General features: G+C 38.4%; 2 protein-coding genes and 1 non-coding gene across 7 annotated transcripts in view; all 3 read right to left on the bottom strand.

The window, feature by feature from the left end:
* Positions 1 to 384: 384 nt before the first annotated feature.
* Positions 385 to 75671, bottom strand: UBN2 (ubinuclein 2). Its single transcript, XM_045864202.3, has 17 exons — positions 74948 to 75671; positions 70013 to 70105; positions 53154 to 53255; positions 49058 to 49195; positions 48056 to 48159; positions 44906 to 45395; positions 39330 to 39400; positions 33415 to 33544; positions 30591 to 30709; positions 29747 to 29860; positions 29026 to 29169; positions 28235 to 28285; positions 25767 to 25809; positions 20044 to 21588; positions 13781 to 14012; positions 13250 to 13339; positions 385 to 10660 (listed from the first exon to the last, which is right to left on the bottom strand). The coding sequence occupies exons 1-17, from the start codon at positions 75425 to 75427 to the stop codon at positions 10611 to 10613; spliced, it is 3996 nt and encodes a 1331-aa protein (XP_045720158.1). The 5' UTR covers positions 75428 to 75671; the 3' UTR covers positions 385 to 10610.
* LOC123836190 (U7 small nuclear RNA) lies at positions 60671 to 60723 on the bottom strand. Its single transcript, XR_006788887.1, has one exon. It is a non-coding gene; the product is annotated as a U7 small nuclear RNA (small nuclear RNA).
* Positions 75672 to 94480: 18809 nt separating the features above from the next.
* Positions 94481 to 144179, bottom strand: part of IFT56 (intraflagellar transport 56) — a 56926-nt gene continuing 7227 nt past the window's right edge. For 4 of the 5 annotated variants that reach the window (XM_064574906.1, XM_064574908.1, XM_064574909.1 and 1 more), the window contains 14 exons: positions 142561 to 142610; positions 135806 to 135951; positions 134695 to 134866; positions 128043 to 128117; positions 122489 to 122591; positions 121172 to 121227; positions 119837 to 119890; positions 118834 to 118897; positions 115093 to 115181; positions 114599 to 114682; positions 105954 to 106023; positions 105023 to 105129; positions 98593 to 98726; positions 94481 to 96759 (listed from right to left, as the gene is read on the bottom strand). In XM_064574906.1, the coding sequence (XP_064430976.1) occupies positions 96648 to 96759; positions 98593 to 98726; positions 105023 to 105129; positions 105954 to 106023; positions 114599 to 114682; positions 115093 to 115181; positions 118834 to 118897; positions 119837 to 119890; positions 121172 to 121227; positions 122489 to 122591; positions 128043 to 128117; positions 134695 to 134866; positions 135806 to 135951; positions 142561 to 142610 (1316 nt within the window). In that variant the 3' untranslated portion in view covers positions 94481 to 96647. The remainder of the gene's footprint in view (positions 96760 to 98592; positions 98727 to 105022; positions 105130 to 105953; positions 106024 to 114598; positions 114683 to 115092; positions 115182 to 118833; positions 118898 to 119836; positions 119891 to 121171; positions 121228 to 122488; positions 122592 to 128042; positions 128118 to 134694; positions 134867 to 135805; positions 135952 to 142560; positions 142611 to 144179) is intronic. The other variant, XM_064574910.1, reaches the window with a different exon arrangement.

Consider the following 144179-nt stretch of genomic DNA (forward strand, 5'->3'; position numbering starts at 1 on the left):
CTCTTTCCTGCTTCTTCCTGACTCTGCTCAGGACATTCCCTGTTCCTTCTTCCTAGCCAAATCCCACTATCCTGAGACCTGGCTCAAGTGCCATCCAATTGAAAGTCTTCCCAGATCTCTCCAGTCCAATTTCTTCCCTGCTCTGAACTCGTATGTCAGGCAGCAATGGACCACACCTTTGTGATAAATTTTGAACTGTTATCTTTTAACATGTCATGAGATTGCAGAGTGTTTGTTAATACACTGAAGGTGGGGACCCTGCCCTTTCCTTCTGTTTCTGATAGCGCTCAGCACAGTACAACACAGACAACAGACACTCAACCACTACTGAAAGAATGAGGTACTAAAACCCAAGTTAGCCAAATAATACAACAGACACGAGAATAATATGTACATTCCTCTTTATTTAATACAACACATAACACATACAAAAAGAAAAAAACACTCATGTAAAAGGTCCTGTCACAGAAGGATAGACAGGAAACATCTACACTGAATCAAATAAGGCTCCTGCTTTAAAACAGGGGTTTGCTAGCTATACCTGGAATATGAGCAAGGCTGTTGCAAAGAAAAAAAAAGAAAAGAAAAGAAAAAAGAAAAAAAATTCCCTGCACTGAAGGAGTATATCCACGGGGGCTAATTTACTAACTTCACAGACCCATATTTAGGAATGTTTAAGCCCTCTCACATATCCAAAATTCATCAGGGTTTTATGAAATGTGTGATTATTTTTTGGTTAAAAAAATTTACCTGTCCTTCTTTCTTCTTAGAAAATAGTGACAAGAGCTCTCTAAAAACTAGAGACCAGCAAACCACCCAGAGTTTGGAAAGCGTTACCATTAAAGTTCACAGGGTGTGCAGAACAGAGAATGCAAAGGCAAGATGGCAGTGGGAAGAAGAATTTCCTGGCAGCCCATATTCAATCAACCACGGGGAAAGACAAAATGGAAATACCTAGGCTCAGTGCAGGGTTCAGTAGCAGCAGTTTGTCCATATTCCTGCTCTAAGTAGAGCCGGAAATTAAACAAGCACCAGTTCGTCTCAAAAGAGCCTTATACAAACACACACACATACATACCCACACCCATCCACATGTCATCACCAACCCCTTTTATTTAAATTTATTATTATTTTTTTTTTTTACTAAAATAATACAAAAAAGGGAGACAGGTATATTTACAAAAATCCATGGCTGGTACAGTACATAATTTTTAAGACACACTAAATGCTACAATCTTTCAGGTCCTGAGATTATTACAAATATCAACTCAAAGCTGTGTTCAGGTCCAGTTTTAAAGGAGGAAAAAAAAAATCCCAAAATATTAAGTCACACCCTTATTTAAAATACAGCATATCCCTTCAAGTTAGCACAAACGCACCTCCCTATAAACAAATGCAAGAGAGTAATCAGTGCCCTTCACCCAGAGGAGCTGCGCTTCTGTAGGCCCCTTTCTTCAAGGTCGGCTGTGGAACATGTTGGCCGCTCTGTCAAGTGTGGAGGCGGCTGAAGTAAGAGGAGGATGTGTACCTGGAGGGAAGTTCCTCTAGAGAGGGAACGTTCACTGTATCAGTAAGTCCTGTTTTTCCTTCTGTTACCAAACAAAAGTCTCTCCCTTATCAGAATTCATACCACAAGTGTTGGAAATATGTGCTTACCCAGACTAAAAATCAAAATCCTTATTCCCAGTTATAGCAAATAATTGGTCTGCAGTCCCACAATAATTTTACAACTGCAAATAAACTTTCTTGCTTGTAATAAAAGAGAGAAAACACCTATCACTTAGTTACCTTGGTAGACTTTGATTAACATAGTATTTGGGGCACAAAATTCTCACCAGCCAGAGATTTCTTTTCCTTTTCTTTTAAGCTTGACAATCATGTTTAGGCAAAACACAAGGGCAAGCCCCAGATTACATACTCTTCTTAAGGACAATTTGGTATTTTTGATACTTTCTATAATTTTTCAATGACAGCCAACAAAAGGACAATACAAAGCTTGAATCTTTTCTGTGGCCGGCCATAGATCAGAGGAAATTATGTGTAGGTTGGAAACCTACCTCTACTGGTGGAAAGGCCCCTTGATTATCGGAAAGTCTCAGATGGTATATGTAATTAATTATGTAGGCATAGCCAGGATTTAAAAAGTCAGCTAAAGACGGCCAACTTTCTAACTAACTATATAAAACAGCAATACTTTTATCAGCTGAGAATAATTTGTCTTTTAGTGTCCCTAGCCAAAATCAGGGTAATCCTTGGTAGTTTTGCAGGCATGGGAAAGAAAAACTCTTATGTGCTGGTCCAGGGCACACTAACCTTGCAAACAGCACAAAATAGCAAACAAATGAGGAAAGGTTATGGCCGCAAGGACAGAAAATACAAGATAGGTAAGGTCTGACAAATTAAAGGCAGGCTGTCACACAGAAAAACATGCTGACTGGCTGGTCTCAGTTACTGCTGACTCTTAAATGTGCTTAGAGGGTAGATGGAGTTGTTACCTTCAAAAACAGAAGTATTTTCCAAGTTATCTTGAGTAATAGTTATCTTTTTTGTATTTCATTTAGGTTTCCATTAGCGCTCTATTATAAAATATTTTAAAACTAGATTTAAGATAAAATAGAATTATATTATCATTAGCAAAATGGGAGCAAATAATGTACAGAGTTTTCTGAGGAACATAAAACTGGTTCTAAGAATTTATATGGCCTGTGTGACACAGACCTTTGCAAAGCAGGTTTATTCCAGGGGAAGTGTATGAAAATAAGCAAGGCAGAGTATTATGAGAAATAAGAACCCTTAACAAAGGTCTGCATCTCTTTTGAATAACCTTGAAAAGTATTAAGAGGAAGCCATGAATTGTAGCAACCACACTGAACAGTAGTAGAGAAATCTAGTTTTTAATAAAAGGTAGAAGAGAAAAAACAATTCCAGTCACCAGTGAACTTGATTCCAAATCCTGGACACACAGACCCCTTTAATTATACTACTGAGATTTCTGAAAGTATCCTTGACCTGTTTGGGAAACAGTTTGGAAAACTGCTAACCCACTATAAATGGCAATATGTAAGAAAGATTGAGAAGTTAAAGAATTATAGTATGAAGAAATTAAATAAAGATCACAAATAGCTACTTTCAAGCAAATGATACTTCGGGAGAATCTGAGAAAAATGTAATTTTTCATTTCAAAGTTGTTCAAAGGCAGTCTGATGATAATCCTCCGAGTCCCTGTCTGAGTCTATGCTAGGATAGGAACACTGTCCTGGACCATGCCTGCAGTCTTCACTTCTGAATGCAGTGAAGACCCAGGAAAGACAGCCAGAGTGAGTGAGAAAAGGAAGTGAAAGTCTAACCTTTTCTCTCAGGACTCTTAACAATATGCAGTGGATATTCTAGTGTAGCAACTGGCTAATGAAATGGTTAATTTAAGAGCTCAAATTAGAGGTAAGAAGGAAGAAAGAAAGAATTCAGCAATAAATATTCAAAGCTATTTTTAATTAAGAGTCTGACCAACTGTTCAGCTCTACATACCTGAACACTGTGCCACAGAATCTAGAATTTGTGATTTGTTCCTCACTCTCTACATTCCAGAACTTTCTCAGAATTAAACACTGGGATGATTTCATCTTAACAACCCAAAGACATTCCATGATTCTCACTACAGTTTTGCACCAGTAAAATTAAGTTTTTTTGAATATAAAGTTCACATTTTAGGATAGATGAACACACAAAATATCTCTATTTTATGTTCCCTAGAGGAACAAACACACATTCAACAAAACCCTTATGCCTTATTTCTTTGGGTAGAAGTCATTTAACAGCTGTATTTGAAGAATGGAAAAAGAGGGAAAGTATGGAAAATAAAGAGTATGTTTATCTGCATAGTTGATATTTAGAGGTTACTAACTAAGGCTTTATCTTGAAAAAAGCAATAAAAAACCAAAAAGGGATTTTTAAGACAAAAACATCCTATCGCTAGAGATTAAACGGGCCTTGGCCGATTGTGGGAATTAACCCGGATGCTTTGTCTGCTTGGGCCTGGTGCTTACTCTTGACTCACTTGAGCTGGGTAATTTGTTCTTCACTCTCTACATTCTCTTTCCTGACCCTGAATATGTGCTATAATTTAAATCTACACACACTCTCTAACAATTGTTGCTTAGCATTTAGCCCTAACTACAAACGCAGCATCCATTTTTTTCCTGTTGCTGTTGTTGTTTGAAACGATAAAGGAAAATTCTAAGTCTTGCTACTTAACATGCCAGGATGAGAGGTGGGATAAAACGATCTTCATTCCTTCCTCAGAGATGGGCAAAACATGTTTCCTTCTATCCCTCCCCTTCCTATCCCACGTCCCAGCTAAGAAGTGAATCCTGCCTCCCCTCTCCCATTGTCCTACAACCTGAGCAGTGGACGGCTCCGACTCTTTCACGGGTGGAAGAAGCCTAAGTTACACACAGGTAGACTGGCTAACGTCTACCCCGCTGACTGTAGTGCTTGCCCCATAGGCACGAAGCCGGACAGACCTGTAGTGACAGGATTAGGACACAATCTCTGATGCACAAGAATGAGGAGACGCCCATTCACTCCTGAAAGGTTAAAAGCTTAGCTATCCATCACCAGACAAGTGGTATAAGGAAATTAGATTGAGAAGATGGGAAAGTGAGGCAGATAAAACTTGCAGGGTCATTTATCAACTCCAATAACCAATCACCCAAACTCTACCTAGCTGTAGCCCCACAACCTTGGCAGAAAGCACAGATGTATTAACATCCTAAAAGGCTAAAAAACCAACTACTTATAATTAAGAAACTTAGTGTTACTCCCCCCCAACCCTTGTTAACCTGAAACTAACCATTTTAATCCCACCACAAATATGTTTAAATAATCTGCATCTAAAGTAGAATTCCAGTGATTATTCTTTAAACTTAAAAATCATATGGTACTTTTTATACCCATCATAGGGAAACATTTTTTAGCCTCTGTGGAAAGATGGTAATACTTTTTTAATTATATAGGATATTTTAGAAAAACTCAAAGTATTTTTGAAATAGTAAAGTCTCTGATATCCCTGGGAGGTAGGTGAATATTATTATACCCAATTTTCTAATGGGTAATCTGAGGCACGAAGGTTAAATGATATTCCCCCTGTTAAATATAGCAATTCAAGAGTAAGACGTCTGAGCTGAGGCAGCCTGATAAGCGCTTCGGTAACACTACCAGGAGCTGCCGCTTTCTGTTAGCCACCAGTCTCCTCTTCCCAATTAAAATGTCTTTAAAGGGGGCACTTATTAGATATATTTGTACTGGGCTCTGAGGATTGGTTCAACTTAGTCTCCCTTTATGTGTCATATCTGTTTTCAACAAGAAACAGATGAATCTTAGATACTGAAGATTACGCTATTCTGCTCAAGGGAGAAATCTAAATAGCTATAAAATCAGATTAAGCCAAATGTAATTATCTGGCAAATGAAAAGAAAACTAAAGCTCTCTCAAGAATGCTATAGGTTATATGAGTGTTTACATGAGTATCTGAAGTCTAAGCTTATTAACCTTTTCACAGATATGCAGCTGTATGAATTCTTCGAAAATCATTTTCCAGAAGAAAATATGCATGCTTAATGTGGACAAAGTTGCTAACTTCCTTCAAAACTTATTCAGATACGATACGGAGCTTCTAACTCTAGCTCCCCCACGTCTTTAGTCTTGCCTACCAAGTGCACCTTATCAACTTGACCCTCAAAAGACTCTTGTTATTCCAATGCTTTCTCCAGTGTTACTCATGCCAAGTTGGAAGGGCAGAGAGCAGTGGGTTACATCCAGGAAGAGTCAATGAGTCCACTAAATTTACTTTAATTGAAATAAATGACTTATTATATTTATGTATTTTTGTTAATGTCTACAAACAGATATTCAAAGGGGGAAGATAGCATCTTGTGTAAAGACAATTTCCCAATCTACCCATTTGAATTGACTAAACGCAATGGAATAAACAAGCCAGAAGTTTTGCAAACATCGAAAGGGGTGTGTTTGGAAAGGATGAAATGGTACAGCAGCTACTAGTTATAAATATATATATATGTGTGTGTGTGTATATATACACATATATATATTACATATGTATACATATATACACACATGTATGTATGTATCTTATACATATATCCTTATACATATAAAGAAAAGGAAGAATATTACAGCATGACATGACGTTGGCAAGTTTGAGATTCTTCCTCCTGAATCCCCTGACTTATTAGCCTGTACTTTAGGATATCCGAGAACACTTTCAAGAGGGGGAAAAAGAAAGAAAAAAAAGGCACTTAACAAAGACAAAGGCCTGAATTGAGCATGTTTTAGAGGAGTAATAGAAGCATTTTACCAGAGCTAAGAAATGATTTACAGAGAGTTAAACTTTTCCCCTTCAATTTTATAAAATAAAACTGCATGTTTGTAATCGGTCATTTACCCACTACTGCATTTCTGCTTCATTATTACAAAAGCAAAAAACAAATCATACATGCACAATAGAAAGTGAAAGTGCCCCTTTTGAGAACATATGGTCAGCAGAAACTACAGTGCTGAAGCACAAGGGAAAGTTCTCAAGTTTGGCCTGATTATAGATTTTTCTCACTCTGCTATTTCTAATTTAAAACAAAGAGAAACAAAACATCAACGAACAAAAAGTAAGCCAACACAAATTCAAAACCTACATGATAATAAAAAGAACTCAGGGACCAGTGTGCTTTTACGGTACACTCCTAAAATAAAGTATCCTAACTCTATATATGGGTCAAGTTATATGACAAAACCTCCTAGAGATAAAGAACTGTAAATCAGATTATAATCAACCAATACAGGCAAAGTTCATTGTACAAGTGTAGCAGCAAACATGATAGACAACTGGAGTTCTAGGAGACAGTCCCAAGGGACAGAGAGTTCTCACAATCAATGGCAGTTTGATTAACAGTAGAGTTTCCATCTCAGAAACTGTCGTGAACCAAGTAGAGGCGGGAAGGGGTGTGGTAAGGGCAACCGGAGAAGAAAGACTAGAGGGGCCTGCCCTTTCCAACCCTGGGTAGTAAACAATTTAGATCTGCTTTGGGAAGGAAAAAAAAAAAAAAAAATCCTGGGTTAAAAATCGTTTCCAGTAAGTTGTTTTCAAACAGGTGTCAAACCCACAGTATCCAGACATGTATGTGCCCGGTTCTTCCCCCTTCCTTGGTGATGCAATAAACCCTATTCAACTTCTGTGATATAAAAAAAAAAGTGTAATTTGGGCTAACAACATCCATCAAAGGGGTGGTAGGCATAAAATAATGTACGAACACAATCCTCTGATTTCCTCAGAATATCAGGATTTTGTGACTTCAGATTAACTTCACTTCTTTTTCCGAAACGTTTTTCTTCAGTTTAAAACCATGATTTATTTTACCCTCTGATCTCAGAAGCATATTAGAAAGAATTATAATTGAGTTACAGTGGAATTATTGCTTGCATTGATTTTGGAGGCTCGGAATGAGCTTGACACTTTGCTCCCAAACAGTCTCCAACTGAGGCTCAGCACTGCTATCTCGGAAGACAACTTTGCTGACCATTATTGCTTGTGAATACTGAGGATTAACTTGTATGTACAGTAACAGCTTATACATCAGCGAAGGCAATTTAAAGTACAAGACCGTTGAAAACAAACAGCTTAATTTTCCTGAATCAAGAATCCCGCTGAGTGGGACAGAATTAAGTGTGCTGATTATTTTTGCATTGGGATGTTGCTAATGCTCTTCAGAAATACACATTGCTCTATAACCTTTCCAATTACTCACCATTTTAAAAAATAACATAATTTGACTTTTAAGTGCAAAAATACAGTATGAGTCACAAGTCTCTGTGCTAAAAAATAACCAATTTATATGTTTGTATTTAGTAAGAAAGACTGTAAAGACAGGTGCCCATAAAGTATGGCCACCATTCTCAATGTTATGATCTAGAAAAGAAATAGTTCTGTATTTACATGTAGGAGCTCTCTGATCATACTTATCTATTAAGAAATAGAAGGATGCCTGTTTCATCTGTACAACACAAAAGGGTAGTCTTGACTGAAACGGACGTAAGTTAGTGAAAATGTGGTATGGGGCTGAGGGCAGGATCTGGCTGCAGTCCTCATGGAATCAAGACTGAAGAAAATAGAATATAATCTCCATATATATGACTTCTCAGAGCCAAGGGCCTCCAGATATTTTTACTGGTTAGTTATAAAATAATACTTGGGGGAAGAATTGATAATCCTGTTCTTCTCTAATGGAGACAAAAGAATCATCAGGGATCTTCCCATGGCATGATTCAGAACTGATGGATTTAAGAAACTGAAAGTATTCCCTGACTTAAACTGGTAATGAATTTTTATATAGAAATAAATTTATGTATACACACAGATGAATACATGCACAACTATCAGCAGGAAGAGAGATTAATATGCACTCTGACTCGGTATGGGAAGTGAAAGCAGGGCTAGCTTCCCAAAGGCAAACTCCTATACAGTATTAGCAAAGACTTCTTTTTTTCCAACTTAGATAAAAGCAACAGGTATACTACATTGTATTAACTCAAGAATTGGGTAAGCTTCCCTAAATTAAATAAGCCAAACAACCTTTAATCAAACATATTCAATTCAAGTCAAACTGCTGGGCAACATCCCAATATCCTTTCAAAGTATCTACTGGGGTTGACACAACATTCTTATTTGTTCTACTGGTAAACTAAATTCTTAGAGGCAAGTAATTATATCAATGATTCCTCTGAAACAATCCTTTGCCCTTACTTTAACAAGTTCTTGGAACTAAAGTTTTCAGTTACTTATTAACTTTTTGCTATGAAGCAAGCCAATGTGACTTTGAAGTCAAAATACAGGTAATACAGATCTCAACAGATCTGTGGTAACTCATTCAGTCCTATAGGCTATTTGGGACTTTTGCTTATAAAAGAAAAAAAGGGGCCACATTAATATACTTCTTTGAATAAATTTAAAGGTATAGGGTGACTTGTAATGAAAACATGCAAATATTGCTACTACCAATCTGATGCTGTTTTTTAGGTTAGTCTGTTATAAATGGATCAAGCTTACACCAATCTTGGGCATGGTTTGAAAACATTCGGAAGTCTAAATAGGGAGAAAAAAAGAGAGAGTGAGAGAGATTGATAGAGACAAGACCAATGATGAGGCAAAAAATAAATAAAAAAAATTAAATGTATCCAAAAGGAACCATAAATTTCTCCCTTAACATCCTTTGTTGAATACGTATTTGCATAAGGAAGCTATAATAACTAAGCAGTCTTATTATTATCTGCAGGTTTACTCACATATCAATATTCTCAGTAAATATTAATAAAGCTTTAAGATCCCAAACGCTCCAAATCCATTTCACTACACTGGATACAGGGAGTAAAAATACATTGTGATTGTTATAAAAAATAATCCCTTGTACACATAATGATCCTAATGTAATTCCTCCCTTTAAAATACTATCTTAAAAATTCCAAAAATATAATATATGCCATTTGAATGACCAATGAAGAGGCATGTGCAGTACACACTTCGACCTGTCTATATCAATAATTAAGAATCACCTGAAGTACCACTAGCTAAAAGACCAGGAGAAGCTGTGAACTGAGGGGAAGCTGGGGAAATTTACAGTTCAGAGTGGTAGGCCTGCAAGGGCTCAGAGCACCAAAGTCGCAGCCCTACATCAAAGATCCCCATTTCTGAAGAGAAAAATGTGAACAGAGCCACGTTTTAACATCAAGAATGGAAATAAGAATTAACCAGTCAATACCAGATGCACAAATCACCTGAAGAAGAGTTAAGTACCTGCTTCTGAATGGAAGATGAAATTGACCCTTTTACAAAAAGGGGACATCTAAGTTTCGTCTGTTAAGAGCAACAGGCTCACTTCCTTGACTTTTAAAAATCTCGATGATTTTATATATCACTGTGCTAAAATTTCTTGAAGCATATTTAGGCCCCTGATTTACATGGGGAGTTGCTACACACTGGAGAAGATTCAAGTTTGTTCAGGATTTGTGAGGGTACAATATTTACTCGGCTACTGTCTGTATCAGACACAGGGTCATTAACTGGTGCGGCAAACTTGCTGCATAGTCCGTTCAAATAGACATGATTGTTACTCCTGACAAACTGGCCTAATTCCAGGTATACTGCCTTTTATTATGCAAGTATGTCTACAAGTGTTCAGATCCAACCCCCAGGATGGATGGAGTATACCCAAATCCTCAGATTCCTTCTTCCTCCCCCGGGGAAAAATCAAATTTGTACTTCTGTGGGTTTGACAACTGAGTCTCTTTCAAGTCAGTTAATGTGGTAACTTTATCTTTCTTTAGAGGAGACCAAAGGTCACTAACTTTGCATGAAAGCATTTCTTCCTCCTGCACCTGGCTTTACTCAAGTAACGTTCTCTTTTCTTTTTTTCCTCCTCACCACAGTGCTTGGGACGAGAGAATGTAAACATCGACAGAACGGCAGCCCTAGGACCACATGAGGACTTTCCCATCAGGTAGATTCCATCCGCCGGCTGAGTGTCTCATCTCCACTGCTTGCTGGGAAGTCACTGAGATTTCCGTGGTAATTTAGTGTCCCCTTTACTTTGGCCTCCATCTGAGAAAAGAGGTGTTTAATTGGCATGGGTTGGCATGTTATAAAAAAAATAGATAAAAACAAAACAAAAAAACCCCCAAAGAGAACAATTAACTTTTAATTTCCATGTGAATGACATTGCTAAAAAGATAACCTTTAATATCTTACATGGTATAGCACAGAGGTTCAGAAACATAAAGGAGATAAATTAACGCAACAAAAACAATCCTCTTATCTCAAGTGACTGTGGTTCAACTGGTTTTCAGTCGAAATACTATTTCAGCAAGTATTTATTATCTATCTCAGAGCCAACTGTGTCAGATGCTGTGAGGATTATAAAGGAATATAAAAGACATAATCCCCATATTTAAGGAACCTACCACATCTCTCAATTCTTTAGACAACAAGGTCAATTCCATTTTCTTGCGAGTGAAATTAAATTTCTTGCCATGACATGGCATTTGATAATCAATTCTCAATTATTTATGTAAATGAATGCAACACACTGGTAAGTGAAAAATCCAGCTGATTTTTTGTTTTGATCCTAACCTGGCAAAAGTTGTAAGTGATAAGGAAAGTCTGCTCCTTGGGAACAATGGTTTCTAGGTTTACATATGGCTTTTTAACTTTTGTTGGGAAAATGTTGGTTACTCTATTTACACTGGGCAAGAGTAGGACTCAGTGAGCTTGAGAACTAACAAAATGTAGAGAAAGTTTAACAGGTTACTGCCTTAGCAAGGACAATGAAGCGTCCCTCTCCTAGGCCTGAGAGAAAAAGTCAGGGGAAGGCATGAATGGTAGAAACACACGGGTGAAAAGGAACAAATTACTGTACTATGAGATCAATCCTAAGGCTGGAGGAGACCATGAAAGTCACATTGCTAGGTTCATTAATGTGATAGCTAAATTACTCCTGTATGACATAAAACAAAAAACTGCCTCTGTTGAAGAAATGATAGATCAATGAGACAGGATATTTGTTTCAAAAGCTGTATAAACAGAACACTATTCAACATCTAAGGCACTGGCTTTTCCATTTATAATGTGATATTATGTACTTGTGTTTGTAGAGACAATGATTTGACCTGAGGTATCATTAAACTCATAAAATGGCAAGGTAGGACTGTGCTCAAAGAGGCGCTGGTAAATAAGCAAAATAAAATACTCGTATTAACTGGACTGTGAGATTCTTTAGACCAAGGTTTGGCCCAGGGCCAAATGTGGCCCACCACTGCTTTCTCGTTTTATTGGAACCCAGCCACACTTACGTTAATGTATTTGTCTATGGCTGTTTTCGCACTAGAGGGGCAGAGTCAAGGAGTTGTGGATAGAAATTACATGACCTGCAAAGCTGAAAATATTTACTCTTCAGGCCTTTTTAGAAGTTTATATTATATATAAAATGACTATATAAAAGTTACAGTCATTCTTTCGAGGGCTGAGTCTGAGGCAGCTTAACACTTAGGTCTTTTGCAGGATTAATTATAACCTGCTGCCTTGAGATTGCCATATAGCTCCGATTTCTGCATGTGGTCAACTGTAAACTTGTTCAAAGATCATTTTAAATGCAGTGGCCAAAAAGAATAGTGAGGTCCCAGTCAACTTCCAAAGTTAAGAGGGCAGCTGAACAGTTACTCCTGTTCAAAAGATCCTGAAAATGGTCTTCAAGAATAGTATCAACAGTCCACCGAGACCAACTGCTAGTGAAAGCAAGAACCTGGAGGCCAGTATGTGATGTCCAGTGTCCACTATCTAATTTCAGATTTCAGGGTGATCTAGCTGGCCTGCAAGTATCTAATGCATACAGTTTGGATCGTATAGATTGAATCACTGCTGAAAGGCAGAAAAGTTTAATGGTTAAGAATACAGCCTATTAAGTCAGACTTCCCAGATTTGAGTTTCAGCTCACTTCCTAGGATTATCCATCTTGGGCAAGTTGCTTCCCTTGAATTCAGTTTCCTGGTCTATAAAAATGGGGATCGTCATTAGCTCACTCACAGGCCTGTTACAAGGATTAAATTAGCTAATACATGTAAGTAGTCACAAGACTACCTGGCACTTAGTAAACCTTCAATACATATGAATTATTACAATCACTGGACATGACTTTTGTACATTGTTTTATGAAACCTCTTCTTTGTCCTCATTTCAATATAACAAACACATGTCTTCAAAAAGGTTTTTTTTTCACATGTAACAAAAGGCCTCATACCTAGTTCCTTTTTCTTTTATAAGGAGTTTGTTGCTGGGGCACCTGGGTGGCTCAGTCATTAAGCGTCTTACCTTCTGCACAGGTCATGATCCCAGTGTCCTGGGATCAAGCCCCGCATCAGGCTCCCTGCTCAGTGGGGAGCCTGCTTCTCCCTCTCAAACTCCCCCTGCTTCTCCCTCTCCCACTCCCCCTGCTTGTGTTTCCTCTCTCGCTGTATCTCTCTGTCAAATAAATAAAAATCTTAAAAAAAAAAAAGTTTGTTGCTAATGAGGATTCAGTCATGAAAATCTGTTTTTCTCCAACCTTTGTCATCCCATTCAGTTTTCAGAAAAGGTTTATAATCCAATCTATAAGTCTATATAAATAGTAAAAGAGGAAAAAATAGGTGGCTTTCTTACCATTGAATGTTTGCTGTAAGTGTGTAGGCAGAGGTGAGTGGGAAAGTGTTGCTGCATGCTGAGCTCCTGGCTGTAAACCCTTTAGTAAATCTGAGAGAAAAACAGACTTGTCAGTGATCTTCCTCAACCTAAGATTTGAGCCCTCTTAGATCAAAAATGAAAATAGTTTAATTTATCTAATATAAGTACAGCCCCTAACTTCAGAGTCCTTCTTAAACTAGAGCACATACATCGAAAAATTTATATGTATAAACGTATGTGTATGCAAATAACCCAGCAAATAGGACTTCCTCTTATTATTACTTTCATTAAGATAGAAATGTGGTATAGATGGTTCCTTTAAGGATTGTAAATAAAATCTGATTCCAGTAATTTGACTACATTTAAATGAAATAAACTGCATTTCTTAAAAAAAAAAAAATTCTGTAATCTTCACTAACTCCAAATGGACTACCCTCAATGAGTATAAATTCATGAGGTTTACTGTTCTGTCAAACTAGGTAGCCAAATGACTAAAGGAGCCGCACTTACTCTGAGTTAGGCTGTGGTGGAAAGCGGCTGAGGTAGATCCCGAGGTGGTTGTCACTCCAGCTGTGTCCGTTCCAAAGCCAAGCAGCTCCAAGGGAAACTGGAAGGGCATGGTCACTGGAACAAGGCCACCCAGCATCCCAAAAGGAGTCACATTTTGATTTGTTACAGACAAAGGTGATGTCATGAGAGTCAGAGGTGAGGCATTAGCCAATAATGATGCTCCTGCTGTGGACTGCAGAAACCAGGGGTCAAAATACATAAGAAATCAAATCTTTAACCTGAATTGATTTATTTTATTTAATATCCTTATGGGCGCAAGACTGTGTCCTATATCTACTCTAACAGAAACGTTATGAGACAGAAAATGAAGACTGAGGTGAAAAATATATTTCTGAGACCTACCCATATTGGTTTTGGAATTAATTCTCTACTCAGCTCTTCATTGCCAGTTTAAACTCCTTATTTTAACGCCTGTATTACCACTCATTCATTCATTCCTCACCTCAGACTTCCACTTTTCTACTTTTGCTCCTAGCTCCTCGATCTGAGCTACTGGTCATTAATTCCATACAATTTCAATTTGGTCTTTGAAAATGTTTGGTAATTTCATTGTTTGTTTTACCATCTTTTCTGATACAATCCATGTGGTTACTGTTCCAGACAAGAACTCTCTCAAAGCCCGTAACACAATACCCTCTGCTTTCATCAGAACGCGTTGAAGAAATGAGGCCATCTGGATGTTCTTCCTCTTCCTTTATTAGCTTTACCTGCCTCTTCTCCAAAACTGACCTATGCCATGAATCTCCCTATGCCAAACTTTCTGGTACAAATATCTAGTATTACATCTTTTTCCAAGTTTCCTCTGTCTTGCCATATACAGATAACTCATCTTTTTTTTTTTAAACAACTACAGTTATTCCTGGCTGCTCCTCAAACCCTAGAAAAACCAAACTTACTTGTATTCCTTTTGTTAACCAAATTTGGTAAATGATACCCTCCATTCCCCACATTATCTAGTTTCTCCTTAACCCCTGGAAGCTGGTTTCCATATTCAATACTTTTCAGAACTTAAAGACTCCTTGCAGTAAAAAGGTGTTTTAATACTCCTCTATCTGGGCTTTGATGCCATGTGTATGAAAAGTACATTTAAATCAGAAAGAAATATGATAACATTAACTTTCCCTAAGAAATTAGTTAAATACACTTCATTAAGCTAATTTAATTCTTTGAACAATTTTCTATTCAGCAATCTTTTCCCATTTTGACTTTCTTTTCTACATGTACTTATCAACAAACATTATAATAAAATTGTCTCAGTATCAGATATTATCTATGATAGTTTGTACAACTATGAATTTTCTTTTGTAGTCTTATCTTACCAATTCTAAGTTTCCCTGGCCAAAAATTTTACAGTTCTAAATTTAGTCAAGAAAACTGAATTCTTCGAATATTTTTAAGTCAATAATCAATGTTAACTATTATCAGGTTTATTTTGTGTGCTCACTCCTTTTCCAGTAAACATTATTAATAAAGGGCTGATCATTTTATTTCTTAGTTAATATATGAGAAAAATTTTAGTGATCTTCCCATACATACACGTCACAGTGGATACATTTCTTACACCTAACAGTCCATGCCACTGCTAAACAAAAAATGAAGAATACTCTCCAGAAGGCTTTGAATCTGGTTTTTCCACTCTTTCTCCAATAGCCTTCCCTTCCCTTATCTCCTTTGTTAGCTCTCAATTTTATATCCTATCTCAGTTTCAATCCTGTAAATCTAAAAGCTCAGGGAGGAATAGCACTTGGATATGGAACACTCATCAACAAATGAACTCATCAATTCCTACACTTGATCTTAGCCAAAAGGCCGAGAAGCGATGAACTCATCAGTTCCTATAATCATGTGACCCCATCCTATATCTCAAATGCTATCATTAGTAGTCTCATTCTTTCCCGACACCAGGGCTTGAAACCTTAGTTTTTAGGCATCATAAAAAAATGGACAAGGTGAACTCACTGTCAACATACCCATTTTTTTTTTTTTTTAAACCACTACTTCCTCCAACACTTAAGTACAAATCTTCATTACTTTATGCTTGGACTTGGCTACTTTTCTTATTTTCTAGTCTTTCCCTTACTGGCCAATCATGATATACAAAATGGATACACTGGAAAGAATTACTAAGCTAGAAATAAGGACACTTTGAAGCAGTTTGGATAGAAGGTATCCTGCATCAATTTAAGAATTAAAAAGAGTTTTTTTAAAATCATAGTTCTCTTGTAATCTCAGGATAATATGAGGCACACACTCCAAGACCAAGTGCCCCAAGTGGAACCCCCTAGAGAGGAACATTAGATACTGCTAATAAGGAGAACTCAAGCTTTTCTGGAGAAGGCTAACTGAAGTATTAAAATAGCTGGAAAACATAAATTAGGGCAACTTCCCAAATTAACTGAGCGATAAAAAATGATACCATGCCATAACTGTGTAATATTTTGTACTTTCAAAAAACTTCCATATCCACTTTTGTCTATAAAACTAAAATGAAACATCAGACTACCTAAATATTACATGGCATTTATAAATTTTTCTCTCCCTGTAAGATGGAGACCTTTCAAAAGTTAGGTATCCTATTGCTGATATCATTCGAAAGCATACAGGAGAAGCGGTCAACCTAAAACAGGCCGATAGTTCAGGATAATGCTCCATAATCAAAAATACTTCCACGACCTCCATATTTCATTCCCAGGGGAAAATATGAAGGAAAACCATGCTCTTCCTGCAGTGGGCATTCTATCTATCGAGAATTTTTTTAAACCACATTTTATCTCGCTGAGTGCATCCACCCCCCCATTCTCTACAACAACCAGAAGGATATTTTGAAATATAAATCAATGAAGACCCTCCAATGGCTTCCCACTGCACAGATTAAAACCCCAAGAAGTTCTTATCGTGACCTGCAAGGTCCTGCATCACATGGTTCTGGTTGATCTCAGACCTTGTCACCTATCCATCTCTCCGTAGTCCAGCCATGCATACCTACACATCAGGCTCCTTCCTATCTCAGTGTCTTCACACCTACCATCTCTCTAGCCTGGACTGTTTGTTCCCCCTATCTCCAAATGACTAGCCTGCTTATTCAGTTCTCAGATCAAATGTTATCTCCTGAAAGAGGCTGTCCCCAACTCCCTTATCTATGTTAGCAGCAATCACACTTTGTCATATTATTGTTTTTTCATAGCACTTAACATGTTTTTTAAAAATTTGTGTTTTATCTTTCTACCTGGAATATATGCTCCATGACCGGAGAGATCCTGAGTATGGTGTTTACCCTATCTCCCCAGCACCTAGAAGAGTGCCTGGCACATATTAAATACCTCAGAAACATTTGCTTAATGAGTTAATTATTTTGGGAATTATAAAGTGGCAAAGAAATGGATTCATAGAACATCAGTAAGTTGAAGGGTAAGAAAGAAGAGGAAAGCCTTGAGCAGGAAGTTATTAAATAGAAAGTAGGTAGAGGTAATAATCTGAACCTGGAAAGATTTTAATTTCTGTTAAACTCAGGGCCTGTCCTTTTCACTCTGCAAATGAACAGATAGCTGAAGATGTCTTTCAGACAGGAGCCGAATGTTTTGCAGGCACAGATAGGGAATCTCCTTTTAGTGTTAAGAGTGCTAGAGAGACAGGATTTAGAGGCCACGAGGTCTCAATGACAGACTACGTTAAAAAAAAAACAAACCAAACCACAGGTTCCCCCAAAGTTATGATCAACTATTCAATTACTGACCTTTTCTTCAGTCAAACCAGTAAGACAGAACAAAAAGGATCAGATCTGAAGGCAGGAACAATAAGGCCTTCAAATCATAAAGTCATATTGGAAAGGATGAAAACTAGAAAAAAGTAGTTAACTTTTTGGAAACACAAATTTTGCCATATGGGTTCCCTGCTGACAAATGAATTGGTATGCTAAGTATCTAGGTTCTCCTGGGATAGATGATCAAATACAAGAAGGACTGGCAGGAGGGGGAGAGCTGAGGGGGTGGCAGCAGGGTGGGGACAGAACTGAGAGACTCTGGAGATGACAAAGGCTAGAGAAAGATTTAACTTTAAATTCAAAGTGAAGGGGGAAAAAAGGCAATTTTTCTTCAGGAAAAAAACCCAAAAACTTAAAGCAAATGAAACCATAGTTTACGATTTAGCTCAAGAGAGACAATATTTTACATAGTCCTGGATTTAACCAAAAGTTGTACTTGTACTCTTTCAGGAGAATGGCAGAGGTATAAAGGCAGCTAAAAGCTTTATCATGGTAAGTTAAGAGATAATAGTAAAATGAATAAATTGTCTTCCATCCATTCTTAGTATTTAAAAACACAGAAAAAGCTATGAGAATTAAAAGTAACTGATACTAGGAAGGGGGACCCACGTGGCAGGGAACTGGCATTTCTGTTATGATTCTGTCCTTTACTCAAATTGAAGATTAACGTCAAACACAGTCAACATTTTAATAAAGGTATCACAAAGAGGAATGTGAACTAACTCCCAGACCTTAGTTATAACTTAAATTTTAACATACAATCCCTAATCAGTGGGTTTTTTTTTTTTTTCATTTTCTGATGAAAGTAAAACTAAACAGATAAAACATCCTAGATTTCAACTAGTAAAGTATCGGTTAATTGAATTTTGTTTTATATTAGAATTCTGGAATAAATGAATTCATTACTAAGCCTACAGTAATGGCAGAGTGATGATCTGGGTTTCGCGTGTTTATGAATACCAATCCTTAGCTTGTACTGAAGAGCAGAAAATATCTATAAACACCAAGGTAAAAATTCTTTCATTAGATGCTCCTATTCCGCATCAACAGGAGGCAGTAAAAAGAACACTTTCTGAGACAACGGAATCCCACAAATCAACAAAAGTCATGTTTTCAAAAAACACTTGGGAACCTAAGAACTAACATCACAAAATGTTACATATTTTTAAAAAGCTTGTTATGAAACAGCATATTATATGACACCCATTTTCTTGACAAGAATCCAAAAAAGTACCAGGAAAATATAAACAGCAGTGGGATAATGGGGGACTTTTCTTTGTTGTGAATTTGCCTACAGTGAATACGTATTACTTTTTGGGATGGGAGACAGGGAAGAAGAATCTTACAGAAATCAAACTGGTCACGTGAAGGACAAATCTGGCAAGTCTCAGAATACAAGGAGTAGCAGAAAGATGAAAACAATGACAGAGAAGATGACATGGAAAGGAGAGAAATGAAATATGAGTAATAAAGAGTTCTCAACAAACCTGGGCCAAATGGATCAGAAATGATAATGAAACACATCATAGAACAAAATATTCTTGAGCTGAAAAAGCCGCCAGGTATAAACTTACAGATAAAACCTAGCTATAATTTGAGGATACTTGAATTTCAAGGAAAAAGAGAAACTCTTACTAGCATTTAGGCAGAGAAAACACATACAAGGGAACAAAATATTGGAATGGCCTCAGACTTCCCTGTAATCCTCAATACTAAGCAAAGGTCAGTGGAACAGTATTTATAACATTGGGAGGAGACCGTTAGTGACCCGAGAAGTCTACATACCTAAGTGTGACAGTACAGAAATGATCAGGTATGCTGGAGCTAAGGTAAAGTAAGTTTTGTGTTAGTCTTCCTGAAAAGACTCCGAGTGAAGCACTCCCACTGTGAGATAAATTTAAATTAAAAACTCACGAATGGGGAAACCGGTGGTATAAAAGGATTATCGACAGTAATTTGACACAGAGAATTACATATGAGTAACTGCAAAATTCATGCCAAATAAAAATTTTATTTGAAAAGACAAATGGCTAAAGGAAAAAAAAAATAACCATGAATGTATAAATTTGATTAAATAAAAAAGTTGACAGGAGAAAGGGGACTAGAGAGAGGGAGAAAGGAGACAAGTGAGGGTATGTTAAACTCGTAAGTTACTACTTTGTTCTGAATTTTGACAACATATTTTAAATATGCATTATGTGTTTTTCAAAAATTGCAAAAGTCGTATGTGCTACTTTACCTGGAAGAAAAAAAAATGACATCCCAACAAAAACCTCATCCACCAAGTATCCCCATTACTGTGATGTGAACATCAGGAACATTCCTTGGCCATAAGCTGTAATAAGCTATTACGAACAACCTATGTACATGGTTATTAAACGGACTCACAGGAAAGACCGCACAATCTTATACTTTATCCCATGAACGTACGTAACATACATACCTGCACACTGGCTGTTACCACTGAAGACCCTGAGGCAGAGGATGGTCTATGTGGAGTAGACGACGGTTTAGTAGCACCCTGTGTTCCACTTCCTGTTCCCCCAGAGAGACTAGTCCTATTCGCTCCGCTTGAGTTTAGGCTGCTACCTCTGCTGGCAGGTACATTCACTGCAATCCCACTCAAGCTATTCTTCCCAACAGTTCCAGCGGATGAGGAATTTGTGAGCTTTGAAGGGGCCTGAAGATTTTTTGTGGGTGGAAGGCCTGAAGTGCGATTAGAGGGCAGCAAATTCAGGGTGGGCGACTGTCTGCTGAGGCTTATTCCACTGGGGTGTTTATGGACTGGGTTGTTACTGCTGGAGTGGCTACTCTGGGCTACTAGTGCATTTGGACTGGAAGCGCTTGGGGGTACAGGAGGCTTGGGAGTGGGGCTGGACTTAGAAATAAGTTTCGTTGATACTGAAGGCTTAGCTGACAGAGAGGGCTTGGGTGAGGCGGAAGGCTTAGGTGAGGGCAAGGGTTTAGGAGATGTGGCAGGTTTTGGAGATGCGGCAAGTTTGGGGGATGCAGCCATTGAGAAGGGAGACTTGAAACCCTGCGTGGACATCTGTGACACCATAGCCTTGGCTAAATAGTTACTGGAGGTAGTGGTGCTGGGTACTGTCCTAGAAACCAGGGGGTGGGACCCTTGAGAACCATTTCCAGGTGAGGGAGTAGATAAGGGAAGGCGGTACATGAGTGGCTTATCCGAAGTCTTAATAAGCGGGGATGAACAGGCAAGTTGGGGATTATTACTCAACTTCACCACTGGGTTGGTCTGTGATTTACTAATGGTTGCTTGTAATGGAGACACATAGTTTTGCTGGACAGCTGAATGCTGGTGCACCTTTGTTACTTGTGTTAACGAAGAAGCATCCTGGGCCTCTGGTGTCCCCAGAGCGTGAGAGGAGGCAGCAACTTGGGCTTGGGAAGAGGACACATGGGTCTGGGAAGAGGAAGAAGCATGAATCTGACTCGACCTCTGTAGTCCTTGCTGAAGCAGCCTGGCTGGCAAAGGTTCCAAGGAAACTTTAGGGTTCTGAATTGAAGAACCAGCAATAAGGCCTGAAGAGATGCCAGTATGAGCTAAATCCTGGGGTTTCTTTGGTACTGGCCCTGTATGACCAGCAATAAGACTTGATGAATGTGCAGTCTGAGGAGAATCTAGTTTTTTAGGAGCAGCCAGCGGCAACTTACTCATGATACTTGCTAATTTTTCTTCTCTCAGTCCTGGACGAGGTTTTGCAGTTGGCATGCTTATCCTTGAGCCAGCTGGAGGGCCTTTGTTCCCATTGTTGATAACAGCTAAAGCTTCAGAAACAAGATCCAGTGCAGGTGGATGGAAAGAAAGGTCTTCATCTAGTGAGTCATCAAGGCAGATCGTCTCCTGGGCTGGTGTGGAGCTAGAGCTGGTGGAGGCCACGGCAGATGTGCTAGAGCTCGTTGAGGGACCACCAACTGAAGCCACCAACGATGCAGTTTTCTGGTCCTTTTTTGGACTACACTCCTAACATAAACAGCATTATATTGGAACAAATTAAATGATTAATAAATAATTACTAAGTATTAGTTTTTTTGATTTTTTTTTAAAGGACTAAGAACATCTCACAATGATTAAAATTCTATTGGAAATCTTTAGACTGAAAAAACCAAAACAGTTCTCAGGATAGAGCTCTTGACTGAACCGTTCAGAAGCCAAAGCATCTGATACAGTGCACACAGCGGCCATACCTTAGTAAGCTCTTCTAAGAGAACTTGACACCAAGCCAAAGGAATATTCGTATACTAGTTGCATTATTGGCGAAACTCTCCCTCACCCCACCCCACCTGCATCAGATCTTCAGATACTATTCCAAATCCATCTGTTCATGGACTATTCTCTTTTTATTCTTCTTGTACCTAGGAGAAATTCTGCCTTTATTCTAAGACTCTGCCCTTCTTCTCTAGGATGCTTTGCTACGATACTGACCCTCACTTTCTGCTCCCTTGTGTTTCTGCCGCTGTATGCCCTGTCCTATAGCCACTCATAGCCAGTACGTAGAGAAGTGGTACATAAACTGGGATTCAATCCAAGCATACTCAAATTAAGTCTTCTATTCATTATGGTCATTTGTAATTTATTCAACATATATTTACTAAATGTTTACTATGAGCAAGGCACTATACACAAGAAAACAAGGTTATGGGAATTAAAATTCTGAATACCTAAGAGAATTTTTTTTTCCCCCAAAAAATTAAGTTTCTTAAAATTCAAGGAAGAGAAAAGAGAATTAGAGCACAATTTAAAATATTCCAAGAGCAAAAGAATTAAAAAGTAACTGTTTCGGAGTGCCTGGGACTAATGTATTAGTTGGTTGGGCTTCCGACTCTTGGTTTCGGCTCAGGTCATGATCTCAGGGTCCTGAGATCAGGCCTGTGTGAGTCTCCGAGGTCAAAGTGGAGCTCTCCCTCCCCCCACCCCCTTGTGCTCTGTCTCTCTCTAATAAAGAAAATCTAAAAAAAAAAAAAAGCTGTTTCCCTTAAAAGGGAAATATAAAGTATTCGACTCATGTCATTTTTAAGATTTTTTTTTTTTAAGATTTTATTTATTTATTTCTGAGAGAGAGAGAGCACAAGTGGGGGGGAGCGGCAGGCAGAGGGAGAGGTGGAAGCAGGTTCCCCACTGAGCAAGGAGCCCGATGCGGGACTCGATCCCAGGACCCTGGAATCATGACCCGAGCCAAAGGCAGATGCCCAACTAACTGAGCCACCCAGGCGTCCCATGTCATTTTTAAGATTAAGAAGAAATAAAACGAGGGCGCCTGGGTGGCTCAGTTGGTTAAGCGACTGCCTTCGGCTCAGGTCATGATCCTGGAGTCCTGGGATCGAGTTCCGCATCGGGCTCCCTGCTCGGCAGGGAGCCTGCTTCTCCCTCTGACCCTCCCCCCTCTCATGTGCTCTCTGTCTCTCTCATTCTCTCTGTCTCAAATAAATAAATAAAATCTTTAAAAAAAAAGAAGAAATAAAACTATTACATAAAAAGCACTTCAAAGTTTCTTTGATTAGTCTCTTAAAAACAAACCCAAATAAACCTAAACCCAAAGTCTTAAATTACACATTAATTTATACAATCACAGCACTTACGTTAACCATAGTGGGGAAAGAATGGAGAGGAAGTGTCTTTACCATCACCTTCTAAGGTATTACAGTAAAGAAGCTGGTAAGAAGGCTGTTAAACTCTAACTTCCTCAGCAATTTTTCTAAGCTGCTAGTCCAAAAGCCCTGATTGAAAACTCCACTGCCTCTCAGAATTCTGTAGTGTAACTGCACTAAGGTCAAAATTATCTGTTAAGGGGCGCCTGGGTGGCTCAGTTGGTTAAGCAACTGCCTTCGGCTCAGGTCATGATCCTGGAGTCCCAGGATCGAGTCCCGCATCGGGCTCCCTGCTCAGCAGGGGGTCTGCTTCTTTCTCTGACCCTCCTCCCTCTCATGCTCTCTCTCAATAAATAAATAAAAATCTTAAAAAAAAAAAAATGTCTGTTAAGATGAATGGGTAATACATATGAGACACGTCTGCTTGACAGGCCATCCATTCAAATATGATTAGTGAAAATACCTTTTTTATTAAAAAAGTATACAAACTGAGGGTGGGGGAATGTATTGGAATCATAATGGTAGCATTACCAATATAAAACTTTTTTAAAGGAACTTTTTATTTTTTTTAAAGAATATACTGGTTTCATTTTTATTTACTATCTATTTATTCTAAGTTCTGGGCCCAATGTGCAGCTTGAACTCACAACCCTGAAATCAAGAATCATATGCTCTTCTGACTGAGCCAGCCAGGTGCCCCTGAATTAATTTTTTCTTCTAGAATAATGTTAAATCCACCCACCAGGGTACTATATAAATTTATACTAGCAGAGATAAATTGTCCAGGGTATATATTTGAGTCTAAAAAGCAGGTTATCCCATTTATAAAATGTTAATTCAATCTGAATAAATGAATAGCTATTTGAATGGATCGAAGGAGGGGTGGCAAGGACAGAGCTCCAGAAGTGTACTAGAAAGGAAGAGCTTTTTTTCCTGGATACTTTTACTTTTCTCCTTCTTACTTTTTTGTATTTGCATTTTCTACTGTACTTGCTTATATTATCTTTATAACTAAAACAGGTATTTGAGGGGTGGTAGGGTAGGAAAAACACAAATCAGCAATATAGTTTTTCCATTTGGGGGAAAGGAAACAGTAATTTAATCACAAAGACAAACAAAATAGGCAATTCCCCTATACCATCCCTGTCATTATTAGAATTCTGATAATCATATGTTTGAATAGATGTATCAAAATTTAACCAACACTTTATGGAAAGCATTAGGAGTTTAAAAATACAGTGTCAAAGCAAAGCATGAACTCAACAGATGTGATGAAATACTGGTTCAATATTATTTGGATTAGAAGACAAATGAGGTAGGTAAGAAAAAGAAGACTATTTACTCTGTATTCAAAGAGCCTCTAATACTAAAAGTTAAGAAGGCCAGAGAGTAACAAATATTGACCTTCTGGCCATAATCTCATAAGCCAAGAAACTCATCTATTCAAAGAGATGAAGGCTATGGGGAAAGTCTAAAACCTAAAGGGTGTGGGCTTTCTTTACAATTTTACTTTCAAATGATTACAATTTTCACTTCTATAGATTATACATGATTCTTTTTCAACTCTGCTTTGTCTATTTTGGTATTTTTTTATCCTTTCTTCTCCTTCTTTACATATTAAACAAGTTAAATTCCTTTATGTTCTAAACCCAATAAATCCATCACTTGCCCTTCTCAGGGATCTAATTCTTGTTGGATGTTTCTGCTGACTCTCACTCATAGTAACTTACTTCCTTATGTATTCTGTGTTTTCACATTTTAAGCTCATGTTTGACACGGTATATATGTGGTAAGCCTTTTGGGGCCTGGGATGAAACTGCATTTTTCCAGAGAGAATTTGATTTGCCATTTGCCTTGGGTTAATAACTAATCTAATATCCCTTTAAGTTATTTTCAAAGCTTGAGGACTTCCCAGGTCTTGTAGGCAGTGTAAATTAAACTCCTAAACCAGGGAAAATTCTCAGGAAGGACTTCCTTCCCCTAATCTAGAACTCAGGCCAAGACACCCAAGTTCCTTAATCTTTCTGCTGGTGAGTGGATTTCTTTTCTAGTCCTTTCTTTTACTAAACATGTTACCCTTTGAAAGTCCCAGGTTTACACAGAGTTTCAGTCTAATTCCTAACCTATATAAGGCAAAGATACCCCTATCTGCTGTGGTCTGAGAAGAAATTTAAAAATAAACCATAAAGTGATGGATGAAAATCAGCAAATGCGCCTAAAGGCAACCAAAGTTTCAATGACAGATTAACACGCTGGCAGCTTCTTCTTTGTTTTGGGACTTAGGGATTTCTATTATCTATTTGCAATCTCAACTATGCTTTTAAAGGATATTTGTTATATTTTATGGAACGCTTCTAACTTTTATTAGGTTAAATCTTACAATTTAATTCTCTGAAATAAAAGCGTTCTAGGATTTTTACAAAATTTAAAAATACCCTTCTTAAAAATACAGTACCTATCCACCTATGCCAAATACATATATCCTTTGCATCTTAAGAATGTATTTCAACATTCCCCAATTATGACTAATTAAAGATTTGGTTCAATACTTACCTTCACTTTGGGTTTAGGTGCAGGAATCACCTTTTTCTTTGCCCTAAGACAAAAGATAAAAAAGGAGGCCATTTCAGTAGCATTTAGGTCACCATTAGGAAATTAAAATATTGTCATTACATGGGTAAGTAACTTCTTATGCTATTTGGAAAACTCTATGAAGGAAGGAACTATATATAAGTGCTCAGTTTATATGTGAATATACAGTAACATTTCCTCCAATTTCAATCAACTGGAAAAAAGGCCAAACCATTAGCAAAATATCAATGATAGATAAAGGTTTTTTAAAAATTAAATGTAAATACTCAAAATTAAAAAAAAAACAAAACCTCAAGATAGGGTAACAAAGCTGCCTAAGGAGACTCACTTCAAAGAACTGGTAAGAATTTATAATTATTTATAGGAAAACAGAGCTTCAAGAAACTTTCAGCTCAAATTAAACCACAATTTGAGGAGAACCATTGTCAAGATATTGTAAATGAGAGATCATTTTAAAAACAAAACAAATCTTTGTTTTTAGAGAAAATTATTTTAATACAAAAATTCAAATAAAAAATGTCAAAATGACGGGGGGAAAAAAGGCAAGAAAAATACTATGTAACCTGAAACCTGTGGGAACCAGTATGAAAAAGTTTGAAGAAAATCTTATGGGTTCCATAATAAGAGAAAGTACTCCATGTCTGTTGAATAATTAAAGGATTAACAAGCTAAAATACCTCACACTGAGTATTTCTACTTCACTAAGTTGATATGTCATCCATTAAATTAACAAATATCTTGATTAAAATTGTCAGTCTACGACTTCATTAAGGCAACAGTAATTTTCAAAGTTTTCTTGATAAAGACCATTGGGGCAAAAGATGTCCAGGCCCACGTATCCCATAGATTTCCACTTTCTGATACAAAACACAAGTTAGTCATAGTGATAAAGCTACTAAAAAAAAAAAAAAACTGGGGAAAAGGATCTCTGTAAACATCTGCTTTAGGTTTAAAGGAATTACTCATACCTGAATTGTAACACATATGTGATTTTATAACTATGGGGAAATTAAAGGCCAGAAATATTATTGATACCAGTACCTATGTATCCCCTGCCCCAGGGTAACTAAACCACCAGCAATAAACAAGAATAGCAAAAACTGACAACCACAACCAACTCAATACAAATCTAACAGTATGCTAACAAAGTGTCCTTCCTAACAGTTGTAAAAATTTCCATTATAATTGTATAAAGAGACAGAATTTTGTAAGGTTACCCAGTTGTTAACCAGACCTCTTAGAATATTGAATTATAGTGACCCATAAATTCTCAGTAACTTGCTAATTTAATATTTTATTAACTATTACTACACGTCTAAGCTACAGAGCAATAGCCCTAAGTTGTAGGTAAAAATAAAATTCTTGAAGTCAACCAGTATTCACCCAAAAATATAACCACAAAACCCCCAGCTTTTTACTACTTCCTATCAGGTTAAAAGACCTTTCTTTAGTAATCACACCACTAAGGAAATACCTAGTTTTAAAAAGAAGGGAAAGAAATGAAGAATAAGTTAATTTTGTGGAATAAACTTTCATACTTTGACACTTTGCAAGGCAAGGCAGGGTAGGTATATATACGAAACCATCTTGGAATGCACAAGGCTGTAAGTTAGCTACATTAATGGTCATTAAGAGGGAAAGAAAAAGGACACCAAAGAACTGGAGGGAAGAAGGCCCAGGAACAAAGGAAACAATCAGAGCTTTCCTGTTTACATGGCTCCTAACTACCAAATCTCAGGCCAGCACACATTCAGGTTTTTGGAGACTAGCCTGAGAACTGTTTAATAGATAAATGTGTTCTTAGGTCTATAGAAACAGTGAAAATGATTTTTTTAAAAGATTTTATTTATTTGAGAGAGAGAGAGAAAGAGAGGGAGCACAGGCTGGGGGAGAGGCAGAGGCAGAGAGAGAAGCAGGTTGCCCACTGAGCAGGGAGCCCGACTCGGAGCTCGATCCCAGGACCCCGAGATCATGACCTGAGCTGAAGGTAGATGCTTATGACTGAGCCACCCAGGCGCCCCTAAAAATGATTTTTTTTTAAAAAAGCAGGAACAAAATGGGAGATTGTTTAAATGCATGTTTAAGGGGTGCCTGGGTGGCTCAGTCGTTAAGCGTCTGCCTTCGGCTCAGGTCATGATTCCAGGTCCTGGGATCAAGCCCCGCATCGGGCTCCCTGTTTGGCGGGAAGGCTGCTTCTCCCTCTCCCACTCCCCCTGCTGTATTCCCTCTCTCGCTGCGTCTCTCTCTGTCAAATAAATAAATAAAATCTTTAAAAATAAATAAATAAATAAATAAATAAATAAATAAATAAATAAATAAATGTCTGTTTAAGTACTACTTCAACTAGCATTTAAGAAATAGCACTTGTTTACTAAAGCATGTAAGGTGAGCAAAAATAAATGAAGAAATCTGGAGTCTGTTTTACTCACGGAGCAGAAGTAAGATGATTATGTACACTCCGGCTTTCCTTAAAAAGCATTCTGCAAAAGTTAAAAAGACATGATCATTTTTGTGTAACAGATAATGATAGCCACTTTCTCGTTTTAGTTACATAGTTTTCAACAGTCTATTACTTGTTCATTTATCAAATGAAAGTTATAATGGCACAGAGTAAATTCAATAATCTATTTTATGGGGAGTTTTATAGCACATTTATTTAAATCTTTTAACAGATCAACAGATTTTTTTTTATTTAAGACAGAACGCTTTAAGATGACAGAGATAGCCAAGTCTATTAATTTTAACATTCTTAACTCTTTAAACTTTAAATTGGGCTACTCTTAATTTTTGAGATACCACTCTACATTGACTATTTTCAACAGAACCTAAGGTTGGGATCATTTTTTCTACACTCTCCATTTTGTATTCAGTTCCTTATCTTCACGATACCCATGTGAAGTTCCCCCCCGCAAAGTTCATAACCATCTTCTCCTCCTCCCATTTCTCTATTAGCAAATTCAGGTGCAAAAAAGAAAAAGTGGTTGGCAAAAAAAAAAAAAAAAAAAAATTACCCTTTATGTGTATCTCTGTATCTCCATGTCCATGTGACTAATTGTTTTGTCTTTTAAGTGCTTGAAGTTTTCAAGGCAAAGATCATCTGAGATGACTAGGTATTACCAAAATGAATGTCATATGTGTGTATGTGTATATAAATACATGTATCTTTAATAATAGCAATAATAAGAAAGTAAAGTAAAATCTAGGATGTCATATTTCTTACCTTGCCTGCATCCAGCCCTTAGGCCACAATGGTTTCACCTCTGTCTCCATAAAGGATTTAAGATAATCCTCAGCGGACTGGCTTTTATTTGGCTCTAACTCATAGCATCCCAATTTGATCTCAACAAGGTTACATAACAAAGTTCTAAACAGATTAAAAATATATATTTATATATAAATCTGACTGCAAATTGTGGAAAATTAAGCTTGAAACAGATTTTTTTAAAAGCACATAAATCTGACAGCAATAATAAAGAATATTATCTCAAGAATTCAGAAGATGACACGAAGATAAACTTTCCAACATACATCACTCATTGCACTACAGCCAAATCCCCAATATGAAACAATTTCCTTTGATACCTTTCATCTAGGCACCAAGGATTGAAAGGGATAGTCCTGCAGCCAAACCCTCTACTTGGGGTACAGAAATACTGGTAAAAAAGATGACTGATTACACAAGTATATGGAGTACTTCACCTTCTGAAACCAGTATGACTTACTTATTAGAAGATTAGCTTATAAAAAGTAGGATATGAAAATAAAAGTGAGAGCACTCTAAGAATATCAGGATGAAGTCAATCTTCCTTTGAATTTTTCCTACACACTAATCTTTGGTTGCTTCCAATCTACTCTTCCATTTACTATATATTCTTTTTATTAGAAACCTTAGTTCTCCATTATCTATTTGGTTAAAAGTGAAGGCTTCGGTTCAATTTTACCTGATGGTGTCATTCCAGTGGAATTTCTTTCTTGGTCCTATGACACGTTTCCCTGGTTTTTCATCATCATCTTCCTCGGACCCATTTTTTTCTCGTTCTTCATCTGTTTGTAACCTAAAAATGAAAAAGATTTTATGAAGCAGTTTTATTTTTTTTATTTTTTAAAGGTTTCATTTACTTATTTGTCAGAGAGCGAGATAGAGAGCACAAGCAGGGGAGAGGCAGGAGAGGGAGAAGCAGGCTTCCCGCCGAGCAAAGAGCCTGATGCGGGACTCGATCCCAGGACCCTGGGATCATGACCCGAGCCGAAGGCAGACACTCAACCGATTGAGCCACCCAGGCGTCCCATGAAGCAGAGTTTTAACCCAGCAGTGCCTATGATATGCTCCAGAGACACCTGTTAAAATGCTTAACTGAATGTTAACTCAAAAGGGAAAGTAAATGGGGAATCTATCTTTATACATAATACTTTGAAATGCATTATAAAGTGGTTTGGTAAACAAGGTCTTCAAACTGTAACATAAGGCCATGAATACTTACCTTTCGGTTCAGAAAATATTTGTGTCCAACTTCAGCCAGTCAAATTGGCTGACATGTGAAATGTCTGACCAGTACCACAGCTCTTGCTAGGATCACACCCACACACTGAATCAAGAGACCTTTTGCTTCTGACACCAAAGCAACTGAATAGGGAGTATTGTGTCATTTAGAAAATACTCAATTATACCATTTCAGTGGTATATGTGGATTTCTACTTGGTGAGAACGTCTACACAAGACCAATCCTTAAGAGCTAAAAATACTTCTCAAATGCAAAAGCCGGTCCAAAGAGAAGAGGTACATACTTGGCACACTTAGCTTGACTACGAGCTTGGCAGTCCTCCTGGTATTTAAATAGCTGTTCAGGCATCACGTTGCTAACAGCCAGTTTCAGTTTTTGCAGAGGTTCTCTTAAACGATCATCCTGAGGAAAAAATATACTACAAGTTTTTTAAAACACATTTACAAAAATTAAAGCAGATCCACAAAAGACACTGATTATGGATTTGAAATGTAAACATATTTTTTTAATGTAAACATATTTAAATGCAGACACTTCTTCTACCACACTGACTTTTCATAATGCATACTGGATATAAAATTAGGATGACCATACTTCACAGGCAATCAATGAGAATTCCAGTTTTTGCTTGTTACCCCAGCATAATTAATAGTGTTCCTTACACTTTTTTCTTAAAAATTTTTTGAGTTTAGTTGACACACAATGTATTCCTTTACATTCTTAAAAATGTCCCAGCCAATAAATTATATGGACACTTTAAGATTAAATAAAACAAAATCTACATTGTGCAGACTACTGCTGGTTGATACCCATTATGGTGGGGAACCAGTACCATAAGAGGAGATACTGCTTTGCAACACTGGAACATAGGATTTGGTCTGGGTGACTACCAACAGGATGTTGACATCCTGTTCTGTCATTTATTGTTCCTAATTGTGACTTATGCTGCAAGCAAAAATGCAAGGTCAAGGCCAAAGAGAAAGAGGAAACTGGAAGACTCTTGCTATTTTCATACATACCAATTAATAAATATTATTGCACATATGACAGTGTCTGCTATAAAAACTCCATTAAAAGAAATGTGAACATCCAGTATCATGGTTCCTAGGTGATCACTTCGTAATTACGTAGCTGAGACTATCTGTCTGGGAACAACCCAAATATCCATCAACAGTAAAATGAATGAATTGGGATATATTTATAGCATGGAACACCATACACACTGTACGGCAAATGTACTCCAAAAATGGAGTTCACCACATGTAAAGACATAGATAAATCTGAGGTGCATAATGTTCAGTGTAAAAAAGCAAGCTGCAGAAGAAAAGTATGGAGACAGTATGACTCCATTTATATGAAGCTCAAAAATATGCAAAATCAAACAGTATAATATTTAGGGATTACAAGTACACATGATAAAACCAGATAAAGAAAAGCAAGGGCTAAGACAGATGTCTTCCTCTATAGCCAAAAGGGATATTAAATAACTCCAAACATCAAATATGAAATGTTCCTTAGAAAATATCTTATAATGTATAAAAAGTCGTTCTCCTGCCTCTATATCCTTTTTTACTGGTACCCATTTCTGTCATGTGATGGTACGGCAGTAAGCTCCAACTGTCAATGTCTGAAGGGGCCAGGCACAGACACAAAATCTGTGACCTCAAGTAATTTCATTTATTTCTCTGCTTTAAACTGACAAAGAATTCTCAATTCAAAAGAATTTTTTTTTTTTTTAAAGAGAGAGAGAGTGGGTGCATCCAAGCATGCAGTGAGTTGGGGAGGGGCAGAAGGAAAGGGAGAGAGAGAATCTTGAGCAGATAGATTCCATGCCCAGCACAGAGCCTGACAAAGGGCTCAGTCTCACAACACTGAGATCATGAAATGAGCCAAGACCAAGAGTCAGAACTATTTTATTAACAGTTGTGTAACACTTACAATAAATAATTCTATGTCTCTCAGATCACATCACTAGTGGTCCAGGGCACCACATTCATTCCCCCATTAGAGCCATGGGGGGCCTTGGACAGCCATGTTGTGCTATGTGACTCCCAACCTCTGGCCAGAAAAATTTTGGTTGACTCAAGATAGTATAATCAGATTTTCTGACCCAAGAACTTGGATTGGGATGAGAGGACTGAGTCAGTCTGTGTGTGTGGCTTTTCCGTGATATAAAACCTTGAGAATACAGCAATCGTATTTTCAGATGCACATAAAAGGATAAAAATGAGACACGGGGATATGGGTAGAGAGAAACAAGAGTTAATCCAAATTATCAGTTCCCTTAATTCCATAAAATACCTTTATTGATAGAAAAAAATGTTCTTTTTTGTCTTAAACTATTTAAGTTCTTTTCCATTACTTGCAAGTTATAAATATTTTAAAAATATATAATCAAATAAATCATAAAGGGAAGAGTAATCAGGACAGTGAAGGTACTAAAAACCATTTTACATGAAGTGAAGAAGGGGACATAATACAAGCTTTCAAAAACATGAAAGCTGTGAAGGTGACAAATGATTAGATTTATGAATGGACTCAAAGGCAGAATTAGGACCAATGGGGTGGAAAGCACCTGAATTTGTCCCAGTGCATGGAAGAATTTTCTGATATTACAATGAAATATGTTTCTGACCACAAGAAGCATTCAAACTTGGACAATTACTTATGGGATGGTAGGGGAGGAGAATCTAGCAAAACATGGATGATTACACCAAAAAATCTCTAAGTTTACATGTAACCCTGTGATTCTTTCCACTGGTTTGTATAATGTGGGTGTGAACATATCTGCATAGATCCATTTCAGTAATAAAAAAACTGAGCTATAAATCTGTCAGATATTTGTTGAGGGCAAAGTTGTGTCAGCTGTGGAACTGAAGTTAATTTACCAGTCCAAGAATCTATGCCTTAGAAAACATTCTCATCTAGATTTATTAATTGTTGAAAAGTTTTTTTCAAGAGATCCAATGTGCCTTTGGTAACTCCTACAGTTATTCAATACATACAATAAGACTATAAAGCAACTAATATGCCAAAGCCCCAAACAGAAACCAGTTTCTTTAAAGGCCATAAAACCTCAGATACGGATAGGATTTTCCTTGTCTCACCTGGACGTTGAGATGTAACTTCTTTAGACGTTTTACCAGTGTTTCTTTATTACATGGCACAAAAGCTTCAAGATGGGAGTAGACACCACTACGAATGCCAGGGCCTAGTTCCTGTAGCTGTAACTCAATGCTGAACAAAAACAACAAATAAATAGTACAGAATTTCTTTCAGGTACCGATACAAGCAAGGAGGCAAAGGCAGTGCAGTGACTCTTCTTTCGTTTTATCTTTGCATGATTTCCTAGACAGTATTTTTCAAGGAGAAAATAGAGAATTTATATAACCATAAATAAACTGGTGAATAATTTTTTGAAGAACAGGGGCAAAGTCTACATTTTTGGATAAAACACAGGAACTCTACTAAAAGCTCATTTCCTCAAAGAGATATTCATATCCTCTCTCCCCTATTGCAACTGCTAAGCTAGAGAGTTACACAGTTTCGATGAATTTAGAATATTTTTTCCTTACAGGTGTTTGAAAAAATTGCAGATTTGGAAGAGGTGAAGCCCTTCTGGCTACAGATACAGACTGTTTTTCATCCATCCTTGTCTCCATATTGTGCCTGCACTGCACAAACTAGATATTTAATAGTCTGTTCAATTTATTCCAATTCTTCAGTTCCTGTTTCCGTTTGTAAATTAGTTTTTTTAGACCAAAAATAAGTTGTTAAATGGGTATTTAACTTAATAGTTATTTAAAAAAAAAAAGGAAAAGAGTTTTAACAGCCGCCATATTCTCAGCCAGACAAGTCTACTAATAAATAATTGAGGTTTCTTCCAAGATGGAAGACACTGTATCTGGCAAGTGCTATTGTAGAAAGATAGGAACAGATGTTAATTTGAAGGCCAAGACCAAACTGGGGCTCTTGGCAACAAACTACGTCCAAATCACCACATTCTCTTACAAAAGAAGGGGCAGATAGATTTAATAAATAATTTTCACAAATAGAAGATGAATCCAAAGATTCAATTAACAGCTTTTGGGGAAGAAAAGAAGCCCTCCCATATCAAATATGTCCCTCACCTACAAGATACACTGTAATTTCAGAAAGAACGAAATGTGGAAAACTATGCTCTTAGCACTGGCAATAAAAATTCTTGGTATTAGAGAAGTCAAACACATATACAAATGGAAAAATGCTTAGAATCCATAAGAACCAGAAGGTCAAATGCAGAGGATCATAAGGGAAACAATCACTACTGTCATGAGTTCTGTGTATAAACATTTGGTTAAGTAACATTATGTGTGGATCTTAATTAAAAGTCTAGACTCTGGGTAGGGGGCTTTCTAGGCTTACCCCGTTATTAAAGATTAGTTGCAGCTGAAAATAAAACAGAAACTCCAAGTAGTAAGAGAAGTAAGAACAGAGTGACTCAGTGACATACTTATAAAAATCAGTGGTTTCCAAAGAGGCGGGGAAACTCAAAAGCACAAAGAGCTGACTCCCTGCTCCTAAGCCAATCAGAGAAACGTTTTAACCCTAAAGGTTACGGATTGTATCAGTCTATCACAAACATAAACAAATTCCTACCTGAGAACAGTATAATTTAAGCACCCATCCCTCACACATTTAATTTTTTTTTTCCCCTAAGAATTCCAATCTTCTAAGGTCTAAGAAGTACCTAAAACACACGGTAATGAAAAGTTTGAATTTCAGTTATTTTCACATTTCAGGGAAATAAAGTTTCCCCTAAAGCAACAAACTTTCCCTGAGCCTGCCTCCTTATACCCACCAGGTTCTTTTGCTTCTTTAAGTGAAGTCTATCTGCAAAGCAGATATCCATGCATGAAAGTTATGATGGATGGGTCTCAAACCTCTCATAATAAATTATGAACATGCGATCACTACAGGCTCTAAATGGATAAAAATATACTGGGACCATCTGCTGATAATGCATTAGAGGACAAACACTGGACTTTGTGAATAAATAAGCTTGAAACCCACTATATTTATTTATTTATTTATTTAATATATTTATTTATTTATTTGACAGAGAGATAGTGAGAGCAGGAACACAAGCAGGGGGAGGGGAGAGGGAGAAGCAGGCTTCCCACCAAGCAGGGAGCCCGATGCGGGATCACGACCTGAGCCGAAGGCAGACTGCCCAACAACTAAGCCACCCAGCTGCCCCTATATCCCTATCTTTACAAGGGCTCTCATTTGCCTCTGAGGAAGCCTCCAAGAAACGCAACATAGGAATCCCTAGCTGAAGCAATGGTCAACTTTATAAACAGGATTCTTCTGGCTCAGGAATACTTAGTCTTACCTGCATTTTCACACAGAATTTTAGAAACAGTCATTTCCCCATAGTTGATATAGGACTTATTTTCCTATCCCATCAACTCCCTCTTTTTATATTTATTTTTTTAAAGTTAAGCTCTACACCCAATGTGGGGCTTGAACTCATGACCCCGAGATCAAGAGTCACATGCTCTACCAACTGAGCTACCCAGGCACCCTTCTCCCTCTTTTTAAAAAACAGAATATTGGCGGGGGGGGGGGGGGGGGCCTGGGTGGCTCAGTCGTTAAGCGTCTGCCTTCAGCCCAGGGATCAAGCCCCGCATCGGGCTCGCCGCTCCGTGGGAAGCCTGCTTTTCCCTCTCCCATTCACCCTGCTTGTGTTCCCTCTCTTGCTGTCTCTCTCTCTGTTAAATAAATAAAATCTTTTTTTTTTTTAAAGATTTTATTTATTTATTTGAGAGAGAGAATGAGAAGGAGGAGGGTCAGAGGGAGAAGCAGACTCCCCGCTGAGCAGGGAGCCCGATGCGAGACTCGATCCCGGGACTCCAGGATCATGACCTGAGCCGAAGGCAGTCGCTTAACCAACTGAGCCACCCAGGCGCCCTAAATAAATAAAATCTTAAAAAAAAAAAAAAACAATATAGGGGCATCTGGGTGGCTCAGTTGATTGTCTGCCTTCAGCACAGGTCATGATCCCGGGATCCTGGGCTAGAGCCCCAAGTCAGGCTCCCTGCTCAGTGGGGAGTCTGCTTCTCCCTCTCCCTTTGCCCCTCCCCCCACTCATGCCCTGTCTCTCAAATAAATATATAAAATCTTAATAAAAACCCAGAATATATATCTCATTCAATCAGTTTGAAAACACTAGTAAAAGAAAAGCTGGGGCGCCTGGGTGGCTCAGTTGGTTAAGTGACTGCCTTTGGCTCAGGTCATGATCCTGGAGTCCCGGGATCGAGTCCCGCATCGGGCTCCCTGCTCGGCAGGGAGTCTGCTTCTCCCTCTGATCCTCCTCCCTCTCATGCTCTCTGTCTCTCATTCTCCCTCTCAAAAGAAAAAAAAGAAAAAAGAAAAGCTGACTAACTCCAAGTGAATTCTGGAATCTACTTAATTTCCTGAATTCTTCCTCAAGTATTCCAAATATCTTACCAATACTGTCCACATAACAGAACCACTAAAAGCTAGAAATTGAAGAAAGACTTAGGGAGCAGTAACCCAAACACAAAATCCAATATAGTTCTTACTTTACAGCAATAATTCAAAAGCCTGTTGATGTGTCGATTGGTAACACACGAGAGGGATGTAAATCCCTCCTGCCCCTGAACAACTTTAGAGCAACTGCTGAACACAACTCAGGCTGGACTGGGATCACAGGCAAAGAGTATCAAGATTTTGTTAGCAATGTATGCTTGAGGTAAAGGGGCAAATAGGTGAAGAGATCAAGCTGTCAAGCTGTGTATCTGCTGATCCAAGTCAAATTCAATTAAGCAAAAAGAGAAAGGTTTCCTATTCCAACAAACTCACCCCTCTTTCTGCCCAGAGTAAGGAAGCAGTGGTGAAGCAGAGCCAATACACCTGGACAATTTCATAGGAATTTACTACCCAAAATAATTACGTACCATGTGCCCTTAGAAGATCGATTCAGTCCAGAGAACCAAGGGATGTTTGTTTAGGGAAGTAGAAACAGACGCCAGGGGCATAAATAAGTGATTAAAATGGAGAACATTAAACTCTGAATACTACGGTTTTATAGAACTGGAAGCACACTGTGCGAAATAAAAAAAAAAAAAAAAACAGGCTCCAACTAGAGGATTTAAGATAGACACAGGGAGGCTTAAGGGAAGTCTGGTGGGGGGTGGGGGATACCTAGCTGGCTCAGTTGGAGAAGCATGCAACTCATATCTCAGGGCCATGAGTCCAAGCCTCACATTGGACATGGAGCCTACTTTTAAATAAATAAATAAATAAAATTTAAAATTAAAAACATTTTTTAAAGGCGGGGAGGGGCAACTGGCCAGCTCAGTCAGTAGAGCACGTGACTCTTGATTTCAGGGTCATGAGTTCGACCCCCATGCTGGGTGTAGAGATTACTAAAAAAAAAAAAAAAAAGAAGAAGAAGAAGAAGAAAGAGAGAAGCCTGTTAATGGAATGCTGATATTCTGCTTATCTGAGATGTTATGTCCCAAGGAAGGTCCTTTCTTTCTCTCAGGGGAGAAAAAGTCCGTCCGTCTTACAGAAGAGTAAAATAAAAAAGCACTCTGTCAGTCATAGGAAAAGGACCTGATCCAGTAAACTTGGGGCTCTCTAGTAGAAAGAAAAAGCAGCCAGTCAGATTCCTGATTAGGGAATCTGGGACAGCTCCGATGAGTAATGGTTACACTGTTTATTGAATCTGGGGTGTAAAAGGAGCTGGTGCAGGCAGGAAGCATTCGCCTCGCTTCCAGGCAGACAGAATCAATCTGAAAATCCCTGGCTAAAATAAAGAACAGGAACAAGAAATTCGTCTGTCACCATACCAGTAGCACACCAGGTTATGTGTTTCATGGGTCCATGGGGGACAAAAAAGATTTTTTAAGTACTCCGGAGAAAGAGAGATTGCACTTAATTAAAATAGTTATCAAGGGGGAGGGGAAAAACAAAAAAAGAAAATAGTTATCAAAGCAAACCAGTCCATCATCCTTTGTATCTTATGAGAAACTACCTCCAATATATATTTAAAAGACAGGACTCACAAACAGTATTGGAAACACTGCTTGTGGATGTGAGGGTGATCTGGCTGCGACATCTGTCACCCCATTGATCGCCAGAGTTGATTCGGCTGATCTGGCTGGCTAGGCGGGTGTCCCCTTCCTCCCTCACCGCTCCATGTGTGTCCCGCCCGAAGCTACGCGATCGGTCGAAGAGGATGACCTTCCCCGATAGAGGAGGACCGTTCTTCAGTCAAGGGTATATGAATAGCTGCGCTCCCCTGCTAGAACCTCCAAACAAGCTCTCAAGGGAACACTGCTTGTTTCTTTGTATATAATACTACTGAACCACCAAAAGCAGGCACACATTATTTTCATGTGAGAGGAGTAAAATCTGCTGCTTTCTCCAGGATTGCTTTTTTTCACCCAGTTCTGCTTGCAGCCAATTATACACTCCACTTCTAAAACCAATGGTCAAAATTTATAAGCCAATAGGTTTACAAGGGCAGCTTACTGGACCACAGTCTTAGAAGCTGCAGCTTCCTTAGTATCACACTCCAGCTAACAGTAAAAACTGTCACTAATTTAAATACAATCTGTATCCTGTATCTCAGCCTTCAGCTTCCCCTTCCCATTTTTCCTTTTGTCTTCTCCACACTGCCTCTCTCCTACCTCACAACCAGAATTTCTTCATTAAACCATACTTTCCATTTGGCTATAAATGTTTGTATGAATTATAATTAACCTTGCTAGATACCAATGAAATTATTTTTTCCAAGTCTGAATGAAAGTAGAAGGAAAATTATACCAAATTTAATATGAATACTCAGAGCTGTTCCAGAAAGACATTTTCATATAAAATGACAAAAAAAAATACATTTAAATCTAAAATAATATCAACCTGTAAAGTTGTAACCAACTATATGTTTAAATGAATTCTTAAAGTTTAAATAACTTTTTAGATTTTTTAATTAAAGAAGAAAATTACTTACTCCAGAAGAATATTATTCATATCCTGTGTAAAGAACTTTTTCCTTCCTTCTTCATCAAAAAGTTTGGCAGCCTAGAGAAACATAAGATTGTCAATATGGCTTTCTTTCTTTTTTTTTTTAAGATTTATTTATTTGACAGAGAGAGATAGCGAGAGAAGGAACACAAGCAGGGGGAGTGGGAGAGGGAGAAGCAGGCTTCCCACAGCGCAGGGAGCCCGATGTGGGGCTCGATCCCAGGACCCCGGGATCATGACCTGAGCCGAAGGCAGACGCTTAACAACTGAGCCACCCAGATGCCCCTTTCTTTTTTTTTTAAAGATGTTATTTATTTGACGGAGAGAGCGCGCGCGCGCGCGCGCACACACACACACAAGCAGGGGGAGAGGCAGGCAGACGGAAAGGGAGAAGCAGGCTCCCCAATGAGCAGAGAGCCCGCCATGGGGCTCATCCCAACACCCTGGGATCATGACCTGAGCCGAAGGCAGACGCTTAATGACTGAGCCACCCAGGGGTCCTGTCAATATGCTTTCAATAAACACATTGTTTCCATATTTATTTACTAAAGAATAAGCTTCTTGAGGGTGGGGCTACTGTGATTTACATTACTTTGTATCCTCCATAACCAGCTTAGCCCCTGGCATGAGTAGGCAATTACAGAGTGTTGAAACAAATTTAGCATATATACCATTGTTTCCTATTACCTCTGTATTTAATTTTTCTTAATCCTGCTAAATTAACAAAATTATACATACGAGACTTTTTAGTGCTTTGTGTATCTTGTGGACTTTGACTATCCATGGGTTTATTAATTATTGCTGTGATCTCCAAGATAAGCGGATATCTCACTTTCTATCGATAGTGTCTACAAAGTATCTGTCTGATATTCTATATGTTATACTCATTACCATGTTTAATCCTCCTAACAGCCAATGACATTGGTATGACAGCCCCCACTATACAAACAAGGAAGCTTAAATCTGTCAGAGGTTACATGACATGCTCCCAAATCACACTACTAATAAGTGGTGGATTCAGGACTCAGACCACAAGCTTTCTGACTTCAACTGCGCAACACTGCCACCCTGTACAAAGATACCTGCTTACTGCAGCCAGCCTAGGTTCCACCTAATTACTAACAACAAAAAAAACGTAGGCGAGGTTATTAACAAGGGATAAGCAAAAATTCATGCAATGAGCTTAATTTCATCATTATGTTTGTCACCTCGACCAGGTGACCAGAAATCAAGTATACCAGCACACCCTACCATAAGCAAAATTTACTGGGAAAATCACAAACAATGTAGTTGCGGTCCATGAGATATAAAACATCAAGAAGACTGATCTAATCATCTGAGCAAGCCATATGCTGACTCTGTCAATCCACCAAGTTATTTGACAACTGTACATGCAATAAATAGAAGAAAATTGCTAAGATGGGCCTCAGTACTTCTCAGAAAGAATGAAAACTGGGTATGTGCAGGGGGTGGAAATATATGAAAGGCATAAGGAAAACTAAACTTCAAGAAATGAATCAAAAAAAGTCAAGAGGTTGAACAGTGGAAGAATATTACAAAGTAAGAAAAGAGCCACAAGAAGCAATTCCTTATCACACAGACATGAGCATTTAAGCCAAGGATGACTTCTTACCTCCCAAAGAAAAAATACCATCTCATATTTCAAAAGAAAACATATAGCGAAGTCATAGATACCAGTAAGTGAAATCAAACTTCTCACTGATGATTTCCTACTAAGGAGTTAGGGAGCGCCTGTATTAAACCTGGCAGGGCTATTACAGAGAGAGAGAGAGAACAGTTTTTGGTATATAAGATATGACAAAGCTTTTACAAGATGGAATACACTCATTACTAACCAATTTTATTAAGTGAAACTGAATGGCATATAACACAGCAGACAGAGTGCCTACTATGGAGCTCCACGGTCCTGCCTTTAAATGCTGACTTTGAATCATGGCTCAGCCATCTAAAAATTACGTGGCCTTGGGCAAATCACTTAACCTGTTGAACCTTAGTTTCCTCATCTATTAAATGGACGAATACTACCTACCTCACTTGATTGTTGGAGGATTAGACTACACAGTAGGTAAAGTACACTAAACCCAATCAGGGTGCTGTCTCCTGATTGGTAAATGCTATGTGAGACACAGCAGCACTGTACTAAATACAGAGTACAGGTTTCTGCTAAATAAACAAGAGCTATTATTTTTATTTTATTTTTTTAAAGATTTTATTTATTCATTTGAGAGAGAGAGACAGAGAGAGCACAAGCAGGGGAAGAGGCAGAGGGAGAGGGAGAGGAAGGCTCCCTGTTGAGCTGGGAGTCCGACATGGGGCGCGATCCCAGGACCTGGAGATCGTGAACTGAGCCAAAGGTAAAGGCTTAACCATCTGAACCACCCAGGCACCCCAAGAGCTATTATTATTAATAATACCTTGCAGATCAGGGCGCCTGGGTGGCTCAGTTGGTTAAGTGACTGCCTTCGGCTCAGGTCATGATCCTGGAGTCCCAAGATCAAGTTCCGAATCAGGCTCCCTGCTGAGCAGGGAGTTTGCTTCTCCCTCTGCCTCCCCCTCTCATGTGCTCTCTCTCTCTCTCATTCTCTCTCTCTCAAATAAGTAAATCTTAAAAAAAAAAAGTATCTTGCAAAATGTGGGTCACATCACTAACACGTTTTAAAACCTAGAAGAAACTAAAGGTTTTAGGGATAGGCAACATGGGATAGCAAAAGGCACATACATACTTTGGAGTCAGGTGAACCCTTGTGGCTAAATTCTGGCTCCACCACTTACTAGTTGCATGGACCTGACCAAGCTATTTAACCTACCTCAAGTTTCTTAACCATAAAAAGGAAATAATACCTGTATTTCCTACACAGAGTAGCTGAGAAGATTAAATAAAAAACCTACTTATTATCAAGACTACAGATTGTATACTTTTCAAAAAATAAGCACAGAAAATAGCAAAAGAATGAAAACAAAAGAGATGAGTAAGAGAACAGGATAAAAAAGAAACTGACAAAGATCAACTATATAATTATAACAACTGTAAAAAGATAAAATCATTTGTTAAAAGAGAAAAGACTCAGATGAGGTCAATAAAGAAATTACATGCTGTCTATAAGAAAAAGAGCTAAAGGGACGCCTGGGTGGCTTAGTCATTAAGCGTTTGCCTTCGGCTCAGGTCATGATCCCAGTGTCCTGGGATCGAGCCCCACATCGGGTTCCCTGCTCGGCGGGAAGTCTGCTTCTCCCTCTCCCACTCCCCCTGCTTGTGTTCCCTCTCTCGCTGTGTCTCTCTCTGTCAAATAAATTAAAAAAAAAAAAAAAAAAGCTAAAATAAAGAAAATCAAAGAGGTTGAAGGTAAATGATGAGAAAAGCTATATGTAAAAATAAAGAGACAGGAGACAGTAAGTCAGACAAAACTGAATTCAAGGTAAAAGGCAGTAATAGCACAAAAAGTCACCTTCAAATGATAATCATCACAAAGATCAAGACTTTTATAAGTCAAACAACACATCATGGAAATAATGCAAAAACGATGGTAAACACAATTTATAACCTAAGAAATACTGGCAATGAGATATTTTAACAGACTTTGCTAAGTTCTGGACTAATGAAGTACATTAAAATAAGTAAAAATACAGGGGAACTAAAATTAAGTCACTTCAGAAGAAATGCTAAAGAATAAAAAACAGAATTGCTAAACCAAATCTGTGGGCCAGTTACCAGAAAAATTAAATAAATCTAAATATTCCTGTAATCAGATATTTAAATTTTAGGAAAAGTTATGAGAAATAAATGTAAAGATGATTAGTAAATTTTAAAATGTGACGTAAGTTGGGTTACTATAACCCCAGGAGAAAGAAGCAAGGTGAATAGTCCATACATTACCACCTCATTAATTATTTTTTATAATACTATACCATTTGCAAATGCATGGATTAAGATCTAGAAAAATAAATAATTTAATAGTGGTTCTCTGCTGGGAGTGGGGAATGTCAGATTATGGGGGATCTTTCCCTACGTATGATAATACATTTTGTATTGTGCATTTCACTTTTGTAGTCAGGAAAAAAATTAGGACTAAAATATGGCGTGGGTTCAAATAAACACATTAAAGTAATCGGGCACCTAGGTGGCTCAGTTGGTTAAGTGACTGCCTTCAGCTCAAGTCATGATCCTGGAGTCCCAGGATCGAGTCCCACATCCAGCTCCCTGCTCAGCTGGCAGTCTCCTTCTCCCTCTGACCCTCCCCCCTCTCATGCTCTCTCTCTCTCAAATAAATCTTTAAAAAAATAAAATAATCAAAATAATCAGAAAGGGCATTTTAAGCTAGGTTTGGCGAGGGGGGAAGGGCAGAGGGAAAGGGAAAAGCAGACTCCCTGCTGAGCAGGGAGCCTGACCTGGGGCTGGATCCCAGGACCCTGAGATCATGACCTGAGCCAAAGGTAGATGCTTAACCACTGAGCCACCCAGGCGCCCACTGGCATGTTATTTTAAGTCAGAATACTATCTCCCTGAGATTAAATGGATAAGTGTGATGACATTTATCTGGATTTGCAGCTAGTTAAACAAAGATTATGAAGGCAAGTCAATCTAGAGAGGTATCTAATGTGACATGCTAAAGCTCAGCTCTCAAGTTTGTCCTAATAGGAACACAGTGCATGCTTATTAAATGTGATTAGCTGGAAAGGATTAGCTGGAAAAATCAATTATAAAAGAACTAGATGTCAATATAGTTTGGACCAAGTTCAGGTATACTTTTGAAATGTTACTATTTGCTCCTATCTTCCATTGTCTTTACACGACTTTTTTTACAATAAAAATTGTATTTATGAAACCTATGCTGAAAAATATAAGATGAGGGGCACCTGGGTGGCTCAGTCGTTTAAGTGTCCGATTCCATTTCAGCTCAGGTCATGATCCCAAGGTACTGGGATCAAGACCCACTTCAGGCTCCGCATTCAGTGGGGAATCTGCTTGAGGATTCTCTCCCTCTTCCTCTGCTCCTTCCCCCTCATGCTCGTTTGTGTAAGCATCCTCTCACTCTTTCTAAAATAAATAAATCTTTTTTTTTTTTAAGTATTTTACTTTTTTTTTTTTAAAGATTTTATTTATTTATTTATTTGACAGAGAGAGAGACAGCGAGAGAGGGAACACAGCAGGGGGAGTGGGAGAGAGAGAAGCAGGCTCCCCGCTGAGCAGGGAGCCCGATGCGGGGCTCGATCCCAGAACTCTGGGATCATGACCTGAGCCGAAGGCAGACGCTTAACGACTGAGCCACCCAGGCGCCCCTAAAATAAATAAATCTTTAAAAAATGTATAAGATGAAATAAAATAATAAAACGATCACCCATATGATGCTATAACTATAGTTATACATATTTCTACTTAAAATCAAAGGCCTATGTGTACAGCCAATGCCTAAAAGGAAATATAGAAAATTATAAGTTCTTTATATGGGTGCTGAAATTGTGGGTTATTATTTTTGTCTTACAAAAAGCATTTATTGTTAAGTTCATGTAGCAAATAAGAAACAAGGGGATTATTACACTTACTACACGGAGGTCTTCAATGCGTTTTTCAAGAAGGACAGGTAGACCCTCTGGGAGTGTAGGCACTACCTTGGGCATAACCTGAGAGGCATAGGTTGGCTGGGTGGTGTTTCCATTCTCTCCCCCTGACTCAGAGAGGGGGCTACCATCAGAAGCAGCATCCAGTAATCTGTCAAAGTCGAAATCATCTAGCATCTCTAGCGCATTTTCAGCTTCCTGAAACAGTTCATGTTCATTTGTGCCAACAAAAATGGGGAGGTCTGGATCAGCACTGTTCAGATTTAAGTCCGGGACATCATTTCCCAATGCTACAGCAGTGGAGGGGGGTTTATTCAGAGAGGAGGTCGTTAAGTTCACTGGGACTTTGGGGTTAGGCTCCTTCTTCAATGCATCCTTCTCTTTCTGAAATTTTCGTATCATGGCAGCTAGAGAAAGAGAATCTTTATAACGTTTCTTCTTTTTTTCAGACTTGTGGGAATTCAGAGCCACAACTCTGTGAAGAAAAAAGTCATCCGTTAGGCTATGTACGATTTTAACGTTTAAAGCCTCATGTAAATAAGCAGACACAGATCATCAAAACAATCATCTGACAGGTGGGAGAGCAAATTTCTTATTAAATTATCATTTTATCACAGCATCTTCCTCATCATCTGGACTGTCACTGAGGAAAGGTCGACAGGTAAATGGCCATCAGAGTGGAGAAAATGAATAGACTAAAGTTAACAGAAAGAAACAAAACTGAATGTAGCTCAGGTTTATGAGAATATATGAAGTTAAACTTACTACTCCTTTTGGACTGTTCACATTCTTAAGCACTTCTTTAAAGTGGTCACCTAAAAAATTAACCTAGTAAAGAAATACACTTTTGCTGAAAACAGAGTTCCTTACAACCAGAGCTCACACAAGTACAACTTTAAGCTGGTACTCCAGGTGGGGTTTGTTTGTTTAAAGATTTTAGTCATTTGACAAGGAGCACAAGCAGGGGGACCAGGGCGGGGGCGGGGGGGGAGAGGGAGAGAGAGAAGCAGGCTCCCTGCCGAGCAAAGAGCCCGATGTGGGGCTTGATCCCAGGACCTTGGGATCATGACCTGAGCCAAAGGCAGATGCTTAACAACCGAGCCACCCAGGCGCTCCAACTCCAGGTGGTTTGTGCTACAAACTGCCAAAGAAATGCAAAATCTTTCTAGACCCTATTCTATCTGCTGCTACCTTCTGATCATTTTCACTTTCCATTCTGGGAACAGCCATGTGAGGCAATCATATATGGGTAATTTTCTATGACAATGTTCTCCCTACAGAAACCATGAGGGAAAGATGGTTTCAGTTTATCACTTTCTCTAGACACCTTTTCTACATTCTATGGCTTATATTCTTCTATGCGCACTACAGAATCAAAAAAGATGATTTGTACCTTCAAGGGAAGCCCATGTTTCATTTACTGTTATATACTCCAAACCACAACAATACCTGGTATACAACAAGTACTTAATAAATATTTGCTGCATGAATAAGCTATGAATTTGAGAAAATGACAAATTCAATAAAGGCATTATAGACTTTGTTCCCAAAGAAGTTTACTTGTAAATAATAAATTCATTAGTAATATATGTTTTTCCTTAATTACTTAATGACTCCAGGGTCACTAAAATCTCATGCTTACAGGATGATAAATACCTCCCTATATCCTTTTGAATACTGATAACCCAAAAAATTCAGATGCACCTCCCCTGGTAAGGAGGGGAAGAAAATCAAGCCTCTCATAGTTTCTGTCCCTTAGTTCTCCAAAAAAAGTCATGGAGAAGCAAGAACAACTGGTAATTTTATGAATGCATGGTACAAACATTTTATTCTTATAACTTTTTTGAGAAATTCTACTTGACTTTTAGAGACAATATCATTACCTAAAGTTACAAGTGTGAAGTTACACTGTACAAGTTACAAGTGTGAAGCAAAGCTAAATAACTGGCTTTTTAAATAGTAAAACTATAAATTGTTCACACAAAGACTACTGCCAATCCTCAATCCCCAGGCATCTAATTAGCTTAGTTCTAGCACAAAAAGTTTAAAACATTTGTTCAAGGTTTATACCATCTTTTCAAGCTGGTTCTTGTTGGCTAAAAGTTATAATGAGCAAAATACTTAATGAATTAATATGTAAATCTGATCTAAAACATCATGAGTCTCTAAAATGATAAAGCCTTCTACTTATCAATCAATCAATACGATATTAATTAATTAATTAATTAAAATCTAAGATGACATTGAATACTGGGTGGCATGAGAGGTCAGATTGCTGTCAGACATGGCCCAGAGATATGGGCATGAACATGGCCATAGTAAACTGGAACTTCCAGATTTTACATATTTTTTTTTTTTTTTTAAGATTTTATTTATTTGACTGAGAGAGACACAGCGAAAGAAGGAACACAAGCAGGGGGAGTGGGAGAGGGAGAAGCAGGCTTCCCGCTGAGCAGAGAGCCCAATGTGGCGCTCGATCCCAGGACCCTGGGATCATGACCTGAGCTGAGGGCAGATGCCTAACGACTGAGCCACCCAGGCGCTCCGGAATTTCCAGATTATAAACAATGGAAGATAGAAGGGACACCATTAAAACCGTCCAGGAGAAGCTGACTGCACACGGGTTAGGGATCCATGGGGCGCAATGGAGCTTGGAGATACACGGGTGCCTTTGCAAACAATGTTTCCTCTGTTGGTGCATTGTTAAAAGGATTCAAATGGGGATTTACTGCATTTGTGGTAGCTGTAGGGGCTGAATATTACCTGGAGTTCAAGAATAAAGGTAAGAAGCACGACTGAAGATAATACCTGGAAATATCTTAAAGGCTTAACTCTCTTATAAAAATAAGATTTCTTCAATGTAGCCTACTCGTCTGTGTGTTTTTCCCTTACAGAATACTAGTAAAATTTAATAAAGTATATATGTGCAAAAAAAAAAAAAAACTAAGATGACAAAGCTTTCTATTTACTAATAACTTATACTTAATATATTAATATTATTAAAATATAAGTTAAGTCATTTATAAATAGAGTATTAAATTAGACCCAGCTAAGCTGAATGAATTAATGCTAAATATATCTTTCTAAAAGGGCAGCTAGTCATGCTGTAACCTTATAATGTTTAATTTTACGTACCCCAATTGTTTGGGTACTTTTTTCCTTGGCTTCTTCTCCTTTTCCCCTTCCTCTTTCCGCTTCCGCTTCTTCATTTCAATATCATCTTCTTTTATTTTGGGAATCTGCAAATGATAGAAGAATGTATCACTTATCTGAGTATCAATGGGTTACTCTTTGATGTTATCAATCTATCATCCAGGGCAGTGTTTTCTCTCAAAGTTCAGTGTACATTAGGAGTGCTTGTTATAAATGCAGATTCTTGGGGTTTACGAACACTGCCTGGTTTTGTTTTTTTTTTAAATAAATAGGATAATATCATTTTTTAAAAGATTTTATTTATTTATTTGAGAGAGAATGAGAGACAGATAGCAAGAGAGGGAAGAGGGTCAGAGGGAGAAGCAGACCCCCCGCTGAGCAGGGAGCCCGATGTGGGACTCGATCCCGGGACTCCAGGATCATGACCCGAGCCGAAGGCAGTCGCTTAACCAACTGAGCCACCCAGGCGCCCCACTGCCTGGTTTTTAACAAACATTTTGGTGATTCTGGTACAAGTAAGTCCTTGGATCACACTTGAAGAAACACTTAACTAAGGACACTCTGTATGTTTCCTAAAACAATATATACATTCCATAGAATTAGCTTTATAAATTACATCTTAGGAAAGGTAATGGCTTTTAATCATTTCTATACCAAGTCTGAAGGCAGACACTTAACAACTGAGCCACCCAGGTGCCCCTATTTCTATACCAAGTCTTAACTTATCCTAGAAACTTACCCTTAACCCCCAAACAGTAGATTATTAGACCACATATGGAGAGAGAAGTTTTAAAAGAAAATACAATTCTACTATGATGTATCAATTTCCCCTTATCTACATAATTTTACCTTAGAGCATGTAAATAACTATAGATTCATTAAACAATGTTAGCATTTTACTTTTCCTTACATTCACAAGTTAATTTAAAAAGTACACCCTATTAACTGAACACTCATTACTATTGCAATGCTAGATAAACTTACTTTGGGCGGCTTGTGCTTTTGGTTGTCTGTAGTATCTTCTTCTTCAGTATCTGAAGCTTGGCGAAACTGCAGAGTGCCAGTGTTGATGTAAAAGCCTCCATATTTTGTTGTTAGAGAAGCAGGAACTAACTCGTCATACTATATTTAAAAAAAAAAGGTTTTAGACATAGCCTATTATTAATTCTATAAACATCTCAAAGAAATTCAATCACTATGTCAGCATCTTTCTTAAATCCTAACTACAAAGCTGAATGCAATGAGGATGTTTGTGGAATAAATTTAGAAAAAGTTAATAAATGGGATAAAAATGAGCCTGGATTACTCAGTATTTATAAAGAACGGAAATTCTGGAATAACAACGCAAATTCTATCTATCATCTGCTGAGAAAAATTTAAAGATCACTACTACTATTCTTAATGATAAAGGATTCTTTTTTTTTAAATAAATCTTTATTTATGTATTTTTTAAGTGATCTCTACACCCAACATGGGGCTCAAACTCACAACCTAGAGATTAAGAGTCACATGCTCTACCAGCTGAGCCAGCCAGGCACCCCAAGAACAAATGATTCTGATGAGAAATTGAAACAAGTTAAAACAGATGACTAAATGTCCAGGCAAAGAATAAATTTCATTTCCTATAATATCAGTATATAATTTTACTCATAAGGAGATTATAAAGAATAACAAAGTTATTTCTTCTGTCTTAGCTCTAAGCTTCTAGGTGAAAAAAAAAATTTTTTTTAAGATTTTATCTATATGACAGAGATAGCAAGAGCAGGAACACAAGCAGGGGGAGCGGGAGAGGGAGAAGCAGGCTTCCCGCGGAGCAGGGAGCCCGATGCAGGGCTCGATCCCAGGATCCTGGGACCATGACCTGAGCCAAAGGCAGACGCTTAACAACTGAGCCACCCAGGCACCCAAGGTGAAAATTTTTAAAACAAAAATAGCATGTGTGTTTAAAAAGGAAGCAGAAAAAAACTGTCCAGTTCAGTAAGCATACACTGTAATGAGACAGGTACTTTGCTTGGAGCAAGAAATGTAAATTATCTAAACTAGACTGACGGTCAGACCTAAAATACCACTTAAGATGATGTCCTCTAAGCTTGGATTTTAAAGTTTATCATTTCTCACCTGATGAAAATGGACAAAAAGCAAACTTTAAATGCAAGTCAATCTTCACCAAATGATGGAGTCCATAGTGGTTGAGAAAAAAGGAACTACTTATCTAACAGAGCTAGATACCTGCTACCAGAGGTCCCCAGAACTCTACTTACAGGTTCTTCATATTTTACATTTTTAAGAAAGTTAGATTTTTAAGGAGAATCCTTTGCCATGGACAAGGAATACAGAGAATGTACTAGTTACTGTAAGAATATTAAGGCTAAGTACAAAAATTTTGCTTTTAACCTGTATCCTTTTCAATTAAATGGTTGACTAGAAAAAGAAAGAATTTCCAGCTTAATCATATTGAATCAAAAAGTAATGAAGTAGGGGGGAGAAAAGGAATGAATTGTTTTCTTGTTACTTCACTTGATGGGCTATTATAAAGACCTACGGGTAAAACCTTCAGAAAGGGTCCAGTACAATCTGTAAGCAAAGGAGTGATGTGAAGAGTAGAGAATTAAGAGTGAAATGACTTTGTAGTAATTATTTTTGGAAATGTGCAATTGTGACAAACACATCTGTACTTTTCGCTTACACTGCTTTATAATTTACAATGCTTCTTCATATAAATTATTTCACTTGGTCCTCCTGATACCTTTGAGGCAAAAAAGACAAGTTTTATTCCCATTTTATAAGTGAAAACCAAATTTAGAGGTTAAGAACCTTGCCAGAATAATTTTTTAAGCTTATGGTAGAGGCTCTGGCTGTATTTCAAACTATCCACTACACCAAGCAGCTTCTCCGACAGGAAACAAGTTCATCACTACATTATAGGGCAACATGGGTGTATTCAACATCTGTATGCGGCAGTATTTTACTAAGCTTTCCCTATCGGAACACTCCTCTGGAGAACAAGCTCTTTATGCATATTTAATTCAGCCTTTTAAGTACAATGTGTTAAGAGGCAATGGAGCACTGAACTTGAAAACCAGAAGACCTGGATTTAGATCCTTTCAATGACTGGCAATTGTGACCCAGAGGAAATCATTTAACATCAATACTTTGGGGTTGTGTAACAATGACAACATCTAGTGAAATTTAAAAGAAACAACCTAAATAAAGTGTTACTCATGCCTGGTATTATAATTTATTAATAATAAAGAAAAACATTTTCTTTTAGTCTTTACAAAATTTGGCAGTATCAGTGAGACTAAAAATAATCTTCAAAAGCATTTATTTTCAGGTATTTAGAGTAATAAGTAGTACATGATTCTGACAATTAAATAGAACCAGATTATTTTCACTCTCTATCAAATAATTACAAACAGTGAAAGCTTACTGGTAATACAATCAATGAAAAGAACAGAAAATCATTTGGTTGGATTATAATTGTCTTATGTCTGAATTATCTCATAAAAAGAACCCAATAATCTATTAAAGATAATGATACAAAATTATTTGGCAAGTCAATAAACAAGATATATTCTAATTCAATTTCCTCTTACAAAGCAGGAACCTACCTTGTCCTTTAAATGTCAGCAACTAATTCTAAAATTTCTATACAACAACTTATACCTACAAAATTTGTCCTTATTTATTAAAGCAGTAGCTTTCAAATTTTCTTCACCACCACCCAAGTGGAAAATACATTACACATCAAAACCCAGTGCATGCACACACACATATACACATTAAAAAACACATAATCTACTATGATTTGCTATGGTAGCTCCTATTCTATTCTACTTCATTTTCATTAAAAATGTTGGCCACACTCTCTAAATTGATATATAATCCAATTATGGGTTGCAAAAGTCAGTCTGAAAACACTTTATTCAAATATTTTGACTGTAGCAGAGAAAACTGGGTAATGCTACTAGATTTCCTTAGAAATCTTTAGAAACCGAGTCAAGTCTAGAATCTAGGAATTTTGACTTGTGTTTCATATCAAGGTCAAGACTCTTAAAAACATTCCATCCCTTAACCTACAAAAAGGTTTGTCAACCTTTCTGGTAAAACAAGAAGACTTCTCTACTCCAAAGGGCATTGTCAGTATTTTACTCCTATAGACCAGGCTATCTGGTATGGTAAATCAGTTTATGTCAAGACACTAAAATAACTTAGGAGTATCACAGGGTATCCACTACGCCCTGCTGGAAGTTCTACGTATCACTCTCCTACCACTGTATGCCTTGTACTCATCTATAGAAGCCAGGAAAAAAAAATACTGATTTGTGGGTAATACTACAATGCTTACCTTGGTGTCACTTTCTGTATATTCTAAGTAATCACTGTACAATGCAGAGGATACCGTAAGTCCAGGGTTTAGATTACTTTAGTGCACTGAGAAGAATGTAAGAACATGTACCTTTTACCTACTCCCAAACACGATATGCCTTCTTTCACTTGCTATGTGATCAATGGACTGCTACAGTCCTTAAATGCTTTCCTAAATTCCTCTTCATTTTATAGGAGAAAGAGGACTCCAGGGGAAAAGCTGCAGGGTGTGATCAAAACAGACAGGCAGTAAAGGATGGCATTCAATCACCACCAGTGTAGTAAGGGTTGGCAGCAACAAAAAAACAAAGTACATTTTAAAGATGTCTGCCAGATTAACTTCCACCCAGTAGCTCCAATCTTCAAGTTCATATGGTTCTTATGTACAGGTCATTTGAAAATACACCTGCTCAAGTTTGGAAATATCAATAAAAATTCAAGATGTAAATACCCTTGATCAGTAAATCCCACTGCTAGAAATTTATCCTATACATATATTTGCACTAATTATCTTACATATTTACTCAAGTACACAAAGATAAATGTACACAGATGCTCAACTGTTTGTAAGCACATAAAAGTGGAAACAATTTAGATGTACATCAACAAAAGACTGGTTAATAAAAACAAGTACTGAACTATTTTAGTAACTTTATCCTTGACTTCTATCCCAAACAAAGAATTGCTGCTATATTAAAGATACATTACTCACAGCCTCTGAGTTATCAATAAATGGATCTGTCTCATCATAGCCAAAGCCTATATCAATTAAATCTTGTAGCCGATCCTTCCGGTGTTTACGGGGTTTCCCACCCTGCAAAAAACAGATATGTTAGACTGATCTCAGTACTCATGCTGTTTCCATAAATTTAAAAAATACCTGTCAAAAGAATTCCAAGTAATTTCTTTAGATAATCCCGACCTTCAAGAGGTTGAATTTAAGTCCCCCCATACTTTGAATGTTAAATTGTACTTAGGGACTTGCTCTCAAAGAGTAGGGTATGAAAAGGAGGGGACAAAGTAACTTTATTTTTTAAGAAGATTTTATTATTTATTTGAGAGAGAGAAAGAGAGCATGAGCAGGGGGAAGGAGGAGAGAGAGAGGGAGAAGCAGACTCCCCCTGAGCAGGAAGCCCCACAAGGGGCTCGATCCCAGGACCCTGGGATCATGACCTGAGCCGAAGGCAGACGCTTAACTGACGGAGCCACCCAGGCACCCCATTCATGTCATACTTAAAGAAACCTTTATTATAGTTATAAAGAACTCATTCTATCTTTGGTATAAATGTTACCAGTATACTAAAAGTCATATATAAGCTTGTTATAAGTAGTTTAAGTGAGCAGGACACCTACTAATATTATTGTGGCACTACTAAAACAAGTGTTTAGTTCAGTCTCTAAGACTCATTTTAGATATTCAAATATATTCACTCAAATTTAACTATACTTTCTAAGCATCTTCCTAACACCTCCTGACCCGATTGTTTTTTAGCACAGGAGTGGGCCATGAGGAAGAAAATGCTCAGAAAGAGTAAGGAAAACAGTAAGCGGTAAGGATTCTGCCTACCAACAGGCCACCACTGAAACAGAGTAAGTCCAGCAGGAAGCATGGGATGCAAGATGTGAATCTCTTACTCAGTTTCAATTCTCAGTGCGTATCTCTCAATGTAAAGTGATTCTAATGGTGAAAGATGGATAAGTTTTGTGCAACATGGCCCTTAAATAAAAACAAACTGTTCTATCTTATTTCCATGCAAAGAAATGATCTGTTCCAGTGTTTGATGGAAAAAATGGTTATGCTGAACCTGCTGAGAGATGTCACCAACATAATTTGTAAAAGTAATTCTGACTAAATGTTATATTTGTATTACATACAGATGTTAAAAAACCTAACCCCCATAAGCTATGACTTCATTGTATGCTTTTGGGGGGACAAAACACCACTACACCATTACCACCAAGAAAGTCATTATGGTGTGAGATAAAGCAGTGGTTCCCATATTTTTAGCTTTTACAAGTTAGGTAAATTTCAAAAACAATTCTGAAGACCAATACAAGGTGACAACCCTTTTTTTATTTTGCTAAGTAAGGCCATTAAAGACATAATCTCAAAACAACAATCCTTCTCAAGAAATACTAGTTGGCAACCTTAAACATACAGACATATATGTAACATATATACATATACACACATATATACTCAGCATGTGTGTGCTTACATGCAACACACATAATAAGTTGTTCTAATTTTTTCCATTTGCCAGGTCTGCAAACTGGAACCCTTACAGCTAGGTTACAGATCTACCATTAGAATCAGAAGTCAAAAAACAAAACAAAACAAAAAAAACCCCAACAAAGCCCAAAATCAGAAGTTGGGGGACAGAAAGAGGTATTTCTAGGATAGGAGTTATTCTGTTAAGAAAAGTCACATACAAGCAATTAGGTACATGAGTGACTGTTTCACCCAAAAACCAGAGAGATAATGATGTAATGTATGGTAATTAACATAACATTAAAAAAAAAAAAACAAAAAACCCAGAGAGAGCTCTAAAAAGAATATAAAAACCCAAAGATATATGAAAACTAATATAAAAATATCTTAGTTCATGAAAAAATATAAAAACAAATGAAGAATACTAGTCCTGTCACATAGTAAATATATTTAAAGTTATAGGAGTTAGCAACATTAAAAAAAAAGCCCATATATGATAAACCCACAGCAACATCACCCTAAATGAGGAAAAATAGGGAGCTTTTCCCCTATAATTAGGAACAAGACAAGGAAATCCACTCTCACCACTTTTATTCAACATAGTACTGGAAATCCTAGCCAGAGCAATCAGACAAGAAAAAGGAATAAAAGGCATCCAAACCCGGAAGGGAGAAGTAAAACTTCCACTATTTGTAGATGATCTGATACGATATATAGAAAACCCTAAAGACTCTACCAAAAAACTACTAGAACTGATAAATGAATTCAGTAAGGTCTCAGGAAATAAAATCAATTTACAGAGATCTATTGCATTTTTTTAAAAATTTATTTATTTATTTGAGAGAGAGAGAGAGAGAAAGGGCACAATTGGGGGGAGGGTCAGAGGGAGAGAATCTTCAAGCAGACTCCCCACTGGGCACAGCGTCTAACACGGGGCCTGATCTCATGACCCATGAGATCATAACCTGAGATGAAACCAAGAGTTGGACAGTTAACTGACTGAGCCACCCAGGCGCCCCAACTCACTGCATTTCTATACATTAAAAATGAAGTAGCAGAAAGAGAAATTAAGAAAACAATCTCATTTACAACTGCACCAAAAATAATAAAATACCAAGGAATACACTTAACCAAGGAGGTGAAAGATCTGTACTCTGAAAACTATAAAATACTGATGAAAGAAATTGAAGATGATACAAATAGAAAGATATGCCATGCTCATGGACTGGAAGAACAAATACTATCAAAATGCCTATACTACCCAAAACAATCTACAGATTTAATGTAAACCCTATCAAAACACCAACAGCATTTTTCACAGAACTAGAGCAAACAATCCTAAAATTTGTATGGAACCACAAAAGACCCCAAATAGCCAAAGCAAATTTGAAAAAGAAAAACAAAGCTGGTGGTGTCACAATCCCAGATTTCAAGTTATATTACAAAGCTGTAGTAATCAAAACAGTATGGTACTGGCACAAAAACAGACACATAGATCAATGGAACAGGATAGAAAGCTCAGAAAAAAAACCCTGATTATGTGGTCAATTAATCTTCAACAAAGGAGGCAAGAGTATACAGTGGGAAACAGTCTCTTCAATGAATGGTATTGGGAAAACTGGACAGCAACATGCAAAAGAATGAAGCTGGATCACTTTCTTACACCATATACAAACACTCAAAATGGATTAAAGACCTTAATGTTGAGACCTGAAACCATAAACATACTAGAAGAGAGCACAGGTAATAATCTGACATCAGCCATTGCAGCATTTTTCTAGATCTGTCTCCTGAGGCAAGAAAAACAAAAGCAAAAATAAACTATTGGGACTACATCAAAATGAAAAGCTTCTGCACAGCCAAGGAAACAATCAATAAAACAAAAAGACAACCTATTGAATGGGAGAAGATATTTGCAAATGACATATCCAGTAAGGGGTTAGTATCCAAAATGTATAAAGAACTTACACAACTCGACACCAAAAAAAACAATCTGATTGAAAAAAGGGCAGAAGACATGCACAGACGTTTCTCCCATGAAGACCTACAGATGGGGGCGCCTGGGTGGCTCAGTTGGTTAAGCGACTGCCTTCGGCTCGGGTCATGATCCCAGGGTCCTGGGATCGAGCCCCACATCGGGCTCCCTGCTCGGCGGGAAGCCTGCTTCTCCCTCTCCCACTCCCCCTGCTTGTGTTCCCTCTCTCGCTGTATCTCTCTCTGTCAAATAAATAAAATCTTTAAAAAAAAAAAAAGACCTACAGATGGCCAACAGACACATGAAAAGATGCTCAACATCACTCATCTTCAGGGAGATGCAAATCAAAATCACAATAAGATATCACTTCACACCTGTCAGAATGGCTAAAATAAAAAACACAAGAAACAAGCATTGGCAAGGGTGCAGAGAAAAAGGAACCCTTGTGCACTGCTGGTAAGAATGCAAACTAGCGCAGCCACTCTGGAAAACAGTATGGAGGTTCCTCAAAATATTAAAAATAAAATTACCATATGGTGCAGTAATTCCACTACTGGGTATTTACCTGGAGAACATGAAGACAGTAATTCAAAAAGATATATGCACCCCTATGTTTACTGCAGCATTACTTACAATAGCCAAATTATGGAAGCAGTCCAAGGGTCCATCAGTAGATGAATGGATAAAGAAGATGTAGTGTATATACACACCAACACACAGAGGAATATTATTTACCCATAAAAAAGCATGAAATCCTGCCATTTGCAAGAACATGGATGGATCTAGACAGTAAAATGTTAAGTGAGGTAAGTCAGTCAGAGAAAGACATACCATATGATTTCATGCATATGTGAATTTAAGAAACAATAGAAATGAAGAAAAGGGGAAAAAAAGAGAGACAAACAAAAAACAGGCTTTTAACTACAGAGAACAAACTGATAGTTACCAGAGGAGAGGTTGAGGGGGAGGGGGGAATGAGTGAAACAGGTGAAGGGAATTCAGAGTACACTTATCTTAATGAGCATTGAGTAATATACAGAACTGCTGAATCATTATTTTGTACACCTGAAACTAATATAACACCAGATGTTAACTATACTGGAATTAAAATTTAAAAATTAAATTAAAAATAAAGTATGGGAGTTAAAATCGTTATACTAGGAATACAAAAATAAACATAAATGGACAATGTTCAGAAACTTAACCTAGTATGTAAGAATTGAACACGAGAAAGGCAACATTACAACTCAGTGGAGAGTAATTAATAGATCAAATAAATGGAATTAAAGATACTTCTATCATCTATCAAATTATAAAATTTTTAAATTCTGGCAAAACGGAGAAGAAACAGGACCACTCAAGCACTGCTGGCAACAGTATAGCAGGAAACTCTCTTGGAAAGAAATCTGAAAGAATCTGCCAAGAATTCTGCATACTCCTGAATGTTCTTCTTTTGCTGCTTCTTTATTTTCCAAACTTTCTATGAAGTATTAATGTCATAATGGAAATACACTAAAACAATTTCTAAAACCCTTTACCTATTTGACCTGATAATTCTACGTAAGCTTATTTCGAACTACTACTTAGATTCAAGAATATCTGTTAAGAACTTATGCTATATAGAAAGTAATATGCTCAACCAACTGAGCCACCCAGGCACCCCGCATTAGCACGTACTCTAAGTGCAACCACCTACATTTCATATTTGAGAAATGGGAAAAGCTAAAGCTTGGAAAGGGCAAATAACCTGTCCAAGATCACAGGGAAAGTAACTGCGCCAATCTTGAGCTCATGAGTCCCTGACTTCAAAGTGCCATTCTATTAAAAGTTCTATAAAAGAAGGGTGCTTGGGTGGCTCAGTCGGTTGAGCGTTGGACTCTTGATTTTGGCTCAGGTCATGATCTCAGGGTGGTAGAATCGAGCACCAAGTGGGGCCTCCGCACTCGGCGGGGAGTCTGCTTCAGATTCTCTTTCCCTCTGCCCCTCACCCCCACTCGCACTTGTTCTCTCTCTAAATAAACTAATCTTTTTTTTGTTTTTTTTTTTTTAAGTTCTGTAAGAGAAGTTACAGAATCTCTGGGGTTATTTTCCCACTTGGAGACATCTTAAACTCAATACCAAAAACTGAAGCAGTGTCTCCACTGTCAGTCACCTCCAAATTAGCTTCTCCCACTTGACATTCCCACTTCATTCATTCTATTTTTCTGCCTTGAAACTCCATTGTTAGCTAAAATTAAAAAAGACTGATGATACCAAATGTTCACAAGGATGTGGAGCTAGCAAGGTCTCCTACATGCCTACTGCAAAATGATATAGCCATTCTGAAAAACAGTTTGGCAGTTTCTTATAAAATTAAACATACGCTTCCCATATGACCTAACAATCCCACTACTATTATTTAGTAAAGAAAAATGACAACATATGTTCACATAAAGACCTGTATGCTAATGTTCAGAGCACCTATATTCATAGCAGCCAAAAATTAGAAACAACCCAGTGCCCATCATCCAGTGAATGGATAAACTGTGATACACCCATATAAAAGGATTACTACGCAGCAATACAAGGGAAGGAACTGTTGATAACATGCAACACATGGCTGAATTCATGCTAGGGGGCCAGACACAAAAGACTTTAAGATTCCCATTTATAGAAAACTCTAGAAATGGCAAAACAAAAACAAAAAACCTATACTGACAAGAAGTAGATCTGAGATTGCCAGGGACCAGGGCTAAAGGGAGAGGATTATTTGTAGAGAGGTAAAAGGGAACTTTCTGGGAAGATGAAATTGTTCTAAATCATGTTTGTGGTAGTGGTTATACAACTGTGTAATTCATCAAAATCCATAAAATTGTACAATTAAAATGAATTAATTATATGTACCTAAATTATCTATCAATAGTGCTGATTTTTAGAACCCCTCGTGATGATTTTTTTTTTTTTTAAAGATTTTATTTATTTATTCATGAGAGACAGAGAGAGAGAGAGAGAGAGAGAAGCAGGCTCCCAAGGAGCAGGGAGCCCGATGCGGGACTCGATCCCAGGACCCTGGGACCATGACCTGAGCCGAAGGCAGACGCTTAACCATCTGAGCCACCCAGGCGCCCCCTCGTGATGATTTTACTTCAACTCTCTCTCCACAAACCTTCGTTCATGTGAATATTCACATCTACAATTTCCTTTCCATTCCACCTGCCATTGCTATAATGTCGGCTATTGTTTTTCACTTAAACGTAACGAATGCCTTAATTTATTCTAACCTACCCTGCATAATATCATCTAGTATTTCTAAAATACCATTTCATATATCATTCCCCTGCTCAAAATGCTTCAGAAGCAACTCAGCTATTATAAAATAAATCAAAAACCTTCAATATGGCATTAATTAAATGCCTACTACAAGTATAGCTGTTATTAACAGTTATGAATCCATAATCTAATACATGCAATAAAATGGCTAATTAAGTAAATGTGAATCAATGATAGTAAACAAAATGGCTAAAGCTTTACTTAACAGTAATAGTACTAATCTTAATAATAATCCTTTTCAAAAAAGGATCTTACAAGTCTAAGATCTTCACCAAGCATCCTATCAATTATAGCATAACAATAATGAAGGTATAAATTACATATACTATGACACATGCATTCAACGTTAACAGCCATTTTAAAGTAATGTGGTAGAGGAATATTTAATAATATAGAAGGCAACAAAAGCAGTTTACCAAATGCTATGTACCGTTCAGGCTATTCATAGAAAAGGTAATATTCACTAAGCATGTGACAGTGTCCAACTTAACGGGTAATTGTGGAGATGACATTAAAATAACAAGATCATGCTTTTTTAATTCTCATACAAACAGTAGGATCTCATTTATGAGAAACACAACATAGCAATATATGCCTATAGATGTATCTAAAATGGCTCAAAGAATTTTAACAAGCAGATGACCACGGGTATTACCAATAGGGAAGGGATATAATTGGAGGCAGTGGTGAAGGAATATTTTGGCTTAATACGTATCATTTGAATTTTTTTTCTTTTGGTAGGAACTGGAAACCTGCTGGACAAATTGTAAAAGAGCTGTAACACTTTGAATTTGTTTTTAATAATAGGAATGTATCCACGTCTTACTTGATTAAAAATAATTTTTTTAAGCGTAAGAGAGCACTCTTGTAAGCACACAATCATTTTTAAAAGCCCTGAAAGGATACACATCCAACTATTAATAGTGGTTACGCCTGGCAGTGGGATTATAGATGATTAGGTGATTTTTATTTTCTTCTGTTTATCTGTATTTATATATTCTTTTACAGGGAACAAAATCTTTGAAATATGAAATGCTTATATAAATACATCTCTAGGAAAAGAAACTCCAACAGTGATGATCTCTGAGAAGGGAACTGGTTAGGTGGGAGTCAGGTTTAGGAGGGAGATTTACTTTACCTCTTATTCCCCTCTTTGTATCTTTTGAATTTTTGTTAAGTACATGTATTACCTATTCAGAATTTTATTTTCTTAGGTCTGGACCACCAAATGTTCAATACCACTGGGTTTTCACTCAGTATACAGTTCTGCTTCCTAGTCCCACCGTGGGGAAATAGCTGTGGACAAGCTGTATTTGACACACTCACGCCTGAGGAGCTCTTTCTTAAATTCCTCCCCAAGAGCCGGGGTTAAATAGTCTTTCCTCTACCTATCAATGGCTTTCTGCCAAAGCATTTACGGTCAGGCACATCACAGTTCCTTCCTTCATCACAGAGGCCACTAGAGTATAGTTTTCTGGCCTCGATTTACTTTTTCTCATCTCCTACACTTCCTAGAAACACTTCTCCCTTGGCTTGCCCTTTCTGCCTCACCTCCACTTTTCTATTCTCCACCCTCTAGTTCTCTAGTTCCCCAATTATGCTCAAGTCCAGTGATATGCAAATGGTATAAACTGAAACCAAACATTGGAGAACTGCCAAAAAGACTATTCACAAATATTAAAATTTCACCTAAAGGAACTCAAGATAAATTGGCAAAGGATTATATCACAGTGTCCTCCCCATTAGGCCTGTTTTGAACTGGTCTCTTTTCCAGCAGCCCTAGCATGGAGACTCCCTGCAGTAGAATCAAAGTCTTATTTGATAAATTCCCTGGACCTTTGCAGTTGTTGATGTTTCACGGTTTACACGATAAATGCCTCTGATAAAAACACAAAGTTTATTTCCCAAATTAAAGAAGAAAACCTTGAGTTTTGCTACACCTAAAATGAAGAACCCACTTTAAATCTATTCCCCTAGGGCACTGGTTTACTATGACTCAGAAGAAAATGACTTACTGAATCATTAGTACCTGTTTAACCTGATAATCAGTGTTTCAAGTCAATGCTGTCGGATTACACTATAACACTAACCTGGAAAACAAACAAGGGGCACCTGGGTGCCTCAGTCAGTTGAGCATCCAACTCTTGGTTTTGGTTCAGGTGGTGATTTCTTGGGTCTTGAGATCAAGCCCCCATAGGCCCCGTGCTCATCAGGAGTCTGCTTGAACATTCTCTCCCTCTCCCCACCCACTGCTCTCTCTCTCTAAAATAAATAAATAAACCTAAGGAAAGGAAAGGAAAGAAAAGGAAAGGAAAGGAAAGGAAAGAAAAGAAAAGAAAAGGAAGGAAGAAAGGAAAGAAAGAAAGAAAGAGAAAGACAGAGAGGGGCGCCTGGGTGGCTCAGTCGGTTAAGTGGCTACCTTCGGCTCAGGTCATGGTTCCGGGGTCCTGGGACCAAGCCCTGCATTGGGCTCCCTGCTTGGCGGGGAGCCTGCTTCTCCCTCTCCCTCTGTCTGCCTCTCTGCCTACTAGTTCTCTCTCTCTCTCTGTCAAATAAATAAATAAAATCTTAAAAAAAAAAAAAAAAGATGTTCTTAGTACAGGACCCCCTCCCCCAGTTGCCTCCAGGTAGTAAGAAACCTCACTAATAAGCAACGTTCATTGATCACCTATGGAAGACAGAGGAAGCCTGACAGTGAATGCTAAGACTCCAGTCTTATAACTGAGAAGAAAATATCTCCTGGTCACCAAGCTTCCCTATTTGTCCCAGCCCAGTCACAACCTTATCCTTCTCCACTTCTGTTGATTTTCTTAACCTACTGATAGAAAAGAGGAGAAATTTAAGTCAGTGGAAAGACAACCAAGAGCTGACTTAACAGCACAGATACAGTATAAACAGATTTCTTTTTTTTTTTTTTTAAGATTTTATTTATTTATTTGACAGAGAGAGAGACAGCGAGAGGGGGAACACAAGCAGGGGGAGTGGGAGAGGGAGAAGCAGGCTTCCCGCCGAGCAAGGAGCCCAATGCAGGGCTTGATCCCAGGACCCTGGGTCATGACCTGAGCCAAAGGTAGACGCTTAACGACTGAGCCACCCAGGCGCCCCTAAACAGATTTCTTTAATCACCGCTTACGATATAGGGCCTTCCTTCCAAATACCCTAAAACCCCTGATTCTCAATTGTTCCTAATGGATTTAAGGAAGTTGAAGAGAATTTAACTAAAAAGGGTCAAGTAACTGAAAGGGCATGTCATGGCAAGTGATTACAACTGGTAACTGCAAAAAAACAAAACAAAACAAAACAAAAAACTATTACTAAAGAATTCTTCCTTGCCCTGTATTTAAAAACCCCCCAACCTCAGTTTGTTTTAAAAGGTTATGTTTTTGCTGTATATGTAGTATCATACTATATATAGTAATGTTGTTGACCTATAAAGCTAAATACACTGGTACTTGTGCTTCATAAGTGGAATTTATTTTGTGGTGGTGTTAACAAGTATTTATCCAAACTGTTTTACCCAAAGTCCTACCATGTTGATCTTTATGGACCAGACCTAACACAAGGCCAAAACATATAGAGGAAAACCAGCCAAGGAAGTTCCCAAGGAAGCACTAACCCCTCAGCAAGTGTAGATGATCATCTAATGTGAGTAACTAGAGAATTCTTAAACCTCCTAGAAAGAGTGCATAAATGTTTTCTCACATCCACTTGTGTCAGTCCCATATTTGAGGACACTTTTTAAACAAGCCATAATTATTTCAAGTGTAAAAGCATATTTCCTTTCCACTCAACTGAGCAGTATTTATTGTGAAGAAGTCACTCACTGGAAATTACAGTTATTCCAAATATTGCCATTTCCTATTGCAGCATTATTTACAGTAACCAAACTATGGAAGAAACCCAAGTGTCCATCAGTAGATGAATGAATAAGGAAGATATGGTATATATATATACACAATGGAAATTACTTAGCCATAAAAAAAAAAGAATGAAATCCTGCCATTTGGGACAAAATGGATGGATCCAGAGGATATAATGCTAAGTGAAATAAGTCAATTAGAGAAAAACAAATGCTATATGATTTCACTCATACGTGGAATTTAAGACACAAAAGAAATGAACAAAGGAAAAAAGAGGCACACCAACAGACTCTTAACCATAAAGGAACAAACTAATGATTACCAGAATTGGGGGGGGGGTGGCTGAAATGGGTGAAGGGGATTAAGAGTACACTTATCATAATGAGCACTGAGTAAAGTACAGAATTGTTGAATCACTGTATTGTACACCTGAAACTAATATAACACTGTACGTTAAGTATACTGGAAATTAAATTAAAAGCTTTGCCATTCTTTAAAACATATCAGCACAAAGTCCATTTTAAAAGCCTTATAACAAGAAAATCAAGACTTTTTATAAATATACTTTGTTTTTGATTGAAAACAGTATTAACTCCATTTGAACAACTGCTTTATTTTTTTTCAACTGCTTTATTTAGAAGACTGCTCAGAATTACTCTTATGCCATCAAATCTACCTTTATCCTCCCTTTTAAAATAAATATGAAGCTATTAGGGCTCTGAGAGTTTAAAATCACATAGAATTAAGCATTAAATGTGGTATTCAAAGTCTGTATGGTAAAGTAAGTGAATTTTAAAGTCATAATGTGATTTCAGAAATGCTAATAAATGCTTGGCAGAATACATGTCTTCCTATTCCATAGGTCATTCAGATTCAAACAGTCTTAGCTGAGCCACTGCTAGGCACTAGATATTGGGCTAAGCACTTTCATTTAGATTACTGAATTTATATCCAATTCCAGAATGACATGATCTTTCAAGATGGCTGGGGTAACAGAGTGAGAAAAATCACTAAAAGAAATCTTCCATCCACCACAGGTTATTCTATGCCCTAGAAGGCTTAGAGAAGAAGTACAAACAGTATTTGCTAATCTATGGTACATCCAGCCTCAGAAAAAGGATACACAATCTAGAAACCATCTAAAAACTGAGCTGGAAATTCAGGATATTCAGGAAAGTAGGATATTTAACCTAAACATTTAGAGCCTTAAAATTGACAATGAGGAAAAGAACACAAGTCTCTAAACTGTATCCTGCTTCCTTCCCATAGTGACCAACAAGAAAAACTTGGAGCCTGTAGAGAAGTGTCCAAAGTTGGACTTAGCTCTGTAACAAGATTTATGTACAATAACCAATTTAGTATACTTTAGGCAAAATTAAGTACCAAAGAGTTGTATTGCTCTTTTCCCAAGAAAATATGTAGCAACTGATGCTGAACATGCACCGTCACATTACCTAAAGAGTAACATAAGAGGAGACAAGACACAGGCAATAAAAACAGGACAGGATAGAGGGGAAAAAACAAACTGTTCGACACAGGGTGCTATTTTTAATAATTTTATACTCCCTGTAATTTCTATTACTGCATTTCAACTACCAAGACTGCCTCAATCCTTCTTCCCCAAGCAACTGCTGCAAGAAAAAGGGCACGTCCTAAGCTCCACGGTTCTCCTTCCTTCCCCCACAAGCGGTAGCCTGTTCCACGTCACACACACAACTCCTCTCCAACACGAGCAACAGCTACACATACTCAACACCACAAGAAGCCCAGAAACTTGCCTCCCAGCCTTCCAACAAACCACTCGTTACTAACATCACTTATAGACCCAGCCACCCCTCAGTGCATCTTATTTGTCCCCATATCTGGAAACCCCCAATGCAGTTTAACTTGCTCAGTTCTCTGAAACTTCCCGCAAACGCATTCTCCTCCACGATGGAAATGGCATGCCCTCCCACTTGTACCAACCACGCTGCTCACAGAACAGAAGGGGCAGAATGTAAGTGTAGATGGACTGATGAGTTAAATACATTAGAAAAAAAAATAGTGAAGCAAGTATACCAATGTCTCCAACTAGGGTTTGAGAGCTGGATGTGGCCCAGAGATGTTTTGTTTCGTCCAGCAGGTGTTTTAAGCCAATGTTTAAAAGTAAGAAAAGAAAGAGGAAAATCCAGACTTCAGCCTTCTTTTGAGAAATGTAAAGATCTGGCAACCCTAAGCCCAGGTCCCTGCAAAGTGACAAGCGCTGGCGCTGAGTAGCAGCTGTCCCCTAGTTCAAATAATCCCCCACTTTACTGTCCACCTGGCCTGCTTCACTGGTGGTTCAGTGGGCATCTGGGGGACATCTGACTTTGCTACTCCTGAACTACAGAACACTAAAGGATCTATTAGACAGTAAAGCATAGTCAATAAAGATCTTCAGTGATATATTTAAGAGTGATCTTTTGTGAGAGCACTGGACAAAGTGTCTTCTCCTCATTCAGTTTTGGCCCAATGAGTTTCTTAAAGGACTCCAAATAATTTATTGTGGTCTTTAAGAAGACCCTAATAACGAAGAAGAACCTGTAAACAGTGACTGAAAGACTATTAAAGATAAAGGCCGTTTGGAACAGAATGCCTGAACTAAACTAAAAGATCAAAATCTGTGGGGTAGTCAGTTAATAGAGGTTAAAAAATCCCATACATGTTTATGTTACAAAGAATTTATGACATGTACAGAATAAGACAAGAGCAGTTCTCTACAAGAGTGATATGTTTAAATAAACAGTATTTCTTATTTAGATAGCACTTTAAATATTTCCAACATTAAAAATCTATTTTTCCTCTGACGTTGACAAAACACCTGTGCTATAAATATAAAGTTGGCTAAGCAGATCTTGTTTTCCCCTCACAGATAGCAAAGCATAAAAAAGCCAAGGGCCTCTCTACTAAGGTCACCCAGCTAGTTAATATGGCAAAAACAGGATCAGAATCCAGCTGTGTTAACTCATAATCCTGTGCTCCTTCCACTACAATACATTGTTGCTGCCTCTTATCCACCGGATATCCCACAAAGGCGAGAAAAGCTATTCCAGGGATTACAGAGAAATGTGGTTCCACAAGAGACTGGAAGAATCCATTCAATGACTCTGCACCAAAGTCTCCAAAATTCCTTCCAATTTCAAGGATGGAACTGGCCCTTCTACTCACTTTCAAATCCCCAGAGTCTTTCAATTCCATAGACACTGTTTGGTACTACATTTGTGTGTCATATGTATGTCTTGTCCTCCCAATTGTTTTGAAAGCTCCAGGAGAGAATAACTATCATGCCCCTTTGTATGTCCAATGTAAATGCTCAAATACTTTCTTTACATAAAAACTTAACAAAAAACTGCACCTCTTGTTCTAAGAAACAAAGAGCTAGAAGTAACCTTAAGTGATTTTCAGAAATAATGACAAGAACATCTAAATTATAATATGAAGGAAACAAAAGTAAGAGGAAAAGGTGGCTAGTTTTATGTTTTATAAGCCTCTAAGAATTAAGCCCTCTTTTTATCACTGCCAAAAAAAAAATTTTAAGGGAAATGTAACCCTGGTGTGTTAACATTTTGCAAGATTTTACATACAATATTTAAAACTTTATTTACTTAAAATACAAATAAACATATAATATATGCATAAGTCTAAATAGACATATATAGACATCTGAATTTGCTACCACTGAATACCAAAAAAACCTCAGTTGTTTAGGAGTCATCTTTTGTGACAGCCCAGAGCCTAGAGCTGGATGAAGCGTCTTCTTCCAGGTCACTTTTAGCTGGACGTTTTTCTTACAAGGGTCCAAATAATTTGTTATAATATACATATTTAATACCTATAATACTCATGGCAAATAAAGGCTTCAAGAGGTAGGACATTTTAAATCTCTACTTAGAATGGAAATAAGAGAGCAGCCAAAAGAAAAATCTAGAGAATTACAGCCCATTAATTTGAATTATAACAAGAGCAACATTTTATCCCTGCACAATGACAGTGCCTGGAGATATCCCAGTTATTTGGTGGAACTCAAGTTTACACATCAACCAACTTCTTCAGAACATTGGTTTTTCCATGCCAAGTACGATCCAAGGGCTCCCCAAGATGATTTAATGCTAACTCTGAGGCAGTACATCACATACTGAATCATATTACTTATAGGATCATATGCTAGGAATTTTTCCATTTGCAAAGGACAATTCTAATCCTTAGTTTTAAAACCTATGGAAAAATAAGCACTCTAATGTAGTGCTGGAGGGAATGGAAACTGGTAACTAAGGAACTGGTAATTTGGTAATATATACCCAAACTAAATAAACTAAATAAACACATAAATCTTTTGACCTAAAAATTCCACTTCTAGGAATCTGTCCAACAGATAAACTCACAAATGTGTGAAATGCCATGCTACTAAGTAATTTACTGTAGCACTATTTACAAAAGCAAATTTTTGGAAACAACTTAGATCATCTGGGGACTGGTTAAATAAATTGTGGTATGTCCACACAATGGAATACCATGCAGCCCTAAAAAGAGAGAGAGAGAAGGAGAGAGAGAGAAGAAAGCTCTCTTTGTACTGATAATGAAAAAATCTCCCAAGTTAGAGTAACTGGAAAGAAGCAAAGAGCAGAACTGCATCTTCTGCAATGTGTAAAAAGAGATGTGGGGGTGGGGTTAATACATGTGTATACAGAGTTACACATAAACATCTCTAGAAGGACCCCCAAAAGCATTACATGCCTCTAGGAAGTGAGATTATGTGTGTAAACAACAGAATGAAAGATTTTTCACTCTATAATTTTTCAGTTCTGAACCATGTGAATATATTGCCTGGTTAAAACATTAAATTTCACCAACGTATTAACTTGTATAAAAAAAGCCATAGGGGCACCTGGCTGGCTCAGTCAATAGAGCATGTGACTCTTGGTCTTGGGGTCATGAGTTTAAACCCCACACTGGATGTAGAGATTACTTAAAAATAAAAAAATTAAAAAAGCCATAGTATGTTATGATTTATAATTTGAGAACATTATATTGTAATTAAACACTACAGTTTAAGTAACAACTTCTGCTACTCTTTCCATCAAAACACCCACCAGTCCATCCCTAAAAGTATTATATAGTCACAGAATATAAAGCCAGAAGGAGCCTTGAAAAATCTTCAAAAAAAGAAAACTGGGGCCCAAAAAGGTTAAATAACTTCACCAAAGGACAATCTGTAGGTGGCAAAGTATGGCCTACAACCTGACCTACATTCCAAAGTATTCTCATACATTTCCGCCACCCCAAACAGATTCATTAGCACAAGGAGCCAACCACTGTCAACCAAGATCCCAGTTGCATCTGGAGGATAACAGGAATGACAGGGCTATGTAAGCTGACCTCCTATCTCTGTGGGATACTTTCTAATGCTCAGAGAGGAACCAGAAGGGGTCCTGCTTTTCATGAGTTATGTTTCAGCAAAGTGCCATGGAGTAAAGCCATAGGATAAAGATGGGGAGGGAGGGAGCTTTCCTACAAACTCAATTACACTAGAAAATGTGAGAAAAGTGTTAAGCAACTGCACAATCAGGTAATTAGAATTCACTTTTATATTAAAACAAATACCAATCTACATATGGCACCGGATGTAAAACGTACATGAATGTTTAAGGTAAACAAGATACTTTCAAAGAAATTCCATGCTGCTGCTGATTGATTCTGATCCCACAAATGTGTGTGCTAGAAATACACACATTCATTCTCTTAAACTCGAAAGAGGCAGGAAGGCTTGAGAACTACTACACCAGAGGAATTAAAGTAGCCTTCTCAATGGCAGTGGAAAAGGCAAAGGATTAGGGCTAGACAGACCTGGCTATGCAGCCTGGTTCTTGCCACTGTGTGACCTTGAGCTCAGAGCCTCAGTTTCTTCATTTGTAAAATGTGGTCAATATTACTTACTATGTAGTTTTACTAGAAGGATGGGAGATAATATATGTTAAGCAACCTGCCTGGACTCTAGGAGGAGTACAATAAATGATGGTTACTGTTACAGCCACCACAAACCCATCAGAATCTCTGTCTAACCATTTATCTGGATTCAATTTATGAGAACAAAATAAGGTGGGCAATGGATATTATAAGCCCTCACAACCAGTCCCCGGGGGGGGGGGGGGGAAGCCAGTAAGGTAAAATTACCTAAATGAAGAGTATATTATACTCACATATTTCATTTCAAACTTCTTAGCCAACATTTCCACTTCTTGCCTCTCTTGATGCTCATCATTAAATGGGTCTTCTGTGTGAATGGGCTTCCTCTGATTCAAAGTAAAGAGGAAAAGAAATAGAAGTATTAATATTACTTCAACTGGAGTTTAATGTATCCTTAAATTTAATAATTACAGTCAAATTTTCCAAATATTAACAAATAAGTTAGAAGCATTAAAAATAACTAGAAAGAAATGTTGGTTTGTAGCAAAAATACTTGCAGTTTTAATGGATTCTTACACATTCTCAAGTTTTTCGTTGGTTAAGAACTCAACAAATCAAATTGTCTCCTCCTACAAAATGATCTATGGTCACCCCGTCCAAAATAAAAAGGCCAAAAATTCCCCAAGAAAATTAGGTAAAAATGAAAATCTCACTTATAACTCTAGTTTGAGATCTTCCCCCAAAAAATAACTGCTTTGGTCAGGAAATGCTTCTCAAAGGATTGCCAGGTTATTAATCGGCATCAACCCTGAATCATCTGCCCTGAGCTATCACAAGGGTATCTGTAGCTGCTACAGCCTTCTGCTGAGGCCCAGCATCAAAACCTCAATCTACATCACCTCCTTCTTGTCCATGAATATTCATTCAGGGAGTACATACTACTCTTAAAGCTAGAAAAGTGAAAGCTGCAAATAGATTACATTACCGTGGCTTCCGTCCAGCAGGGGAGAATGAAAGTTTATCATAATACATGGTTTTAAAAAACCACACACACAGCTAGGGTCCCACATTTACCATCTATTTACCAAAACAAACAAAAAGATAAATCACATCCTTTATTCAAGTTTACTACTTTAGCAGACACCTTTCATAAAAATAAGAGGTTTTCAATACAAAAAAGGGAAAACAAGGAGCTGCATATGAATAAAAATGCTACTTGTATCTAATTATGGACAACTGACTAGAAAGTTAATCTTTTAAAAAAGGAAGGTTAGATGTTTTTACTGAAGTAGCATTCTTCAAGTAATTAAAAATAAAGTATATTACAACTGAAAGACTGGATACAGATTCAGCTGAACCTGAAGAAAAAAATGCAGAAGGGACAAAGATCTGCACACTTGGGAAATGACACACTTCATCCTGGATATGAAGGCTGAGATACAATTAGTCTAAAAATATGACAGAAAAACATGAAAAGAATAAATACAAACAATTCACAGACCTAAGGCATTAGAATAAAGGAATACTCTTAAAGCTTAAAAAATTAATTTCAGAATCTATGTTTTAAATTATCTATTGAAATAAGTAATGTATTTACAGAATCCTTTATCCCAGAGTTACCAGTGGAATAAATATATATGACCTGAAAGGAATAAATAAACCAGCAGGAAGACACTGATAATGAAATAAATACTAGGCATGTTCAGGGGATAGCCTTAACTTAAGACTAAAGGACAGTGAGCAACCACCAAGCCTTGACATTATCAACTGTTGCTTCATGTCACTGTGAAGTCCAAATACAAAGTCTTATTACTGGTCTGCCTCATTTTATATGTGAAATATAAACACATGGACATGTATTTTTTTAATAAGAATCACCTTAAATGCCATTATATAACATTCTGTATAGACTTTATAGAGGACTCAAGAGTAAATCTCTTACTCTTGACAGTCTATAAAAATAGAGTTAAGAAAAGTGACTCACTTTTCTCTCATATTAAGAAATAAACCCCTACCCACAATCAAGGCTCTAAATGAGCTTCATGTTTTTCACGTGAAAAGATAATCTGCAAATCAGTAAATATCAAAATTACCAATTACCGATAGGCAATAACATTATAAAAATTTTGTCCTTTGATGTTAACTCATTAACACCATCTTCAGGATATCTTTCACAAGTTATCGAAAATATGCAGTATGACAAGCAATGGAATAGTACAGCATTCCCTAACAGTATAACTACATTGACACTATAATCACTTATTCTTCTTTTTATAGTAAATGCTCAATTAACCACATTCACAAGTGGATGTTCTGGTTAAGTGATTCTCTGGTTTACTATGAGTAAACAAAAATTACTTGCGTATCAATTATTGCCAGAACTTATTTCTAAACTGTGCTATTTCTCTTTAGTCAGAAATGGTGAACAAATTAATCTTTGAGGATAGAGACGATTGCAGTTCCTCAGTCATCATCCTGAACCACCTCACTCAGGGTTTAGTAGTCTACAGAGATAACAAGGTTAAAGGTTTAGCTACCTTGTGTCCTTACGACCTGACAAGAAGGGGTTTTGTTTTTCATATTTTGCCAACATATGCTCATTTAACTGTGCTTTTCCTCATTAAAAAAAAGTGTAAAAAAAATTCTGATTGCACTCAGTTAATCAGGGTTTTACTGTTCATTTCATATTTATGAAGGGGGATGATTTAAATGCACCCAATAGAGGTGGTATTCACATGCGACAGATTTATAACTATACCTATCAACTAAAATCTTACTCAGTGATAGATGGCTACTTCAAAATTTAGAATCTTTTTTCTTTTCATTTTATACCATCTCTTTCCCTCCCCTTTCTACTCAAACTGTTACATGATAAATTGCTCAGTTACAACAACTCAAAATTTAGACTATTTTGAAAATATTATAACATCCTTAAAAATAACTAGACTCTCCTTGAGGGGAAGAAAAACCAAATTTGGGAATCGCCACTCTGCAGATCAATTCTATTGGTCTCATTTTGCCTTTTGTTGGTTTCTACTACTAGGATTTCCTTTCATGGAAATATGACAACTTCATTTAGAGAAACGTTTTCTATAATTCCTTATGTAATAAATACGTTCATTGGGAGTAATCATTGGTAAATCTGGCAAAACTTGGTCACAAAGGTGCATTGTATAAACAATGGATTTTTTAAATTCAGAATACAACAAATGATATATGGCTGAATATACAAGAAAATTTGACCAATATACCTCTAAGTTGATAGTATAAACAGAAAAATTAAACTGAATTATTTATTTTTCTCCTATTACAGAAAACTAGTAGTTCTGATATCAGGTTAGCAAGGAAGGGTGTCAAAATTAACTTTTTTGTCATAATTAAAAGGTACATATCTATTATTAATTTATCATGGCATGAATATCATAGCATCAAGAGGATAACAGAAATCTCTGTATTTCTACTAAAACTCTCATTTTAGTTCATTTTGGCAGGACCCTCTAAATTTAAACTATACAATTTTAAGAAATTTTGTTTTACTAAGAATTGGTACTAAGAATTTACTAAGAATTGTTTTACTAAGAATTGGTATAGAAAGAAGTACTAATAAAATTACGTACAAGCACTTTGTGCATTAGCCTCCTCAATTGTAAAGTGGGGATAATGGTTCCTACCTCAAGGAGCTCTGCTGAACTAAATTTCATAAGCCATACCTTACTTAGAACTGTGTCTAGCATGCACATAGGAATAATTCAGTAAATGTTAGCTACCATAATGTACTTTTACCCAAATATGATGCTTTTCATCCGTAATTTATAAAGTAGGTTAGGGAGTAAAACTGCAAACTCACTTAGATTAGATCAAATACAATTTGAAAAATGCTCCAATCTAGTATTTTCAAAATGCTTTTAGAAAAAAAATAACATCACATTTATAAATAGTAGGGGCACTAACTTAGGTCTGAAGGACAAAATGTTTGTGGAAATGGCCAAAATGATCTCTACCCTTAAAATTCATTTTGCTTGCAAACATTTAGTAGTGATTTGACCACACAACAGCATTTGTAAATAATGATCAAAAGATTAATTGCCTTAAAATAAACAAAATCCAGTGACATTGTTTAATATGATATTTTTAAACCAAAGAATCATTGTTTTAACTATAAAGATAGTTGAGAATGAAAACAAAACAAATGACTTCTGGAATCCATTAGACCTGTGCTAAAGCAAAACGTACGAGCATAATCTCTAAACAACAGAAGAAACTGTTCTATTACTGTTACTCTATCATTTCCCCTTCTGGTTTACTTCTAAAGATCACCAAAACCTACAATAAAAATTACAATTACCAACAAACCTCTCCTATTACTGTTGTTCACCAGTTCCATCAAAGGCATACCTATATATTTTCAACAGTTCCTAAAAATTCAAAGCTGCTTTTCATCGTTCTCCAAACGATATTTATTTTGATATACACTCAAAATAAGAGCGTATGACGGTAGGCGCCAAATAAAACAGGAGACACCTTCCCATTCAATCACAGTAAAAACAAGCTCTAGAGAAAACAAAGCTAAGTAGGTGTAGCAATACCAAGGTGAGAAAGAAAATATGTAACCAAGTAACTAATCCGCTTCTTCATTCCTAGAGTGGAATCCTTAGTCTGAAAAATTTTAGATTACTTTCAAATACCCTTCGATTAAGAGAAATACCCCCACGCTCGCAAGCACATCTCGGCGCCAAGCATAACAAATAGTGATGAAGAGGAAGATGATATGGAGGGGTTACACTATCTCGCTGCTTCGGATGGGGGGCGTGTCCCCCAAGGTTTTCTCTTCCTTTCTACTGGAACGACTGCTGGAGCTCCACAAGGAAAACCCAACCACGTAACTTGCAGAGACCCCAGATTTTGCGTGGGGAGCAGAAAGGAGTAAATTCTGAGGTCTCGAAACGTGCAGAGGAAAACCGGCTCGGAGCGGCGTTTGGAGCGGGAGCACGAGGCGGGGCGGGGGGGGGGGGTCGGTGAAGCCGGGTGGGAGCCTTGGCCAACCCTAGGGAGCAGGGGAAAAGCAGCACCAACCACTCGTCCACCCGCTCGGCCCCTGCCCGCTCCAGCCCACCCTCCCAGGCGACCTGAGACGCGCAAAGCCGGCGTCGGAAGGTGCGAACCACTGGGAGAGGCGGACGCGTCCTGAGGCTCCCAGGGGCTGGGGGGTGAGGGAGAATCTTCTGTACCCGTTGTTCTCCGCACAGCAGCAGCTCCGGGTAACTGAACTCCACGCAGCTCTCGTCGGTGGGATCCTTGAGCACCAGCTCCAGGCGCACGGTCTCCCTCGGCGGCCTCTGCTGCGGCTCGGCCCGGGAAGCCGACTCTCGCGGCGGGGGCGGCTGCAAGTGCAGCTGAGAGAGCGGCGGCGGCGGCGGCGGCGGCGGCTCGGGCCGCGGGGGCTCCCGCTGCAGCGACATGGGCGGCTCGGCGCGGCTGACCTCGCGCTGGGGGAGCGGTTTCTCCCGCGGCGGGGGCTGTGCGTCCGACCGGGGGGTAGCCTCCCGCGGGGCGGGCTGCTCCACCCGGGCCGGTTCGCGGTACGGCTGCGGCTCCAGCCGGGGGGGCTCGCGAGGGTATTCGGGCTCGCGTTCGGCCCCCGGGTAGTCGGCCTCGCGCCGCCTCACCGGTGACAGGCTAATAAACGCTACTCTGCGTGGCTCCGCCATCCCTACTGTTCTGGCCCTCTGCCTTCGCTCGAGCCGGCGCTCGGTTCTACGCCGAGTTGTTTGCCTGCCCGCCCTTCCTTTTGCTTTCCGTCGCTCTTCTTCCCTCCACCACCCTCAGTCGTCTCTGCCGACGCCACCGTGAGTGCGGACCGTGCCCCCTTCCCCGCCACTATGTTCTGATGGGCTCCACCGCCATCGCCAGGGTCGCCGCAGCCGCCATGTTGGATCCCCCACATAAATAGAAGCAGGCCGCTGAGCGGGCGCATGCGCAGACAGGAGACGCTCGCGTCCACCGTCGTGGCTGCGGCTCAGTTTTCCTCTTTTCCTCCCAACAGTCTGGAGTCCAGACAGGTCAGCGGAAGTGACGTTGTGGCAGGGCCGGTTTCCTTGGAAACGAAGACGCCGTCTGCGCCCTTGCTAAAAGGGAGGGGTCTGGGGTTTCCCGAGCTTCCCATTTGCACCCGGAAGCCGGCGACGCATGTGGGGCTCAGCTAGGTGCGAGCGTCTGGATGTGCCTGGGGCTGACCTCGTCATGGCGCTGGGGCCCGCCGGGCACATACCTCCCGCGCTCGGCTCTAGAGAACTGGGGTAGTCAAGCAGGTTATTCGAGGCGGATACGGAGAAAGGGTGGAGGGACGCGAGGACCAGCCGCAGTGCCTGCCCGCCCAGCGCCCCGCAGCCCGAAGTACAGAGGGAAGAAAGGAAATGGCTAACTCCAGCCGGACTCGCCCTGCGGCTTCTCTCCGCAGGGCGCAGCACTGACTCCCACAGGCCTCCCTTTCCTAGACCGACTCCTGTTTTTCTCGCCCGGCCGCGGTGGGGAATGTGTGTGTCACGGTCGTAAAATACTCAATACCGTTTTGCAGTTGGGTGATTGAACGAGTAAATGAACAGTTCTGGGCTCGTCCATAAACTGTTGAAATTAACAGAAAACTTCTCAAGAGGATTTGGTGGTATTTTAGGGAACATACTCTATGAAAGTGGAATCTAACTGACCCATTTCGGGATGGAGTGGAACCTTGATTGGGAATGCCTTGTAGGCACGCCTGTGATTAATTGGAATTCAGATTTAAAAGGATGAGTTTATTGCCCATTTTAATGCATTAAATGGAACGCAAATTTGAGGGCCCGCTCTCTGAATCCTGAAGAGAATTCATACCTTCTGCTGCTAATTTCAGTAACCGGATAAACAGTGTTAACACCTATTGATGACTATTTGAGTCAGTATGAGGTCATAGACAAATTCCCAATTTTTTAACTGTTACTTTTACTAATTGTATGAAGATAGCGATGGAATGGATGTCTCCAAAGGTCCCTCCCAGCTCTAAATTGCTATCATTTTTCCTTGGCGCTCTGTTTTATCTCCATTATCTTTGCAGTTGCTCCCATTCTGATTCTGCACTAGTGGTCTCATTTCTAGATTATTTTAGTAGCACTTAAGTGACCTTTCTGTCCCCAGTCTCTTCCTGTCAGTCTTGCAATGGGACTATATTAATGCTTCTCAAACACGTTTTTGTTTTAAGATTTTATTTGGGAGGGAGAGAGAGAATCTGAAGCAGACTCTGCACTGGGGGTGGGGGGGGCTTGATCCCACAGCCCTGAGCTCATGACCTGAGTGGAAATCAAGAGTTGGACACTTAACTGACTGAGCCACCCAGGTGCCCCTAAAACACATTTTTATTACACCATTATTTGTCCTAGCTGCAACTTACCTACAAAGTAAATTCTATACTTCATATGGAATGCATAGTCAATATCATCCACAGTTTAGCTCAGACAGCAAACTGGTGGTCTGTGGGTCAGATCATTCTGCAGGTGTGTTACTCTTCCAAAGTTATCTTCTAACTTCTAAGGCATTGTTTTTCTGACGTTTGAACCACAACTCACAGCAAGAAATAGATTCTACACTGAAACCCAGTATACACACACATACGTGTCTGAAATACAAGTTTCACAAAATGTATTGTGTGAAATAAAGGAAGAACAACAAACTTAATACAATGTAAATGTATTTTATAATACAATGTAGAAACCAATCTTAATATAAATAGTACAGAAGCAAATTAGTAACGGTTTTATTTAATACCATGGAAGTCTTTGCCTATTCATAGGCGTATTCCAGTTCAGAATGCATGAGGACAATGCTGCATATACATCTGGTCTACTATTGAGCCTGATCTTTAACTTTATTTTTAAAATGGATCAAATTGAAAATCCTACTTCGCATACATAGGCATTGTGAATAGTAACATGAATTCACTTTCTTCTTAGCAATAATTTCTTTAATCTTAGTCTAACATAGTGATAAATTTCATGTATGGCAATCATTTTTTCTGTGTAAATGAGGTACTAAACCACAATAATGTATTCTCTTCATAGAAGATCAACTTTAATTCAATTATTTAAGGTTTTGAAAACCAAATGACTCCTATAATTTTCATTTAATATTTTAAATTATCTTCTGTTTTTAGTAGTTTTCAATAATTTTTTTGTATCTCTATAGTTTCCCAATCATATTTGTTGTCCCATCACTTGCAATTCTATTTTAAATTGTATAAAGTTTTTTAATACATTATGTTATTATCCATTAATATAATGGATAACATTTTATCCATTATAAACTGTAAAAAGGTTTTTTATTGACTTAAATGCTGTTTTCTAATTGTGAATATATTTTTCTCCATACAGAAAATAATGCCTCTATAAAATTGTTTTGCTACACATATCTGGCATAAAAGTATTACACAACTCGCAGTATTAGTACTCTCATCAAGTTGGACTATGCCTGCATGGTAATCATTGATTCTTCTCAATGTTCTGTGGTAATTGAGTTGATATTATGTTATTGCCAGGAAGCATAGCTTTGAATTTATCAGCCTCTTTGCCGCCAAAAACACATGCACCGACATATTGGAGGAAGCAGTTTCTTTTTTTTTTTTTTTAAAGATTTTATTTATTTATTTATTTGAGACAGAGAATGAGAGGGAGGAGGGTCAGAGGGAGAAGCAGACTCCCTGCCAAGCAGGGAGCCCAAATGCAGGACTCGATCCAGGGACTCCAGGATCATGACCTGAGCCAAACGCAGTCGCTTAACCGACTGAGCCACCTAGGCGCCCCTTGGAGGAAGCAGTTTCTTAGCACCTAGTATGAACCATTTCTCTTCTGCCACAACTAAACACAAAGATTGTCTTTCTCATTAATGTTTGTGAAGCAACTGAGAAATTGTGCCAATAACTTTATGCCCTTTTCCTTATGAACATATTTTAAGGATTTATATGCTATATTTTCAAATGTCCTTTAATTTTGAAGATATTAATCTTTCCTTTGCCAGAAATGCATTATCTTTTTCTTCTTTGAATGAAATGTAAAGTCTGTTTTCTGATTATTAGAGGAACATTTTTTTTCCCAGTATTTTCACTGCACTTCCAAATCTAGCAGCTACAACTGAACACAGCTCCTGTAATTTTAACTTTATTCTTTTCCTTCTAATAAGCAACTTCTTTGAGAACAATTTACACTGATTTGATTAATAAATGGTACACACACACATACATGTATAGCGCACACATACACCATCTGTGATGACACACCTTTCCCCAAAAACATACTTTAAGTTCTTCATTGGAACTCAATTGAAAAGTCTGGATTTCCTATCAGCAAATAAAATTCCCCTGTACATCATTTCATAAATCACAGGTAGTTGTGATAAATAAAATTAGACTGTACAATGTTATCTGTCCAACAAATTAACCCAGGAATTCCAGTGAGGTATCTGCTCACATATCAGCTGTCTCCTGGACTCTAGCCTTGAATAAGGATTAGTGAGGTGCCCTAATACTTTCAATCCAATTAAATTCTATTGTAGTCTGTTTCTTTTTTTTTTTTTAAGATTTTATTTATTTATTCATGAGAGACAGAGAGAGAGAGAGAGGCAGAGGGAGAAGCAGGCTCCCAAGGAGCAGGAAGCCCGATGCGAGACTCGATCCCAGGACCCTGAGATCATGACCTGAGCCGAAGGCAGACGCTTAACCATCTGAGCCACCCAGGCGCCCCTATTTCATTTTTTTTAAATGCTGCTTTGACCTTTAAAATTGATTTCATAGTCTTCTAACTGGTTGCAATCACCAGTTTGAAATGGATAGCCACCTTAGAAGTTAGAGACTGAATGGATGAGGAAAACTTAATTTTGTTGCTTTGGGGATTTTTTAGAGGTAGAGCACGTCTACCTATGCATTTCCTTGTTCAGTAGTAAGGGACTTTGAGTAGGATGCAAAGAGGTCGAAGTCAATTCCTCTTGAATGCAAAGTCAGAATACCTTTGTCTAAGATCTTAGATTATCTAAGATATCTAAGATATACACATTATCTAACTGTAATGCTATAAGATCATGCATTTTGTTTTTGTTGGATAAAATACACAACATGGGGTGCCTGGGTGGCTCAGATGGTTAAGCGTCTGCGTTCAGCTCAGGTCATGATCCCAGGGTCCTGGAATCGAGCCCCGCATCGGGCTCCCTGTTTGGTGGGGAGTCTGCTTCTCCCTCTCCCTCTACTGTTCCCCCTGCTTGTGCTTTCTTGCTCTCTCTGTCAAATAAATAAATAAAATCTTTTTAAAATACACAACAAATATAAAATATCCTGTGAGATCAAGCTATTCATACCGTTTTCATGAAAAATTACTATCTACAACATCTTCAGCACAGCAATTTGATAATTTTACCAGCTCTCAAATCTCGTATTGAAGATTAATGTTCAGTCCAGCGTGTGGTAATCTTGCACCTGTGGAGACGTATAGAGAAAAGGGACAAACCAAACCCACTGTTTAGTGCTTCTCCTTTAGCGTTACATCTTACAGGTAGAGCAGCAGGGTTGTCCCCAAATTCCATGAATATGGTAAGATGGTTGCCTTTTAGAGTTGAACAATAGGAGAAAGCTTAATTGGCAATAGCATTGACAATCAACATAAAAAAGTAGAACAGACCACAGTTCAATGTCATGTTAATCCTTCTTATGTTAGACACATTTGAGTCAAGAGCAGAATGTTTTGGGACGATCCAAAAAGGAAGAATATAAAAGAGAAAGAAAAGCAAGGGCCAAGTCTGTGAAGGGAGCAAACTTGGTGAGTTAGAAGAAAGGTCAGAGTGACTAGGTGGAGAGAGAGATAGAAGAGGCAAATCTGAGAGGGAGACAGGAGTCAGCTTACACGGAATGGTGTAAGGAGTTGGGATTTTATCATAATTGAAACCAGAGCCATTGGAAAATTTTAAGTAGAAGAGTAACATGATCTTAGAAGAAAAGCATTTCAAGAAAGTGGCTTGTCAACTATCCGTTGACAAGTCTAGTAAGATGAGGACAGGGAGCTGATTCCTGCACTTGGCAAAATGGAGATTGTTGGTAACCTTGAGTTTGGTTTGGTTTTCAATTCAGGCAAAGAAGGTTGAACTAATCATACTTGGTTTGTGGCACATTATCATCATTGATGACCCATCTCAATCTCTCTCTCTCCTGCCCCTCTCTGAAATTTCACCTTATCATCGTTCCTTATCTCCAATGACAGAAATTATAAAGTTTAACTTTTTGTTTCTATGTGACTTTGTAAATATGTGGTTTTACATGTATATATTTTTCATAATAAATTTAGGGACACCTGGGTGGCTCAGATGGTTAAGCATCTGCCTTCGGCTCAGGTCATGATCCCGGGGTCCTGGGATTGAGCCCCATGTCTGGCTCCTGGCTCAGCGGGGAGCCTGCTTCTCCCTCTGCCCCTCCCACTGCTCATGCTCTCTCTCTCTCTCTGTGTGTCTCAAATGAATAAATAAAATCTTTAAAAAAAAGTAAATTTATTATAAATCTCATTCTGTTTCTTTTTCACTTGACACCATATTTTTAAGATCCACCCATGTTGCTTTGTGTAATAATATACCAGTTTATAACTTTTTAAAAAAGATTTATTTATTTGAGAGAGAGCGAGCAGGGGAGGAGGGCAGAGGGAGAGGGAGAGAGAGAGAATTTCAAGCAGACTCCCTATTGAGCACAGAGCCCAACTCGCGGGGTTCCATCTCCTGTCCTTGAGATCATGACCTGAGCCAAAATCAAGAGTCAGCCACTCAACCGACTGAGCCACCCAGGCACCCCACCAGTTTACAACTTTTGAGTAATCTACAGTAGCACATTTTGCCTATTCTCTTAGTGATGAGCACTCAAATTACTTCCTGCTTCCCACCACCACCACCACAGTGCAACTATGAACACACTCATATGCCCTTTTGGATCTGTGTGAAAATGTTTTGGGGACATATGCTCAGGTGAGAACCACTGAGTCCTAGGACACACATAACACACATACACATTAAGAGACTGCTCTCTAGAATGGTTGCATGAGTGCATGAGAGTTCCTATATCCCTTCAGCCCTCCGCTCCACCACCACCATCAAATCCAGTTTAATTTCTGCCAGTCATTATTATTCTAATTTGCATTCCTCTCATGACTAAGGGAGTTGAGCATCGCTCCATATACCTGTTAGTTTTTAAAGTTTCCTCTTCTATAATCATTTTCCACTTTTCCACTTGTGCATTTTCCGTTTCCTGTCTCTCTCTTGTTGAATATACAATAATTTCAAATCAGTGAGGAAAGAATGGGTTATGCAATAAATAGTTTAAGACAACTGAGTAGCCATCCTCACAAGAATAAAATTGTATCTCACACCTTGCGAAAGGATACATTTCTAGCGAATCAAAGCTTTAAATGTAAAAAATGAAATCCTAAACACTTTTGAAGAAATCAGCTGAGATTGAAAAAAATAATCTCACACTAGGGAAAGCCTTTCCAAGTACGACTGATAATTTCAACTATTTAAAATAAATCGCTGCAGGAAAGAAAAACAGCACTAGTCAAAAACAAATGACAAAATGGAAACAATTTTGCAACATATTTCACAAAGGGTGAATTTCCCTAATCTATAAAAAACTCCTACAGATCAAGGGGAAACAACAATAATAACCTAATAGAAAAAGTGGAGAAAGATATGAACATGAACAGTTAGCTCACAGGAAAGGAAATTGAAACAACTCTTCAGCAAATGTAATGTGCTCAACCTGACTCAACTGCTGAATCAAAGAATATGTGCATTTTGGATTTGATAAATTGCCCTCCAAAGGAAGTATCAGTATATATTCCACTAGCAATGTATGAGGGTTTCTTTTTGTTTCTTTTTTTTTTTTTTTAAGATTTTATTTATTTATTTGAGAGAGAGACAGCACAAGCATAAGTGGATGAGGGAGGGAGAGGGAGAAGGAGCAGAGGAAGAAGCAGAATCCCTACTGAGCAGGAAGCCGGACTGGGGCTTGATCCTGGGACTCCAGGATCATGATCTGAGCTGCAGCGTTTAAGCAACTGAGCCACCCAGGTACTCCCCATATGAGGATTCCTATTTCCCAGTACCCTTAGCAACATATTATGCTATCAAACTTTTTGCTCTTTGTTTGCCAAGCTGATGTATTTATTTGATTTTGGCATACATTTCACTTATGATGAGTTAAGCCATACAATGGAATTCTTTTAAAGATCTAAGATCTAAGATCTACTAAGATCTACTCTTTTTTTTTTTTAAGATTTTATTTATTTATTTGAGACAGAGAGAATGAGAGAGAGAGAGCATGAGAGGGAGGAAGGTCAGAGGGAGAAGCAGACTCCCCGCTGAGCAGGGAGCCCGACGTGGGACTCGATCCCGGGACTCCAGGATCATGACCTGAGCTGAAGGCAGTCGCTTAACCATCTGAGCCACCCAGGCGCCCCAAACTTTTTGCTCTTTGTTTGCCAAGCTGATGTATTTATTTGATTTTGGCATACATTTCACTTATGATGAGTTAAGCCATACAATGGAATTCTTTTAAAGATCTAAGATCTAAGATCTACTAAGATCTACTCTTAAGTGAGAAAAGCAATATGCAGAACAATCTTTAGTATACTACCATTTGTGTAAAAAGAGGAAGAACATTGTGTTAAAAAGGGAGAAATAATGTATTATTTATACATACATAAAATATCTCTGGATGTATAGTCACAAAACTAAAAAGCAATCCGAGGAGAGACACTGTATGGACAGTTTTAGAAAGAAAAGAGGTTTACAGCAGCTGGAGACAGTCCGGCTGTGCTTGTGTTGATTTAAAGCCACCTGTGGTAACTAAACATTTGCATCTATTTTTTTTTTAAAGATTTTTTTTTAATTTATTTATTTGAGAGAGACAATGAGATAGAGAGAGCATGAGAGTGGGGGAGGATCAGAGGGAGCCCGATGAGCTGAGCAGGGAGCTGAGCAGGGAGCTGAGCAGGGAGCCCGATGCGGGACTCGATCCCGGGACTCCAGGATCATGACCTGAGCCGAAGGCAGTCGCTTAACCAACTGAGCCACCCAGGCGCCCTGCATCTATTTTTTAAATAAGAAATTCTTAACATACAGAAAAATGCATACAACTGGGTGAACTTTTTGTATATAGCCCTTTGCCCTAGTACTCACTGAAGATGCAATAAGATCTCCTTCACCCCAGAAAGGTACTTCATGTCCCTTGCCATTCAGTATCCTCCAGAAGTAACTCCCATTCTGATTTCTATCCACCATAGATTACCTTTGTCTGTTTCTTTTTTTTTTTAAGATTTTATTCATTCAGGAGCGCCTGGGTGGCTCAGTCGTTAAGCGTCTGCCTTCGGCTCAGGTCATGATCCCAGGGTCCTGGGATCGAGCCCCACATCAGGCTCTCTGCTCAGTGGGAAGTCTGCTTCTCCCTCTCCCACTCCCCCTGCTTGTGTTCCCTCTCTCGCTGTGTCTCTCTCTGTCAAATAAATAAATAAAATCTTTAAAAAAAAAAAAAGATTTTATTCATTCATTTGAGACCCAGAGATACAGAGAGAGCGCATGAGCAGGGGGAGAGGCAGAGGGAGAGGGAGAAGCAGACTCCCCGCTGAGCAGGGAGCCCGATGTGGGTGGGGCTCGATCCCAGGACCCTGGGATCATGACCCGAGCTGAAGGCAGCCACTTAACCAACTGAGCCACCCAAGCACCCCTACCTTTGTCTGTTTTTGAACATTATGCAGAATGATGCAGTATGTACTCATATATATTATGTCTGGCTTCTTTAAATCAACATAATGGTTTTGAAATTTATCCATGTTATTGCATATTATCAGTAGTTTACTCTTTTTTTCTTGTTGTTTAGTATTTCAGTTATGAATATACCACAATTTGTTTATACAGTGACTGTATTGATGGACTTTCTGTATGTTTACTCAGCTTTTATGCTTATAAAGTGTAATAATTTTCTGTTTTCCAATTTTAAGGGAAATTTCATGGAATTTATGTTGAAAGGTTCCCTTGGGCAGAATTGGTTTTGTTGCAAATTGTGCTTTAAATAATGAAATACTAAACTAGTAGTGGATTTAGAGTTGAACACATTCATGAGGTCATGAACATGGAGCAAGGCTATGGGAATTTCACACTGCAGAAGCAGGAGGTCTATAAGATTCTGTGTGAAAAGTCAGATGCTTGCGTTGGAAAAAGCTTTGGGTGTTGTTTGGCATGGCTGGGCAAATGTTTTCCAGTTCTTCCCCAAATACACAAATGGTATGTGGGTATCCAGAGAGAGGAGAAATCAAAAACGTTTGGAATAATTAGGAAAATTTTATGGCAGGAACAGGGACTTACTTCTTAAGGATGATGAAGATGTGGATAAATAGAACAAAGGAAGACATGACCATAGCCTTCAAAATGGACTATAATGACCTGGGAGGATGGAGTGAGCTGCTTTGTCCCAACAAGCTTAAAAGCAGGGCAGGGAGGATCAGAACTAAATAATAAGATAACTTTCATTTTCAAATATCATAAAAGAAATCAGCATAGGTGAGTTGAATACACAGAGAAGTTTGTAAAGCAGATGCGGGAATATCTCCCAGAACCCACTGGAAGGAATGCAATCAGGACCCAAGAAGCTGGAACCAGAATGCTAGTTTCAGGGACCAGAAAAGCTGTGTGGATTCCTGGCAATATTCTCTGTCTCATTTCTGCTTCTCTCTCAGATCTGCTCATTCTGCCTCCCTCTCTCTGTGACTAGCTTTCTCGGCTCCCCAAGTTGCATGATTAAAAATATGGCCTTGTTAGACTTCCCCCAGTTTTTGTTGTTGTTTTATTGTTGTTCTTACATCTTCTTTGTTGGAGAGACCGGCCCAGACTAAGACAAGAAAATTTTACACTCAATTCCAAAATTGTAGAAAGGATTCTCTGACTGGTCTAGTTTGGGTCAGGTGCTCACCCCCAGATCAAACAACTGTGGAAAAAGTATGGCTACCAGGAATTTGTGATGCGGTAGATGGGGATGGGGATGGGAGACAGAGCAACGCTCCAAGAAAGGGTAAGGAGCCTGTCAGGGGTCCACTTGATGTCCACTGCATGAGATGGCGGAACAAAATTGTGGATGATGCTTTGTGGTGAAATCACTGTGAATCAAGGTGATGGCTTCCTAGAGAAAAAATACATCACGTATAACAAAAGTGATTCCAGAAATGACAAAAATCCAGACACCTCAGTTGCCATAGAAGAAATCAAGAATGTTGCCAAAGTTTCATAGGGAAATTCTACCATGCGTTTATTGAACAATAGGTCTACTATTACTTAAAATGGTGCAATATATATGAGAAAAGCTTCCAGCTTCTTCCGATGACTCAAGCAAAACACTGATTCCACTTCTAGCAAAGACTGAATCCAAAAGAAAAAACATTAACAACCTAAGCAGAGATACTATTTTTCACCTATCAGGATGACACACACGAAACAAAATTGATAATACCAAACTGCGCTTCTGGGGAACAGGGAAACAATCACTTTCACTAGTTGCTAGTAGAGATCAGAGTCCGAATAACCTCAGCGGATGGCAATTCAGTAACATCTGTCAGAATACTAGTATACACTCTCTTTAACCTCATGCTTACACTTCTGTGAATTTATCCAAGAGCTGTAGTATTTTGTATATGTGTGTTTCCCCACCCCCACTCCTCACCTTGATTCATTAGATAAAGGTAAATTTTTTTTTTCAACCAACCAATTCCTTCACTTACTTATTAGTTGTAACCATTTTTCTAGTTTTATTTTTTTTTAAAGATTTTATTTATTTATTTGACAGAGAGAGACACAGCGAGAGAGGGAACACAAGCAGGGGAAGTGGGAGGGAGAAGCAGGCTTCCCGCGGAGCAGGGAGCCCAATGCAGGGCCCGATCCCAGGACCCTGAGATCATGACCTGAGCTGAAGGCAGACGCTTAACAACTGAGCCACCCAGGCACTCCACCATTTTTCTAGTTTTAAATTGATTTCAGAGTTAACTAGTTTTTCTTGGAGAGTCCTTATGTTTAAAGTATTTTTTTAAAAGAAGCTTCTTTTTTAAAAAAATATTTTATTTATTTATTTGAGAGAGAGACAGAGAGAGAACGTGCCAATGGGGGGAAGGGCACATGGAGAGGGAGAGAGACAAGCAGACTCCACGCTGAGTGAGGACCCCGACACAGGGCTCAATCTCACCACCCTGAGATCATGTTCTGAGCTGAAAGCAAGAGTCTGATGCTTAACCGACTGAGCCACCCAGGCGCCCCTACTTCTTGATAAGGTGCTTAAGTCACTCGTTTTAATATTTTTTTCTGTTTATTAATAATAAGGATTCAAGAACTTCACCTGTCCTCTGAGCTTTATCTCCAATCCAGTTTGAAAACAGTTTGGATATTCTCTTTTACCCCAAAATGAAGAGAGGGTTTTTGTCCAGGTTTTTATTTGCTATTTGTTTTTGTTTGTTTGTTTTTGGTTAAATTGTTTTTTCTTTTCCTTCTTAATGTTTCCTTCTTAATGTTTAGGTGGCAGGGTTCTTAGTTTTGTGGGTAACTTCTACTTACGACATTGTGATTTAAAACCTGTGCATTGGTTCTATTTTTGAGATGCCTGGTTACTAACTAACTCTGTGACTTTGGTGCAAGCAACTTCAGCATTCTGTACCTTAGTTTGTAAAATGTGGATGATAATATACACACCTTCTAAGTTGTTGGGTTTAAGTGAGTTAATATATGTGACGTGTTTTGACAGGTGACTGGAGCATTGTAAGCACTTACAAAACTGACTGATGTTATTTGCTTTGTGGCCTAATTTACAGTCAGCATTACTGAAGGTTCTAGGGTTCCCTGAAAAGGAAGTCATTCTGTTTTCAAGGCATAAGCTATATTAACAATATTCCTTATTAGTTGTGATACTTAAGTTACCTATATGCTTTTACTTACATTTTTTCATTTCAACTGCTGTGAACTGGAATCTTTTCCTACTACTGCCCTTGTAGTTCTTACCATTTTTGTTTGTTTAAAGATTGATTGATTGATTGATTGATTGATTGAAGAGAGAGAGAGAGACAGAGCAGGAGGAAGGGCAGAGGGGGAGGGAGACAAGCCGACTCCCTGCTGAGCGGGGAGCCAGATGTGGGGCTCAGATGAGGACCCTGAGATCATGACCTGAGCTGAAACCAAGAATCAGAGGCTTAACCTACTTAAGCCACCCAGGCGCCCCTCATTTTTGTTTTTTTGATGCTATTTCTTTCGTAACTGTTGTATCTTCATTGAGAAATGGACCTTTTATCATTCAAAATGTGTTTGTGTTTCTTTGACTTGCTTGATGATTTTGACCTGGATTCAACCCTGTTTGGTTGTGACATCTGCTCTCTTTTATTTGCATTTGCCCAATTATGCTATTGCCCATCTTTTTATTATCAACCTTTATGTGTAAATAGCAGAGTTAGGTTTTGCTTTGTGATTTAATCTGCCAATCTTTTTCTTGTAATAGGTGAGTGGAGCCCATTAGCATTTTCGACATGAGAGGTATGTTTGAGCATAGATCTCACACATTATTTTATGTCATGCTCTCTCCTTTAAACCTCTTTAAACGTCCCCCTTAAACTGATCTGTTTGCTTTGTTTAGTGTAGGTTACTTCTGATAATTTGGAAGGTTTGTATTTTTGTTCTAATAAGATCATTTGATAATACGTTTAATCCTCAATTTCTTTTTGACGTTGTCTATAATTCCACACTATGACCAATGATGAAATTTAGTATTTTCTCCCTCTTTTTTTTTTAAGATTTTATTTTTAAGTAATGACCACACCCAACACAGAGCTCGAACTCCCAACCCTAAGATCAAGAGTTGCATGCTCTAACCGCTGAGCCAGCCAGGTACCCCAGTATTTTCTCTTTTTTATACTTTATGTTTTTTTATGTTTAAATTGGAATTGTAAAGTACACTTATATACTATTTATTACTGTTAATGATGCCTTAAAGATGAAATATCAGTGAGTTACCACTATTTTCTTTTTTTTTTTTTTAAAGATTTTATTTATTTATTTGACAGAGAGAGAATGAGAGAGAGCACGAGAGGGAGGAGGGTCAGAGGGAGAAGCAGACTCCCTGCCAAGCAGGGAGCCCGATGCGGGACTCCATCCTGGGACTCCAGGATCATGACCTGAGCCGAAGGCAGTCGCTTAACCAACTGAGCCACCCAGGCGCCCTGAGTTACCACTATTTTCTACCTTTCTGTCAGAGTAAAGTATTTAGTTACAGCTTTCACGTACATATCACCAATTTTCTGGTGATATTTTTTGTTTACCGTTTGACTTCCTTCCTTCCTTTTCTCTTGTGTTAATTTTCTATAGACCCTTAGCTGTGTTGTCCATTCATCTGTCTGAGTTACTCATCTTTGAGGAAGATGCATTTTCTTGGATCCGCTGTTTTGGTGAATATGCATATCTGGGGCCCCCAGGGCCATGTGTCCACCTGGCAGGTATTAAGCTTATGACTCAGAGGCTTGTATTTATTCTTTTCCTTAATGCTCACAACAATGTCTTCTCTGCTACAGGGCAAAGTGCTTCCTGCAAATATGGCTCATGTCTGCAATTCTTTGGTTTGCTCGGCCTTCCCTTCTTGTTAGAACTAAATTGTAGACTTTTTTTTTTCATTTATCTTTGTGCAATGAAATATGAAGACAGCTTTTTCTCCCTCACACCCCCATACATGGTCACTTTCTATCCCCGCTCCTCCTAACATTGTTGGATCAATTTTTGGTTGAATCGGTGTTCAGTGCTTACAGTTTTATGACTTATACACGCTTTTTACAGCTGAGCCATGAAGTACGTTATGATTACTTTTCCTTCCCTGAACATTTTAATAATGATCGTCTCATTTGCTTTGTTTTCTATGGAGCTTATCTCCAAACTCTCTTCTCAGTCTGTTAATAAATGAGGTATTCTATTTAATCTTGAATGAGTCTCTCTTGGAACCTCTGACCTGCTCCGGTTTGTATTGGTTGATCTCTGGGACTGTTGCACAGTGTCTTGAAGTATGTCCCTGTGTTATCCTGGGGATCCCCTTCACCTGCTCTTCCTATATGTCCTCACTTGTTATATGCTATGTCTTCATGTTTCCTTAGTCTTTTTTCCCACGTTCTTGGTCTAACACATAATTCAGGAGATAATTTTATGTTAGATATACATGTTTGAAAAGATATTTGTTCTACTATGTATTTGAATGACAATTTCTAGTTGGAAATAATTTTTCCTCTGAATTCTTAAGCACGGCAGCATTGTTTTATAGCTTCCAGAGTTGCTGCTAAGAAATCCAATGCCCTTTGTCGATCATATTTTTTTTTAAAGATTTTATTTATTTATTTGACAGAGAGAGGCACAGCAAGAGAGGGAACACAAGCAGGGGGGGTGAGAGAGGGAGAAGCAGGCTTCCCGCCGAGCAGGGAGCCCGATGCGGGGCTCGATCCCAGGACCCTGGGATCATGACCTGAGCTGAAGGCAGACGCTTAACGACTGAGCCACCCAGGTGCCCCGATCATATTTTTTTTTATCGATTGGATTTTTGATTGTTTGCAACTTGTGTCCACCTCCCCTCCCCGCCCCAGAAGCTTTAGTTCTCTTTGTCGTCAACGTTCCTTTAATTGTCCTTCTTAGTTCCCCTGCCCAGGTCAAATGCCAGTTTCTGAATAGTGGTTGTGACCATAGAGAGTGAGCATAAACTTAAACCTGGGATTTTTTCATCAAAAACTAATGATGTAATGCATGGTGATTAACATAACAATAAAAATTTTTTTAAAAACCTGGGATTTTTTATTAAAAATAACTTTATTGTACAAAACCAAATCATCTATCTGGTGCTTGTTACATGACTGTATACACTTGCCAAAACCCATAGAACTGTATGAGTGTGTATATATATATATATATATATATATATATATATATATATATATATACATACATATATATATATATATTTCATGATTTCCTCAATCCTTTCCCAAAAGGTCCTTTTCCCAAAAAGGACCTATGGCCATTTACTCAGATGACAGGACACTAAGGAATACCCAGATCTCTCGAGGACTAGGAGACACACGGTCCTAGAATGTGCCATGACCCCACTGTTGGAGTACGGGCCCCAGGTAATAAATATAGTCCTGGCCAAAGGCCATCTTACTATGGGTCCACTGGCCCACGACCCATCTAGTGGTCATATTCCCTTCTTCTAATGTATAATTAGGATCTACACACTTGATAATTAGAGAAATTCCAGTAATGGGTCCTCATCCTGTGGCATTAGAACCTTTAAGGCAGAGTGGAGTGTGAATTATTTTGTGTCAAATTAAGTGGCAACCCATTATGCTCACTACGTAATGACACTGTGGGGACAGAATGCAATATAGGCCACGCGACCAGACAAAGCAGTCATTACAACAATCCCAACTCACAGGAAAGCACAGGTCAAAAAAAATTAGAAAATGTAAAATATTTCATCACAGCAGAATTGCTTCACAAGAATAAATGAGAACGAGGCTTCGACCAAAGTACTTTTCTGAGTAGCTCCTTTGTTAAACAAGCAAGGAAAGCCGTTTACTAATGGTGAGTTAATTAAATTCTGTTGGCTTGCAGCAGCTGATAAAAGTATCCAAAGAAAATAATTTAGCCTTTGGCAAGAACAGTTGTTCAAAGAGCTGGGGATATTGGGAGCAACATCGATATTTGAAAAACGAGGTGAACGATTCAGGTGGTTTCCTGGGCTCTTTGCTCTGAAGTCTTCTTTGTCTGCTTCTTCAGACAGCCTCTCCACATTTCTTCTGACTAGTATTTGGATGGCATAGCTTTTTACATACCTTTACTTTTTTATTGTGATCAAAAAACGCCATAACATAAAACTTAGCATCTCAATCATCTTTTAAGTAGCGTGAAGTATCTTCACACTGTTGTGAAACAGATCTCTAGAACTTGTGCATCTTGGAGGACTCAAACTATACCTATTAAACCACTGCTTTTCCCTTCTCCAGTCCCTGGTGAGCACCGTTCTACTTTTTGCTTCTGTGAACTTGACAGCTTTAGATATATCAGTGGACTCATACAGTGTGGAAGCTCAGTCATGTCCCAACAATTTGTCTTTTTAAATGGCCCACTGCAGAAAGTTTCACTTGAGGCTGATAAGGCAATATTCTAGAGCAGGGCTCAACAAACCTTTTCTGTAAAGGCCCAGATGGTAAATATTTTAGGTTTTGTAGGCCAAGAGGCAAAATTGAGAATATTATGTAGCTACTTACATGACAAGAGAGAAAACAAATTTCCCTAAATTTCTTATTGACTCTCCTCAGTAAATGTATAAACTACACTACCCCATCATTTCACTGCTTCTACAGTACCTTGCAATTATTCTTTAGGTCACTGTTACCCACAGTTTCATCCCAACATATACTTGTAATTTGAGTTCTTTTTTTTAAATTTTGAGTGGGCTCTGCACCTAACGTGGGGCTTGACCTCATGACCCTGACATCAAGAGTTGCATGTTCTACCAACTGAGCCAGCCAGGTGCCCCCACCTGTAATTTTAAAAACTTGAATAACATGTCTCAGCTCCACCATATTAATAACTACTCCTCAGTCAAAAAACTGGCAAAGGAGAGTATTATTATATGTTTCTAGAGGAAATTAAAAGTAGAAGGGCAAGTGTAATTATTTAATTGTACATAGTAGGAATGACCTGTACATGTTTAGGGAAGCAATCAGACTCCCTTGAGATTTTTGTGAAGCATGTAGTTATGTCTCATTATAGTGCAGAAAACCTAATTAGAACCCCATGAACAATCAGAGATCACTGAGAATCCAGTTTTTTCTTCCCATTGGGGAGTTCATTCACATATAGGTGGACTGTGAATTTTTTATCTGGTTATATTTCATCCTTTGCTTTAGTTGGTAGGAAGCCTAAAGGTGAACTTCTGGCCCATCTTTAGTAATTCTGGTATGTACTTTTGTGTAGGAAGTTTACTCTTGGCTTCTTTTATTCTTAAATGCCTTCTATTTATATTTTGTAACATGTATTTTGGTAATTTATCGCAAATCTTTTCTGGAACACAGTGGGATGTAAGTAATTGACCAAATAAACACATGAATACATGAATGGATATACAAAAACTATGATGAATAAAATTAGATAAGATGTATCCATAGTTTAGGCACAGTTTAGGTTCACATAGCAGTGTACTCACTCCATATATGGTCTGTAAAGTGTGTCGCCCTGAGAGGGGCAGCCTGAGTGGGGGCCCTGCTGCATCTGGTTCTTTCCTCCCCTTTGCCCCAACCACCAACGCGGTCCCTCTCTGGTTGTATATGGCATCTAGATTTTATTTCAAGGAAGGGTTTTGCTGCAACAAAAAGTATAAATTAGACCATATACTACACACTCAATACACACCTATCAGCTGGATGTACTCATCTAGTGAATGTGTGGAGACTTAGGTGCTTCACTTAGTCCCGCAGCCCGGAGCTAAGGCTTCAGGCACATCACCAGGTCTCTAGGGTTGCTTCTCTGACAGCATCTCTAAATGGGCAGAATACTGTTTGAAGACTACCATCACATACCTACAAACCTCAGAAGTATTTATAGGATGAAGAAGCAGAGATGACCATTTACCGAAGTCAAATTGAGAGACTCCTAAGTAGAGGAGGTAGTAAATCATAAATTCATTTTTGCCATTAGAAAGTAGATACAAGTATTATGATCTGGTAATGCCCACTTGCTCTCCACTATTTGAGTGTACGAAGCCTTAAAGCGGGAAAGCAGTCCTTCGGCTTCCATGTGCTTGGATGTATGTCGCACATGCTGCACACATGCTGGAAGCCGGGGCATCTTGCTAGTTGCGGAGTTTCAGGATCCATTCTGATTGCCGCTCCCCAAGGAGGCAGGAGGTGTCGATTTACAAGGGATACAAACATTCCCATTGCCTTCTTTTATTTTTTTTAAAGATTCATTTATTTATTTTAGAGAGAGAAAGCAAGCGTGAACAGCAGAGGACGAGGGACAGACTCCGCACTGAGCATGGAGCCCGATGCGGGGCTCGATCCCACAACCCCGAGATCACGACCTGAGCAGAAATCAAGAGTTGGACACTTAACTGACTGACCCACCCAGGCGCCCCAACCCAATGCCTTATTTTCTCTCAATACTTTGTTCCTATTGCTGACAACAATCACACACTACTGTGTTCAGTTGTATATACTTCATAAGGGTCGGGATTTGCGTTATCTATCTTTGCATCCCTAGCTCCTAGGATATGCTTTGCACACAATAAAACAATAATTAGATGGAAGTCAGCATTATATGAGGTCAGGTCTCACAAGTCCTTTGCTCTACCAGCTACGATATACTTAATTATTCAGCGAATAAGTATCAGTGAGCTTTCTTGTGCAAGGTATCATACTATGCACTGGCTATAACACTTTTGAAATGAGCTATGATTCAGCGAAGAGCCAAACTTAATATGACCAAGCAGGAACCACAGCCCTAGTGGATAAGCTTCGAAAAAAATATCTACTTTCCTCTCTCATAAAGAGTACCTGTGGAGCCCCAAACTTTATTTTTTTTCCCTCCACTCTGGGGTCAAGAAAGGGGAGAAGGCTCATGATATACCCAGGACCTGCATTCACCACGCTCAATAGGATACCATAATAAGACCAAACAATAAACTTTAATTTGGGTGTATTACAGTACAATATAATAATTCTTTTGAAATACAAAAATAATTAAAAATGTTTTCCATTTGCAAGTAATCTCTGCTACCAACTGTACATAGTACAGGGATGTTCTGAACTGTACACATGACCCTACATTCCTCAGCCTGCATCCCCCTCCTCTCCTGTATCATCACACATAAGAGAAACTGCCCTGCAGTGCGACTCTGCAATCTTGAGACTCCGCCAACACAGTTCAGAAGTAGCTATCCTTACTAACAGAATTGGATGGTACCCCTCTTAAACTAGTCCTTATGCTTTTTTGGCTCACTTCTATAGGTTAAAAACTTTTTAAAAAGTAGTTTAAAAATTCCAGGAACTGCTACGTTTGGAGTATCTGCTTTTCCCAAGAGACAGGAAAATGGCAGGGAGACACAAGAGTGTTAAATTCAACAAAAGCTCATTTAAAAGTAAATCACCATCAATGGAAAAGCTTATCAAGTATAGGAAATTTGAAAATAATAGCAATTAACTGGAAGACAAATTTCTTTGCCAAAAGCCACAGAGGTGTTCCGTCTGTCTTTTTCCACTACTATGTTTCCTAATATTTTAAGTAAGTAAGAGTCACAAGATAATTCTAAAATTATAGCAGGTTCTGCCCAGCTCTGATCCACCGAGTACCTTAGATGCTGAGAACCAACTACTGAAAAAGTAGGAACAGCATTAATGAGAAAGTAGAAGCTTTGGCATATGAAAAAAATGATGCAATTTTGTTTTCTAAAATTCAGTTATTCGGGCCAGTTGTGCTCTGAACTGATTAGATCTGGGTCTAAGATAAAAGACAGGAACTGAAAGGACCTCTTGCAACTGTCCAGAAAGCAAAGGCTCCCTGAAGTCACTGATCTTCTCTCCTTGGCTGCTCCCCTGCCATGTTCCCAGCTCCATGCTGTACAGCTTCCTCGGCTGCAGCGCGTGCCGGGGGCGTGAATTCTCTAAGCTGTCTGTAGTCCTCAAGAAATTAGGACTTTCTTTCAGTTCTCATGCCAGACAGGGATGGCTCTGCACTTTGTACACCTGTAAGGCTGGGGGCCTTAAACTAACAGAAACAAAATACAAAAAAAAAAAGAAACAAAGGTAATCTGGTAGAGAAAAACATGTATGTCTATTTTCCGAAAAATCAGTCGTGAGTCTAAAACTGCTCAGTCGTATAATGGGTTTATGTCGCAAGAACTCAGAAACACGGGGCTGGAATATGACTTAGGACAGAGTCCAGACATTAGGAGGTTCATCAAAGGGCTCTGCACAGTTCATGCTTTATTATCATTATATTAATAAATAGCCACACTGCATATATATAATCTTTGTAGCCCTACTTTCAAAATTGACATTTATTCAGCACGATATATGAAAAAAAATCCCTAACCTGTTTTGTTCCCTACAATATAATGGAGAAGTGACTAAGGCAATCTGTATACTATCTCTTGGATACCTTTAAATGTACCACACAGATTTTTTTCATAGCACTCACCTTTTAAAAAACTCTAGTACTCCTGTTACTCTACTGTAACATGTTATTTATCATCAGAATTATTGCAAGAGTAATCCCCAAAGTCCATTATCTATTAATGAGTTTGATAAAGGATCTTACTGCCACTCTTAGAATCATCTCGCTACTTATAACCTCTGTTCTCCCGAGATTCAGAAACGCATTACGAAATTCTTTCTGGAATTCCGCAGTAAAATGGGATAACGTACAGATGGCTAAGATGAAGATGACAGAATGATAGTGACTTTTCAGCATTAAAGGCATTTGTTATTGCAGTGAGGGGAAAATGCCATGGAATGCCAATATTAAAAAAAATGATGCCATTCTCCTTAAAGTCAGCAAATTACATAAGAGTTCTCTGAGTATTTTTGGAAGAAAGGCACCAGACAAGTCCGAAGTCTTATTGCTAGTCGGATCATACAGGGGCCACAGCGTGGACTCTGGCACTTAGTTCAGCCAGGAGGCTAGTTCTAAGCAAGTCAGTCACTGATCTTGGCTCGAAGGGCAAGGAAGGAAATGTCCAAGAACAGAGCCCTGCATCTTACATTAAACTTGAGGAAAATGATTTCCAATTTCACATCAAAGTGCTGACTGGTTCCCGAGGACTCTGGAGCTATTTTAGACAGACACTCTGTTTTCTTTGGCCCATTTCTTCATGATCCGGATGATGTACTCCACTTGGGTGTTACCTGTGCTTCTCAGTAAATGGAGCACTTCTCGAAGGGTCTCTCTGAGGAAAAGATTTGAAAGGACAAAGTGTTTCAATACAGCATGTAAATTAAGAGGGAACATAAACTCATACTTGTTCTTCACATACTTCCAGTAGGACATCTTCAGTAATAGACTATGTCACTATGTATTCACAAACCAGTTATGAACTCCCAAGCCTTCTATTTTTATGGTGGCATAGTAAAATGCAAACTTTTTTCAATTTAAATTCAATTAGCCAACATATAGTACATCATTAGTTTCAGATATAGTGTTCAATAATTCATCAGTTGCGTATAACACTCAGTGCTCATCAGATCACGTGCCCACCTTAATGCCCATCACCCAATTACCCCATCCTCCCACCCACCTCCGCTCCAGCAACCCTCAGTTTGTTTCCTAGAGTTAAGTGTCTCTCATGGTTTTTGTCCCTCTCTGCTGACTTCCCATTCAGTTTTCCCTCCCTTCCCCTATGATCCTCTGCACTGTTTCTTATATTCCACATATGAGTGAAACCATATGATAATCTTTTTTCTCTGATTGACTTATTTCGCTAAGCATAATACCCTCCAGTTCCATTCATGTCGATGTAAATGGTAGGTATTCAATCTTTCTGATGGCTGAGTAATATTCCATAAAATGGAAATTATATGAACTCCGTCTCACTAACCCAAGTTTTCCTTATTTACTTATACTATCTATATACATGTTATTAATTTTTCTGACCTGAGCTGAGATTAAGAATCGGATGCTTGGGGCTCCTGGGTGGCTCAGTTGGTTAAGCATCTGCCTTCAGCTCAGGTCATGATCCCAGGGTCCTGGGATTGAGCCAGCATGGGGCTCCCTGCTCAGCGGGGAGTCTGCTTCTTTCTCGCCCTCTGCCCCTCCCCCAGCTTGTACTCTCTCGCTCGCTCATTCTCTGTCTCTCAAATAAATAAAATTTTAAAATAAAAAAAAGAATCGGATGCTTAACTAACTGAACCACCCAGGAGCCCCCACCCCAATATTTATGTTTTAAGTAATTTAAATTTAATTAAAATTAAAACTCATGTTTTAAGTAATGCATACTAAAACTTCCCTATTACCTTACCAAATGTATAGGTGACTGCCTATTGATCCTCTTCCATAAGAGTTCATTTGTATTTTCTATTTCTTTTTTCCCTGAAGCATCTTCTTTCACCTAATCAAATTCTTTAAACTTGTATTTAGGATTGGAAGTAAATACAAGGCATGAAGTAATTTTTGATAGACTATTTACTTATAAAAAATAATCACATCTCCTATTCATTTACCAGTAACAAATACATTCCACAAAGTTATTTTTAGAAAACGAAATTTAGTTTTAAGTATTTTCATTTTTGTTACAAGTGGAACTGTATGCCATTTAATTTTATGTACTCTACTGTCTCGGTATTTCCTGGAATATGGGAAGGCAAAAGACAAAAAAAAGAATTATCAACCATACCCACTCCATTCCTAATTCTTGGAAACCTAAACTAAAAGACATGAAAAAGCCAATAGGCAAAGGAAAGAGTAGAAGAGATTGAAAAAGACTTCTTTTAATGAAAATGACAATTCATTTGGAGCCAAATATAGATCTTGCTCTTACATTTGAAAGCCAAAGTATGCTCACTGTCCCTAGTACCTATGATTTAGAATGACCCGATTTTCCAACATAAAAAATTTCTGGAGGAAAAAAGTCAGATAGAAATATGAAACACTTTAATCTTCTATTCATCATTATAAAACATCATTATAGTTTTGGGTTTTCAGACGATGGCATCCAAGAAAACAATTCTTTTTCCTCACAAACCAGCAAAAGGACAGAGGTAGTGTCTCTTGTCCGATTACTTACTTGGGTTCTCTTCCAGCTAAGATCATCTGGAAAATGCCCACACAGGCACCCCTCTTGCCTTCCCAATATTCAGGGTTGGGATCCAGTCTCTCTAAGACATCAAAAGCTTTGGCTGAGTAGTAGAACTGGCCCATCTGATTAAAAGAAAATATTGTGATAATACTTGTACTCAAAAGATTGCACAGAATGAAACTAAATGTAAACATACCATGAAACAGAACTGTATAAAAAAGTGTATGGTTAGTGATAACATTTTCAGCTAGCAAACTGGATAAAACTTCAATTTCTTATTAAAACAAAAAGGAAAATCACAATTTGAGTACACGGTTCAATTTATATCAACTTACCTTCATTCAGTTTTCAACAATATAACATTTTTCCTACATATAGTCAAGTTATGATTTAATCAACACATTTATCATTTCTTCTAATTATAGTGTAATCTTGATGATAAACCGATGATTGTGATTTGAGCAGAGTATCTTTCAGGTTTCCTCGATACATTCTGTAAATGACTACTATCATTCATTTTATGCTAATTTGATCATGTTCAACCCAAGAGAACATTACCTTTCTTGACCTTGTTCCTAAATTCTCAAAATGCCTAGATGGATACTGCTACTCTAAACACCAAATCTTCTAAATGTTTACTTCATTTTGATAGACCTCTTTCCCAAATATACTACACATTTCCTTGGCCTCATAGAGCATGCCTAATACCATTAAATTCTGCTTGGATGAGTTTTCTTGACTGGCCATTATAAATGTAGTGTTGCCATTTGCTGAAGGCTTCAAATTGCTGGGCAATCCCCCTTGTTCAGGGTGGTTTAGTTACCTCTCAATTCCTGTAAACTGTTGTTCTAAACCTTTGCCAGTTTCCTTAAGATCTCTATTGCATTCTTAGCTTATCGTTTTTCTATCTTTCAGGGAAAACACAACTTTCCTCCCTTCAATTCAAATTTTATTTGTACTTTCATTCATCCTTCCCTCATTTCTGCCCATTTCATAGGAAGAAGTGTTCTTATTCCTTTTCAAGGTTAATCCTTCTTCCTACATTCTATTCAAATTACTTTTGGTGAAATAACAATGAGAATGGTATATGAAACACAAATGTACAGTTTAATGCCTATAATATGAGTGCAAGTGTAATCACCACCCAGGTCCAGAAACAAGACGTTGACAGCAAAATAGAAGCTCTCTGTGTCGCGTCCAAACCACAACCTTCTCCTTCCCTCCAGAAGCAACTACTATTCCAACTTTTATGGCCATCAGTTTTTGTCAAAATCTTTGGCTTTTTTTTTTACAGTTTTATTACCTATGTATATACCTTTAGACAATATAATTAAATTTTACCTCTCAAAATTTTATCTATATGAATATCATAATATTCTTTTGTGTCTTGCATATGTTAAGATGCATCTATATTGCTGGATATAACTCTAGTTGGTTCATTTTTTAGAACATTTTATTTTGAAATAATTCTAGATTTACAGGAAGTTATGAAGACAGTACAAAGAGTTCCCATGTACCTTTCACCCAATTCCCCCAGTTACGGCTTACCATAGCGCAATATCACAGTATCGAAACCAGGAAGTTGACATTGCTACAATGCGTGCGTGTAGTTCCGTCATTTTATCAAATGTGTAGACTCACGTAACTAGCACTGCTATCAAGATACAGAACTATTCCATCACCACAAGGCTGTGCTACCTGTTTATAGTCATGTGCGCTCCCCTCCCTGCTCACCAGCCCTAACTCCCAGCAATCACCAATTTTTTTTTTTAAATTTTATTTATTTGACAGAGAGATAGAGAGCGAGCACAAGTAGGCAGAGTGGCAGGCAGAGGGAGAGGGAGAAGCAGGCTGTCCACTGAGCAGGGAGCCGGACGTGGGGCTCGATCCCAGGACCCCAGGATCATGACCTGAGCCGAAGGCAGCTGCTTAACCAACCGAGCCCCCCAGGCGCCCCTCACCAATTTGTGCTACATCTCTACAGTTTTGTGATTTCACAAATATCATATATATGTATATGAAATCAAGCAGTACAGGACCCTTTGAGATTGAGTTTTTTCACTCAGGATAATGTCCTCGTTATTCCTTGTTAATCCAAGTTATTTTGGAACAGCATAGGAAATATAGTCAATGGTTTATAATAGCGTATGGTGACAGTAGCTACACTTGTGAGCACAGCATAACACACAGAGTTGTCAAATCACTATGTTGTACACCTGACACTAATGTCATATTGTGTGTAACTATACTTCAATTAAAAAAATCCGAGTTTGGGGCGCCTGGGTGGCTCAGTCAGTTAAGCATCCGCTTTCAGCTCAGGTCATGATCCCAGGGTCCTGGGATGGAGTCTCGCATCAGGCTCCTTGCTCAGCGGGAAGCCTGCTTCTCTCTCTGCCTGCCACTCCCCTTGCTTGTGCTCGCGCTCTCTCTCTCTGACAAATAGAGTCTTTGAAAAAAAAGATTAAAGAATCCGAGTTATTGTGTGTACCAATAGTTTGCTCCTATTATATAACTCTAAAAAAGTAGGAGGGACCTCCACCCAAAGTTGGTTTGGATATCAAGAGTGATGATGCCACACACACACACACACCAAGAGAGCATGGAAAGATTTCTTACTTATATAATTGAGTTCTGTGGGGGAAGTAGGTCAGGCCTCTCAAGCAGTTTCCAAATGGCCTGAGAGAGCAAGGCAAGGAGACTGGCTGGGTTTTTATTGTGCCCGGGGGTGGGGCTGGGATGAGGTTCCCGAGCAGGAGCAGGGGCTTGTGTGGTTTGAATCACCTGATGGTGTCAGAGAAGGGACTACCTAGCATTTCTTATCATCTTGTCCAGATGTGGGGCACAGGGGGAAGAGGGAAGGGTGAGGCTTAAAAGCTGTCAGCAGTCAAACATCAAGAAATGGAGTCAGGCTTGTCATCACCATTCCTGTTTATCCATGAGTAGTAGTCCAAGCCAAACCAGTTTGTTTAACCATTCACTACTGAAGGACACTTGGATTATTTCCAGTTTTTGGCTATTACAAATAAAGCTGCTGTTGACATTGGGAATAGGTATTTGTGTAGACACAGGTTTCATTTCTCTGGGATAGATGCCCAGGAGGGTGATTGCTGGGTCATATAGTAAGCATATGTTTGTTTGTTAAAGAAACTGCCTATTTCACAGTATATATATTTTTTGTCCTTTTACTTTCAACCTACCTATGTCATTATATTTGAAGTGAGTTTCTTGTAAAAAGCATATAGTTGGGTCATGGTTTCTTATCCATCCTGTCAATGTCTGTCTTTTAATTGGCATATTTAGACCATTTACATTTAATGCAATTATTGCCATGTTAGGACTTAATTCTGCCATTTTTTCCCTACTTGCTTTTTCTGTTTTTCCTGGATATCTCGCACATGTCTCTGTAGTTTGCAGCTGGAGAAAGACATGAGTGTGCAATTAGCACAGAGGGAGGGCAAAAAAGTCTGGGTTTCACCTCTCCAGTCTTCTCCTTTACATATCTTTTTCCTGCTTTTTCTATATTGTAATAAGTCTCAGCCATGAGTGTAACTTTGAGTCATGTGAACCCTTCCAGTGACTCACCAAACTAGTGGGTGGCCATGGAGCCACTGAGACAGTAGGTTATGCTAAATTGTTTTTCAAGGTCATTATCTTCCTTTGATCTTTACCCCATCTTCCTCTCATCTCTTTTAGGGTCTTCCTCCATCAAAAATGTTCCTTAAATCTTCTAAAAGAATGAAGCATGGATCACTACATCAAAAAATAGTGATGTATTGTATGGCGACTAACGTAACATAATAATAAAAAAAATGTTCCTACTCTCTTGAATCTTTAATATCTCTCTGTTCAACAGCTCCACTGCCTAAAGATATACTCTTACTCCCTACTCTAAAAGAAAAAAACCTCTCCCTCCCCACCTGGAAAAATACTCCCCCACCCCAAATCCCTAACCCCGTTTTCCCTTTTAAGTTAGCAACACATTTCCTCCCTTATCCTTAGCATCCATTTTTTTTTTGAAAATTTTTTTTACTGTAGTCTACACTCACTGAATCTGCTTTCTAATCTCATTCTCTTGTCCATGCACTATTGTTTTCTCAGATCTCATACAGTTCCATCAGGTTGCAGACTTGACATTCTCTCCCTTCGCTTTTGATAAAATGGAAACAAGAAAAGCAGGAATGAAAAGCACTTCTCCCCCCTCCCGGTTCTTTTCTTTCTTTATGTCCATCTTCATCCTCTGTCTCTTTCACTGATTCTATTTCTATCCCTTAAACACTGGTGTCCACGTGATTCCTCATCCCATTCACTGGTTAACCTCATTCTCTCCCATACTTTGCTGCTGCTACTACTATTACTATTACGACCACTTCCACCACCACCATTAACTACTGTTAACTTCTCTCTCTCTCTTTTTTGAGAGAGAGGGAGAGCATGCACACAGGTGGGGAAGGGGGAGGGGCAGAGGGAGAGGGAGGAGAGGAGAGAGAGAATCCTAAGCAGGCTCCATGCCCAGCGCACGGAGCCAATCCCACAACCCTGGGATCACAATCTGAGCTGAAATCAAGAGTTGGATGCTTGGGCTCCTGGGTGGCTCAGTTGGTTGAGTGACTGCCTTCGGCTCAGGTCATGATCCTGGAGTCTCAGGATCGAGTCCCACATCGGGCTCCCTGCTCAGCAGGGGGTCTGCTTCTCCCTCTGCCCTCTTCCCTCTCGTGCTCTCTGTCTCTCATTCTCTCTCTCAAATAAATTAATAAAATCTTAAAAAAAAAAAAAAGAGTTGGATGCTTAACTGACTGAGCAATCCAATACTGTTAACTTCTAAAACTGCATTTCTAATCCTGACTTCTCACATGAACACCTGAGCTCCAGGCTCACCCTGATAATTTCCCACATGTAATATCTCTCTACCTGGAGCCCCAAACACACTTCAGATTTAATACATTTACAATGAACAAAATTCCTCTCTGAATGTTTTCTTTCCCTCTGCCTCCTCTAACTCACTTAATGTCATTGCCATCTACTAAGTCATGTTAAACATTTTTTTTTTAAAGATTTTATTTATTTATTTAGAGAGAGAGAGAATGAGAGAGAACACATGAGAGGGGATAGGGTCAGAGGACAAAGCAGACTCCCCGCCGAGCAGGGAGCCCGATGCGGGACTCGATCCAGGGACTCCAGGAACATGACCTGAGCCGAATGCAGTCGCTTAACCAACTGAGCCACCCAGGCGCCCAGTCATGTTAAACATTTTTAAGTTTCCCATGTTTTAAAACCTTTTCCATTGATGGTGATTGACTTTATTTTAGTAATGATTCACTTTGAAATGAGCTATTATTAATTAATTTAACACTACACTCTCTTTACCTAACATTTGCATGTCTTTTGGACAGGAAGAAATATTCCAAAAAAAGGAATTTCCAGAATTTGAGGCTAATTTGTAAAAAAGCTTTTAATCTATAGGATAGGGCCCCAAAGTCCTCTCTCCTTCTCCCTGCCTTTCCAACTCCCCCCTCCACACACACACACACAGACCCGCTCCTGCATACATACACAGAGAGCCAGTCCTTTACTAAATCTGATTGCTTTTTTCCTTTTTTTTTTTTTCTGGTTCCTTTGTCTCTCCTGTCTACAATTTGCACCTAAGTATTCCCCAAGGTTTGGTTTGCAACTCTCTACTCTTCTCACTTTCCTTCCTTACCTGGGTAATCTTGTTTTCCAGGGCTTTAATTACTATTGAAATGGTGATGATTTATCCAAATCTATGTCTCTACATGTCAGAAGACATCTTGCTTGAGCTTCAGAACCAAGTTTCCAACTACCAGATGAATATCTCTACTTGGATGGTATCTAAAGACACACACAACCTTTAGAAATCTAAAACAATCTCTCTGAATCATTGTTTCATATACATTGTTTCATATTTCACTTATATGCATACATACTTAATATACATGTAAAACCCTGAAATGCTATCTCTGAGTTCAGTTTGTTCATAAAAGGGATGACATTTCTTTTTCTTCTTTAAAGATTTTATTTATTCATTTATTTATTAAAGTAGGTGCCACACCTAGCATGGAGCCCAACATGGGGCCTGAATTCACGATCCTGAGATCATGACCTGAGCTGAGATCATGAGTCAGCCACCTAACCACTGAACCACCCAGGTGCCTCTAAAGATTTTATTTTTAAGTAATCTCTACATACAATGTGGGGCTTGAACTCACAAACCTGAGATTCAGAGTCCCATGCTCTTCCAGCTGAGCCAGCCAGGAGCACCAGGGATGACATTTCTGATAGTTCTATGTGAATCCTCTTACCAATGGCCATTTAATCTCTAGGACACCTCTCCCTAATAATTAATCAGTGTAGCATGTGAGACTGATCTTCAGTTTTCCCTTTAGATTTCACTCAGACTCACCTTGTAGCAGTCATTAGCAATGAGCTGTAAGAGGCTAAAGGACTCGCCAGAGGTCTCCATCTTGAGATAAAGTTCCCAGGCTAGTCTTGGTTTCTTGTTCATGATATCTACAAAAAGAAGCAAAGATTTTGCCTCTTAAATGTATAGGAAATATAATTCTGCATCTTGTTATTCTTTGGATTTGGTTCTATGTTCCAAACAGACAAAGAAATGGTAAACAGCTCTTGTGTAGAAAGTTTGCAATGTTAGCATTAAGCTGGTTCTCCATCAGAACTATACCATATGTAAAATACTTAAGTTAGGATTCACATAATTGTTTGTTTTTAGATTGGGTTGATTTCCAGTAGTTCCCACTTTTCTCATCTGCTTAAAAGTCATGTATCATTCATTCAATCCTACTTATATAGTTTCAGCCTCACTTAGAACATCTGATTGCTGAAATTTTCCCATGACTTTAAAAACTCTGTGAACATTTTAAATCCAGGGGAAAAAAAGAAGCAAGAAAAGATAATGAAGGGGGAGAGACAGATAGAGGTTGTAGGCTACATAATATACAAAAAGATTACGTTTTTGACATTTTATCACTTTTCAGGCCTGCATCATAATGAAAAGGTAAAATTAGCATAACAGTATCACTTAACAAAGAACCCTGTAAACTGAGATTCTGGAAACTTTAACAGGGCTGATGGAAAAATTTGGCATCTTTCAGGACTGTTCATGCTAGGTCAACATTGTATGTATAATCACAAGGTAAATGTATGTAATGCATGTACAGGACCACCCTTATTGAGTTGTATTAACGATGCTTAATTTCAGTGTTTACTCATTCTATGAAACAAACTTAGAAACGTTCACTGTAATTTCCATCCAGAAGATTATGCAACAGAGAAGAAAAAGAGGATTCCTCTGTAACATTTAAAAGAAGACTCACAGCACCGAGCTAACCAACTGAGGTAAATGTAATCATTTTTCATCTTCTCACTTTGGATTAAAAGGAAAACCTGTAAGAAAAGGAAAGAAAGGGAATAACCATGAAGATATTTTTGCAGTAAAAATACCACATCGGCTTGCTTTATTTGATTAATACTTAGTGTAGCCTTACAGATGGTCAAATTCTCTACAGGCTACTAAGAAAAGGACAAACCTATGGTGATGTTGACATATTTCTCTCAGTTATTGATATCACAAGCTGACCGAAGAAATTTGGTAAGGATATAGAAGATTTGAACAGAATAATTAACAACTGCGTAACACCTATTTTGTTCAAGGACACATGACCATGTTACTGGGCAGTAAAGCAAGTCTCAACAAATTTTGAAGGACTGGTGTAATACAGAGTACACTGGATGACCACAATATGATTAAGTTAGAAATCAAAATGAAATAGCCTGGGCAAGATAATACACATACTTGAAAATTATGACGCATGTTTTAAAATAACTCACAAAGACATAATGGAAGTTAGACAATAATTAGAATTTGAATAATAACAAGTGGAACAATTTGCTAAATGATAACGAAATTGAATTGAATAATTCAACTGAATTGCTTTGAGTGATTCAGGCAAATCAGTCTATGGAATTAGAAGTCAAAATAGTGGTTAGCCTTGGGAGAAAGGGACAGACTCAAACAAGGAGATGAGGACGTTTCTATGGAGTTAAGACAATACTATTTCATGATCTGAGGACTGATTATTTGGGTACATTCACTTCAAAAATTCATCAAGCTCTATACTTTAATTTGGATACTTTTCTCAACATAGGTTATGCTTTTATAAAATATAGCAGAAAAAGGAAAACAGTAATATGGTTATAAAATCTATATGTCTATTTACATTGTACTTTTTAATGTAACCTAAGAAGAAAGGAAATTTTTATAATCCTTTGCCCCTGAACTTTTTATTTCAGTGAGAAAAAGATAGCAATGTTTTTATTTTTATTATTTTTTTCAAGTTTTTATTTAAATTCCAGTTAGCTAATGTACAGTGTAATATTACTTTCAGGTGTAGAATTTAGTGATTCAACACTTAACATACAACACCCAGTGCTCAGCACAAGTGCACTCCATAATTCCCATCACCCATTTAGCCCATCCCTCAACCCTGCCCTCCAGCAACCCCCAGTTTGTTCTTTATAGTTAAGAGTCTGTTTGGGGGGGGCGGAGCAAGATGGCGGAGGAGTAGGAGACCGGGATTTCGTCTGGTCTCAGGAATTCAGCTGGATAGGGATCAAACCATTCTGAACACTTACAAACTCAACAGGAGATCGAAGAAAAGAATAGCAACAACTCTCTGAACAGAAAAGCGACCACTTTCTGGAAGGTAGGACGTGCGGAGAAGTGAATCCGAGGCGATATTCGGGAGGATAGATGGCGGGGGAGGGGCCTCTGTTGGCCGCTTCTGGCAAGTGATAGAGCCGCGGAGCACAAAATCGGAACTTTTAGAAGTCGGCTCCACTGAGGGACGTCACTCCAGTGGCTAAGCAGGGGGTGGAAACTTCGTGGGACACTGTGGTCTCAGGACCCTCGGGGTCACAGCAAGTCTGGGGGTGCCTGAGTGCGGCAGAGCTCCCAGGTATGGGAACAGGGAAGCCGGCTGCAGGGACGGAGCTGAGGCACGGGCTCTCAGCTCGGGGTTGCCATAAACCGTGATCCGGGGCACAGTCGGGCCACTGCTCCTCCAGCAGGGACCCAACAAGAGGCAGATGTGGGGAGACTCCCCTTCCTCCCCCAGGAGGGGCAGCACGGGAGTGCACCGCAGGGATCTGCTGGGTTTGGAGACTCCACAGGGGGTCGGGTGCCAGAGATAGAAACGCGCGGTCACAGGGCAGGTGAGCATGGAGTGCGGCCAAAGACCGGGGAGACGGGAGTCACTGACTGCTTTTCTCTGGGGGCGCACTGAGGAACGGGACCCCGAGTTCTCCGCCGGGGCGGAGATTGGGAGGCTGCCATTTTCACTCTCGGCCTCCAAAGCTGTACCGAAAGCTTGGAACAAAAGCTCCTGAGAGCAAACCCGAGCAGATTACTTAGCCCAGACCGGCAAGGGTGGGGCAATTCCGCCTCCGGCAAAGACATTTGGGAACCACGGCAACAAGCCCCTCCTCCAGAAGATCAGCAAGAACAGCCAGACAAGACCAAGTTTACCCATCAATGAGAACGGCAGAACTCCAGCACTAGGGGAATAATGCACATAGAATCCATGGCTTTTTTACCATGATTCTTTAGTCTTTCAAAGTTAATTTTTTTTAACTGTCTTTTTTTTGAATTTTTCTTTTTCCCTTTTTCAACCAACATCTTATCAATACCTTTTTTAAAAAACATTTTTATTTTTCATTTTTAGAGTCATATTCTACCCCTTCATAGTAGTTACCCTTATTTTTGGCATATATATATAAGTTGTTCTCTTGTTAAAATTTTGAGATAGTTTCTTTTAACAAATCAAAATATACCCTAAATCTCTAGTGTATGGTTTTGTTCTACTTTCCTGCCTGATCACATTCTCTCCCTTTCTTTTCCTTTTTTTTTTTAAATCCTCTTCTTTCTTTTCTCAAACAACTTCTTATCAATTCCTTTTATAAGATTTTTTATAATTTTCATCTTTACAGTCATATTCCATCCCTTCATCATATGAACCCTTATATTTGTACCTATATAAGTTTTTCTTTCTTTAAAAATTTGGGAGGCACTTTCTTCTAACAGACCAAAATACACCCAAAATCTAGTGTGTGGCACTAATCTATGCAACAGCCTGATCATATTCTGTTTTTTGTTTTGTTCTGTTTCTGTTTGTTTTTATCATTTTCTTTTTTTTTCCTTTTTTTTTTTTTTCTTTCTTTCCCTTTCTTTTCCCCCGGCTTCAGGTCTTTTCTGATTTGTTTAGAGTATATTTTCTGGGGACGTTGTTATCCTGTTAGCATTTTGTTCTCTCATTAATCTATTCTCCTCTGGACAAAATGACAAGATGGAAAAAATCACCTCAACAGAAAGAACAAGAGGTAGTACCGACTGCCAGGGACCTACTCGATACGGACATTAGTACGATGTCGGATCTAAGAGTTCAGAATCATCACTTTAAAGATACTAGCTGGGCTTGAAAAAAGCATGGAAGTTATTAGAGAAACCCTTTCTAGAGAAATAAAAGAACTAAAATCTAACCAAGTCAAAATCAAAAAGGCTATTAATGAGGTGCAATAAAAAATGGGGGCACTAACTGCTAGGATAAATGAGGCAGAAGAGAGAATCAGTGATATAGAAGACCAAATGATGGAAAATAAAGAAGCTGAGAAAAAGAGAGATAAACAACTACTGGATCACGAGGGCAGGATTCGAGATAAGCAATACCATAAGACGAAACAAAATTAGAATAATTGGGATCCCAGAAGAAGAAGAAAGAGAGAGAGGGGCAGAAGGTATATTGGAGCAAATTATAGCAGAGAACTGCCCTAATTTGGGGAAGGAAACAGGCATAAAAATCCAGGAAGCACAGAGAACACCTCTCAAAATCAATAAAAATAGGTCAACACCCCGACATCTAATAGTAAAACTTACGAGTCTCAGAGATAAAAAGAAAATCCTGAAAGCAGCTCGGGAGAAGAGATATGTAACCTACAATGGTAGAAACATTAGATTGGCAACAGACCTATCCACAGAGACCTGGCAGGCCAGAAAGGATTGGCATGATATATTCAGAGCACTAAATGAGAAAAATATGTAGCCAAGAATACTATATCCAGCTAGGCTGTCATTGAAAATAGAAGGAGAGATAAAAAGCTTCCAGGACAAACAAAAACTAAAGGAATTTGCAAACACGAAACCAGCCCTACAAGAAATCTTGAAAGGGGTCCTCTAAGCAAAGAGAGAGCCTAAAAGCAACATAGACCAGAAAGGAACACAGACAATATACAGTAACAGTCACCTTACAATGGCACTAAATTCATATCTTTCAATAGTTACCCTGAATGTAAATGGGCTAAATGCCCCAATCAAAAGACACAGGCTATCAGACTGGATAAAAAACAAAACCCATCAATATGCTGTCTGCAAGAGACTCATTTTAGACTCAAAGACACCCCCAGATTGAAAGTGAGGGGGTGGAAAACCATTTACCATGCTAATGGACACCAAAAGAAAGCTGGGGTGGCAATCCTTATATCAGACAAATTAGATTTTTAAACCAAAGACTGTAATAAGAGATGACAAAGGACACTATATCCTACTTAAAGGGTCTATCCAACAAGAAGATCTAACAATTGTAAATATCTATGCCCCTAACACAGGAACAGCCAATTATATAAGGCAATTAATAACAAAAGCAAAGAAACACATTGACAACAAAACAATAATAGTGGGGGACTTTAACACACCCCTCACTGAAATGGACACATCATCTAAGCAAAAGATCAACAAGGAAATAAAGACTTTAAATGACACACTGGACCAAATGGACTTCACAGACATATTCAGAACATTCCATCCCAAAGCAACGGAATACACATTCTTCTCTAGTGCCCATGGAACATTCTCCAGAATCAATCAAATCCTAGGTCATAAATCAGGTCTCAACTGGTACCAAAAGACTGGGATCATTCCCTGCCTATTTTCAGACCACAATGCTTTGAAACTAGAACTCAATCACAAGAGGAAAGTTGGAAAGAACTCAAATACATGGAGGCTAAAGAGCATCCTACTAAAGAATGAATGGGTCAACCAGGAAATTAAAGAAGAATTTAAAAAATTCATGGAAACCAATGAAAATGAAAATACAACTGTTCAAAATCTTTGGGATACAGCAAAGGCAGTCCTAAGAGGAAAGTACATAGCAATACAAGCCTTTCTCAAGAAACAAGAAAGGTCTCAAGTACACAACCTAACCCTACACCTAAAGGAGCTGGAGAAAGAACAGCAAATAAAGCCTACACCCAGCAGAAGAGAAATAATAAAGATCAGAGAAGAAATCAATGAAATAGAAACCAAAAGAACAGTTGAACAGATCAACAGAACTAGGAGCTGGTCCTTTGAAAGAATTAACAAGATTGATAAACCCCTGGCCAGACTTATCAAAAAGAAAAGAGAAATGACCCAAATCAACAAATCATGAATGAAAGAGGAGAGATCACAACCAACACCAAAGAAATACAAACAATTATAAGAACATATTATGAGCAATTCTATGCCAGCAAATTAGATAACCTGGAAGAAATGAATGCATTCCTAGAGATGTATCAACTACCAAAACTGAACCAGGAAGAAAAGGAAAACCTGAACAGACCTATAACCGCTAAGGAAATTGAAGCAGTCATCAAAAATCTCCCAACAAACAAAAGCCCAGGGCCAGATGGCTTCCCAGGGGAATTCTACCAAACATTTCAAGAAGAATTAATACCTATTCTTCTGAAACTGTTCCAAAAAATAGAAATGGAAGGAAAACTTCCAAACTCATTTTATGAGGCCACCATTACCTTGATCCCAAAACCAGGCAAAGACCCCATCAAAAAGGAGAATTACAGACCAATATCCTTGATGAACATAGAGGCAAAAATTCTCACCAAAATACTAGCCAATAGGATCCAACAGTACGTTAAAAGGATTATTCACCACGACCAAGTGGGATTTATCCCTGAGCTGCAAGGTTGGTTCAACATCCGCAAATCAATCAACGTGATACAATACATTAACAAAAGAAAGAACAAGAATCATATGATCCTCTCAACAGATGCAGAAAAAGCATTTGACAAAGTACAGCATCCTTTCTTGATCAAACTCTCCAGAGTATAGGGATAGAGGGTACATACCCCAATATCATAAAAGCCATCTATGAAAAACCTACAGCGAATATCATTCTCAATGGAGAAACACTGAGAGCTTCCCCCTAAGGTCAGGAATGTGGCAGGGATGTCCACTATCACCACTGCTATTCAACATAGTATTAGAAGTCCTAGCCACAGCAATCAGACAACAAAAAGAAATAAAAGGCATCCAAATTGGCAAAGAAGTCAAACTCTTACTCTTTGCAGATGATATGATACTTTATGTGGAAAACCCAAAAAACTCCACCCCAAAACTGCTAGAACTCATGCAGGAATTCAGTAAAGTGACAGGATATAAAATCAATGCACAGAAATCAGTGGCATTCCTATACACCAACAACAAGACAGAAGAAAGAGAAATTAAGGACTCGATCCCATTTACAATTGTACCCAAAACCATAAGATACCTAGGAATAAATCTAACCAAAGAGGCAAAGGATCTGTACTCAGAAAACTATAAAATACTCATGAAAGAAATTGAGGAAGACACAAAGAAATGGAAAAACGTTCCATGCTCATGGATTGGAAGAACAAATATTGTGAAGATGTCAATGCTACCTAGAGCAATCTACACATTCAATGCAATCCCCATCAAAATACCATCCACTTTTTTCAAAGAAATGGAACAAATAATCCTAAAATTTGTATGGAACCAGAAAGACCCCACATAGCCAGAGGAATGTTGAAAAAGAAAAGCAAAGCTGGCGGCATCACAATTCCGGACTTCCAGCTCTATTACAAAGCTGTCATCATCAAGACAGTATGGTACTGGCACAAAAACAGACACATAGATTAATGGAACAGAATAGAGAGCCCAGAAATGGACCCTCAACTCTATGGTCAAATAATCTTTGACAAAGCAGGAAAGAATGTCCAATGAAAAAAAACCAGTCTCTTCAACAAATGGTGTTGGGAAAATTGGACAGCCACATGCAGAAGAATGAAACTGGACCATTTCCTTACACCACACACAAAAATAGACTCAAAATGGTTGAAAGACCTAAATGTGAGACAGGAGTCCATCCAAATCCTAAAGGAGAACACAGGCAGCAACCTCTTCGACCTCAGCCACAGCAACTTCTTCCTAGAAACATTGCCAAAGGCAAGGGAAGCAAGGGCAAAAATGAACTATTGGGACTTCATCAAGATAAAAAGCTTTTGCAGAGCAAAAGAAACAGTCAAGAAAACCAAAAGACAACCGACAGAATGGGAGAAGATATTTGCAAATGACATATCAGATAAAGGGCTAGTATCCAAAATCTATAAAGAACTTATCAAACTCAACACCCAAAGAACAAAGAATCCAATCAAGAAATGGGCAGAAGACATGAACAGACATTTTTCCAAAGAAGACATCCAAATGACCAACAGACACATGAAAAAGTGCTCAACTTCGCTCGGCATCAGGGAAATCCAAATCAAAACCTCAATGATATACCACCTTACACCAGTCAGAATGGCTAAAATTAACAAGTCAGGAAACGCCAGATGTTGGCGGGGATGCGGAGAAAGGGGAACCCTCCTACACTGTTGGTGGGAATGCAAGCTGGTGTAACCACTCTGGAAAACAGTATGGAGGTTCCTCAAAAAGTTGAAAATAGAGCTACCATATGATCCAGCAATTGCACTACTGGGTATTTACCCCAAAGATACAAATGTAGGGATCTGGGGCGCCTGGGTGGCTCAGTTGGTTAAGCGACTGCCTTCGGCTCAGGTCACGATCCTGGAGTCCCGGGATCGAGTCCCGCATCGGGCTCCCTGCTCGGCAGGGAGTCTGCTTCTCCCTCTGACCCTCCTCCCTCTCATGCTCTCTGTCTCTCATTCTCTCTGTCTCAAATAAATAAATAAAATCTTAAAAAAAACAAAAAAAAAACAAATGTAGGGATCTGAAGGGTTTCGTGCACCCGATGTTTATAGCAGCAATGTCCACAATAGCCAAACTGTGGAAAGAGCCAAGATGTCCATTGAGAGATGAATGGATAAAGAAGATGTGGTGTATATATACAATGGAATATTATGCAGCCATCAAAAGGAATGAGATCTTGCCATTTGCAACGACGTGGATGGAACTGGAGGGTGTTATGCTGAGTGAAATAAGTCAATCAGAGAAAGACATGTATCATATGACCTCACTGATATGGGGAATTCTTAATCTCAGGAAACAAACTGAAGGTTGTTGGAGTGGGGGGTGAGGTGGGAGGGATGGGGTGGCTGGGTGATAGACACTGGGGAGGGTATGTGCTAGGGTGAGCTCTGTGAATTGTGCAAGACTGCTGAATCACAGATCTGTACCTCTGAAACAAATAATGCAATATATGTTAAGAAAAAAAAAAAGAAGAAGAAGATAGGAGGAGGGGAAAAATGAAGGGGGGGAAATCGGAGGGGGAGACGAACCATGAGAGACGATGGACTCTGAAAAACAAACTGAGGGTTCTAGAGGGGAGGGGGTGGGAGGATGGGTTAGCCTGGTGATGGGTATTAAAGAGGGCACGTTCTGCATGGAGCACTGGGTGTTATGCACAATGAATCATGGAACACTACATCTAAAACTAATGATGTAATGTATGGTGATTAACATAACAATAAAATTTTTTTTTAAAAAGAGTGTTTATGGTTTGCCTCTCTTTTTTTTTTTTTGCCTCTCTTTTTTTTCTTTCCCCTATGTGCATCTATTTTTTTCACTCTGGAAAACAGTATGGAGGTTCCTCAAAAAGTTAAAGATAACAATGTTTTTAAACAGAATCATTCGAATGCATCAAAAGCATGTACCCACCTCTTCACCCTCACTGGTATTGCCTGTTGCAGCTTTGGCTTGGGCGTAATTAAAGTTAAAGATGTCATCATTGTAGAAGTAACTCTGAAAAACATCCCAAGAATAGGTCACATTGAGTATTAACATACCAATATAACATATCAATTATACTAGATAAACTCAAAAATAATTTTAAGGAATTAGCTGACACCTTCAATGTCACTATAGTAAAAGGGCCATCTCTAAAAGTATCTTTTTTTTTTTTTAAAGATTTTATTTATTTATCAGAGAGAGAGAGAGCACAAAGCAGGGGGAGCGGCAGGCAGAGGGAGAAGCAGGCTCCCTGTGGAGTGAGGATCCCAATGTGGGACAAGATTCCAGGACCCTGGGATCATGACCTGAGCCAAAGGCAGACACTTAACCAACTGAGTCACCCAGGTGTCCCTCTAAAAGTACTTACTTCTGACGCATTATATATTTTGTAGACAAACTCATCTAGAAAATTCTATACTGACCTTAAATGAGTTGAGGTATATCAAGACATCATCAAATTGCTTAAGCAGAAAGAAACAGGAAGCCATGCACTGCCTCCCAGGTATTGTATCTGAAATGGAATGGGAAAAGAAACCAGGTATATTCATGAAACTGAAAGTTCTCTTTAGCTGAAATTTGAGTTACTTTATAATTTAGAGATAGGAATGTATTCCAAGACATCTTTCCAGATTCTGAAATTATAGATTCTATTCAGTGGACAAAACCTCATCATAATGGAGGTCACAGTACTTGAGAGTGACAATGATCTCTCTTGGGGCTAACTCACAGACTCCAGAATGAACACCCACCCTGCAGGGTACAGTATTCCTCAGATGTTTTTCCAGGGCTTTGAGTCTCTCACCCACTCTGACACGTGCACATTCAACTAACATGGCTTAGTCTCCATCATCACTCATCTAAGACAACCCAGCACTTCCAATCCCAAATGGAGAAATCATTTGCCATGGAACCATCTGGTCTTGATCCTGACCAACTTTCTGTCTGTTTTTGGATTCCTGTTTGAGATAGTAGAGAATTAGTTTAACCCCCACCCTTGCCACTGGCACTCCTATTCATTCTTGCTCTGTTCAATTTTTCCCCCAGAGCACTTACTACAGTCAGATATACTATATAATCTCTTTCTTTATTGGGGTTATTGTCTGTCCCACTAGACTGTATGCTCCACAAGGATGGAGTACTTGTTTGTTTTGTTTACTACTATATCCCCAACACTTCAATAAATTTTTGTTGTATGAATGAATCAAATGAAGAAAGGAAATATTATTCAATAAATGGTTTCAGTGAAACATCTGAAAGAAAATGAATATTCAGGGATGATAAAAATATTTAACAACTAGTTCACCCCAAATACTGTTCGTCAAAATAGATGCTGGCCTTAGACAACTGGTACAAATAGCCATATCAGTTCATACTGGCTAACTATCAGCCCTTTTAATAGCCCTTCTTCCTAAAATCTTACACTCAATCTTGACTGATGAAGTCAATACTTTAATAATAAAAATGAAGCAACAAAACTATTGGTGGGAAATATAAGTGAATATTATATAACTGTGGAGGCACAAAAGCACTTTCTAAGCTAGATACCTATGTAAGATATCATTATAAAAAGATAAGCTTCGATAAGATTTAAATATTTTTACATGTGAAAAAAATACCATAGGGAAAATTAAAAAGCAAATGACCCACCGAAAAATATCTATGACATGATGAAAGTCGAATATATAAAGAGCTCTTGAAAAATCAATAAAACACAAAAAGATGAAAAAACATTCCATGCTCATGGATCGGAAGAATAAACATTGTTAAAATGTCTTTGCTACCCAGAGCAATCAATACCTTCAATGCCATCCCGATCAAAATTCCAATGACATTTTTCAAAGTGTTGGAACAAACAATCCTAAAATTTGTATGGAATCCGAAAAGACCCCGAATCGCCAAGGACATGTTGAAAAAGAAAAACAAAGCTGGGGGCATCATGTTGCCCGATTTCAAGCTATACTACAAAGCAGTGATCACCAAGACAGCATGGTACTGGCACAAAAACATACATATAGACCAATGGAACAGAATAGAGAGCCCAGATATGGACCCTCAACTCTATGGTCAAATAATCTTCGACAAAGCAGGAAAAAATATGCAATGGAAAAAAGACAGTCTCTTCAATAAATGGTGCTGGGAAAATTGGACAGCCACATGCAGAAGAATGAAACTTGACCATTCTCTAACACCATACACAAAGATAAACTCAAAATGGATAAAAGACCTCGATGTGAGACAGTAATCCATCAAAATCCTAGAGGAGAACATAGGCAGTAACTTCTTTGACATCGGCCACAGCAACTTCTTTCAAGATACATCTCCAAGGGGCGCCTGGGTGGCTCAGTCGTTAAGCGTCTGCCTTCGGCTCAGGTCATGATCCCAGAGTCCTGGGATTGAGCCCCACATCAGGCTCCCTGCTCCACAGGAAGCCTGCTTCTCCCTCTCCCACTCCCCCTCCCCCTGCTTGTGTTCCCTCTCTGGCTGTCTTTCTCTCTGTCAAATAAATAAAACCTTAAAAAAAAAAAAAAGATACATCTCCAAAAGCTAGTGAAACAAAAGCAAAAATGAACTTTTGGGGCTTCATCAAGATAAAAACTTCTGCACAGCAAAGGAAACAGTCAACAAAACAAAGAGGCAACCCACAGAATGGGAGAAGATATTTGCAAATGACACTACAGATAACGGGCTGGTATCCAAGATTTATAAAGAACTTCTCAAACTCAACACCCAAAAAACAAATAATCAAGTCAAAAAATGGGCAGAAGACATGAACAGACACTTCTCCAAAGAAGACATTCAAATGGCTAACAGACACATGAAAAAATGTTCATCATCATTAGCCACCAGGGAAATTCAAATCAAAACCACATTGAGGGGGCACCTGGGTGGCTCAGTCGTTAAGCGTCTGCCTTCAGCTCAGGTCATGATCCCAGGGTCCTGGGATCAAGCCCCGCATCGGGCTCCTTGCTCAGCGGGAAGCCTGCTTCTCCCTCTCCCACTCCCCCTGCTTGTGTTCCCTCTCTCGCTGTCTCTCTCTCTGTCAAAAAATAAATAAAATCTTTAAAAAAAAAAAAAAAACCACACTGAGATACCACCTTACACCAGTTAGAATGGCAAAAATTGACAGGGCAAGAAACAACAAATGGTGGAGAAAGGGGAACCCTCTTACACTGTTGGTGGGAATGCAAGTTGGTACAGCCACTTTGGAAAACAGTGTGGAGGTGCCTCAAAAAATTAAAAATAGAGCTACCCTATGACCCAGCAATTGCACTCCTGGGTATTTACCCCAAAGACACAGATGTAATGAAAAGAAGGGCCATAGGCACCCCAATGTTCGTAGCAGCAATGTCTGCAATAGCCAAACTGTGGGAAGTCGAAATGCCCTTCAACAGATGAATGGATAAAGAAGATGTGGTCCATATATACAATGGAATATTACTCAGCCATCAGAAAGGATGAATATCCAACTTTTACATCAACATGGATGGGACTGGAGGAGATTATGCTAAGTGAAATAAGTCAAGCAGAGAAAGTCAATTATCATACTGTTTCACTTATTTGTGGAACATAAGGAATAGCATGGAGGACATTAGGAGAAGGAAGGGAAAAATGAAGGGGGGAAAATTGGAGGGAGAGATGAACCATGAGAGACTATGGACTCTGAGAAACAAACTGAGGGTTTTAGAGGGGAGGAGGGTCGGGGGATGGGTTAGCCCGGTGATGGGTATTAAGGAGGGCTCATACTGCATGGAGCAGTGGGTGTTATATCAAAACAATGAATCACGGGTCACTACATCAAAAACTAATGATGTATTGTATGGTGACTAACATAATAAAATAAAATAAAAAAAAAAGAAAAATCAATAAAAGTTAACATTTCAGATCAAAAACAGAATCAAATTTTAAAAACTCTCATGAACTAAAGATTATATTCATTCTCTTCTATTTATATAATCTCTCATCCCACTTCAGCTGAGATGTTGAGAAGAGCTAACCCAATATTCTCTCTTGTGTCTTTCCCACAGGACCTCCTACTTGATACTTTGATACTTTTCTTTCATGTCTGACACATGTAGCCCTGGACAGAGACTCAAACTTCACCAGTCAATATATGACCAACTCCAATTATGAATCATGTGAATGAGTACTGATTTCAGACATACCACACTCACTCGCTGACCCTCCCACCAGCTGGAAGAACTGCTGGGCAATTTTCATATGGTCCCTCTGAAAAACAAAGCAGAGTTGAGATAGCTGACAGAAGCTGAAAATATTTTATTTGTATTACACTTTATGGTTTTAAAATATGTGCCAGGATTTAACATATGCCCTTGTTTTACATCCTCTCCCAAACAAACTAATTTTTATTAGCATAAGCACTAGAGAATCATAACCTGAAACTAAATTAAAATCTACCCTGGGTCAGATAAAAAAGGAAGAAAAAAAATCCAATCCCCAAACTCTATCCTAAAAATAACTTCATTAAATGAACTCATTCATTTAGTCATTCATTCACACATTCAACAGATACTGCTCTTTTATCATATATTAGACCTTGTGGTAGGAGCCACAGTTATAAGGAGTATTAATTCAATACACTCATTCACTTATTCAATAACTATTTACTCCCTATTTGCTATACAAGGCACTGTAGAGTGAGCTAGAGATAAAAATATTTATTTATATCCACTTTGTTCCCAAAAGAACTTAATGTGTCATATTCAGATGAATAAGAACTTAATTTTAAACAATGTTGGGGTGTTTATAAAAGTCTTTGCCAAAGAAACAACTATCCCCATTTTACAGATGCCAAAATTAGAGCTCAGGGGTGTGCAAGGTTAACCAAATTCCCTGAAAATAACAATGAAGCTGTGCAATGATTTTCAGTTATTATTAGATAGAAACACTGCTTAAAATTTGGGCTTTTAAAAGAGGAAACAGCAATTCTTAGAGTTAAAGCTTTCTTTCTTTCTTTTTTTTTTTTTTTTGTCTTTAAATCACAGAATTCTTTTTATAATGGAATCTGGGTTGGGGGATATGGAGACAGGAAAGGAAATGTAGATAAGCCTATTTGTGAGCTTACTGCTGGTTGAACTTTAACATTCATTTTGATCTTTTCCACACACTATAACTGCAACTATAGATTACCAGTGATTTCATACTCACCGAACCCATTTCCTGGCCAAGGGCCGCATTGACCACTCCTTTGAGGATATACTCCTGGCAACATGCAATAACACTAATTAATTTCCGAAGAATGCGTAGCTATGAAAATTAATTTCAACTTAATGTTCTATATATATTATCAAAAGTTACCCAGAGTCACTTTTCTCTGTTCCATCCCTGGCTTGAATGAAAGAATTAGGAGACTTTCATTTGGTTTTCAGGAAAGTGTCCATATAATAGAATTCACCATATTTGTAAATTTACAATCTTAAGCAGAAAAACTCAGTGGAAACCTTGAGAAGTTTTATTTCAACTCAGTGGAAAAAATTAACAATAAAACATTTACGTAATAATTTTTATCACTTTATTAGCCACTGCCATTCTTTGTGACTACATCATATATATTATCTTCCCTTTCTAATCATATAATAACTTTTATTTGCTAAAAATCCTTTTCCTAAAAAAAAAGTATCCTCTGATCTCCATTTGTAAGGTATTATCTCTTTTGGAGCCCTGGAGCCTCACCTTCATCGCTGTCAGACTTGGCTCTATTCTTTGATAGATACCTTCCTTAGAAGCTTTATAAATTTTTTATGTAGGTACTATTTTTATTTAAAAGGGTTCATAAAAAGAGCAGTACAAAAGATGCTGAAACTTTTAATACCCTGGAGAAATGTATCTGTTTAGATTTCATGGGGTCTAGAAACATTTCAGTCTTTCATTCAGTAAGTGCAATGTCTGTTACATGCCTAGTGTACATAGTGTTGGAAATACAAACAGACACAGGCCCTGACTGCAAAGAGCTAATAACAATCCAGTAGGGGAGAAAGACAAGTTACAATTATACTAATGAGATAAGTTTCTATATCTTGTTAGTTCCATCAGAATTCTAGATTTTAGTTTTTTCAAACCTCATCCATTTGGAGGAAATGACCACATATAAGGGAGTTTAAAAACATTAAAAAATCCATAATGTTCGGGGCGCCTGGGTGGCTCAGTCGTTAAGCATCTGCCTTCGGCTCAGGTCATGATCCCAGGGTCCTGGGATCGAGCCCCGCATCAGGTTCCCTGCTCTGCGGGAAGCCTGCTTCTCCTTCTCCCACTCCCCCTGCTTGTGTTCCCTCTCTGTCAAATAAATAAAATCTTTAAAAAAAAAAAATCCAGAATGTTCATTTTCATATCAAAAGTCTCACAGGACATTCCTAAATCAATATTTATGGTCTTTCCCGAGATTCTACAAGCTGGAATCTTCTCTAATATGCCTTCCTGCTATCTTTCTGAAATTCTACTTTCAACAGAAGTTGGTTAGTAAAATGGTAACACATTTTCAGTTACCTGAGGAGTAGTAGGTTCCAGATCCTTAATTAAGTTATAAGCTTCTTGTACATCATCTGAAATACAAGAAATAAGTAGCTATAATAGTCTGTATTCCAGCAAACCCTTCTGAAACAGTCCCGAAAAGGTAAGATCCTTCAGCATTCAAACGTTCATGGGAGGTATGATTTGTTTTATCTGTCCTCTAACTCTCCATCAAGTTCAATGTGGAGTAATTATCCTAAATATAACCAAATATCTTAGGAAACCTGTAAGTCATGAAGCACCTAAAAAAATGTTCAAGCTAAGAATATGGATTGGGTATTAAATAGCAATGGCATTGTAGTTATATAAGTAAAACAGCCAAAATCTTAAAAAGACAATATATATTAAGTATGTAGGAGTGAAATGACATGAAGTCTGGGATTTGCTTTAAGACGTTTCAGCAACAAAAAGGGACAGGGAGAAAGGATGAAAGAAGGGCAATATTTTGAAGACTGTTGAATCTGGAATGAATATTTTGGGTGTGCATTTTGGGTGTTTAAACTATTTTGCTTAGTTCGAAAAATTTTATAATAAATAATTTCTAAAATATGTAAGATATTTAATTCTTATCCAAATGCCTATTTCTTTGTGCTTCCATATCAAATAGAACGGTTTGCAAGTTCATGTTCTTATTTTAATAAACACTTACATTTTCCCCAGTGAGGAATATGTTGTCTGGTTGGTGTCTGCCATGCACCTAAAAAGGCCCACACTGTCAGTCCAGGGTCCATGACAGAGTGCCACCACCAATGCATGGTAGCTACTATCCTGTACTCAAAACTGTCAGATCAGAGACTGCTTAGGCACGTGTCTAACAATTTTAACCTTACTTAGGGGCAGTAAATATCACATTAGCTTTGAATCATAGTATTTCTCATAAGAAGCTGGAAGCACAAAGAAACAGAAAGGCAGACAATTAGAGCAAATATGATAAAAAAAAGAAACTCAAGAAAATGTGGATGTGCCTTACACATAGAAAAAGAACCACAAGGAAGGGGAAGTAAAAACCGTGGAAAAACTGAAATAGAATGGGTAGAGAACAAAAGACAGAAAAAGAAGAGGAAGAAAGAAAAACAGAATGAGGGAGAAGGTTGGAAGCAACAGAAGCGGAAAGAGGATAAAGAGAAAAGGCACAACAAATAAGTACCAATAAATTTGTTCTCTCCTATGAACCTGTTGCAGATATATTTTTGGAAGTATTATGGATTTTAAAAGTTAAGCAAGTAGTTCAGTTAGAGATTAAATGTTCTAAAATATCTCATTATAAGCAAAACCAAGACAAACTTTTCTTACCTTGACGAAGGTAGTAAATCACTAAGTTTAACCGAGCTTCAGGAATGACATCAACCAGGGGAGGCAAAACCTGCAAAGCCCCTTCACCTCCTCGGAAAACAACCTAAAGATAGACAAAGTCTGTTACTACAGCAATAAGTATGAATATATTTATTGGTGGAAATGTTTAATTAAGGAGTTGCCACTTATAACTGGGTACTCAGTTATTCCTTGAATATATTTTTGAAGCTCTCAGTATACACACCACCTTGACCCTATTGAAAGCAAGCTATTACCTAAATTATAATAAATGTAAGAAACAGAATAAAGGCATAAACCTATTGTATACCTTTCCTTTTCTCTTCATAAGAACTGCAGAAAATTTTTTTTTTCTAAAGATTTTATTTATTTATTTGACGGAGAGAGAGATAGCGAGAGCAGGAACATAAGCAGGGGGAGTGGGAGAGTGAGAAGCAGGCTTCCCGCTGAGCAGGGAGCCCAATGAGGGGCTCGATCCCAGGGCCCTGGGATCACAACCCAGGCCGAAGGCAGATGCCTAATGACTGAACCACCCAGGCGCCCCAAGAACTGCAGAAAACTCTTAAAGTACCCCAAAATTAGTAAAACATTTTTCTAGACAGATACTCTGTATCAAAAGCTCCGCGAAGGGGGTGCCTGGGTGGCTCAGTCAGTTAAGCATCCAATTCTTTTTTTTTTTTAATGGTTTTATTTATTTATCAGAGAGAGAGCACACCCACAAGCAGGGTTAGGGGCAGAGGAAGAAGAAGAGGGAGAAGCAGACTCCCTGTTGAGCATGGAGCCTGATCCGAGGACCCTGAGATCATGACCCAAGCTGAAGGCAGAGGCTTAACCAACTGAGTCACCCAGGTGCCCCAAGCATCTAACTCTTGGGATTTTGGCTCAGGTCATGATCTCAGGGTTGTAGGATCGAGCCCCATGTTGGTCTCTGCTGGGCATGGAGTCTGCTTGGGATTCTCTCTCCCTCTCCCTCTGGCCCTCCCCACTTGCTCTCCCTTTCTAAAAACAAACAAACAAGCTCCATGAAGGAATTTATATAACCTTTCTGAGCCTATTTCCTCATCTCTAAATGGCATTAATAATGTCTACCTTTCAGGACTATTATGAGGACTGAATGAGTTAAAATGGGCTAAATGTGTGGTACATAGTAGGTAACATTTAATTAACTCCGTAAATACTCAGAAGCACCTACCATATGCCTGGAATTGTAGTAAGCACTGGGGTTACAGCAGGAATGAATTACTCCCGTCACTACATAGGCTACACTCAACTGGGGAGAGAGCCTCAAACAGCAAACCCATAAGTATTATGTTATATGACAGTAAATGCTATAGAGAAGAGCTAAAACAAAATACCATTCAGGAAAGCAGTTTTGTGCACTGTTGTGTACCCAGAGCCTAGCACAGTGTCTGGCACATAGGAAGTTGTTTCACAAATAAATATACAGAAATCAAGGCCATCAGACATGAGCTACCTAATCTCTCCTTTCTAATTCAAAAATATCCACTTGGTCATCTTTCTTGATTCTTCCTCATCTGAGATGTTCCCTTCTTTTGCTAAGATTAATTCTTCTACTTGTCTTCTTGATCTCATGACTTTAAAAAAAATTAATTCCAGTATAATTAATATACAGTGTTATATTAGTTATATTAGTTTCAGGTGTATAATATACATTACTCTGTTCATTGTGATAAGTGTAATCTTAAGCCCCATCACCTATTTCACCCGTCCTCCCACCCACCTCCCCTCTGCTAACCACCAGTTTGTCCTCTATAGTTAAGAGTCTGTTTTTTGGTTTGTCTTTTTCTTTCTTTATTTTGTTTCTTAAATTCCACATGAGTGAAATCATTTGGTATTTGTCTAACTGACTTATTTCACTTGGCATTATACTCTCTAGATCCATCCATGCTGTCCCAAATGGCAAGATTTCATTCATTTTTATGGGTGAATAATATTCCATGGTATCCACTGGAATCCATTGTATCCATTCTTCTTTATCCATTCATCTATTGATGGACACTGGGTCGCTTCCATATTTGGCTATTGTAAATAATGCTGCAAAAAACATAGGAGTGCATTTATTTTTTTGCATTAGTGTTTTCATGTCCTTTGGGTTCCACCCAGTAGTGGAATTACTGCATCACATGGTAATTCTATTTTTAATTTTTTGAGGAACCTCCTTACTGTTTTCCAGAGTGGCTGCACCAGTTTGCTTTCCCACCAACAGTGCACAAAGGTTCCTTTTTTCTCCACACCTTTGCCAACACTTGTTTCTTGTGTTTTTGAGTCTAGCCATTCTGACAGGTGTGAGGTGATATCTCACTGTGGTTTTGATTTGCATTGCCCTGATGATGAGTGATGTTGAGCATCTTTTCATGTGTCTGTTGGCCATCTGTATGTCTGTCTTCTTTGGAGAATGTCTGTTCAGGTCTTCTGCCCATTTTTAAATTAGATTATTTGGGTTTTTTTGGTGTTGAGTTGTAGAAGTTTTTTTTTGTTTTTTTTTTTAAGTATGCTCCACACCCAGTGTGGAACCCAAGGCAGGATTGAACTCACAACTCTGAGATCCAGAGGTGAACTGAGATCAAGAGCCAGACACTTAACCAACTGATTCACCCAGGTGCCTCAAGTTGTTTAAGTTCTTTACATATTTTGGATAATGTTTTTTGGATATGTCATTTGCAAATATCTTCTCCCACTCAATAGGTTGTCTTTCTGTTTTGTTATTTCCTTGGCTGTGCAGAAGCTTTTAATTTTGATGTAGTCCCAATAGTTTATTTTTGCTTTTATTGTGCTTGCCTCAGGGGACATATCTAGAAAAATGTTTTATGGCCGATGTCAGACAGATTGCTGCCTGTGCTCTCTTCTAGGATGTTTATGGTTTCAGGTCTCACATTTAGGTTCTTAATCCATTTGGAGTTTATTTTTGTGTATGTTGTAAGAAAGTGGTCCAGTTTCATTCTTTTGCATGTAGCTGTCCAGTTTGCCCAACATAATTTGTTGAAGAGACTTCTTCCCATTGCATATTCTTGCCTCCTTTGTCGAAGATTCATTGACCATATAATTGTGTGTTTATTTCTGGGTTCTCTATTCTGTTCTGTTGATTTATGTCTGTTTTTATGCCAGTACCACAGTATTTTGATTACTACAGCTTTGTCATATATCTTGAAATCTGGGATTGTGATATCTCCAGTTTTGTTCTTCTTTTTCAAGATTGTTTTGGCTATTTGGGGTCTCTTGTAGTTCCATACAAATTTAGGAACGTTTGTTCTAGTTCTGTGAAAAATGCTGTTGGTATTTTGATAGGGATTGCATTAAATCTGTAGATTGCTTTGGGTAGTATGGACATTTTGACAATGTTTGTTCTCCCAATCCAATGGATTCTCCTAACTTTCAACTCGATCTGGATCTTGTTTCTCTATTAATTATTCTATCTTCATTTGTCCTGGTCCTACTTCTCAACTTTAAACATACACAAACAAAAATCTTTCTCTTGGTGCCATTGTTCCCTCCGGATAGTACCCTATTTTTCTCCTTCCTTTCAATGCCACACTTCAAAACTGTGTGGCTTACTGCTTCAACCTTATTATTCTCTCACTCCTTAATTCCTATTCCCAGTACACTAGTGAACTTACTCTCACAAGTCATGAATTAACTCCTTTAACCAATTCAATGGATTCTTCTGTCCTCTTGCTCAATGAGGTGTCTGTAGTTTGGACACTGATGGCTGTAGCATGACCACAAAAGCATGATTTACTAAACACTCTTTGTTAGATACTGTGTAAAGTATCTTACATACATTACCTCATTTAATCCTCACAAGAAAATAAGGTAGGTACTGTAATTTCCCTTATGGCACATATGAGAACACTGAGTCTCAACAATGCTAAGGGACCTCACCCAAAGGTCCAAAGCTAGTACATGGTGTAGCTTGATTTTGACCTCAAGTCTGACTGCAAAAGCCAATGCTCAGAACAACCATTTATATCGCTTAGTATGTTTAGACTTTGTTTTAAACTATAAAAGTGATATTTGTTCATTGGAAAAAAACATATATAGTATTACAAAAGGACAAAGGACAATTTCCATACTCTTACTTCTCTCTTTAATCCCACTCTCCAAGGGTAATCTCTATTTACTAGCTGATATACCCCCTCTAGTCATATATACATATCGTGGTTCTTTACTCTGGCTGTACATTATATCCACCTGGGAAACTGTTAAGAAAAAAAATACTGATAGCTGAGCCCTAGCCCAACCATTAAATAAGAATCTCTGGGGGGTGGAGCCCATGCATCATTATTTTTAAAAACCTCCCAAGTGATTAAAATGTGCAGTTGTAAATGGCATTGCATTATCTAGGTGATATTTCCCATCCCCCCTTTCTTGTTTTATCTGCTTATTCTCCTTCCTTCAGCTCCTTAAACGCTCTCTTGGGACCATATTTTTCTCCTTTCTTCCATGTTTAGTTGTCAGAACTGTAGCTATCATTTCTCTTATGAAACTCCTAAATCTACTCTCCAGTCCTAATCTCTCTCCAAGCTTGATTTCCAGACTACTATCTCTAATACATCATTCTCCACAAAAATTTAAGTTGATAAACTAGATGAGAAGTGAAAAGAGGCAGAAGCTCATAATAGAAACTATCCAGAGAAAATTATATCTGTGATGGAGGCCTGAAATAGAGAAGGAATGGAATAAATATAAGACTTTGCCAAGAAAGAATCAGTAGGATTAAGTGACCAAGCAGATATCAGAGGTAAAGGGGAGGAGAGAGTCTCAGCAGAATTGGTGCTAAAAAGGGGAACAGAGAAATCAGAAGGAAAAGGTGTAGGTATTATTAATGCCATTTTCTGATGAGGGATCTGAAATTCAGCAATATTATGTAATTTTCCCAGTGTCCCCAGGTGTCTGAGTTGAAAGCATCTGCTCTGTGTCCACAATATTGCATTATCAATTAAACTTTACCTGAATATGGATACTTTTTTTTTATCAATGGCCGTCAGAGTCCAGCCTTAAGCCTGACCGCCTCTTTATTTTTTCCTTAAGACTTTCCTTTTCACTATGCCCCAGGACACACTTTCTGTTCTAGTAAGCTTAGCCTGCTCATAATCTTTCACATATGTCATTTTTGTTCTAACTCCATATCCTTGCCTTCAGCGAACCCTCTAAATCTCAGCCAGCCTTCAAAGATGAACTCGAGTTGGACTTTCACCAGAAAATCCTTCCCGTTTATTGTACCCCACAAGGATACATGTCTTTTGGTCTTTGCCAACAGAATGAACACTTGGACCTACACTGCCTTGCACTTCTTTCTAAATGTTATGTATGTATTACTGCTCTCCCAGGAGGGGTTTCCTTGAGGGAAGGACCTGATATCTAGAACTTAATTTTCTCTCCTCCATAGCAAGGAGGGGCTCACTTGGAGTAGAGAAGTATTTGTTGCAATATCTCCCTTCATTCACCCTTCTAACTGCTGGGAAATACCGAAGTAGGCTAAGACTCAGTTCAGTCAAGACAGGAAACTGCTATTCACCAGATTGTGCTTGATGAGTTCTTTAGCAAATTCAAAGGAAGAAGAAGCGTTGTCCATCAAGCTTTTGAGTTCTGCCTGAAATTGAAAAAGGAAAGGCTTAGGAAAATGACAAGTGTACAGTTCTTATGCCACATAATTGCACAATGTTTTATAGTTTACCAAGAGTTTAACATGCCATTTCATTCGTATTTCATTTGTTCCTCAGGACTCTAAGAGTCAGTGTGATTGTTAACCTCATTTTACAGATGAGAACATTGAGGCTTATAAACAATAAATGATTTGAAACTTACACTAAGCAGCAAGTTTGAAACTGGTAAGCCCACGTCTGAAGACTCCTACTTAATCTTTTCTTGCAGCGTCAAAGGTGATAAAGGAGCTAAACTTTTGAAAACTGGGGTTAATTCTTCAATCTGATCATTCCACCTATATCCCGAATTCTCACAGTACCTCCTTCCGGCTGCATTGGCCTTTTATTTACTTAGCACAATTAAAATACCTTCTCCTATTATTTATTAGACTTATCAGATCTCTTCTGTATTCTATTACCCCCTTCACTCCCTGTAGAACAAACGGTCAGTCATTTCCAGCATCTTCACTAACACCTTAGATTCACTTATCCTTCCTCAGCTTTCCGTTATTCCTACCTTGCCAATCTATAATTTTGAGTAATCTTCCTCTCCTCCTTTTTCAACTTCCATCAGTTAGGTAGCTAAGCTTCTCAGGATAAAATAATTAAATTCTTGATTGTTCTCACTAACCACTACAAACTTGTTCTATTTGATCTCATATGGGATTGCGCATCTGCTTCAGCAACCCTTTTATTAATCCCTTCTCTTGTCCACAGCAGCAATTCCAAAGTGTTTGGTAATATTAGGCTAGATCAGCAGTTTTCAAGCTTTTTGATCTCAGGATCTCTTTTATAATCTTAAAAATTATTAAGGATCCCAAAGAGCTTTTGTTTTAGTGGGTCATAGCCCACATAAATAGCCCACAGTACAATATATATTGTATTAGAAATTAAAACAGAAATTTTAAAGTATTCAATTAATCAAAAATAATAATAAGCCCACTACACATTAACATAAATATCTTTCACTTAAGAAAACTGCATTTACAAAACAAAAACTTAGTGAGAAGAGTAGTACTGTTTTATATTTTTGCAAATCTCTTTAATGTCTGGCTTAAAAGAGGACAGCTAGATTGGCATGTCTGCATCTGCATTTGATCTCTTTTGAAATTATGCCGTCTCTGGAAAGCTTCATGGCACACTTGAGCAAAGGAAAGTGAAAAGACAAAATCTTTTAGTATCATGAGGACAGTTCTGATTTCAGGCAGGGCCAGCCAGAACTGCGCCAAGTGAGATGCCTAGGGCACAGAATTTAAAGCAGAACTCACTGCACATGAAAAGATGTTCAGCATCATTAGTCATCAGAGAAATGCAAATCAAAACCACAAAGAGATTTCACTGCACATCCAATGGGATGGCTACAATAAAAAAGTCAGATAATAACTGCTGGCCAGGATGTAGAGAAATGGAAACTCCTATACACTGCTGGTGGGAATGTAAACTGGTGTAGCTACTTTGTAAAACAGTCTGGCAGTTCCTCAATTAAATATAGAGCTCCATATAACCTAACAATTCCACTCCTAGACATATACCCAAGAGAAATGGAAACACATCCAACACATGTCCAAGAACATGTACACAAATGCTTATAACAGCATTCATCAGTCATAATAGGCCAAAAGTGGAAATGACCCAAATGTCCATCAGCTGATGAATGGAAAAATAAAATGTAGTCTATCGATACAATAGAATATTATTTGGTCATAAAAATGAATGAAGTACTAATATAGGCTACAACATGAATAAATTTATAAACATGCTAAGTAAAAGAAGACAGTCATAAAAGTTCACATATTGTATATTACTTTTTAATGAAATATCCAGAATCAGCAAATCTAGAGTCAGAAAGCAGATTCACAATTGCTTGGGCTGGGGGAATGGAGGGCCAGGGGTTGATGGAGTTTCTAAGGGGCATGGGGTTTCTTTTTGAGGTAATGCAAATGCTCTAAAACTGTGGTGGTGATTGCACATATCTGTGAATATAATAAAAACCAATGAATTGTATACTTTAAAAGGGTGAATTATAGGGTCTGTGAGTTACATCTCAATGAAGATGTTAAACAATAAAACTATAAATGGAAGATATGGATCATCTTATCCATGTTAAAGTGAAAATGACCTTTCTAAAAGCATGACACCAATGATAGAAACCATGTAAGAAATATTCTGCATGAAACATATCCTTTTACATTCAAATTTTCTGTCCTTATATTTAAAACATATATTAGGGTTTTGTCTTTTCAATCTAATTTGCCAATCTTTGTCTTTTAATTGAGAAATTAAACCTTTTAGATATAATATATTTATAGGGGTGGCTGGCTGGCTCAGTCGATGGAGCATGCAATTCTTGGTCTTGGGGTTGTGAGTTTGAGCCCCATGCTGGGTGTAGAGATTACTTAAAAAAAATAAAATCTTAAAAAATAAATATAATATAGTATAAATATAGATAATTTGGATTTGAAAAAGGCAAAACAAGAAGGCTTTTAGAAGATAATACCAAGGGTGCCTGGTTGGCTCAGTCAGAAGAGCATGTGACTCTTGATCTCCGGGTCATGAGTTCAAGTACCACACCCGGGGTAGAGATTACATATTTTTAAAAAATAAATTTTTTCTTAAAAAAAGGAAGATAATACCGGAGAATATGATCTTGGGCCAGGAAATCATCTTAAACAAGATACAGAAAGCACCAAACATAAAGGAAAAGATAGATAGCTTTGACAATCTTTCTGCCTCCAAAATATGTGATAATTGTTAATATTTACTGAGAGTTGGGGCGCCTGGGTGGCTCAGATGGTTAAGCATCTGCCTTTGGCTCGGGTCATGATCCTGGGGTCCTGGGATCGAGCCCCACTTCGGGCTCCTGGCTCAGCCGGGAGTCTGCTTCTCCCTCTCCCTCTGCCTCTCCCACTGCTCATGCTCTCTCTCTCTCTCTCTCTGTATCTCTGTGTCTCAAATGAATAAATAAAATCTTTAAAATATATATATATATTTACTGAGAGTTTACTATGTATATCAAGTTAGAGACTTTACGTACATCATATCATTTAATTTTTACAGAGACCCATAATAAGTCAGTCTATTACTTTCCTTATTTTGCAGGTGATGCTTAAGGAGGTTAAGTAGTTCACTGAAAGCCACACACCTACCACCCAGAAGTGAATTTGGGGTCTATCTGATTTCAAAGCTCCTGCTCTTAATCACTGCTCTGGAGGCCTTCCCAGTTTGGGGGAAAAAGTTCTTTTAACTAGTTATCCTCTGAAACTAGCATTCCCCTTCCTTTCAGCAGCATCTTATTGTCACTGCTTCTACTGCTCCATGACCTACTTGTCATCCCTCTGCCATAGCCTTTATGACAAATCCCAATCCAAGCAATTACTCACCCATTCCTTATCTCGTTGTCATCTAGTTTCGAACCCCAATAATAATGATATCCTAATCAGAGTAGGACATTGTAGGAAATCCTATGAAACCCAATGGCTTTTTCTCAATCTTCATTTTTATTGACTTCTTCTGAACCTCCTCCTTCTTTATTTTTTTTTTTAAAGATTTTATTTATTTATTTGACAAAGAGAGACACGCGAGAGAGGGAACACAAGGAGGATAAGTGCGAGAGGGAGAAGCAGGCCTCCCGCCAAGCAGGGAGCCCGATGCGGGGCTCGATCCTAGGACCCTGGGATCATGACCTGAGTCAAAGGCAGACGCTTAATGACTGAGCCACCCAGGTGCCCCCTCCTCCTTCTTTAAACACGAGTCTCCCTTAATTTCTTAGTCATACTAAGTGTGAAGTCTTAGTATTCTCATTCAACCAATATTTAATTGACACCAACTTTGTGTGTGCGTTGTGCCAGGTACCAGGACACACATGTCAAAAGACACAGTTTCAATCCTCAATAAGCTTGTCTAGATGAAAGATAACCAGGCAACTAGCAGATAACATGCATGGTATTTTATATCTGTATCTACATATATACCTATATACATCTACAAATATCTATCTATAAATCTATCTATCTATCTATCTATCTACCTATAATCACATATAAGAGAAAAGAAGAAAGTACCCCTAAATTTGCAGTTAAGTCTATGGGCTTTAGAGTCAGATAGACAAGGGTTTGAGACCTGAATTTGTCACTTGTTAGTCATAAAACTTTGGGCAAGTTATTTAAAGTACCTCAAGAATTAAGTGAATCAGTACAGATTATATCATGCTTACTACAAAAGGGCGGAATGCTATTGGTGTTTGTGGAGAGAACGAACCATAGAATATTGGATGGATTATACAAATTACTAGAGGAATGCCTGATTTTTAAGTGGTTTAATAAAATTATCGGCAAACACAAATTATATTCTACTGCTAACAACCCCCTCCCCAAAAAACCTTGTCAGGGTACATTTGACATAGTCATCTCCTGCTGGAATACATTATAAAATTAATATGTAAATGGCACAGACACAATTTCAAGTGAAAAAGCATGTCTTTTGGGGGATAGGAAATATAGTTTGGTGCCCTGACTTGCATCATGCTAGACCTACAGAATACTGGTTAACCTCGCTACCCATACCAGACTATGGAAAGAACACGTGCAGACAAAATGTAAACATTTAATAGACTGGAAAATATTGGCAAATCCCCAAGATTAACTCAAGGTAAAAAGGCAAGAATATATTTCTTTTATTTGCTCTTACCAAAGGCCATAAACTCTAAAGAGATCAAATTGCGAACCAGTTTACTATTAAACTGCTGATGCTGGAAACCAGCCAATTAGGCAGACTCCGGGGGCTCTGTAGTTGAAGTGAGTACACCCAAGAACATATTATATACAACATACAAATGGACTGCTCGATTGCATACTAAGCAGTTGAAGTGGTGGGCATTTGTATTGCCAGACAGACCACTTTCATTGACATAAGCCACAAAAAGTGAATCTGGGCCTATGCACAGGACACATGCTTTCCACTCCACCCCTCTCCCACAATTACTAAATACTGTTTCACTCAGGAGCTGAGTCTGCTGTCAGCGATGTAATAATGTCCCCTGCTATTACATTTACACAGTGAATTTTGCTTTGATAGAGTTAGTTTGCTGGTTTCAGTTCCTTTCCCTCCTCCTCCAGTGGCACGATCCCAGCTGGGACTGTTTTTTGGGCAGGGGTGGGATTTTAAAATTTTGACACATGCACAAATTTTACATTGAATCTTGGTGGCTTCTGCCAGCAACTAAAATAATGGTTGAGGAAGTAATTTCCATGGCCCCCCTCACACTGTTAATCTAAAGATTTTTTTTTTTTTTTTTTTTTTATTCATGAGAGAGCGAGAGAGAAAGGCAGAGGGAGAAGCAGGCTCCCAAGGAGCAGGGAGCCCGATGCGGGACTCGATCCCAGGACCCTGAGATCATGACCTGAGCCGAAGGCAAACGCCCAACCATCTGAGCCACCCAGGCACCCCACACTGTTAATCTAGAAATGACTTGTATAGGGGCGCCTGGTTGGTGGAGTGTGTGACTCTTGATCCTGGGGTTGTAAGATCGAGCCCCATGTTTAGTGTAGAGATTACTTAAAAAAATGAAATCTTTAAAAAAAAATCACCTGTTTATTACATAAATAAGTATCTGTAAATAAATATAGTATAGAACATGCCCTCTTTTTTCTCTCTCTGTATATGTGTATATATGTGTGTGTGTATAGTGTTAAATAAAAGAGGTCCCATGTATGGTCTACTATGCACTCTCAGTTTCCTACATAAAGAAAGCTAAAGCAGAATTTCTCCACAGGATTGTCAGGGGAACTAAATAATAGATACAAAGCATTCTGCACAGTGCCTAGAAGTTAGCTAATTTCTAAGTATTTATAAAATGTTTATCACTATTGCCTCTTGAGATAATTCTGAAAGAGATGGTGAATTGTACCAAGCAGAATAAGGCATTCCAGGAAATGAGAAAAGCTATGATAGTAGGAGAGCATGGTGTGTGGAACAATGTCAGTGGCTAGACTGGAGAGGACAAAGCTAGAGGCAGAGAAATTATTTAAAGAACCGAAATAAAAGATGAGGAGTGCCCAGACTAGAACAGTGGTAGAGGAGAAGAAAGGATAGATCAAAGAGATATCTAGGATGCAGAACTGAAAGGAACTGGTAGATGATTAGATGGGGTGGTGAAGAAAAAGACTGATGGAAATCCTAGGCTTGCAATGTGATTTATATGCTGGTGACAATGAACCACAGAGTCACAAACCTATTTTAGAGGAAGAAGCAGAACTGTTTAGTTTTGACATATTTAAGGTAATGTAAAGCATGTAGGTAAAGATATCTACAATACATTAGACACACAGAATTCAGAAATCGACATTTTTTTTAAATATCTAATCAATATAAATATTTACATATAGTTGGTTCTCATAGAATCACCCTGGCGATAACAAAGGGATATTAACCAGGAGTTACAAATAATAGAGTCTTATGAATAACCCAAAAAGTATAGGGTTATTCAAAGTGGAATTAAGTAAATTAAAAACATATTTCCATCACTACCTCAGCTGCTTTGCCGTTGTAAAGGCGAAAATGATTACAGGCCTTAAGATTGAGTGCGATGGTGCTATCAGGAATTTGCTGAAGGTAAACTGCCAGAACTTCTTGAGACACATCATAGTAATCCAACTTGTAGTAACATAGGGCCACATACACATTGAGGGCAAGGTATTCCCTATTAGATGAAAGAATTAAGGGTTAACAGTTTAAGTCTACTTCATAGTAAGGTTGTCAAACTACAAAGACTTTTTTAATGGCTCAAATGGACAGCCAGGTGAGAAGGACATGAATTTGCCTTTTGAAGAAAGAAGGCAAGATATCATCAGTGCAATATTTTTCTTTTGTATTGTAATATTTGGATGTTTTTATTTAAGTAGAACGAGAGATGACAACTAAAGGAGAAAGGGAAGCATTCAACTCCTACCAGTTCATGTTAAAAAGACTAAACTAATGTATGCTGTAACTGGTCTAAACTGTAAATAAGCATACATCAGACAAAGGATGGACACACAAAGCAGGCAGACTCCATGACTGAGAAGGGGAATGGGTTGGGTGCAGGTAAGCAAAAGGGGAGAAGGCAGGTGGATGAGGTATTTTGGGGAAGTGGGAAAGATACCCAGCGGTCAGTGATAAAGTGGGAATGTTGGTTCTTCAGAATGGTTTATTTCTAATTTTGTCAGCAAATTCCCTACAACCTATTACAATGCTGAAATGATACATTTAGATCATGCATTTTCAACAGGGGCCATATCATCCCCAAAGGGGTAAAAATCCTTATGAAGAAGTGGAAAATCGTACTCATTTTAAGTATAAAGCCTAGATATATGTTCAGTATATAAATGGACATACAGTATATCTTTGGTTTCAAACTTTCATGAGAAGGTGATGGGGGAGGAGGGAGACCAAAAAGGCTCCTTGGAAGGGTGATAGTGAAATGAAAATGGAGAAATCCTGATCTGGAGAATAAGAAGTCCTTAATCTGACCACATTATTAGCTAAACAGATTTGAACACATGGTGATAATAGATCGAAAGGACACTAGGTCCTCAGCCAAACCAGTTCCAGAAAAAAGCTAACAAAATGAGATTTGGAGTAGACATGAAAGGATACAGACCTGTTATCTAGGAGTATTCGCTTATAAATATCAATAGCTTCTTGGTAGTGAGATCGCATATAGTGGATTGAGGCCAAACTGAGTTGATCTTCCGTGATATCCTGAAGATTCTGATGAAAGTTCATCAACTTCTTCTCATCATTAAACTAAAATTGTCAGAGAGAAAAAGACATGTAAAGATTCATGTTAGAGTACAGTTAATCAACACCTATGGTACAGAGATTTTAACTCCTCCTTCAGCCATTTTTTCTCTCAGTTCTCTCTATTTCCCTTCAGTTCCTTGTCTTCTCCCCTGTCTCTCCTTCAGAGAAAGAATGAAAACAGCCTCTGGAGCCATAGCCTTGACAATGGAAAGACTTTGAATCACAGCTAATATTAATTACTTGATCCCTCCTCCTCCTTCTTCCTTTCTATTTTTTCCCCTATTCTTTTTATCATTCTTATATGCTGTTTATTAGAGAGACATTTTAAAATATAAAGACACAGTAAGGTAGAAAGTTTAAAAGTATGTAAAGAGAGGGGCACCTGGGTGACTCATCTTAAAAAATGTTTTAAAAAGTATATAAAGAGATATAATAGACAAACACTAAAAGAGAGTGGTGTAGCTCTACAAATATGACAAAGTAGACTTTAAGTGAAGAGAAATTTTTAGAGATAAAGACAGACATTTACAATGATATTACAATCCACTAAATGGACAGAACAATTCTAAATTTGTATATACTTAATGATAGAGTCTGAAAAACATGTAATGCAAAAACTGAAAGAACTAAATAGAGATGGACAATTATACTATGAAATTTTTAAATGCATTAAGAATAATTATTTTTATATACTGCCTATGGATGATTTGATAAACTTTCTGTAAAATAATTTAGCAATATCAATTAAAAGCTTTTTTATTTTTTAAGTTTTTAAAATTTATTTGACAGAGAGAGAGACAGCGAGAGAGGGAACATAAGCAGGGGGAGTGGGAGAGGGAGAAGCAGGCTTCCCGCAGAGCAGGGAGCCCAATGTGGGGCTTGATCCCAGGATCCTGGGATCATGACCTGAGCTGAAGGCAGACGCTTAACAACTGAGCCACCCAGGTGCCCCTAAAAGCTTTATTTATTTATTTTTTTTAAGATTTTATTTATTTATTTGACAAAGAGATGGAGAGAGAGCACAAGTAGGCAGAGAGGCAAACAGAGGAAGAGGGAGAAGCAGGCTCCCCACTGAGCAGGGAGCCCGATGAGGGGCTCGATCCCAGGACCCTGGGATCATGACCTGAGCCGAAGGCAGCCGCTTAACCGACTGAGCCACCCAGGCACCCCAAAAGCTTTATTTTTAAAAAAATATTTATTTTTAAAAAAGTATTTATTTTAGAGAAAGGGAATCCGTGCATGTATATAGATAGATAGATAGATAAATGTGTGTATATATATATGTGTGTGTGTGTGTGTGTGTATACGCACACACACACTCACAGGAATAGAATTCAGCCATAAAAAAGAATGAAATCTTGCCATTTGGGACAACATGGATGGATCTAGAAAGTATAATGCCAAGTGAAATAAATCAGTTAGAGAAAGACAAATACCATATGATTTCACTCATATGTGGAATTTAAGAAGCAAAACAAATGAGCATAGGAAAAAGAAGAGAGAGACAGGCAAACCAAGAAACAGACTCTTAATGATGGTACCAGAGGGGAGGTGAGTGGGGGGATGGATTAAATAGGTGATGGGGATTAGGAATGCATTTGTCATGATCATGGGGTGCTGTAAGTATTAAAAAAATACATATATACATACAATGTACAATCTAAAAGTCAAATAACTAGGAAACATTAAATAAATTATGATACACGCATATAGTGAAATGTTATAAAGACCTTTTTAAAGATTTTTAAATTTTATTTATTTATTTGAGAGAGAGAGTGAGAGAGAGAGCACAAGAGGAGGTAGGGTCAAAGGGAGAAGCAGACTCCCCGCCGAACAGGGAGCCCGATGCGGACTCTATCCTGAGACTTCAGGATCATGACCTGAGCCGAAGGCAGTCGCTTAACCAACTGAGCCACCCAGGCGCCCCTAAAAACCATTTTAAAAAGTCACAGTCTTAAAGACTAGTGACTCAGGGATACACTCATTGTATAAAGATAAGTTAAAAAAAAAAAGCAGAAGACAAAAATATATATTCAGCATGAGTCTCATTCTACAAAACAAAAAATGAACAAAATGTACATATGTGTATAAAAATAATTATCTTTATTTATTTGAGAGAGGGAGAGAGAGAAAGAGAGAGAGAGAGAGAGAGAGAGACCACAAGCAGGGGGAGGGGCAGAGGGAGAAGCTGACTCCCTGCTGAATAGGAGCCTGATATGGGGCTCGATCCCAGGACCCCATGATCATGACCTGAGCTGAAGTCAGACGCTTAATCAATGGAGCTACCCACGTGCCCCTTAAAAATAATTATCTTAAAAGGAGATATAAGATACCAAAAGGTTGAAATGCAGTTACCTTTATTATTTTTTTAATTTAAATTTTAGGTAGTTAACATACAGTGCAATATTGGTTTCTGAAGTAGAATTCAGTGATTCATCACTTACATACAATACCAGGTGCTCATCATAAAAAGTGCCCCCTTTAATGCCCATCCCCCATCCAGCCCATGCCCCATCCACCTCCCTCCATCAACCTTCCGTTTGTTCACTATGGTTAAGAGTTTCTTATGGCAAAAAAAAAAAAAAAAAAAAGAGTTTCTTATGGCTTATTTCCCTCTCTCCTTTTTTTTTCTCTTTCCCCTTCCCATATGTTCATCTGTTTTCTTTCTTGAATTCCACATATGAGTGAGATCCTATGGTATTTGTCTTTCTCTGACTGACTTATTTCACTTAGCATAATACACTCTAGCTCCATTCATGTCATTGCAAATGGCAAGATTTCATTCTTTTTTATGGCTGAATTATATCCCATTATATATATATATATATATACCACATTTTCTTTATCCATTCATCAGTCAATGGACATTTGTGCTCTCTTCATAGCTTGGCTATTCTCGATAATGCTGCTATAAATATTGGGGTGCATGCATCCCTTTGAATCTGTATTTTTGTATCCTTTGGGTAAATATCTAGTAGTGCAATTGCTGGATCATAGGGTAGTTCTATTTTTTTTTTCAGATTTTATTTATTTGAGAGAGAGAGCGAGAGAGCGAGCATGAGCGGGGGGAGGGGCAGTGAGAGGGGGAGAAGCTGACTCCCCACTGAGCGAGGAGCCTGACTCGGGGCTCTATCCCAGGACCCTGAGATCATAACCTGAGCCAAAGTCTGACGCTTAACCATCTGAGCCATCCAGGCACCCCAAGGCAGTTCTATTTGTAACATTTCGCGGAACCTACATGCCGTTCTCCAGAGTGGTTGCACCAGTTTGCATTTCCACCAACAGTGCAAGAGGGTTCCCCTTTCTGTGCACCCTCACCAACACCTGTTGTTTCTTGTGTTGTTAATTTTAGCTATCCTGACGTATGAGATGGTATGAGAGGTTTTGATTTGTATTTCCCTGATGATGAGTGATGTGGAGCATCTTTTCATGTGTCTGTTAGCCATTTGGATATCTTTTTTGGAAAAGTGTCTATTCATGTCTTCTGCCCATTTCTTAATTGGGTTATTTGTTTTTTGGGTGTGGAGTTTGATAAGTTCTTTGTAGATTTTGGATACTAACCCTTTATCAGATACGTCGTTTGCAAATATTTTTTCCCATTCTTTAGGCTGCCTTTTAGTTTTGTTGATTGTTTCCTTTGCTGTGCAGAAGTTTTTTATCTTGATGAAGTTCCAATAGTTCACTTTGGCTTTTGTTTTCCTTGCCTCAGGAGAGGAGTCTAGTAAGAAGTTGCTATGGCTGAGGTTTTAAGAAGGTTGCTGCCTATGTTCTCCTCTAGGATCTTGATGGTTTCCTGTCTCACATTAAGGTCTTTCATCCATTTTGAATTTATTTTTGTGTATGGTGTAGGAAAGTGGTCTAGTTTCATTCTTCTGCAGGATGCTGTCCAGTTTTTCCAACACCATTTGAAGAGAATGACTTTCCATTGGACATTCTTTCCTGCTTTGTCGAAGGTTAGTTGATCATATAGTTGTGCATCCACTTCTGGGTTCTCTATTCTGTTCCATTGATCTGTGTCTGTTTTTGTGCCAGTACCATACTGTCTTGATCACTACAGCTTTGTAATATATCTTGAAATCTGGAATCATGATGCCTCTTCATTTTTCAAAATTGCTTTGGCTATTCAGGGTCTTTTGTGGTTCCATACAAGTTTTAAGATTGTTTTAGCTCTGTGAAAAATGTTGGTGGTATTTTGATGGGGATTGCATCAAATGTGTAGATTGCTTTGGGTAGTATAGACACTGTAACAATGCTTGTTCTTCCAATCCATGAACACGGAATGCTTTTCCATTTCTTTGTGTCCTCTTCAATTTCTTTCATAAGTGCTCTATAGTTTTCAGAGTATAGATCTTTTATTTCTTTTTTTTTTTTTAAGATTTTATTTATTTATTTGAGAGAGAGAGAATGAGAGAGAGCACATGAGAGGGGGGAGGGTCAGAGGGAGAAGCAGACTCCCTGCCGAGCAGGGAGCCCGATGCGGGACTCGATCCAGGGACTCCAGGATCATGACCTGAGCCGAAGGCAGTCGCTTAACTATCTGAGCCACCCAGGCGCCCCAGATCTTTTATTTCTTTAGTCAGCTTTATTCCTACGTATCTTATTGTTTTTGGTACAATTGCAAATGGGATCAATTCCTTGATTTCTTTTTCTGCTGCTTTGTTATTGGTGTATAGAAATGCAACAGATTTCTGCACACTGATTTTTATATCCTATGATTTTGCTGAATTCATGTATCAGTTCCAGCAATTGTTTGGTGGAGTCTTTCAGGTTTTTTATGTAGAGTATCATGTCATCTGCAAATAGTGAAAGTTTGACTTCTTCCTTGCCAATTTGGATGCCTTTTATTTCTTTTTGTTGTCTGACTGCTGAGACTAAGACTTCCAGTACCATGTTAATTAGTAATGGTGAGAGTGGACATCCTTGCTTGTTCCTGACCATAGGGGAAAGGCTCTCAGTTTTTCCCCCATTGAGGACAGTATTAGCTGTGGGTCTTTTGTATATGGCCTTTATGATGTTGAGGTATGTTCCATCTATCTCTACTTTGTTGAGGGATGCTGTATTTTGTCAAATGCTTTTTCTGCATCTATTGACAGGATCATTTGGTTTTTGTCCTTTCTTTTATTAATATGGTATATCACATTGATTAATTTACAAATATTGAACCACCCCTGCAGCCCAGGGATAAATCCCACTTGATTGTGATGAATAATTCTTTTAATGTACTGTTGAATTCGATTTGCTAGTATTTTTTTTTTTTTAAGATTTTATTTATTTATTTGACAGAGAGAGACACAGCGAGAGAGGGAACACAAGCAGGGGGAGTGGGAGAGGGAGAAGCAGGCTTCCCGCTGAGCAGGGAGCCCAATGCGGGGCTCGATCCCAGGACTCTGGGATCATGACCTGAGCCGAAGGCAGACGCTTAATGACTGAGCCATCCAGGCACCCCGATTTGCTAGTATTTTATTGAGAATTTTTGCATCCATGTTCATCAGGGATATTGGTCTGTAATTCTCCTTTTTAGTGGGTGTAGATGTTATTTCCTCTTTCAATTTTTGCTTACTTATATTTTATTTAATAGAATTAATGTGTAACTTCTATAACATGGAAAATTATTTTTAAAAAACCATTTTATGATGATGATCAAAATTACTGCTATAAATCAGGGGTGCCTGGCTGGTTCAGCAGGTAGAGAATGTGATTCTTGATCTTGGGGTCATGAGTTCAAGCCCCACTTTGGGTGTAGAGCTTACTTAAAAAAAAACAAATAGGGCACCTGGGTGGCTCAGATGGTTAAGCGTCTGCCTTCGGCTCAGGTCATGATCCCAGGGTCCTGGGATTGAGTCCCACATCGGGCTCCCTGCTCCTTGGAAGCCTGCTTCTCTCTCTCTCCCTCTCTCTGCCTCTCATGAATAAATAATTAAAATCTTAAAAAGAAAAGAAAAGAAAAGAAAATTTGGGATGCCCATCTGGCTCAGTTGGAAGAGCCTGTGACTCTTGATCTCAGGGTCGTGAGTTCGAGTCCTATGTTGGGTGTAGAGATTACTTAAATGAATAAAAAAAAAACTTTAAAAAGGGGAGTGCCTTAGTGGCTCAGTCAGTTAAACATCCAACTCTTGATTTCAGCTCAGGTCATGATCTCAGGGTCGTGAGATCGAGCCCTGCATCAGGCTCCAAACCGGGTATGGAGCCTGCTTGAGATTCTCTCTCTCGCTCTCCCTCTGCCCGTCCCCCTCCCCTGCTCTTGCATGCTCGCTCTCTCTCCTAAAAAAAAACAAAAAAAACAAAACTTATTGCTATAAGGCAATTCTGAAAAGTGTGTATTTCTAGGAGTTAAGGTGTCTCAGAGTCTGCTTCCAAGAGACAATAGGATAGTTGAAACAAACTAATCTTAAATGACTACTACTTAAGAAGAACTAAAATCTAACATCTCTTAATTAGTAGTGTAAAGAATACTAAGGGGAAGAAAATCCTATAAAATTAATATCTATATTCTACTTGTTCTAGAAATATCATTAACAAGCATTTCTAGTTCATTATCTTTCACCATTGTTTTTAACAAGAAAGAAGAAAAAATATTTTAAAAACAAAAATGTGAAATGAGAACATAAATACCTTATGAGCCAAGTGGAAGAGGAGGCGGTTTTGAAGTCGGCTTTTTGGAGCTGGAAAAAAACGTTCAAACCGCTTATTAATTGTCTATGGCACTTAGTCCCATGCAAGAATGACATGAGACTCAGATAATCTTCCCAAAACCTTATCTGTGTGACCCTGATATGTCTCTACTATAGTATATACTATTTTAGTCTGATCCCTACCTGCAGTAGCAGCAACGGCATGAGGAACCAGAAAAAAACTGTTCTCTTCTTCCCCAGCACTTGTTCTACTTGCTTCTATCATGGTGACCCACAGCTCAGGACGCCACACATACAGTTCCAGTAGCAGCCCATTGCTGTGCTGTTCACACACTGACCAAACACTGGAAATAAAGTTATGTTTATCCCAATTCATGTAGAAATCCATGTCATTCAGCTGTTCTTCCAAGTATTCTTTGTCAATTCCTTCTGAAATCTCCTTTTCTTCAATTATGTGGCCTTATTTTCTTAAATACTAGCCCAATCTCTACTCCACAGATCTTTTAGCATGATAATCTGCCACACTGAAACAGTCAACCAAGCGAAAAGGTTAACACCTTTCAAGTTCCAAATCCACTTTGCACTGTTGAAGAATTTTCCTAATTCTAGATACCTAACCCTACATCTTTTTACAGAAAAAACTCATACTTCAAAGCATTAAAAAGAAAAAAATTATATGGAAAGATAGATAGCTACCTTGATCACTTTCTATGTGTCTAACACTATTCTAGGCACAGATAAAGTCTAGAAACATGAGATAAATATGTAACTTAAAGGCCCATATAACTAGATTAAGAAAAACTACATGAATACACAGGAAACAGTTTGGGTTCAAATGAAGAAAGGCTTCGAGTTCCACATGATCCATGAATTTGAGCTGGAATAGTTCCTAAATATGTATACATCAGTTAATTCTCTAAGAATTCTATCCTGGAATATATTCTTCCCTAACAAATTTCCTAACAAACATTCCCTTGCCCAGTTTCTCTACATTTCTTTGAATTTAATTTGATTCATACTCTCATTATTCTTAATCTTTCCTCCCCTGTTTCTCTTTGCCCTATTCTTATTTGCAAGTTGATGTCCAATTCTTCTTAGACAGCTGTCAGGACAAGTAAAGCAAATGAAAACAAGTCTAGATTCTTCAAGCAGAAATTACTTGGCTCCTCACTCAGAAGCAGGGAAAACAGCTATAAAATCCACATCCCTAGGGCTTAGACACCTACCTCCAACTCCTACAACAACATGAATATCCTACTATGAGGGAGCCTAAAAAAGATAACATGTCCTTTTTGCTTCTCTCGTCCTGCTTGTCTGCTGTAGCTTCTGGGGTGGTGGGGTGGTGGGGTGGGGAGAGGAAGCAGCACAGAGATTAACTCTCTCTTTAAACATAAAGTTGCTCAGATTCAATGTTCTTTGAAGATTAAATCTATTTTCTAGTTTTCTTTTCTTTTTTTAAAAAATATTTTGTTTTTAAGTGATCTCTACATCCAACATGGGGCTCAAACTTACAACCCCAAGATCAAGAGTCACATGCTCTACGGAGTAAGCCAGCCAGGCGCCCCTATTTTTTAGTTTTCTAATTGCACTTGGTTTTTC

The sequence above is a fragment of the Mirounga angustirostris genome, unplaced genomic scaffold (assembly GCF_029215605.1).
Source record: "Mirounga angustirostris isolate CCGP_5_RB_7025 unplaced genomic scaffold, mMirAng1.0.hap1 SCAF_12, whole genome shotgun sequence".
In the NCBI taxonomy this organism is placed as follows: Eukaryota; Metazoa; Chordata; class Mammalia; order Carnivora; family Phocidae; genus Mirounga; species Mirounga angustirostris.

What these genes read in the sequence shown, in the direction of transcription:
- UBN2 (XM_045864202.3), bottom strand. Translation starts at nt 75,427, where the DNA reads ATGGCGGAGCCACGCAGAGTAGCGTTTATTAGCCTGTCACCGGTGAGG. An exon ending in AAAGTACCCAAACAATTGGG is followed by an intron (nt 45,396 to 48,055) that starts GTACGTAAAATT and finishes TTTTCTTCACAG; the next exon opens with AGTTGTGGCTCTGAATTCCC. An exon ending in AGTCAAGCTAAGTGTGCCAA is followed by an intron (nt 29,861 to 30,590) that starts GTATGTACCTCT and finishes TTTCATTTTTAG; the next exon opens with GTTACAAACAGATGAAGAAC.